This window comes from Canis lupus, chromosome 19, assembly GCF_003254725.2.
Source record: "Canis lupus dingo isolate Sandy chromosome 19, ASM325472v2, whole genome shotgun sequence".
Lineage (NCBI taxonomy): Eukaryota > Metazoa > Chordata > Mammalia > Carnivora > Canidae > Canis > Canis lupus.
This window is the reverse complement of record NC_064261.1, coordinates 48,241,662-48,385,840: the sequence shown is the minus strand read 5'-3', so window position 1 is coordinate 48,385,840 and position 144,179 is coordinate 48,241,662. Positions and strand designations below refer to the sequence as shown.

Sequence of the window (144,179 nt, the reverse complement as noted above, 5' to 3'; positions counted from 1 at the left end):
CTATTGGGACTTCATCACGATAAGAAGCTTTTGCACAGCAAAGGATACAATCAACAAAACTTAAAGACAACCTACAGAATGGGAGAAGATATTTGCAAAAGACATATCAGATAAAGGGCTAGTTTCCAAGATCTATAAAGAACTTCTTAAACTCAACACCAAAGAAACAAACAATCCAATCATGAAATGGGCAAAAGACATGAACAGAAATCTCACAGACGAAGACCTAGACATGGCCAACATGCACATGAGAAAATGCTCTGCATCACTTGCCATCAGGGAAATACAAATCAAAACCACAATGAGATCCCACCTCACACCAGTGAGAATGGGGAACATTAACAAGGCAGGAAACCACAAATGTTGGAGAGGATGCAGAGAAAAGGGAACCCTCTTGCACTGTTGGTGGGATTGTGAATTGGGGCAGCCACTCTGGAAAACTGTGTGGAGGTTCCTCAAAGAGTTAAAAATGGACCTGCCCTATGACCCAGCAATTGCACTGTTGGGGATTTACCCCAAAGATACAGATGCAATGAAACACCGGGACACCTGCACCCCGATGTTTCTAGCAGCAATGGCCACAATAGCCAAACTGTGGAAGGAGCCTCGGTGTCCATCGAAAGATGAATGGATAAAGAAGATGTGGTCTATGTATACAATGGAATATTCCTCAGCCATTAGTAACGACAAATACCCACCATTTGTTTTAATGTGGATGGGACTGGAGGGTATTATGCTGAGTGAAATAAGTCAATCGGAGAAGGACAAACATTATATGTTCTCATTCATTTGGGGAATATAAATAATAGTGAAAAGGAATATAAGGGAAGGGAGAAGAAATGTGTGGGAAATATCAGAAAGGGAGACAGAACATAAAGACTCCTAACTCTGGGAAACGAACTAGGGGTGATGGAAGGGGAGGAAGATGGGGGATGGGGGTGAATGGGTGACGGGCACTGAGGGGGGCACTTGACGGGATGAGCACTGGGTGTTATTCTGTATGTTGGTAAATTGAACACCAGTAAAAAATAAATTTATTTTAAAAAAAAGAAGGTCAATAAATGTTTGTTATGATTATAATAAAAAAATAAAAGAAGAATATCTCTAGCACCAAGGCAGATCTAGCTTCTGATAAAACATAAATAAATAATTAGGGCAAGTCTTCAAAGAATGAAGAGATTTTAAAAATCAAACGTGTATCTTTTTTTTAGCTTAAGTTTCATTTTTGAGATATCTTTGCTACTTATGACACTGGAGTTGATAGAAGATTTTTTTTCCTAAATATTTTATTTATTTATTTCATAGAGAGAGAGAGAGAACGAGCATGAGCAGAGGGGAAGTGGCGAGGGAGAAGCAGACTCCCCACCTAGCAGAGAGCCTTATGTGGGGCTTGATCCCATGACCCTGAGATCATGACCTGAGCTGAAGGTGGAGGCTCAACTGACTGAGCCATCCAGACACCCTATAGACGATCTTTAAATGCATTTCTGAAAGCACAACTCTTTATAGTATTTTGCAATTTGCTTCAAAGATTATTAGCTCACATGTAAGTAAATGTGACCCACATCATTTCCGTATCATTTATTCATTGCAAACATCTTTTGTGTAAAAACATGTATTGAGTATTCACTGTGAGTTTTAAGCAACATGAGTGAATTTAGTAACTATCCCGTTAGATTTTCTTTGAATGTATATGTGTATATCAGTGTAAGGGGAGAGACAAGAAAAGAGCTTTGGGGGGAGGATTGCCACAATAAAACGAAATTATTCTGGGATGCTTTCCCAAATGAGAAATTAAGAGAAGGAATAATAATGATGATAATAATAATAATAATTAAAGGAGTCTGTGTAAAAATTTACTTAAGTTCAACAAAAACTGTTAAGAAAATAATAGGCTGAAATTACTCATTTCTCAAGAGAACAATTGTAGTGTACATGAGAAAGTGGTAGTGAAGCAATTCTCTTAGAATCTTCCTATGTTAAACATGTGATCATCTTAGCATGCCAAAATCTAGCTTTCTAAATCTTGAATAAGCACATTTATTGTGGGAAAATCTCTTAGCTGTAGCCTTTGGACTTTTTTTTTTCCCCAAAAAAAAATAAATAAATAAATATCAGAGAGCTAAGAAAAAAGCAAATAAATTGTTGATGACAATACTTCGAATCTCAAAGATTTGGATTACACAGTTGTATGCATTTGACAAAACTCACTGATTTAAATAGACACAATTTGAGTATTTTTATTGTTGTGAATTTTATGTGAAAAGAAGGGTCAACTAATATTGAAATCTAGCCAAAGTATTCAGGGGGAAGTATAGCAATGCCTACAATTTACTTTGAAATGTAAAACTATAATAAGATGGACTGATGGACATAAGAGAAAACAATGATTAGATATATGAGAAAGCAAATTTAGCAATATGTTGCTAGTATAGTCTATGTGTTGAATAGATGAGAAATATTAAAGTATGTGAAAAAGTCTTCCAATTCTTGAGTATGTTTTAATACTTTAATACTTTAATAATAAAAGGATGGAAAAAGAAAATGGTATCTAGCATCCATTAGTAAACACATTTAAAACATGTCATGTGCATATATTTTCATATTTAACAAAATCTCCCCAATTTTTAAATTTTTAAAATTTTTAAATTTTTAAAATTTTTAAATTTTAAATTTTAAAATAAGCATGAAGGTGAGTAAATAACTTCTTGGACATCTTTCTTAAAGAAACATCGGCAAGTGAATTTCTTAAATACGTTATATGTGATTTCAGATCTACTTTACAATGCAGTATGCGTTACAGATAGATTTACTGTGAATTTGTGAATGTCAATTCTGATTCCAGAATTCCCACAAAACAAACAAGCAAGCAAACAAATATGTTTGCTGAAGGTTAGGGACTTACAAGTGTTTTACAAAGTATAATCTAACATGTTCCACAATCAACTCAATCAATTGACGAGTTATTGCGGGTCAGGTATGGAATTAGGAGATACTCAGTGGAGCAATAGTGGGGTAAATAGAGTATGGAAAGGATTGAACATGGGGCCCCTTCTGGAGTGCAGTCTCCCATAATATCTGAAGCACTGAAACAAGAGAGCTAAGTGGTCATGTGGTGGCATTCTCACAGATAAGTTATAATTACACAAAGGAACTGGTTTGGTGACTATTTGAAATGGTTGAAAAATAGGGGCGCCTGGGTGGCTCTGTCAGTTAAGTGTCACTCTCCGGCTCAGGTCATGATCTCGGGGTCCTGGGACTGAGCCCTGGTTCAGGTTTCCCTGCTTATCGACAAATGTGCTTCTCCCTCTTCCTCTGCTTGCGCACTTTCTCTGTCAAATAAATAAATAAAATCTCAAAAAATAAATATAATGTTGAAAAATAATAATTTAAAGAAAAGAAATGCAAATTTACAAAATTAAAATTTCCTTCTGAAACTCGAGCAATCTTACTATTCCTAGCCAGTATGCCTCTAGATATTTGTTTGCTTGCTTGTTTGTTTTGTGGGAATTCTGGAATCAGAATTGACATTCACAAATTCACAGTAAATCTATCTGTAACGCATACTGCATTGTAAAGTAGATCTGAAATCACATATAACGTATTTAAGAAATTCACTTGCCGATGTTTCTTTAAGAAAGATGTCCAAGAAGTTATTTACTCAACTTCTTATTTGCCTAAGCGTATAAACACACTAATGTCTCAGGGGTATTTATGTGATCCAAAAGTAAGTAATGCATTTGATGGGGTTGGGGAAGTTTGTGAATTTGGTCAGTGAACTCAATTATGGCCCCATTCCAAGGATTTCTACCTTTCCTTTACAAAAAAAAAAAAAAAAAAAAAAAGTTGCCACACACCTAATACTGCTCCCGAATCTCTTCAATAAATAAGAAGGATACTTCAGAGCATGTGTGCATACTCACTCTGCCTTTTTGTCTCTCTCTCTTTCATTTTACAGCTCTTCTGGGTCCCCAGCTGATTTTCTTCGCAAGGTTAGTTGCTAATACATTCCTAGCACCCATGCATTATTAATGCTCACCGCTCTCCAAGGTGGCAGTGACAAATAGGAAGCAAAATCTACTGACTAGTGGGGAATGTACTTTTTAGTCATGCTTGAATTTTTCAATCCATTCTGCTTGTTGAGGATTTTTCAGTAGAGATTCTGTGACAGAACGTGCTTTATACCTCCCTTCTCCTTCATTCTCTCCCCATCTTTTTATTTTTCAAAGCTGAGACATTCAGGTGACTAGAGAAAGGATTACGCATCAGGGCTTTGAGGGGGAGTAGAGCAAAAAAAAAAAAAAAAAAAAAACTCTTTTGGTGGTTGCAAAAGCAGAAAGATCATTGTTCCTCTTTGCACGTTGTAAGTGGCAGTTTTGATCCAAAAAGACTATGTATGTAGTCAAGTAAATTATACTATTTTAACTAGGTTATGCCAGCTGTAGTATTCCCAGAAATAATACCAAGTGTGTATCATGAGAAACATTGATTTTTTAATGTGCAGATTTGTTTCTTCAGATATAAAATCCTATTCATTTCACAATATAAAGAAGCAATCTGTGAAGAGATTCTCAGATAGTTATTGGGAACCATAAATCCCACCAGCAGCTTCTATTACATTTGTTTAATTCAGAATTTCTACATTTATAGTATTATACCTTTGTGCATGTAATCATGAGCTTTTAGAAAATACCTTTCCAGTGAATAAAAACTTAATTCACAGAGAACACAAGAATTGGAACTCCCCCAGCAACCAGAGTTGGGAGCTAATTCCCCCCTCCCTTTTTAAAAGCACATTTCCCCAGTTTGAAGATGGAAATAACAATCTTTCAGCATTAAATAGTCAATTACCACAATACCCATGTTTGTGAATTCTTAAATATTCCATTTTAACCACAGTGATCACCAATTCTCAGGTAAGAAAGATGCACATTTGGATAAATCAAAGGATAGCTAGAACCAGAGAAGCAAGGGTGACATCATGGCCCTTTATAGACAATTTCAGTGTCTCCTAAGGGATGAAGAAAGTATAATTTTTTTTTGCATGTCCGTTTTCTAACATTTTGCTAGGTGCTTTCAATATATTATCTCATTTAAATATGACACCTCCTCCATGAGTTGGGTATTATTATATCTGCTTTACAACTAAAAATGAAAACTGAGACAGTGTAATTTAGGAAGAGCTTAAAAAGTACCAAAACTAATCTGAAACAAATCACTCTGATGCCAAAGCCCATGTTCTGTGCACTACACAGTTGTCGCCTCCTTAGACTTAGAATTCCTGCATTACAATATCATTATATTTGATTCACTTAGTTGCTTAGCAATGGTGATGGCGCATAAAGCTATGGAGTCATTTATAGGTAGGTATCATTGATTTAAACCCACTTAGAAGAGTTTTTCAACATGGATAATTGGCTCAAAAGTGTGATTTTTATAGTACAAGATCTGTTGGAACACATTCTGTGACAGGAACTAGCACATATATTGAGCCATGAAAGAATTAGTAGAAATAACTAGTGCTCCCTTGAAGGTGAATGTTAAAGCCATGCCTATATCTGCTCATAGAATCAGGTCGCTTGTAGGTGATGGGAACAATAAAGGAAGTCTCTTGGATTTCCACCCACGTGAAACAGGTGAGTTGGGAGTCCTGCTGTGAACGAGAAGCAATGAATGATAGAATGATTACTTACATGACTTTAAGATTTCCTGTACTGCTGGTCCCTGTGACTGACGTAATCCAGGTGGGTATCTCAACATATATCCCCAAATCTTCCACAAACCATATAGTTTTAAAAGGAGAACAAATAAAACCACAAATAAGCATAAGCAAAGAATGCAGAAACCTCTATTTATAGGCAAGTGCAAAAATAAATACCTGGATCCCATGTTAATCTCAGATACCCTGCAGTGCTGAATCAGGTTTATGAACAGATTACAAGCACAGGGGTCACACAGCTCAGATGACTTCACCTACAGAATGAGTAGGTCCGCTGCTTAGTGAGAAATACTAAAAGCAGGAACCGACCTGAAACATGTTATGGATTAGAATTCTCACTGCTTCCCAAGTAGGGAAACTGAAACAACATGGGCCCCGAGGTGGTAACTGTAAGAAGATGAGCTCCCAAAGCATATGGAAGAGGATGAAATACATTGCAGATTTGTTGAAGAAAGAAAAAAAAAAGAAAGAAAGAAAGTAATAATCATTTGAGTGTCTGATAGAAACAAAAAAACCCAAAGTAGGTGATAGAATCAGAGACTTCACCAACTCATTTCCAATAGGTGGAGTTTTTGAAAGAAGAGTCCATCTAAGGTAAGAGACAGCAAACTGCTCAAACCTCTTTCCCACTTTCCACTTTCCATATTTCACCTATATTCCTTTTGGAAACTCTAGGACATTTGAGAATGAACAACAACAACAAAGTGGACACAAACACTGGTGCAAATTGAGAAGAGAGGAAAAAAGAAACAGAAAGTGATCATCAAAATTATTCAACTGATACTAATGAAAGTGTTAACCGTGAAACCAAAGAAAACTATAATTCAATAAACCAACATAAACTAAGCAAATATGGTTTGAAGCCCATACCAAATCAAGAACTTAAAATTCAGAATAGAAACGATGGTAAAACTAAAGATATAAGGCTAGAGTTAACTTAAGCCATAAAAAAATTTAGGAAAAAGACAAAATCATCTCATAAACAAAGACTAAGTTACAAAGTGGTCATGGCAAGGTAGATCTAACTTAAAATATACTAAGAAATTTTGAAGAATGAAAGAAACCAACATAACGGAGATAAAATAGATAACTTATAAGCGTCTAAAAGAAAGTAATAGAGGGACATGCACGTGGCTCAATCAGGTAAGCATCTGCCTTCAGCTCAAGTCATGATCTCAGGATCCTGGGATTGAGTTCCTGCTGAGCAGGGAGCCTGCTTCTCTCTCTCCTTATGCCAATCTCTCAAGCTCTCTCTCTGTCAAATAAATAAAATCCTTTTTTTTTTTTAAGTAATAGATATGGAAGGAAGGCAAATAAATTATTTCTGATCTTTCAAGCTTGGCCCCATCCACTTGCACGTTCCAATGGATTTTCTTCATGCCCCACCAGCTGGTAAGCTGGGAGTTACAGTACCAACCAACAGGGCTTTTCCAGATCCCATGGCTAGGCCAGGCTAAAGTTGTCAACGACACTGTTATCAAGATAAGCCAAAGTGGGATTTGGGAAGGTAAAGCCCAACAGTTATTTATCCAAATGCCGATTTCCCTGGGCCAACTGACACAAATTGTTTAAGAAACACGAATCTGCTCTCAACAGTTGCCAGTCTCTTCAGGAAGATGAAGTGAGGATACAGCTAAGACCCCACACCACAGTAGTTCGTTGCCTATGGGAGGTAGAGATTAAATTCTACTACAACTTCAGAAGTGACAGAAACTGTTACCTTCTAGGTGTAGAAGAGATCATCTGTCCCAAAGGTGTTACAGTTGCTTAAAACTCTTTTTTTGCAATTCATTTTTGCAAAAGCATCTTAGTCATCTTAGTCATGTTCTGGCCGAAATAGATGTTTTCTGCCAAAATATATATATATATATATATATATATATATATATATATATATATATATTTGCTATTTGACACTCCAGACATCTTTATTCTGTTCTTTAAAAATCAAATTTGCTAATAACAGCAATTAAAGGGGCTATCATTCAAGGTACTAAGTGGTCCACTACAGTCCCAATCTCTTCCCCAAAGAATTTTCAAATCTATTTTACGTAACAACAATGTTGAAATTATAAGATGCAGTGTCTCGTGGCTGTTAATTCAGAACACCATGCCTGGCTGGGTATATACATTTCATGTGTATATTTTAAAGATTTAAATTAGATTAAGGTGCTTATCATCTGAACTAAACCAATCAGAGAGTGAGTCCTTCCTTCAGGATGCCCATGTCACTCTCTAATTCCTCTCTACCCAGTCCCAGAGCTGGTGTTTTCAAAACATATATGAGTTCATGTCATCGCCCTTATTAAAACTCTCTAAAGGTTTTCAGTGAAGTGTCACAGCTTCAAGACATCACAAAGTCCTGTCTAACACCAGTTGCTCTTCCCTCCACGGCCTTTTGGTGACACCTTTCCAGTGATACAACCTTCCTGCTCTTTCTTGAACAAACCAAACTTCATCTTTAGTAAGGGCCATTGCCCAGCTCTCTTGCTGCTGGTCAGGCATTTTCCCCAGATCTTCGTACAGCTCCTGATCAAGTATTAATATAGATTCATGGCCAGAATCTGAATTTCATTGTTTTCTTAATACTTACAATGAATATATTTGATAAAATGCTTGCTATCTGTCTCCACCTCCCCTAAATTGTAAGCTTCATGTCTGTCTTGATCACTGCTCTACCTGTAGTGCCCAGAACATATTTAGCAAAGAAATATGAGACTCAATGAGTAAATGAATTAAAGAATAAGTAAATGAATGAATAAAGGTAGTGGCAGTAGATTGAACCCACTCAGCTTTTCTCTTTTGTAGTGGTTACAAGAGAATAGTAGCTTCTCTCTGGGAAGGAAAAGAGAGTTCTCTGTTCTTCGTCCCTGCTTCTCCTGGCATGATTAGAATCGAGAGGGTGACTAAGGGAAATTAGTCTAGAAATTGAGAGGAACTGAATTGCCTAGTATTTAGTTTTTATGTTACTTAACTGACATGTTCTTCAATCCTTTTCCTCCAATAAACATTCACAGAGAGTTAGTTAATGGATGCTAAAAAGAAAAGAAGAACAAAAAATGCACGGACACCTTGTGTGTACAGTTTCACACTTATTGATAAATAAAAATACCTACTGTTTTGCTGCTGGCAAACAGACACAAGAAAAGCTAGGGAATGTAGAAAGTGTTTCAGAGTAAAATGAGAGCTGATAGATACTTCCCTAAAATGGATTTTTAAAACCATTCTCAACATTAAAACATTTTTTTTTTCTCCTGCGTTTCAACGACTTGAATTTTCTTCAACTCAAAGCAGAGTTTAGGGAAAAATGACAACAAACACAAGGAAGACATAAAGTTCAAATTTAGAAGCTAGCAACTGTAAGGACACACATATTTATATGTTCTTGCATGAGTGGATTTTACTATTTCTTGCAGTGATTTGAAAGTAAGGGAAGGGGAAGAAAGGGAAGCAGTCACTGGCCAGGCATAGACAGAAATACAACACTACAGATCTGGAGCAAACTGAGCTGGACTCATTTCAGTTCTCAAATGTTTCCTTATTTAAAGTTTCCAAGTATTAGTTAGGAATATCACTTTTTAAAAAATATTGGGACCAAAAGTGCCTGATCAAGGCCATCAAAACAAAAGGAATATTATTCATTCAATGTTAAAAAGAGGAAAGAATCATTATAATTGTTGAGGATAAAAGACAATTTAGTACTTTCAAAGTTATTATTATTATTATTTATTTTTTCTTTCTTTCTTCCTTTCTTTCCTTATTTCTTTCTTCCTTTTTCTTTCTTTCTTTCTTTCTTTCTTTCTTTCTTTCTTTCTTTCTTTCTTTCTTTTTCTTTCTTTCTTTCTTTCTTTCTTTCTTTCTTTCTTTCTTTCTTTCTTTCTTTTTTCTTCTTTCTTTCTTTTCTTTCTTTCTTTCTTTCTTTCTTTCTTTCTTTCTTTCTTTCTTTCTTTCTTTCTTTCTTTCTTTTCTTTTTAGCTGTGGCTACAAATGATATCTAGTCCATAGGCATGAGACCATGACGCCCCTGCATGTTACCTCTGCTGGGAAAAGCTTGGCATGAAAATCATGAAGGTGAAGTCTATACTCAAAAGGATTAGAGAAGCTAAAATACTGATTATGTATGGTGATAAGCTGCCTAACCTGTAAGCTGTGAATCATCTGCATCTATTTCTGAATGTCAAAGCCATACATTTGGTTCTAGGGAAGGTTTTCTAAGAAAGCATGTCATTTGTTGCAATGCAATTGCAACACTGCATTTCCTTGTCATAGGTTATTATTTCCCACCCAGAATCTGTATCCATACCTGACCCGGGCACTGTCAGATTGGCTCCTGAATAGGTTCACTCAAAGTCTGAAGCATGGAAGAAAGAGAGAGAGAAGGAAAGAGAGGAGGGAGAAAGCTAGAAGGAAGGGGGGGGAAGAGAGACAGAAGGAAAGAGAAAGGAAGGGAAGAGAGAGAGAGGAGAGAGAGAGACGGAGGAGGGGGAGGAGGAGGGTCAGAGAAGGAAGGAAGGATGGAAATTAAAAACTTAGCAGCCACAAAAATCACGGGTTTATAAGGAAAACAAACATTTTGGCAAAATTGTTAGTTTAATGAAGAAGCAGTTTGAAATATACTTTCATAGATCTCTTTGCTCACTATTGCTTCTAATTCCACAGGTCCAAATTCTATCATTTCTTCAAGATTCATCTAAAAGTCACATTTTTTCTCATTCTGGAAAGCATTTCCTCAATACGGGAAATCTGTATTACGCTTTAACAAGAAAAGAAGTAGCTTGATATATATTTATCCAAAAAGTATCATTCTATGGTGGAAATCACTACAAAAGAGTTTGAAAATGTTATAAAATTTGGCCTGCTAGTTCTGTCAGAAGACCTGTCTGTGCAGACTTGAATGTTTAGAGAGAAGAGCGTATCACAGAGCGTATCACGATTTACAAAGGTGACAAGTGCATCACCTATATGTTGAATAGCTTGACTTTTCTTTGATTTTAAAGAAATTTTACTAATGTCTCTAAAACCAAAATACTAACTTAGGTGGGTAATGCTTATGTTATTTAAGGCATAGACTATCTGTAGAAATAGAGTTTTAAATATAAAATCAACACACACTATGTGGTTGCACTTATTCTTTTGCCTTTAGGATGTACCCCTGAGACTTACCATTACTATCACATGCCACGATTAAGTAGCTTATTCCCAAAGCTCATCTCCATTAGGAACACAGAGAATCTGTCACTCTAGGTCAGCTGTGAAAGTGAAGAAGGCACAAGTGTAGAAAGGCTAAAGAGGTCCCTCTCCCTAGGTAAAAGGTTTAATGCCATCTCTATCATGCATTTTAACCCAATGGTTTTGTCATAATCTCTGGGGAAGTTTCCCATTTACTTAATAAAATATTTATTGGTTATGGTATCCATAACACAAAAGAATTTGTTTATACACAATTTGCTGGGAAACTGCAGTTGAAGTGCTTCATGTACTTTCTCATCCTTTCTGAGGTCTATAATCAGTGATTCTTAAATAGCAATGAGAAAATGGTATAGTGAGGTTAGGTGACTTGTTCCAGTTGGAATAGTTATGTATACTTTCAATACAATGGGGATTATTTCCAGGCTTTTACTGGCATTACATTCAAAGCATGGGCTATATTTAAGGTAATCATATAATTTGTGGCCCAGGCCAGAACAATTTTGGAATAAAAGAGGGCATTAATAATACACCAAGAAAACAGGAGCTTTACACAGTGCATCCCAGGCAAATTGGATATATGGCCACTTAATCATCTCATGATACCACCAAAGAAAGCTCCATGGTTTTAACTAAAAGCTGGTTTATTACTGAAAAATGCACAGTTCAGGGGAAAATCTAGATGGGTCAACAGTAAGTTCAGTAGGTCTAGGGGAAAGGCTGAGATAAGAGGACATGTTAAATTTATGCTTTTCCCTTTAAAATTTTTGCTTGCATAGTAAACATGATAAAATATTATAATTTCTGAAAAAATGATTTATATTTTTCTTTACTATAAATAACAATTCTTTTTTAAAAAATATTTATTTATTTTAGAGAGAGAGAGAGAGTGAGCAGGGGGAGAAGGAGAGAGAGAATCCTCAAGTGGGCTCCCCACTGAGCGCAGAACTCAATGAAATGAGCATGAAGTTCCATTTTGGGACCTTGAGATCTTGACCTGAGCAAAAACTAAGAGTCAGCTCCTTAGCTGACTGAATGACCCAAACACCCTTATTAAGTCTTTCTTAAAAAGCATTTGTTAAGCTCTAGAACATCCATTTATGCAATTCTTCATGTAATTATCATCAATATTGACTTTGGCCAGGCACAGTTACAAGGGCAAAGACTACAAATATGAGTAAGACAAAGTGTCCCCAAGAGGTCCCATAAGAATAAGAGAGCTAGGGGATCCCTGGGTGGTGCAGCGGTTTGGCGCCTGCCTTTGGCCCAGGGTGCAATCCTGGAGACCCGGGATCGAGTCCCACGTTGGGCTCCCGGTGCATGCAGCCTGCTTCTACCTCCTCCTGTGTCTGCCTCTTTCTCTCTCTCTCTCTCTCTGTGTGACTATCATAAATAAATTTTTAAAAAAATTAAAAAAAGAATAAGAGAGCTAATAGCAATGCAACAGGTGTATAATGATGCTAAAAATGCACGCAGCATGTGATGGAAGTTTCCTGAAGGCAGCAATGGTTGCCTGATGAATCTGCAATCTGTGAAGCATAAAACAAGGAAACTCACACAGAAATGGTCTTGCCCCATAAAAATGAAGACCAAATCCAGCTTATATAAAAGGTGAAGGGAGAGATCGGAAACTGCAAACAATGACCTGGGTATTGAACATACAAAAAATTTAGGGAGTTACCAGCAAAAAAAGATTTTATTTTAAAAGTATGTCATATATATTTCAAAAAAATGGACACAGAATTTTTCCTTTCCAATGTATTTTCCACCCCTTGGAATCATATCTGGCATAGTAACTTCCTATGACAAATAGAAGTTGGGAGAAGCAAAGCTGTTTCATGTTTTAAGCTTGGGCTTTAAGAGACCATGCACACTTCCTCTTGCTCGGAGGACCCTGGTATTTCAATATGAATAAGACACAGGTAGCCTCTTAGAGGATGGAAGACTGCACGGAGAGGAGCTACACGGCCTAGCCAACAATCAGCTAACTTCCCACTGACATAGCACTGACTGCAGAGGGAGTCTAACAGAGACCAGAAAATCACCCAGCTGAACCCAGCACAAACTGTCAAATGCAGTCGTAGACTAAATAAATGAGTTATCGTTTTAAGCCGCTAAGTTTTCTAGTAGTTAGTTTTCTAACTGATTTAATGTGTGTGTGTGTATACATATGGATACATACGGATGAATATGTGTATATTAACATATGCATATATGTAGATATCATCATGTTTATATAAATACCACATAACATAATATAATTATGCACATGTGGGCATATTGTAGATTTCATGTATGTGTATGTGTGTACATTATGTACACACACGCCTAAATAAACATAAATGTCTATATGCATGCATATAGACGTATAAGTCTATGTACCTATACACACTTCTACGTCTACACACATACCACATATGTGTACATATAGAAAATACACATACAGAAACTATTTTTTTTAGAAACTATTGTTCTTGTTGAAATCTTTACTCACAAGTTATGCTTATCAAAATGACAAATTATAAGATTCTTTTGTAATTCTTTATAATTTTGCCTAATTCTTTTATAATTCTAAGTTATGAAACATATTATTCATTTGCTGTTTGGCCACAGAATTCCCAAGGACTTTCAGACTCCTTTTTCCAAAGGTGTGATTGGTTCTGAGGAAGCAGGCTGAAGCTCAAGGAACATGAATTTTAACGCAACTCCAAAGCGCTATATTCGCTTTCCTCCTGCAACTCACCAGGAAGAGCTTATACCAAACATTTGCATCCCCAAAATAGCTTAGATAGGTGACAGAAGTATTTCTTATTTTGGCTGGTGGATCTGCTGCTGGATGCGTTGGTACATGGGGAAGGACTGCTAAAAGGAGATGCCTAGGTATTGATCACCATTGCCTCAATGGATACAAAATAGTGTTAATTGGGTATTGAGGGGAGAGAACATAGCTTGGGGGACATGTTGGGACTAGTGGAAGGAGTAGTCCTCAAAGATGATAAGGTTGTTTATTCTCCTTCCAGAAATTTAATAAGAAGAATTGCTTTCTTATATTCAAATAACGAGATGTATTTGGGTTAACACATATTTCTTGCAAAAACTTTATGTAACATATCTCTAGGGAATAGGAATTTTGGCTGGAAGTTTAAAAAGAGAGGGGGAAGATATGTAGAAGTTTTGCATCTACATGAAGGAAGTTCCCCTAGGTTAATCACGTTCTATATGTTCTACTGTGGGAGTAAATGAGTCAGAGTAAATTGAGAGCATAGAATTAGGTATTCCAAGAGATGACCGAGAGACAAAAAAGAAAAATTATAACATTAAATCAATATAGAAAATAAATGAAATATTGGAATCACATATAGCTCAATCCTAGACCCTTTTCCTTCCTACTTTTTCCTTTCACTCCACAAATCCACTTTTTTGCCCATAATTATTTTGATTGACACACCCGTGACCCTCAAGTTTATATTTCTTTTTTTTTTCAAGTTTATATTTCTTAACCAGAAATATCTTCTGTTCTCTCTAGTTGTATATCCATTTGAATGTCTCTTTTAAATGTCACAAAGACATCGCAAACTCACTGAGTCATGAATTGATATTATCATCTTTATATCCAGATTTGATTATCCTCTAGTTTCTTTTATTAGTGAGTGACCCTGGCATCCATCCAGTCATGTGAGTCAGAGCTCCAGGCATTGTGATACTTGCCTTTTTCTCACCCTAGATCCAATATTTTATTAGGTTCTATCATTTTCACTTTCTAAAACCCCCAACTCACATTCACAGCTATACATCTCTACAGCCATGTCCCCGGTCCAGCTCCTATCATATCTTGTCTGGATATGATATAGCCTCCATAGCCTCCATAGCCTCAAACATTCTTCTCTTCATCCACTCTTATTCCTCTAATCTTTGCTCTCCACAGAACTAGAATGATCTTGTGAAAACACAAATGTGATTATTTACTCAAAAATCTTCAATAGGAACACCTGAGTGACTCAGAGCAACCAACTCTTAGTTTCAGCTCAGGTCATGAACTCAAGGTAGTGAAATTGAGCCCCATATTGGGCTCTGCAGTGGGCATGGAGCCTGCTTGAGAGTCTCTCCCTCCGTACTCCCTCCCAGTTCCTCCATATGCATACTCTCTTTCTCTAAAATAAGTAAATAAATCTTTAAAAAATCTTCAATAGCTTTTCAATTTTTTTATTACCAAGACAAACATGTTTATCATTATCTAGAAGGTTCTACATGAACTGAACCCCACTTCTCCAGCCTACTCATCACTCCTCTACATTGAGCTGTTGAGATGATTTAAACAGAGTAGTGAAATAAATTTGTAATTTACTCATTGATATTTTTCATTCTAAAGGCACTCCCCTTTCCTCATTGTCTTGCTCACTTTACTTCCACCAACTTCCCATTTCTGTTCTCCAGTTTGTTTCTACTCATTTTTCAGCTCTTAGCTGAAATGTTGATTTCCTCAGGAAAACCTGTCCTGACTGTCACAATTTGGCTGGTAAAGCCCCTGCTTAATTGTATCTTTCACATTACTTTTCCTTTAGAATAATTGCCACAATTTAAAATTATATGATTTTAATGATTAGATTATTGTTTGTCTAGGTTTATGTTAACTAATGTGGTAGTCACTACTCATGTATCACTACAGAAACTTAGCTGACCTACAAATTTTTAAAATATAATTTCCTCAGTCATACTAGCCACATTTAAGTGCTCAATAGTGCTAAGGAAAAATCAGAGGAAGTAAATTGATTAGAAGATTTCGATCAGGATTGTTGCAATAGGGGAAGAGAAATCTCAGTATAGCGTAGGGCTCAATTCTGAATATAATATGAGCAAATGGAAATTTATAGCCAAGGATCAGGGTGGGGATTCGATGGAAAGAGGAAACAACTGACCTACCAGGGAATTCTGGCTACCTTGACCTAATAGGATTCTTACCTAAGACAAGCCAGAGGGATCAAATCTCACTTGCGGTTTGGTAGAGGATGAAGAACCCACTAAGATAATAAGGGCAATCAGATATGGAAGATGAGAGATTCTAGCTAAATGACTTGGTAGGATTCTTGCTAAAATTGAACAACACAGAGACAAACATAGAAGTCCAAAAGTCAAGGCCTATTTGAAACATTTGGGGGAGCCTAAGTAGAGTTTGGTCAAAGAGAGAATCTTTGTCCATAACTGAATATGGCTAGTTCCTACTCTATTGGACAGTAAAGTTAAAAAACATTTTCATCACAGCAGAAATTTCTATTGGATAGCAGAGATTTAGACTGTATGCTCTGTGAAAGTACACTTAATATCTTTTTGCTAAATACTAAAATCTGGTTCTTAGTAGCTGCCCAGTAAATATTGGTTGCTTATTATTGAAGGGAAATCTTCCCCAGGCTTCATTTCAAGGTGTTTTTTTTTTTTTTTTAATTCTACCATTAAAGTGATTTAATTAAAATTCTTCTGATTGGGTGTGTTCACTTCCTATAAGATTAATGAATTTGCTCATATATTCATGTCATCATGGTTTAATAGAACTCACATTGATGGTCCCATCTTCAATTCAGTATTGTCCTATGGCTCACTGTTAAAATTTTCTTAAATCTGACTCTAGGTGCTAATGATTTAGTAACATCTCAGGATTAAGAACCTCTGTGGTTTAAGGGCAAACAATTCTCTTCAAGGGTTCTTAAATCACATCTGCCTCTCCTTTTAAATTGCAATATCACCTTTTTCTCGTGTAGATTGATTGTGGGCCAGTTGGCTTTCATCCATATCTTTAAATCAACCATGCACTGGTAAAGCTGGCAGGTTGCAGGAGGAATTAGAAACAAGGCCAATGAAGCTATTCTTAAGTCATTCTATTTATAACCTTGAGTCAGGATTCCTTTCAGTCTGTGACCTCTGCAGGAGGGACTGGAGGGACTGGCCTCAGCTAGAACTCTCATTTCTCTTGATTTTAATTCTACTTTCTCCACCATATCAAGAAGTTTCCAGTAAAACATTGAGAACTTAAAAAGAAAAAAAGAGAAAAGAAAGCTGAAAAGAAAGACAATTATTTGTAAGAGTGCTGGATCGAGATTCCTGACCACTATGAAATAAATTGAACTGTCAAAGAGGCTCTGGAGGGTTTATATCTGATCCACCACCTAAGGCTAAACACAGTTTGGCACCTTCCATGAATTGATGTCAGAGCCATGGTAAACAAACCTCAGACATTCTTTGGAATGCCACAGAAATTAAATAGTCAGGGTGTATAAGATGCCAATAATAATAATAAAAAAAAGATTAGCTTTAGCAAATACAACTTTACATATCAGTGCCATCAGAGGGGGTAAAAGTGCACAAAGGAACACCCAGAGCATCTGTTACTTCTCCATAAGACGGAAATTCTTTTGGACCAGGTATGAATAAGAGGTGTTTATTCCCAGCACATCCTAAATTACCCTCAAGTGATCCTTCCATTTTTGCCATAGGGCAAAACAACAAGAGGAACCAGAGGAAAAACAAGAGAGATTTAGGGAATACCTGGGCTACTCAAACCAAAAAGCCAGTGTACTGAATTAATAACTATTAATAGGTATTTTTGTATAACCTATTGGGAGGAAGAACTTCATACTTAAAATAATGGAGAACTTTGGACATCACAACACAGGAAATATACTACATTTTCCAACTAACACTGATTACCACAGTTTAAGAAACCTAGGGTCATAGTATAGATGAAATAGGTGTTAAGAGAGAATAAAAAGAGCAGAATATACATTATAAAATTTTTATTTCTGAGCCAAAGAGAGAAAATGGTTTGTTTTGTTTTGCTTGCTTATTTGTTTTGCTATATCCTTGGTTAAAAGGATTGAAAGTTAATACAAAAAGCTAGTTTATCTGATATTTGTGGATTGTTGTTTGTAATTACACATGGAATAAATATATAGTTTTTCTATACAGACGATATTCTTTAGTGTTAGTTCTTTCACCTTCATTGAGTTTATAAAGTCTAAATTAAAGAATGCTATTGGTTATTCTACAGTGTTCTATCATTCATTCCAAGTTACCTTTGTGAAGTCCAAATTAACAAATAGTTATGACAAAGTAAATTTTAAACGAGCGCTAAGTATTAAATATGCTAAATTTTGTATTTAGGCAAAGGTTGGGAAAAGAAAGAAGAGAGTGGACGGATGAAGCATGTTGTCAAAAGTCTACTACCATTCAACTAACCATCCCACTGACAATATGTTACTTTAAAAAGTGTATTTTTATTAATATTTTACATGAATCTACACAGCAGTAGATAACGTTAAGATGGGCCTTCACATCAGCCAGTAGCAGCCATAAACTTTCATTCTGCAGTTAACTAAATAAATTCCTCACCCGTTCTCACTCTTCCTATCTAAGAAACAAAACTGTCCATTTTTGAGGGTCATTGTCAAGCCTTCAATAATGTGATAGACATAAAAGCACCTGTCACATTGTCGGTTCCTAATAGGCACCCACTAAATGAAAGTATTATGTCTAAGAAAATGAATTATATTTTCTTATTGGAAAATTATTATATAACATGAATATGACTTCTAATCAGATGAGTACTGAAAAATGTGTAGTTAACAGAGCTTCAAAAAAGACTTTAGAATTGGAGAAAATGTCTCCTGGGAACCATAGTCACCAGTCCTCCTCACATCCAATAAATTTGGTCAATGTCTGGATATCTCCAAAGCCATAGCCTAAATATGTGCTTCCTTAAAATTGATTTTACTCTAGTACTTATCTGGGTATTTAAAATTATAGATAAATATTTTAGTGGCATGGATATATCAAACACCAATAAAAATCAGTACAATGTTAAGGTTGAAGAGTATCTCCCAATTTTAGTGAAAACATTTCTGGACCGTTTACTTTTTTAAAGCCTGAAATCATTGATTCTGGCTAAAACCTATGCATTTAGGAAGGATTAAAAATAAACAAAGTAACAATTTTATATAGGATTATCTTCACTTGTTTTAAAAATTACTGAAAAGCAGGTATTTATTGGATTTGTAATTTTTCTGAATTACCCAACTTTGTATATGTAATCAGAGCAATGAAAATAATGTTCAGCAAAGAGTTGAGAATCTCAGAGCTACAAAGCAGATGAATTTTCATATATATGGCTAAATACTCTAAATATATACATATTCTAAATGCAGTTAGTCTTTGTCACTGCCTGGTATATTAGGTAAATCTGTATTAGAGAAGTTTCTGGTAAGAGGCTTAATTTGTCCCACCAGTTTAGAACCCAACGTTCATACATTATATACAAAATTAATTATGATGGACCTTATTCTTGCTGAAACAAACATAGTATATATAGTATTTCCTGGCCAATGGTCCTGCTGGAAAAAAAATAATTTTGCATAAAGTGCTCACAAACATTGGTATGAAAAATGGCTCTTTAAGAACTTCCCTCTTACCAAGGCCTCAACTCAAATAGGACAAGGCTTTAGCAGAATAATCATTTGTGTTTTCTAAATGAAGCCACTTTGTGCCAGTTAAGTTTTTCTTATTTCTTCTTCTTTTCCTGGGAACTAATGAAGGCCAAATACATTTTGTGGATTAAAAAGAAACTTTGCTACTGGCTTGACACCCAGCTCACCAAGTGTTGGCTTCTAGCTCACTTTGTCAGTCATTGATATCACTTAGAAAATGAGGAAATGATCAATTGGAATGCTGACAAATCTACTGTGACACAATTCCAGTTTATCTCCCTTGATTATCTCCTTTTTCTTTTTTTATCTGTAAGATTGAAGATAATCTAAATCTATCTACTTATGGCTATCAGAGTTCACATTTTCACCTTTGCTTCCAATGTAATGCCATCCATCTATGGTTGTTTTATTTCCTTTCCTTTCTTTTCTTTTCTTTCTTTCTTTCTTTCTTTCTTTCTTTCTTTCTTTCTTTCTTTCTTTCTTTTTTTTTCTTGGTTTCTTGGTCTCTAATTTGTAGAGCTAATTTTCTATTTCTCCAAGACTCCTACACCTAGCACTCTGTCATTTACTGCTGATGTGGAACCAAGTCAAAAATGCTTTCAAAATGAAGTATTTCATGAGAAATTGTGCAACATGTTACAGAAACATTTTTATATTTTATCAACGACTAATTATTTTTTATGGTTTCACATAAAGCCATAGATTTTTAAGGTGAACAGAGTAAGTATGCACTCTATTTTAAAGATGAACAGAGTAAACATAAGGTATAGAGGCTAGATTTTAAAATAAAAAGAATAATGATTTTATATTTTTATATTTGAGATGAATGAATAGTATAGCTAGAAAACATACTTTAAAGATTTTGGCATTTGTTCAACTTATAAAAAAATAATAGAAAGGCTTGACATTTAATCCATTTTTCTACACAGAGGAAAAACATCATATCACTTATTTTTTAATGCCACCATGTAAGAGGTTTCCATATGTTAATTGCTCATCCAAATTCAGAAACATAAGATTACACTCTTAAAAATGAGGTCTTACTAAATATTTCATCTAAACACAATTTAATACTATAAAAATTAAAATAATTTTGAATTGAACTGATTTATTGTTAAGTGTGACAAAATGTTTGATGTGGAAGGCAGGATCCAGACAAGACAATGAAGACTATCACTCAGGGCCTACACAATAATAGAATACTTAATCTATTTTTTACCCTTGAAACATTAATTGGAACCAAAGGCCCTAAAAAGTTAGTAAGATAAACAAAACTGTGAGACAGGGGCACCTGGTTGGCTCAGTGGTTGAGTCTCTGCCTTTGGCTCAAGGCATGACCCTGCAGTCCTGGGATCGAGTCCCACATCAGGCTCCCTGCATGGAGCCTGCTTCTCCCTCTGCCTGTATCCCTGCCTCTCTCTCTCTCTCTCTGTCTCTCATGAATAATTAAATAAAATTTTAATTCAGATTAAATAAATCAATTCAGATATAAGATTGATATGATGTCAAAAAACAAAACAAAAATAGTGTGATCTTCCATTTTAACTTGTGTCTGGTTTATTATGACCTAAAACAACGTCCTCCAAATTCTGTTCCACAGACCACCCAAGAGTGCTATACATGAGAAAAACCTACCACATTTAAGTAAGTTTGGGTAATGCTGCATGTTATATCTCTGTTTTAGATATGCAGATTAACATATTGACATAAACATATTTAACTGTGTTGGGAATGATATTCCCTGCACACATTTGAACACAGAAGGCTTTTGGTAGAGTTTCTCACAGCATTTTATAAGAGTATCTTCTGAAGAATGCACATTGGGAAATGTTGGCTGGACCTAAAGCTTCACCTTTTAGAATGTAATTTATCACTAATTTTAATTCCAATAAAATATTATTTTCCATCTCTTATGTGTGCTGTATAACAATTGCCCAAGAAATTGTGTTTGTTTGAACAGGTGAAAATAGAAATAGAAATGGCAGAGCATAAAGTCATAGTTTATTCTTCCCTAAAAATTATATAGACATTTTCTTTTCTTCTTGCCTTTCCATAGAAATTCTCCATACGCTTTTTAAAATAATTGTTTATAATGTCACATTGATCGTATATTACAGAAAGATAAAGCAGGAATGTTGAGCCTGTATAGGTGATTTACTGCTTAAATAAAAAAGACTTACAACAAAGCTAATCTGAAATTTAAGTAATGCATAATTATTATTATTCTACAGGGTTCAGCATAAATTATAAGCAGTTAAACTAAATCGCTGATATTAAAATTGTGGTTATATTACATAATCACATATTTGAAGCTTTTCTTATCTATCATCTATAAAATATTGTTAATATATTTTCCTATTATTAAAATTTAACTATTTGCATTTATACATTTTCTCACATTTGTGGTAAGAAAGTAAAAAATACCTAACTAGTGATCAGAGTTACTAAGCATTCATTTTTATTTGCCTGAGATCCGCCATACTCAATGAGTGCTACAGGTATACCCTACTCTACTCTGTTCCTCACGAAAACTCTAGAGCTATAATTCACTTTAGGCTACTTTTCTCTCATGACAGTCCCTAACATCTATTTAGATGTTAAATAGATCTATTTAAATGTTAGGGACATTTAGAAGGTCCACACGTGGATAGGATATAGACATGGACCACTACATGGCATGGACCAATTCATTTTCTTTAATGGGAGAGTGAGAAATAAGATATAAGAGTGTATGCAAATTGAGGACTAATGGAAACAGTGACATGATCTCCCAATCTCCCTTCTTTTCTGTCACAAAGTTATCCCCCATAGGAAGAGAACAAAGGTTGAAAACAGCTTTTTTGAAAGGAGATTTGAATCATGAAAGGAGACTGTGAACCAAGGAAGTCTCTAAAAGCACCAATAGTTTCATAAAATGATGCAATACAGAGAAGGAGTAGGAAGGAATAATCACGTAGTGCCAATCTATGAAATATTAATATTATCAGTTCAAATGAAAGTGAATGAAATAGGTTCCTTTCACTTATGTTATTACTTCTTAGCTAATTTTAAATCTAGCGAATCTCTTAGAAACATGATCTAAACATCTTATTTCTGCACCATTATTTGAATAAAGATTCCAAGTCTTTAATATCGCTGGCTTGAAGACAAAATTGTTTCGTAGAAGCGTTTTAAGCAGGAGGGCTGTACGTCTCTTTCATGAAAAACATGATGCAGCAGAAAAGATCAAAGATTTATAGAAAAGTTCTTTTTCCTCTTTTTGAAAGCTGGTGCCCATGGCTTTCACTAATTGAAAATTTTCTTTACAAAAACAGGCCTGTAGGCAGTCTATTTGCAGCCACCAGCATTAACTGCACATCACTGTAACTTCCTGCTTTTAGAAACTCACTAAGAGATCAGTGGAACTGGATACTGACAATTTGAGGTGGACTTCACCAATTTGTAATGACATGGGTGTGCAGAAAAACAAGTAATTACCTAGTCATTATCTTTCATAGTTTCGAGTGATACAACTGACACTATCATTATCCATGAATAAGGATAAGAAAAAAAATCCGGTGGTCATTAACATTGAAAACACTTATGGTTCATTTTTTACTGAATCATTTCAATGTAATAACTTTCACAAATTAACCGTATATATGTGAGTGTGTGCGTGCATGTGTGTGGGTGTACAAAATCGTTGCTATTGACATTCCAATGCTAAACCCTAGAAAGTGTCCTTGTTATTAGATTTAATGTTTAATAATATTATGTCCAAATATTTTATCAATTGTAGTCCTCATGAGCCTGCCTAAGACACCAACAATAGAATAAAAGGACTGTTCTGTTTTGCTTATGCTCGGGGAAAAGATTTTGTTTTGTTTTTACTTTTATTATCTGGATTAGAGTCTTAGAATTTGTGAATGCTCAAGGTAAAAGAGAGTTACGTTTGTTATTTCAGATGTAAAATACATACAGATTTTAAGCCTGGTATTATTGATGTATTTCAAAACCTTCGAATTAAAACCATATAATAACCATTTCTTTGCTGATATAAGCAAATTGATCTTTTGTTGGCTTTAAATCCAAATTGTCCCTTTTCATTATAGTCAGGTGAATGAAATCTGAATTTCAGATCAAAGACTGGAGTTTGGCCTCCAGAAGAAAATTTTGTATAAGGGAGGGTGTCTTTTCACTTTCTTCAGTGGGCTTAAGTGAATTATAAACTTTGGTAAAAAGTCACTTTTTATTAGGTTTACCTTTAATTGAATGAGAATGTGCTCTTTCCTCATCTTTTCCTCTTTTTCTTCAGATCATATTACAAAGCTTATTTTTTAAATAAAAGTAATTGTTTTATTTAAAATAGTAGTGAATGTCAGTAAATTCAACTCAAAAAAAGTAATATTAAAAAGAAAAACAAAATTTTCACCACTCAAAAATAGCCATAGAAATGTTTTGGTGCAGTTCCTCCCAATCTGTTGTCTAGGAAGACGGAGGCATCTCTATTCTCCCTGTGACAGCTGGAAAAATTCTTTATACCATATGGAAGCACATGAGTCACTCCCCCCTCAAAACCCCCGCTGGGGGCCATTCACACTTGAAGTAAACTCCAGTATTCTCTCCTCATCCCACAAGGCCCTGACTGATTTAACTGTCTACTCACCCTCTGACCCCAGGACTCCTATAGGGAGTTAGAGGGTATCTATTGCTAGTCCCACAGACTACCTCATCGGGTCTTTACACCCTGACTCTCAATTCCCTATTTTGGCGTCATCTAAAAGGACAAAATTTCTCTAGTTTATCTGGGACCATCTTTGTTTTAAATCTGAAAGCTACACATTCCAGGAATACTCTCAGCTCTTGGCAAACAGGATGTTCCTAGAACAAGGATATTAATTACACTCTTAACATGCTAGTCATTTTAGACACACTAGCTTCTGAATAATAATTTCTCTTAAGCCCATTGCTTTTAAGTTGTGTTTCATTGGACACTTTATTGATGTCGTATATTCCCCACTGATTTGGAATGCTGTTTTTACAAACAAAATCAAAATGAGAAATTCATGACTGGTTTTTGGCTATATATGTAGTCTTATCTATTAACCCATAGGTCTATATTAGATACAAGACCATACTTTTTAAGTTACTGTGCCTTTATGATATGTTGCAAAATGTAGGGATAGAAATGTCCTTATTATTTTTATTTTCAATATGCTATTTGTATTCATTTATTTTTAAGATGAATTTCCAAATAATTTTGTCAAGTTATAAAAGTACCATATTAGAATATATTTAAATCACATAGAATGTACAACTTAACTTGAAAAATGCCTATAGCTATAATATTGAAACTATCCACTCAGAAACATATCCATGCAATTTTTCAAACTATTCTTATTATTTTTAATAATGTGTTGAGGAATCTTTATAGGTTTAGAGCATTTTTTGCATTGAATTTGGTTTAAATTGATTTCCCATTGATCGTTTTGAAGTTGTTTTAATGGATAATTATGTTAAATGAGATATTTTATTTTCATTTTCAGAACATATATTTTTTCTTGTCTTATTTCTTTGACCAGAATTCCAGAATTTTGCCATTAAACAATGACTATATAGTCATCCCTATAATGTCTCTTTTTCTTAGCATAAGTACTTTAAAATAGACTAAATCATGTACTCAGATTAAGACTAAATCATGTACTCAGACTATGGGAGTCCCCACTCAATGATGATATTTTTTTAAACTATCTGTCTCAAAAGGTATTCCTTTTTTTTGTGTATAATATTTTTATGTAAAAACTGCTTTTCTGCGATCAAGGCACACATTTAATCAGCACATTAAGAAATCTTATGCAGGTGGCATTCTTGCTGCCTTCCTGAATGTCTCTGTCAATTTAGGCTAAAAACCCTCCTAATGGGTCTAGCTGTCCATATCCCAGCTCAGTCACCTTCAAATTCTGCTTATTCTTCCTATGATTGCCTCTACCTATTACAACAGAGAATAGTGTTTCCTTCTTTAGGAAAAGCCTCTCTTTTATTGGTACCCTTTTCCTCACAGCTCCAATGAGTATCTACCTGTACGCTTGGATCCTAGAATGTCTGCTTTTGAATTTCATTTGCCCTTCTTCTAAGAGAAACAACTTCCTCCCAATAAATCTCTTGAATTTCTAATCCCATCTTAGTGTCTGTTCCCTAAAGAACCCAAACTAAATACAAGTGGTGCTGAGAATGTTCTAAGTAAAGACACTATAGTGGGGTTCTCCAATGGGCTCACTCACCACTTGGCTGGCAAAGAAGACATGCTTCTGAGTGTGTGTAGTAAATGGTAATAGTCCAATTGCTGAAAACTTGACCTAAGGTGACCTGGTAAGCAACCTAGGAGAGAGAAAAGTTATCCTAGGTGTGGTAATTCAGGTACTTGAAAGTTATGAGGAAACAATGCCTAGAAAGATAACATAGTTGGCTTCTTTCTACTAAGTTCTCTTGATGGCTGGCATAGGGGTAATAAGAAACTGAGCACTGTCAATAGCAGTTAAAGACTAAGTAGAAGAGCAGACACAGAAGATCTAATATTTAGAGATGCAGGACCCTAATGGTATTTAAATACTAAGCCAAAGTAGATCTGCTCTGCTAAAGTTGAGTCCATGGTTGGGAAAGCCTGGGAACACACAAAAAAATGGAATAGGTACATCTAGTTGGCTACCCTAATGATGTTGACTTTTGAGATCTCCCAGGGAACTTAGAATTTGCAGAAATTGTCCATACTTCCCTACTACTAGTTAGCATTTACCACGCACTGGGAAAAGTCCTAAAGCCCCTCCACAGCAAGGCAAATGGTACTCCCCTGAGGAATTATTTCCACTTCTTCTTCTGGCTGCTGGACAAAAACTAGGGTTAAATCCCATCCCTGGGAAGTCCTAAGCCTCATAAGAGAGGAAAGAAACATACTACATTGAAAGAGTTGCAAAAATTAACTAGTACATTTTGACAGGAGCCAGAGGAATAACACTGGGACTGGATTTTGAGGATGTTTGATTAAAGGGACTATAGCTTACACCCTGGTGAAGCATGACTTCAATAATTTAGGGGTGGATAAATGGAGTCCTTTCTCAGGAAATGAGGATTTAATACCTTGGTAAGAACTTCAAATAATGGGGGAAGCTCTATGTTAGAGTAACATTTAAAAGTCTGGAAAAAGTGATAGCTAGTCATGAGTGAAATAGAAATGTCATCCTAAGCAATGGAAGAAGAAGGAGGAAAAAGTCTGAATGAAGTGGTCCTGTGGGAATACACATATTATATGAGGTCAGAAAACCAACCAGAGGACTCTGTTCCACAGGAGGGCAGATCTTTAGCCAAGGCTGGCAGGAATGTGCTGGTGAGAGTGCCACCAGAATTTCATTGGTGGCTCTTTTCCACCAGCCAGGGCTGGAGATAGGAGAGGCAGTCATAGAGCTGGACTCATTAATATTCATAAGTTTGAGGAGATGTCATAATGAGAGAGGCCAGGTGACTCTGCTTAACTTTTAGGAGTCAAGAGACCACAACTACCATAACATTTAATAAGGTAGGAGGTACAGCCAATGGCTCAAGAAGCTGGAAGGTGTTTAATAGAGTATGGTGTTCCTAGGGCCAGAATTGCCAAGGGAGGCCAACATGCTTGTTGTCTAACATCTTTAACCAAGTAATTAGAGTGTGTTTTTATTAATTTTTTAAGGTTTATTTATTTATTCATGAGAGACACAGAAAGAGAGAGAGGCAGAGACACAGGCAGAGGGAGAAGCAGTTTCCTTGCAGGGAGCCTGACGTGGGACTCAATCCCGGGTCTCCAGGATCATGTCCTGGGCCAAAGGCAGCCCTAAACTGCTGGGCCACCTGGGCTGCCCTAACCAAGCAATTAGAAAAGGAGGAGTCTGAGGAGTGTGAAGGTGACCATCCTAATAAAAAGCCATGATCCCTGTTCAATTTCCAGATCTGCACCAATTTTCAGATCTAGAACCCCCTGACCTTAGTGGTAGTCTCCAGTAGAACTCCTACTGGAATGAAGATACAATGATGATTCCCCCCAGTTCTATGCCAAATGGTTCTAAAGCTGTTTATTCAGATGACTGTATACTAAGGAAAGAGAATAAATACCACACATTAGGAAGACTTAATAGTGTCTGAGTTGATAACAATACCCAGAGAAACAGATGTCATCATGGGCTTCCCTGTTTGAGTGGAGGCTTATGGAGGCCAAGTAATAAATGGATTCCTGACTAAAGTTCAGCTCACAATGGGCCCCAATGGTCTTTTCCCTGTTAAAATCAGAATTGATATAGTTGGCTATTCAAAAAAATAAAAAAATCTCATATTGGATTCTTTCCTGTGGGGAAGGCTAAGTGGAAACCTCTGAAATTGCCTCCCACTTCTGATCAAGATAGTAAATCAAAACCAATATTGTATCCCCAGGATAGAGGAGTAGGGAATGGCAGAGATTAGAACCAAACTAAAGACTGAAAAGATGCAGGGGTGGTGGTCCTATCACATTTCCACTTAATTTTCTATTCTTACTCCTGTAGAAACTAGAGAATAACTACAAACACCAGGTTCAACCGAGTAGGAATTCCCTACATCTACTGAGGGATGCGGTATCATTACTAGAGAAGATTAATAAAGCCTCAGGTTCCTGGCATGAGACCTTTTATCTGGTAAATGTATTCTTTTCAACCTCAATGAGAAAGGAGGATGAGAAACAGTTGGCATTCATATGACAAAAATATTCACGTACAGTTTTACCTCAGGGATAAATTAGTTCTCTTACCTCCTTCTTAGTGTAATCTGATGAGATTTGGACATCCGGGTTATCCCTTCAAATATCACACTGATCCATTACGTTAATGTCATCATGCTGATTGGACGAAGCAATAGCCATGTGACATAAAATAACGCAGAAAGATCCCATGTATCTTTCACCAAGTACCCCCAAAGACAACATCTTACAAAACTATATACTGTCACAACCAGGATAAATACATTGGTTCAATCAACATACATTTTCTTTAAATGCCAATTGTTCCAAAACTAAAGATGAATAAAAGAAATGATGATCATTGCTGATTGTTCTGTAATTATTACTGAAACCAATTTTGTTACAGAGAGGAGGGAGTAGTATCCATCTGGGTATCAGAAATGCAAAGTATGCAATGTTCTGGCCTTTTAGACAGTTATAGAAACCCAAAAAGTAGGACATTATGCTAGTTAGTAAATCAAAAGGCATATTTACCACTTTTCTCTTTTCAAATCGAGTTAACAATTCTTAATTTCTCATGAAAATAGTTTCTTGAAGTTTATTCCCTTTGAGTGCTTTTCTTCTGACTTTTTGCTCAGTCGTGAGTATTCCATACCCAATGCATAGCATTCTATATTGGCAATGGAGACACTGAATTCTTTCTCTGACTCTTCATGTCTCTTTCACTCTACTTCTCTTTTGCCTTGAACAAGAAAGTGAAACCAATCAGTTCTTTAAATAAAACTTAAAGACATCTTGCCCCTTATGTACATCTAAGGAATCATATGAAGATTCAATTAATCTGATTCTTAACAATCTGAAAACAGATGGGCACTAAATAAAAACAGGATCTTGCTATATTGTCAATCACATCAATAGAACTTGAAGTTGTTGATTTGCTTCCCACTTTAAAAAAAAAAGGAATACAAATTAAAATGCAAATGAAATGACAAATGCAAGCCCATTTGTAAATGAAAATACTACCCATAGGAAAAAATGAAATAAGACAATGGTTCTATCATGGGGGAGGTAAGATATCAGTAAGTGCTGACTTTGGCTCCTTTGGTCCTCAAATGAATGATCAAGGTGATAGGACTTGAGCTCCTCAGTTGAAAACTATAACATATTTTTTTAAATGTTCCTCAGAAGAAATACAGCATAATAACAAGTATTATCATCTTGCACATTGGGTGAGCTATATGCAAATTAGTCAACAATTATGGTTGACTAAGAATTATATTTAACAATTGAATGTCATTTCATACATGAATTATCATAAGGCAATTGAAAAGTGGTATCATAAGGCAATTGAAAAGTAGTATTTAAGAAAATTGCATGTAGAGAGGTCAATTCTAAAGATGCAAATTTGAAGACAAAGTTACTTGTTGGACAGAAAGAGGGTCAAAATCTTTTGTATTACTAGGAGGGGGAGACTGAAGTTAATACATCATGGATATAGTTTGGGGTTACAGAGGAGAAATAAAAACATTAGAACTTCAACAATTTTTTTTCTGAAAACCTTATAAATCTCAAAAAACAACCCACCAAAACTCTAAAGAGTACAATTTCGATATTCAGTAGCATCTTGTTAAGTCTCTTTGCCAAATGATCTAGAGGTAATTTCAGATTTGTAATTTTTTATCTCTTCGCTTTTATGTCTAGACACATTATTGCTTTCCTATCACCTTTAATGTCTTATATGTCTAATCAAACCATACTTTTGAAAAGAAATAGAAACATCTGTCATTTGGAACATTTGCCTAAAGCTCTCTACTTTTTATTAAGTAGAGTTTGGAGGTAGTATTTTATTTTTCTTCTGGATCTATTTTATAGAAGTATTTTATATTTCATAGAAATATTTTAATTATAAATCTTTCATGTTAAAAAAAAGCTTCTTTCAAACTTTTAACCCTAGGGGCACCTGGGTAGCTCAGTCGGTTAGGTGTGTGACTTCTGCTCAGGTCATGGTCTCAGGGTGCGGGGATCCAAGCCCAGCTTCAGGCTCCCTGCTCAGTGAGGAGTCTACTTATCCTTCTCCCTCTGCCTCTCCCCTAGTTGTGCTCATTCTCTCTTTCTCTCCAAATATATAAGTAAAGTCTATACAATTTTTTTCACCCTATAGTTAATCCATGTTTAAACTGAAGTTTAATCCTGAGCATTTTCAGAAACACCAGTCTCTAAAGAGATCTAATTGTTATCACAGATAACACTGAGTTTATATAAGAATTGAAATATGAATAATTAGGAATATAGTTGACCAAGGAGATGAAAAAATCTCCACACTACCTAAAAATGTCCATACTACCTACAGCCTTTTATAGATTCAATGCAATCCCTATCAAAATTCCAATCACATTTTTCACAGAGATACAAAAAATAATTCTAAAATTTGTAAGGAAAAACAGAAAACTCCAAATAGCCAAAGCACTCTTGAGAAAAAAGAACAAAACTGAAAGCATCATGCTCTCTGAATGAAAACCAAGAAAATCTTGTAGGTACAGAGAACAGATTGATGATTCTCATAGGCAGGGAGTGGGGAGTGTGAAAAATATTTTTTTAAATGTAATCTAACTATATATTTTGATTCAGTAGATCTATACCTGTATCTCTATCAATTCTGAGTTCACTCTTTTATTTCTTATAATTTTTGAGGATCTATTTAGGAGGTTTCAAATAATGAATTAAGCCCTATACAGTATTGAAGGAGAATGAACGAAACTAAATCTTACACTGTTGCGCTGGGGAAGATGCATGTTTAAAAAAAAAAAAAAAGCGTAGGGGAAAACTGAAAGCCATTTAGGGTTAATCAGTGTTCTGGACACCTAGTAATTCTGAATGCCAAAAAAGGCAGTGAATGAATAGGCAATTTTAAAATATATATTTTTTTTAATCTCAATTTTCTGAAGGAAGTTTCAGTACCCAAATGCATACACTTAATTGTTATTGTCAAGACCTCAAAATGTCTTGACAACTAGCCTATCTGCAGTTCCCTATCCCTAACAGTATCTGTTCTGATGAACAGCTTATGGAAACGACACAGGTTAAACAATATCCACTAATATATTGCCATGGTTGGTTTGTCAGATTAAGCTAGTCTTTATCAAGTAAATGTCATTACAAATGAATGAGACTCATACCCAGAATCCTTTGCTCCTTTGGGGAGCACAGACAAATATTTAGGAGCACGGGGACCTCCTGGAGGTATCAAGTGAGGAACCTTAGGATTTAAAGGAAACCATGAGGCCTTGGCATGGTAGGCTTGGACTCAGGAGAGCAAAAGATAATGAAAGACTATGAAACTTGACCTGCTTGATGAATGTGTCCAGGGCCAACACTGCTAACATGTTTCCCAAGAGGAAGTAAGTTGGCTGTGCCAGCAATTAGAATGACTCCTCACTCCCCAAATATGACTGGTCATAATCAGATAAGAAAAGTCTAACCCTACCAAAAAAAAAAAAAAAAAAAAAAAAGAAAAGTCTAACCCTTACCCCAACCCAAAACCTGGCATGAGACATGAGAAAATCCTTGCACTCCATCAAACATTAACCTTTGGAGGACATTTTCCTTTTCTTTATTTGGAAAGAGAGAGAGAGGGGAAGAGAGAAAGAGAGAGAGAGTGGTGTCTTCAATAACTTTGGGACCTCTTTTGCAGCAGGATTGTTTTCTCTTTATATCTTTTTTATTTCAATACTCAGTAAACTACTTGTATAACTTGAGTATCTTGATCTCTCTAAGCCTTAGTTAAACAAGGATACAAATAAATACTATGAACACGTAGGTGAGAATTTAATAAAATTATGCATATGCCAGACGTAATAAAAATTTTATTCATTCATTCATTCATTCATTCATTCACTAAATCCTTATTGAATGCTTGATATATGTGAGGTGCCAGTAAACCAAAGAAGAATGAAATAGAAGTCGTAAAGTTCATAAAGTTCTTAAGCATGGTAAGTAGCAGGTTATGGATAAATCTTTGTAATAGCACAGGGAAAAGATGTTTAAATTTGCTCTATGAAAGTCAAAGAAAATTTATGTAGGAAATGAAATTTAATGTTTTCTACTAGGGGCTCGTGTCAGAAATCCGAGCTGTCCATGACTTCATGCCTTCTTTGTCTCCTTTCTATTTTGTCCCAAATTATCTGATAATCTTGCATACTTTTCTCTATTTATTTCTACTACCCTTATGCAACTTCATCGAACTGTCCTCTCTCACTGGACTATGGAAATAGCCTTGTAACAAGTTGACCTGAATACACTCTGACCCTTCTCCAGTTTTCTATCTGCATCACATCTGCAAGTGATAAAATACAAACACAATCACATCAACTTTTGGCTTTGCCCAGACAGTGGCTTCCCATGGGTATTGGGATAAAGCAAAAATGTCCTCATCAGACTCCACAATGCCTCCGGTGGCCTTGTACCTGTGTGTCTTTGCTCTTCATTCAAATATTGTACCCTTCCCTACTAGCTATCTCTGCTCTAAAATAATAATAATAATAATAATAATAATAATAATAATAATAACTCCTCTCTGTTTTTCTTCTGTTTTTCTCATATATGTCACGTTCTCCTCAATTCCAAAATTTTTGCAGGTATATTTTCTCTACTTTGTATATTTTTCATTCCTCCTCCTATTTTAGCCAAGTACTTTCCTTCTCATCTTCACACCTCAGCTGAAGCATTGCTTTCCTAATGGACCCCTCCTCACTACTACCAACAGTGAAAGGTAGATCACGTTATTAAGGATTTTGATGGAAATTTTGATTACAAAATTTGTCATTGCTTGTTATTACACAAGTGAGGTTGTTTGATAAACATCTATCTCATCAGTAGGCCAAAGCTCATGTTGGTAAAGGCTGTTTCTGCTCATCAGTTATTTATTTATGTTTTTTGTCTTACCATTTAATTTCCAGCACCTAGCAGATTATCTGACCCAAAATAGAGTCTAGAGCAATCATTAAGTTGGATGAATACATAAATTAATAGGAAGTTAGATGGATGAACAGATGGATGGATGGATGGATGGATGGATGGATGGATGAAGTTTGCCAAATGGGAAAGGAAAAGATGAAACATCCAGGCAATTTATGAACAAAGGTAGAGAAAAATAGCAGTCCATGGTCTTCTTTGAATGGGCACAGGAAAAAAAGAAACTGGAAAAGATGAGGCTGGAGAAGTGGGTTGAAACCAGACTGCAAATCGTTATTTGACAAGTTAAGGAGCTTAGATTTTTCATCCTGTGGGCATTTGATAGTCAGAGGAGGCTATTAGGAGAACAAACAGTATAACTATATTTGTTTTTATTTATTAAGATAACCCAAGCAGTTAGTAGGGGAGACGTGGAGACTATTTACAGGAAAACTAGTTGCAAGGCAGCTCCGATCATGCAGAATTGGCATTCAAGCTGGAGCTCAATCAAGGGCAGCAAAAGCACAGAATGCACATCACATGAGCTCTATACTGGAGGGAGCCCAGGCTGGCTGACACATCGGGTGAGTGAAGATCTTAAAGGATGGGTGTGGAACTGAGAGCTGGGATGTGATTGTGAATGGTTGCGCATGGCAGGTTAACACATTCTGTGATTGTTCTTCATCCCTGCCTAATTTGATTATTGTTAATCAGTAGCATTAAAGATGCCAGAGACTAAATTAAGGATATGGAAATATTTTAAAAGATGATCAATGCAAAGGAAGTCGCAAGTTATTAGATTGTAAAAAAAAAAGATAAATAACAAGAAGTTTCCATGCGCGTATTTTAATAAGTGAATTAAGTTCAAGTACTAATTCTAGGGTTATATTTCATAATTATTTTTACTTCTTAAACATATTTTAAATATTTTTTAAAGACCTAAGATTTTAGGAACATTGTAAGTTAAACACTAAAGAAAATATGCCATGATGTACTCAGCTCATTTACGTGAAGAAATTAAAAGTATCCTATAAAACTGGGAAGAATGCATATAAAAATCATTTTGTTTTTCTTATGTTGCTTGTCAGACGTTTTACGGATGCTGCCTTTTCTTTGCTAAGTTAGTTACTCTCTAGAAATGGAGCATGGGAGGCGGAGACTGAACTGCCATTTGGAAGCTGGGCTATTTTTGCTGTCCAGGTAGCCAATTGGGTAGTGTGTGTGTGTGCTTGTTTGTTGCCCTGCCACCTGCCCCATCCCATACTCTCTTTCCTTCTGCACTGCTTTGAGACCTGAAATGCTGATCCCTAAAGACTGCATCACCCAGGTCTCTCATCGGCTTGTTTCTAGTACACTGAAGCTAATGGGGAACAAAGCCAGAAGATCAGAGGGTTGGAAAACAGAGATCTGGGTGCCACTCTTGTGTCTCGTGTAGATCTTTCTGGATGTCTCTGGTCCTAGCTCCAGCTCGAACTATGCTGTATTCTTTATTCCTCTTGCCCCATTAGCCCCGGGCATGTTAGTGGCTTACAGTCTTGCTAATCCCTGGGTCCCTCCCTATCTCTGTGGTTCCTTTAAACTTGGCCACCATGTGTGCAGATTATCCCATTATTAAAGGCTCTTCTGATATGAATGCTGTTTACTTACAGAACCGAGCATGTTCCAAAGGCAGACAGACTTGTTTCCAATAGTTGCTTTACTCTTGTTATTTGGGGAGCTAGAGCCAGTTATGGATTCTAGTGGTTTGACCTATAAAACGTACCTAACAACTAGATTTACATAATACAGGCCCGCTGAAGACTAGATGAGCAAATGAATCCAAAGTGCCTTCATGGATCTTAGCACTTATTAATCATTGCAATAAATGTTAGGGAAAAAAATCGAAATAAAAGTAAGATGCAGTTCATGAATTGTATCAAAGAAAATTCTTAAACTCTTGGGGCATAGAGATCTATTTGAGACCCTCATACTATTCTCCACCTCTAAATTAATGTATTTCTTCACTGGAGAAAGGAATGTTAGGGAGGGCAGTTTAAGTCCCTAGAACTCCAGACAGGGTGTAGCTACCTCCTCCCATCACAGAGGGCATTCGGAACTAATCATTTCCACCAGAAATGTTACAAATCAGTTTTTTAAAGCATTGTATTTTTAAATACTTGTATTGGGTTATTCACAAATCTTTAAAGTCTGTTTTCGATAAATAGATTCAATTTCTTATTTGTACTTTCAGATTAGCTTGTTCTATTTGAGAGAAATAGTGTACATTCCATCTTCTAAAATCATGAGAAAGGCTCCTTGGAAGTATCACTTACTGTCAGCGCCTCTATTTTCTACAGCAAGTTGTAAAAGGGACCAAAAATAACTAAGTCTTCAGTTATTAGACAATTCACCTGGAATGAAATGGAGCAATGCTACACGAGGAGAAAGCCTACAGTGGGAAAAAAAAAAATGGTGTAAAAATTGAGTATATTCCAGAGGCCAAAATCAAAGTTTGTAGATGATAGCAAACTCTGAAAAAGACTACATTATACAGTGGCCAGGAAAGGCAAGGGAAAGGGAAAGTGCTGTAAGGAATGTATCAGTTCCTCTTGAGCCGTCCATCTACATCGGATCAATAGCTCTTCCAACCATGGGACATTCAAGCTTTCAGCTTGAGAAATTGAAGTTCTCAAAATAAGTCAGGGTTGCAACACAAGTCCATCATGGTGTGTCACAGAAATGAAATGAGTTGTCTCCTGCTCGATTGATGACTGACATCAAACCAGGAGGAAAAAAAGAAGAAAATAAACGAGACCTGGGTTTTGAAAAGTTGTTTCACAGACTTCTGTGGAAAAGTTTACACCAGGGGGTGCCTGTTCCGTGCTGGCAACACGTGCACGAGCATAAGTCCATGCCAGCAAGGAGGGCTCTGCGGCACGCCCAAGGAGCGGTGAGGGCAGATGCCCTAGAGAATCATCTGGGGCTCTGAGGATTTTCTACAAGTTCTATAAGAAACCCAGAACATCTGAGACCCCGGCTGGGGAGTAACCATGGAATGCCCAAGAATTGCCAGGAGATGAAAAAGGCCAGGGTGGGAACAGGTGATTTTTAGAAACGAAGCGATGATATGGATCTTATATAATGACCGGAGCAACCCATGCTGGCAATAGCCTCTCCTGTAAAACAAACTTGTAAGAAAAAAAAAAAAAATCAAAGGCTGTTCAGCATATGTCTGCGTTGCACAGCTAAAAAGACCCCTGTAGTGTCTACAAACAGGACAGGGAAATCAATGCTTGGTGCAGGTGCTAACTGAGCTTCCTGTTGATAAAAAGGAAAACAAACAAGCAAAACAAAACTACCACCACCACCACCACAACTTTGTTATCCAAGCTACAATCCTCCTGCTCCTCTATTATCCAGGCTTTCAAAGTGATTGCACTGAAAACACTTTCTATCTGTGCACGCAGATGCCCTGGATACGTTAGAGACCTGCGAACTGCAATGCCTTACAAGCCTCAGCTCTGCTTTCCTCAGCCTTTGCCTGGAGCAAAGAAAACAGAGTGGGAAGCAATGAGCATCCCTGGCACCAAAGGTGAAGGATGTTCTGCTCAGAGGTGAGATGGCTGTATTGTCTCATACAATCTCAGGCAATGCCTCCCGGTTAGCAGCTGGGGGACTCTCTGTGCCTCTGACAGCTACGCAGAGGCCTGGGTGGGAGCGAGTTAAATCAATAGGCCATGATCTATCTTCTCTTCATCTCTATGCTCGTGATTTGATGTGATCTTAATAAATGATTTTTACTTATTATCTCAGTCAATTCATCTCTAAAATGGACCTGTGTCTTCCAACACATGATCAGATGGGAATCTGGAGCTTCTCCAATCAACATGGGAAATGATTGATGGGGAGTTTCAAGGGTTTGACTTTAAAATATTAATGTATACAAATTCCCCTCCTTCGTGTGCCTGCTGTGCAGAAGTCTTGTGGCACGACTGTGAACACAATGCAGCTATGCAGTGTTTACTGAATCAGCAGTCACCCTGTTATCAAATATATAATTTTGTACAGAATTCCTGAAATATATACAGTATTTATTTCAGTGTAGCAGGAGCAAGCTTGAAGTACAGCTGTAAATTAGTGTTCAGAAAATTGCAGTTGGAATATAATGGAACACACTTGGAAACATATACTAGTAACTCTACCCCCTTAATGTACTCACAGATGTGATTATATACATAGAAATATAATTTTATTTATTTATTTTTTCAAAAAAGCATGTAACAGACTCTTCTAGTATTTTGCTTAGTAATGGAAAGTAGAACCAGGTACTTTTCCATTGACATAAAATGAATGAGTTGCTATCTCTTCATTATCGATGACACTGTCCTCTCTGTCTCTGTAGCATCTCTCTCTCTTCCCTTCTCTTTCCTTTCCTCCCAAGAGACAGTAGCAAATTTTATTATCGTCACATCTCTCCACAAATCAGTGCAATGTCAACGTTATGGAGAATCGACAGGGGTATTTCAGATACTATGTCTGTGTAACATAGTTATAAGCTTACGGATTTGAGGATTCTACTTAAAAAAAGCGATCTCTATTGATATTTTATCCCCTTCTATCTACACGTTTTACCGATGTAATTATTTTCAGCTTTTATTTATGTATCCACATACTTCTGTGTAATTGAAAATACGAGCTTATGGTATACAAAGTTTTAAAATTGCTTAACAGCTACGTTGGCTAAAATATTAAGCGTGCTCTTTCCCCCGAGGAGACAATTCCACGTTGTTCTTAAGCTTTGGTTAATCGTGAAATATGTGTTTTATCTTTTAGGTCAGGAAGGATTTTTTTTTTTTCCATTTAAGCATTATTGAGCAGTGCCTAGGGTCCAGTTCCTAAGAATACAGTTGGCTATTGTTGAGGAGGGTGGTTGGGGGGTGGCCTGTTTTGGAAGGGAGCTTACCCTCCATGAGTGGTGTGCCGGACGTGTGCCCCACTGGCCCAGAAACAAGGGTAACTAGTCTAAAACTGAGAAGAGCACTCAGTGTAAGGTGAAGGAGATTGTTAGAAGTTTGTCGCCACACTCAGCAAGTAGCATAGCTTTAGCTGAATCTGTACTGTTTAAAGAAGAAATTCTGCACCTTCTTGGATGCTCTTTGGACCTCCTTGGCATCTGAGTTTGCAAACTTAGAGGAGTCTTTGATCTAGTCTTCCAATTCCTTTGGCAGATCCAATTACACACAGGGGACCCTCAGAACCTAATGATAATTGGTACCCTAAAAATGTCACTAAGAATGGATTAACCTAAAATGAGAGAATTTCATTAGCAAAATTCATAATTATGTTTTAGAATAGTCTGAAAAATCGTTTCTCAATTCAGTCTATTTAAACTTCACCGATGTGATTTTTTTTGTTCTTTGAAATGCAACAGAACTTTTATATTTCTAGTAGTTTCAGAAGAAACTACCTGAAAGTTGTCCAACTCAAGCTGATTTCTTCTTTTAATCATCTCAATTACCACAATTTGGTGCTACATCTTAATCTGACTTAGGACAGGGAATCATCTCATTAACTTGTTATTAATAATTTTATATAACTTCCAGCTTCCAATAGGGATTTCAGCTTTTATGTGCGCCCAGAAACCACCCCCAGTAACTCGTGGTGATGTTAGGTTGCATGAAGCCATACCAAACTTTTTCTATGTCCCTGAATGAGCCCTGCCTATCTATCACGTGTGCCTCTGCTTGTTCTGAATACTCCCCCTCCATACACCATCCTTCACCCTCTCTCCTCCTTCGTAAATATGCCTGGTCCTTTGCATTTTATAATATCTTCTATTAAAAAAAATCTCTGATCTTTTCCCACCTGCCGTTTCGAGTAAGCTAGCATCTCACTTCCTTTTTGAGATCCTTTTTGTATCACCTACCACACTTTATTTGTGTTTTTAAATCGTTTATCTTTCTCAAACTGAGTTCCTTGAAGAAAGGAACTACGCATTTGAGGCTAATATGCCATCGTTTGCCACTGAGCCTTGCTTGGAGTATTTGTTCAATAAATGTTTGCTAACTAAATAAATGAAGGCATTACCCACCCACCCCTACTCCCTCCCCACTGAAATTTACTCAGTTTTAATAAAGTGAACTAATCAGTTTGAAAGAGATCTTTTGAAGACAGCAATTTTCTAAATAAACATATAAGAGCAGGCAGGCGCATAGCAGAGACTCAAAAATATTTGCTGAATTAATTCAAAATGATGCTTGTGCATTAGGCTGATTTTCTATCCATGTATAAGTTTTCCAGATGTGATAATCACAACAATTACTTACTAGTGCTTGCTATGCTCTTCAGACCTAAAAATGATAATTAACACAGTGATTGTATAGAATCATAAGTTAAATGAGGAGGGACTAATTTGTCTCTCAAAACTGCTTCTGCGAAAGTTGGAGCTTGAGTTTTGCATAGGTGTTTACTTGTTCAATAGAGTCTTCTAGACTGAAGTGATGTCAAGTGGAAAGTTACAGGGAGACAGGAGGGTTGTAGTATTAAGGGTTAAAAAATTGGTCAGTGTGAATTACTTAATTTTTTTTGCACTTGTCTCTTTTTCTGAAAGATCCTTGTCCAGTGGATCAATTTGTCATCAAGAAGGTAATCTATATTTACTTTGCAGCAGGTACTGCAGCTCTTAACTCTGCATTTAGCTGATTCAGCTCCTACCCAGACTACTTTGACCTCAGAAATATTCCCTGCTAACTGTCCTCCTGTTCACTCCAATTTGTACTGCCTAAACGCTTACTGCTGAGTGTCCCTCTGGCCATTCTGAAAGGTGTTTCATCACACTACAATAAACGTGAAATACTGATGCACTCAAAATTGCACACACACACACACACACACACAAGGCAGCTGGATATCGACATGGGATTGGACAGGGGCATTTATTACACTTTACTCTTCTACCATTGTCTACCTTTGGCAAAAGAAGATTGTTAGTGTCCCTGGTGGTCTATGTTGATCAATACTACACGGGAGTTAAATTAGACCTCAAGTCAAGCACACATCTCCATTGGCTGAGATACCTTCAACCTAAAATCCCTGGAAAATTTACATTTTTCCACTAAGTTAACCAGTAATAGAGTGAAATGAGTGAGAAAAAAGCAGCTGTCTAGTTTATATCTTGCATTCCCTCAAACAAACCTGGTCCAATTTTGAGCCCCTGTAGGTGTAGTTCATTAACCAGTCTAACAGTATTTCAACTTTGCAGCTTAGAAACATTGTTGATTTAATGACAAACCATCAAGTAAAGATGATCAAATATCATGCAACATAAAATCCCAAGAATTAGAGAAATTCTCGGATTTATTATACGCCCCAGTTCAAAAATGTCCTCTAAATCCCGAAGACCGTGCTTTTCGATGACAAAAAAAGCTGTCATGTGAAATAGTTAACTGGATTGCTGAGTCAAAGGTAAAGTAGGTGAAGTAGTCAGTTCAGCCTCTCAAATTAGTATTTTTGGAGTTATTTTTGTATTTGTAGGTTTCACAAGTAATCTGGAAAATATCGAGCCCTCTCTGTAAACTACATTGTTTATTTTAGAGTTTGTCCCCCTTGTATACTTTGTGGGTTTTGACCAGAATATTTTTATCCTCCAATGTATCACTTTTACCTCCATTTCATATTACGTCTATTTCCCAGGGAGAACACAAGAATTCCTAACTGTAGATGAAGCCTACACTTAAAATGAGTATCACAAGAAGTGTTTTGCTCTAACTTTAGATAGGCAGTTTCTGCTACTGGTTATGCTGACTAGGAATAAAACCGACGGCCACTGAGGCACAAATTTATCTGAATAGGAAAAAAAAAAAAAAAAACGTTGTATTGGAACAACTCTTGGCCACTGATTTCAAGAGAGAAAGCTGGTATGGTTTTTAAGAACACTAAGTTGAACCTGTTGAAAATGGACTCAGTCGCTTATATGCAGTAGTATGCTGACAAATGTCTACCAACCAGTTCTCGGGTTGGGGAAGGCAGAGTGATAGTGTTTTTCCATTTCTATGGTTTGAGTATGCTCACTCATGCCTGATTTCAATCTACCAAAGTGATATCCACTAATGGAGAACAGAAAGAGATGCCCACAAATGGCTCTCATGAGCTGATACGTGTCAGCTCCGGCACACCACTAGTTATCCTGCCAACTTCACTTCTCAACCCCAGCTTTATAATTTAGAAATGGGAAAACTGCTCTATGAAATGCATGGGAAGCCATTAATTAGAAGTTCCACGAGAGGCTGGCTTGCTTTCTCTTTTAACCCATGCTATTAGCTAAGCAGCAACAACACCCAATCTTATTGTAAACGTTCCACTGGTTTTACATTTATCTTTATTGCCCGTCTTTATATATGAGAATGGCAAACTTGGTTGTTCTCACCAAATCGTGATCCAGAAGTATTTAGGTAAACCAAGAATAAACATGTACAAATGTGTATACAAGTTGAGTGTCTACTATATTATGAAGTACCGTAATATAGAAGTAGTATTCCCCAGAGATCTGCGTGGATATCTCCTGCAACTCATTGAGGTCTCTAATCAAATGTTTTCTGAGATAGGCTGAGATGAACGACCTCATTTAAAATTGCCACTCATTGGGGCATCTAAGTGACTCAGTTGGTTAGGCGTTCGGGTCATGATTTCAGGATCCTGAGATCGAGGCCTACGTCAGGCTCCCCACTCAGCCCAGAGTCTGCTCCAGGTTTCTCTCTCTTCCTCTGTCCTCCTCTTCCTCTCTCTCTCACTTTCGCTCTTGCTTTATCTCTCTCTCAAATAAATAATTAAATCTTTAAGGAAAATAAAATCGCCACTAACTCTTTTGGTATTTTAATAACCTCCTGTTATACTCCTTCTATTACTTCTTCAGCACTGTCAGCTTCTAAATTCCTGAAAATTTTACTTATTTTGTTCAGTGTATAATGTCTACCTCTAGAAGTGCAGAATGTTCTACTTTGTTCATTTATGTCTTTCCAGATCCTAGAATAGTGTCTGGCAAATAGTAGATGGCATATAGTAGATGTTCAACAACTATTGTTAGAATGAATGAGATGCCTCCTGTATCCGATCAGAGTAATGCTTAGAAAGGATTTTGGTTACTTAACTGATTGACCAATGACTATGGGGTCTCACTCAGGAATAGGTTTTAAAAATAGCCTAAATTCTCATTCTTCTGAAATTATTTAGATATGGTCTCACTTAAAGACTGAACATTGCCTAGTCTGGTGATTTTTAGGGTCCCTTAGAGGCTTCTTAGATACCTCACAGAGGGGAGAACAGAAGAGTCCAAATGGATGGGGCTCAGTTCTACATCCTGGCGTCATGCAGAAGAGCCTGCTTTTATCAGTCCGAGTGTGTGCAGGGAGAGCAGGGGGGTGGAGGGAGTGAATGCTGTGTCATAATGTATTTTTTAAATAAAAGATTTCTACTGTTAAGTTTGAAAACCACTATTGTAGATTACAGCTTAAAATCTTGGGGTTATTTTTTCTGTATTTCTAGTTATTTAAGTCATAATCAATGAATAAACGGGGGAAAATCCATCTTTTCTTTTAAGTAAGTAACAAAATTTCTTTTAATAAAAAATATTACCTAGCAGGCAGGGGCCATAATCTTTAAGCAAACTCTTCTCCATTTTCCATTTTTTCTAAAATATAAAATGTATCAATGGTATACTTGGCCATAGCACTTGCAAAATGTTTTTGAAGAAAATCGTATACAACATTCAAGAGAATATCTTCTTAAAAATGGATTTAAAAAAAAAATAACGATAGAATCTACTACCAAACCAGTATGGAAGAAAATTATTTTGAAATATGAATCAGGTAAGCCAGATGCCTTTCCCTTGTAAGCAATTTGAATTCAATTTGTGGCAGAAAGTGCAGGCTCTCTTGGATCAATAGGATGCATTCAGCACAGCTGACATACTACACCTGATCCAGAGCCAACCTGGCTGGGGACCTATTAGTCATACCTGAGGGACTTTCCCTAGCTTTTATCTCGAGGTACATCTCCTAGGATTACAGGTACTTGAGGCTAATTAGGTCTGCTCTATTACCTGCCATGCAAAGGCTCTGTTTCTACAACATCCCATTTACCTTCCAATTTCAATGAGATAATCAGGGTGCTACAGTGCACTAAAGGTAAAATGATAGGCTTGCACACACCCCTGGCTGCCTTTATCTGCTAATACCATGAGCTGGCGTGCGAAGGCACGTGGGCGCATGCACACACACACACACACACACGCAGAGGAGGGCTAAAGAGATAATAGCTGGACTGACCTGTTACAATTTTACCTTGTTTGCTTTGTTGCTTTTCCTCACAAGTCAGTCCTCCTTCCAATGTAATTATGTAATTAGAGCTAAAGACTATAAACAAATAGAGATTTGTCCCCTCCCCCAGAGCTCTGAAGTCAAGCCTTTTTAATGCGGGGACTTTGGAAGCCTACACCTCCCTGACGCAGGGAGGCAGACCTGAGACGTGAAAAGCATGTCCCTCACATTCCTACTTACCTGCTCTTTCTCCTGGACTCAGGAAGCAAAGGGAGTGGAGGAGCACATACCGAGCATAGGGTCCAGGTTTTCATGTTGCATTTGATCAACTTTTAGAGGACGATTAAAGTTTGTGCCCCCTTCAAATTAGCTTTTGATTCAATTGTATAGCATATTCATAAAGTCATACCAAATTAAGACCATGGAGCAAAATCGACCCTTTGACAATGTTTGCCGCCCCTCCATACATGCCATCCTTCTCTGTTTGGACAACCACCTTGCTTAGTGTATTTGCTGGTGGTAAGGTGGTAGGGTTCCTGAGGAATAGGTTCGATTATGATGTAGCTGTGTAAAGCAAAACCAGATTTTACCTTGTGGATTATTTCCCCAGCTCACACAAGAGACAAGAAACAGCAGAGAATGTGTGGGCCGGCTGTACTCTTTGGACGGGAACACATTGGCAAAGGGAACAACAATAGTTAGCAATATTATGGTATGCTCTGGCTTTACTAATCTTTTTGTCATTAGGAAACATTAAAGGCATTTATTTCTCTCCGGAGAAAATTTCAAGGTCCCTCTTTCTGTGTGTGCTCAGTTTTGACCACTGTGTTGTACCTCTTTTGATTCTGTTTTGTTTCCAGCTTCAAACCCACAGGATTCCCTTTGAAGAAATCCGTCCTGGGATGCAAGAAGAGTGGTTTAAGTCAGGAGTTGCACCCTCCAAATCCTACAAGGACCGGGCAAACAGCATAGTTGGGTAAAGGGGACCCACGATGGGCTAAATGCACAACCCTCTAGTAGATAATTTAGGAATGCTTAGACTGTTTTTCCAACTTTTTCTAATTATTTTTTTGAGATACTTTTTGATTCAGGTGCATGTATTTGACATAATCCATAGAGATCTCAGGTATGCTTTACCCAGTTTCCCCAATGATAACTACCTGCAAGGCATAATATCACAACCAGAAAACTGACATTGAAGCTAATTATCATTCCGAGGCACATTTTCCCAGTTCACATGTACATGTGTGTGTGCTTAGTTCTACAGATTTTATCCATAGATAGTCAAGAATTAAAACTCTTTTGTCATCATAGGCTCCTTCTTTGTCTTTTTAATACCTACATTCACTTCCATCTTGCACTCCACCTTCCCTTCTCTGTCTCTAACTCTGGGGAGCCTTTTTAACCTGTTTCCTATTTCTATAATTTTGCAATTTCAAGAATGATAGACAAATGGAAGCATGCAGTATGTAATCTCATGGTCACACACATTGACTTTTTTTACTTTGTTTAGATCCTTTGAATATTATACAAGCTGCCATGTGTATCAAAATTTCATTCCTTTCTATTGCTGAGTAATATTCCACAGTGTGGATGTACCAGAGTTTGTTTAACCATTTATTCATTTAAGGACATCAGGGTTGTTTCTAGTTTGGGCTATTAGAAATTAAGGTCTATGAACATTTGTGGGCATAAGTTTACATGTATAAATGTATTTCTCTCTTTTTTTCCCCTCACTTTTTTACAGAGACAAATTCAAAGAAATACTTTCCTATTGTAAGAAAAATGATCACACAAATGCCATTGGCAAGTGGCATTCTGCCTCACTGTGATGGTAGTTCTATGCTAACTGAAAAGCATGTGTCTCAGAGAAGTCACTTCCCAGATCCAACAACATTGCATATGGCGACGTGGGGCCAATGATACCACATCTGTCCATTTCAAAGAACATTGTAGATTCTGGAAATTTATATGAAACTTTTTTTTTGTTTATATATCTTCTATATAGGACTGTATGTTTTGAAATACTGAGAGCCAAATGAAATAAAAATACAGGCTACATTTTTTTTTTTTTAAACCATAGGCCCTTTTTTTAATGCTTCATTTAAGCAAAGAATTCTGGTACTAAACTTATGAAGCCCACGACATAGATATCACAATACATAGGCTACATACTATGTATGTATTGCTGCTTTTACCATTTAAAAAGCTAGTTTACCTGTGTACTGTTTATCTGTGTATTGTTGCTTTTACCATTATGTCACTATGACTTTTGAATTCTTGTGATTTTTTTAAGATTTTATTTATTTATTCATGAGAGGCACACAGAGAGAGAGGCAGAGATGGAGCCTGATGTGGGACTCAATCCCAGGACCCCGGAAACAAGACCTGAGCCAAAGACAGATGCTCAACCACTGAGCCACTCAGGTGCCCCTGAATTCTTGTTAAGTATAAGATTAGGATAAATGCGGGATCCCTGGGTGGCGCAGCGGTTTGGCGCCTGCCTTTGGCCCAGGGCGCGATCCTGGAGACCCGGGATTGAATCCCACGTCGGGCTCCCGGTGCATGGAGCCTGCTTCTCCCTCTGCTTGTGTCTCTGCCTCTCTCTCTCTCTGTGACTATCATAAATAAATAAAAACTAAAAAAAAAAAAAGATTAGGATAAATGCAATGCATTTAATCAGCTACTAAAACTATTTATTCATTCAATAACTATAGAGGGTTTCCATAGGTCAATTTGCACTGTGGATGCAGAGTGAACTGGAGCTGTGGCTCTGCTCTCTGCACACATGGAGTATGTCGCCTGTGTATTGTGATGTCTACAGACTGGTAGCTGAGAGTGAGCATGGCCTTGCTGTTGTGGTTTTTTCTGACCACAGCTCTGTTAATAATTATTAATTAGCTTCATACATTTAGATATGAGGTAATATCTGGGTTTTTTGTTTTGTTTTGTTTTGTTTTTTTTGTTTTTTGTTTAGATTGCTGGCTTTTGTTGAAAATTGGAGACCCAGATATAAATGAGGTTAACATTCCAACATAGGCAATTCAGTTGGAGTCGAAGCTCAGCTACCCCATTAGTCAGGGCAAGTACTCGCCTGTTAGCCATAGTCTCCTCAGCCAGCCTTACTCATTTATATGATCTACCTGGCCTCTGTCCACATGTGAGTTTATTACTTCTGGTTTAAGGAGAGATAAACCATTAAGCAAACATATCTCATGTGCCACTAAATCATGGCTTCTCCTAAAAGCCACTTGCTCCTTCTAGGATAATTACCACTGAACCTGGTTCCTACAACCATCATGGATGGATATATAGAGAGACCAAGGCTGTTAACTATATTTTGTATAATCAGATTATTGCATTTACCTACTCCAATATTTAACTACTAATTCCACAGTGAACTATCAGTCTGAACAATTCACAGTGAGTAAAATCTGAAAATACAGAAAACCAACAGAAATGCATAATTTTTATTTGCAAGCCATTTATTTTATAATGTCAGTGAATAGTCCCAGATTGTGCTGATTAGAATTTCTAAATAGGCACAGGTCTTAAATCAAAGTCCTATATTCCAGGCATCAAAAATAATCAAGAGAACATATAACAGCTATCTCTTTAGATTTACCCATTACTATAGGTTAGTGTTTGGAGCAAAGGGACAAACTAATATACCAAAGTGGCTGTGACTATGGAAAAAAAAACAAAACACATAACTTCTTCCAAAGATAGAGAATATTAAGACACCATTGGCTCTGTAAAGTGGTGCTTTTGGAAGAGATGTCATAATGCCAATATTAACACACACTTTTATTTTTGAATTGGTGCACTGCCTTCTCAGACCGTCGTGAAAAAGTAGCAAATGATCAAGTCCCAGGGCATCATCAATGAACTTTGCTCCAGATTCTGTGCCTGAATTTCCCATGTTTCATAACATTCTGAAGTTTATAAACCTCAAGAGAGTATATTAAGGGCCTTGATTTTTTTTTTAATATAAGATACCTAGAAACAAAAAAAGAGTTTTTATTTTTTTCCAACAAAAAGGCTACTTGAAATACACTGCTTGATTCACACATGAACTAATCTTATAAGGAATATTTGTTCTTTTTTGCTCATAACCTGGCCTTATGACAAGGGTGAGGAAGAAGAAAAAGTTGCCCAAGGCATTTACAAGCCCTACAAAGACTTTATTAAAAAGAAAAATACCCACAAATTTACTACCGATCCATCTAGATCTTTTACCATGTTGTGTCATCTCTCATGAGGGAACTGTAACTTCAGAGATTTAAGAGCAAAAAAGGCACAAAAGCAAATTTTACGATGCAAAGAATAAACCATTTAAAGATACAATTTTTTTTTCTCCTACATACTTGAGGGAAAAATCAGAAGCTTCAGAAAGATCAAACTTGCCTTTACCAAGGTCAATAAATGCTAAGTGCAGTTAGTCCACTAAATATTTACTAAAATCACAACTTGTGTAATACATATTTTATTATTATGAAGTATATTTATGACATCAGTAAGGCTTCCAAACAAAGGAAATAAATGAGAAGAGGTTTAAATTATAAAGGAAAAAACATAGCACAATTGCATGTTTCAGTAATATTTTATTACTTAATATTTTAAGGTTCTTTATGTCCTTTTTTACAACTAAATAGTTGCCTCAAAAGCTGAAGGTGAATAAGCACTGTCATTTTCCATATGCATTTTATAATAAATCCTCTTGACCCTCAATCCAGTTAAAGACAGTAATAATCTTGATCATACCAAGAGAATATGATTCTCTTGGTTAAATTTTAACCCATGCTTTTAAATAACTATTTTACGTTGAAAGGTGTTTAAAATGCTGAAAATACCAAAGGCTTAAAATGAGTGGTAATAAGTAATAGCTTTACTGAAGGTGGTTGGAGAACCAACAGGGCTCTGAGTTTATAAAAAGAGAAATTAAATCATGGTCACAAAAATACAAGCATGTTGGACAAGAAGAGAACAGAAATTAGTCCAAGTCCTGGTATTATTCCCAAGTCATTCTGTTATATTGGAAACATTTCTTTGCCACTGTTTTCTAATATCTAAAATAGAAATGATATTCCCTACCTTCCTGACAGAATTTTCGAAGAGGAAAGTATGATAATACATGTACCTTGGAAAATATAGCATGTAACACAAGTAGTTTTATACAGGCCCTGAATCTAACACGGAGATGCAACTAGAATTGGAAGGGTCTAAATATAGTTGTAGTTTCTACTGAGAACTATAAAGATCTAGAAAGAGCAACAATTCATATAACCTTACAACAAAGTAAGCAAACTGATGTTTGTTTGTTTGTTTTCTTAAATCTATTGAAATGCTGAGGTTCATGGGTATGCAACTAGCCTGCAGTCTGAGAGATAAGTGCCTACACAGAGAGATAAGATGGGAACACTGGTTCACCAGCTCAAGATAGAGCCGGATCCCAGCAGAACACCAGTCTCCACCATAAACACGGCATATTGCTAGGGTATTTTGGAGCCTGTGATGTCCTGAGGGTAAGCACACCAACTGCAAACTCAAACCCAGCTCCATTTCTAATTAGATGAACTCAGCCCCCTCACCCAAGGCCTAGAAGAGCAAAGATGTGTCCATTTTCAAGCATACAACTTACTACTTCAGTCTCTACTGTCTTACATAAGGTATCTGGCTTCAAACAAAATCCAAAACCTATGAAAAGACCAGGAGTGAAAAACAAACAAACAGACAAACAAACAAAAAAAATCCCCTAACTCATAACAAAAAAACAAAGAACCCAGTTAAAAAATGGGCAAAGGACTTGAATAGGTAGAAATACGAAGAATACATACAAATGGCCAAAAGACCAAATGGCCAGAAGACATTTCCTAATAATGTTTTTTTTTTGTTGTTGTTATTTTTTAAAATGAACACTTCCACTTGTGGCACCTGGTGGCATAGTCAGTTAAGCATCTGTCTCTTGTTTTCAGCTCAGGTTGTGATCTCAGGATCATGATATTAGGGTGGTGAGGTTGCGTCCCATGTCAGGTTCTACATTCAGCATTGAGTCTGCTTGAGATTCTTTCTCCTTTTCCCTTTGCCCCTCCCACTCATGCTCTCTCTCTCTTTTTCAAATAAATAACTCCTTAAAAAAATCAGCACTTATTTTACAGTTTCTAAATATATATAAAGTAAAAAACATCTGTGTTAAGAGAAGTCTTACCCATCCATCCCTCCAGAAAATTTCTAATGACTACATACACATATATTCACCTTAGAAACGTGGAAAAACACACTGATGACTCATGAGAAATGCTGTGGGCAGAAAATGGCACAAAGACACCTCACAGCCAACTCTAAATAATGGCAGAAAGTAAATGTACTGCTCAAGAGGATGGCTTCTTAAATATCCTTTCCCAGAGCTGGTATGTAAAAGATACAGCCTCATACGAATGATATTGAGACTATGGTTCTCAAAGTTTAAAACTCCTGGTTCTAGGTTTTGCTGCTAACATCTTATATGACCTTGAACAGACATGACCCTTAAAATGGTAATAACTTTCCACGTCCCATTGATCATTTAATCTAATATGTGTAATAATACTTTTAAAAAATCAAAATATTTTATTTTGATTATGAATTATTTCTGTTTTTATTAATATTAAGTAAGATTATTATATGAGTGATGGTGATTATAGTATTATAAAATTACAAGAACTACAAGGAGTATTACAAGCATAATTTAAAAGTAAAATATTTTAAGCTTTATAAGTATATTTTTCAATGTATATACTAAAATTCTCAGATAATGCAATCATAAAATTTGTGGAGAGAACTTAAGGATTATCTACAAATTTCTTTATTATACAAAATCTTTTCATTATACAAATAAGAAAAATTAAGCCCAGAAAAAATTAAGTTGACTTACTCTAGATATCACTACTATTTACCTCCAAGATTGACACTAGAATCCAGAGATCTCTTTACTCCCAATTCAAAGAATAAAAATGACCCAGGGGAAAAAAAAAAAATTTCTACTCATTTTGTATCTTTAAGGACTAGTGTTTTAAATATGAAGTTCCCACCCACGATTATCCCATCATGATACTATTCTTCTAGAACAATTTGCCAGGGACTGTGGATTTGAAAAAATCAGTGACAAATATTAAGGTAGCTAGTAGAAAGTGGATTGTGCAGACATTCTGATATAAGTGAAAACATTTTCTTTATAGCTTGGTCTTTGGGGTTCTTAGAATTTTCTTTTTAAAAGGGCAACAAATATTTGTGCTATCAATTAAACTTTTCAAAAAAAATGTTGCTGTTTTTTAGAAAGAGAAAATGCATTTGGAGAATCCATTTAATAAAGTTGAGTCTTTTGAAAAATGTTGCTGTCATCACTGTGGACCATTTGGTTCACCTGCTAATTCCCAAGAACATGTACATAGTAAAAGGACTCTGCCCCAGGCAATCCCTCCTAATGCTGGAACCAAATCACTAGAATAGATGGGATGCATATAAATGTTTTGTCACCTTCTCAGTACCAGAGAGCTCAAATTGCTGAACATTTCATTCCCTTTCGTGGCTGAGAAACGTGCATTCCTTATTATAAAAGGTTTAGGGATGGCATACTGTGTAATAGCTCAGATGAGTGAAAACAAATTTAAATATAAGCAATACACTGGCTTATACTTTGTATGTTGTAAATACTCTTAGAAACAGTATGAGGCCTGATTAAGTTTGAACCTCAGGTCTTTCAACTTCCCTGAGAAAAGAGAACAAATGGTAAATGCATGAGAAAATAAGTAACTAACCTCTGTGATTTCCCACTTCAGCTCCAGCCCAGATATTTTTGTCAGTTGTTAATTACAGTCATATTTCTCTAAAGCATTTTCTTTCTTTTTTTTTTTTTTTTTTTTTTTTTTGAAGAGGAAAAAAAGGAAGAGAAGCATCTCAGTAAGAAAGGCTCAACCACACAGTATAGGTTCACCCTTTCCTGGGTAGGAGGAGCTGCCTGGGAGGAAGACAATTGGGAGGGCTGCCTCCTGGGCAGGAGGGAGCAGGGTGTTTAGCTGGAGTGGGTGAAAGGACTAGATCCAGATTCAAAAGAGAAAATGGCAAGAACTCTGGGTCAAGAGTGGGGAAGCTCGGAGGAAAGACGAGAGGAAGGTACAGGGGGATGCGAATATGTCCATTCAGCCCAGAAAGCATGCTCAATATTGCATGTGGCGCTGATACTGCACGCTGCGTCGCCTTTCTTTCCAGATTCATACTCCTATATGACGGTGCACCGATGCCCAATGCCTCTACCATTGTGGAATTTTGCGCTGCGCCTCATGGGTCTAGGAGAGTCCTGGCTTACTGGTAAGAAGGAAACAGCATTTTCAGATGAGGAGGAATTTAGGCACGGAGAAGTCAATTAACTGATTGAGGATCACACGAGTAAATTACTAATGAGATTTGCATTAGGACCAATGTCCCAACTCGTCATCTTGCATCATCTCTGGAACTGTTGCACTGGACGTGACAGAGGGGACAGTTGGCTAGTCTTCCATCTTCGAGCCCACCTTCCCTGGGAGGTTAAAAATCCTGAGCTAGCATCGCATCCACCCACCTCAGCTTCATCCTGATGCCTTTCAGGATGAGTGGTAGTGCCTATCAAGAATACTAAACAGATGGTTTTGCTGAGCATGAAACCCTGGGCTCCTCCGCGATGCCCTGAAATGTCAGTTACTGTTTTGATTGCTTTTCTTATTTTTCTATACAGACACTTGTTGACAGGAAACTCTGTGGCCACCATTCATTGCATTTAAGTAATCAAACAACCACAAACTGTCACTGTCACTTTCATTTCCTGTCATCATTCATTTTCTGTAGCTGCTTCCAGTTTATCATCGAAGCTGGATGTCCCCTGTGTCTGTGTATCAGGGAGGAAAGAGTGTAGGTGTGTGCAGGTGCTGGAAAAAGACACGAGAAGGAAGCAGTGACTACTTGCAACCCAGCTTCTGGCTTTCAGTGTATGTCATTCACCTGTGGTTTTAGAAACATTATTTTGTTTGTTTGTTGCTAGGATCAAACGGAAATCCTAGCCTTATTACTGCTGGATTTTCTTAATCCTCCCACAGTAGTTAAAGACTCTGTCTAGCTTCACTTTTTTTTGTGGTAGCTTGCGCAGTAGGGACGCAAGGCAGGCTTACCTGCCTCCATCAGCAGCAACAGGAGGAAGCTTCGTGATGCTAAGAACTGGATTCGGTTGTCCTTCACAAGGACCTTTCTCCCAGCTGTTTCTATATGAATGTGCGTCTCTATAGCTTGGAAGACTACCAGGAAACAGGTGTTTTTCTATTAATAGCCAGGATGTATCAAAGGAAGGAGAAGGTACCGCGGTATGTGAAAATCAGGTGGTCCACGGTTGAATACTTTGTACACAATAACTAATCACTCAGGGCTTATATCTATTTATAATAAAGTCTATAATTATAAGCCAGGTGGCTGTGGTTAGGAGACTGGGGGGGGTGGGGTGGTTAAACAGGTTACTTGACTCACCATCACAGCTTTAGAAGAGACAGGGACACCTGGGTGGTGGATGGAACGGCATGTGCCCGCCCATCAACAGCACACATGTGCTCTGCCCAAGCCTCTGTCTGCGATGTCTTCTAACTCTGCACATGCAAAAGTCAGCACCTACAAAGCTCCTTCTCCACTGGCAAATATGACAGCCAGAAAACCTTACATGAGATGCCGTGGGCTCTGACCCAGAAGTTTCCTGATGAATCTTATGTTGACTTGATTGATACAGATCAAGGGTTGCTAATATAGGATTTTGAAATCTAGAATGTTACCCAACCAGTTGACTCTATGGCTACAGATTCTTCATTTTTTTCCCTTACCATTTAATTCAGAATCCATGAGGGATGGTTTGAATCTTGGGACCTTGGCAATGGTATATTGTGAAAGTGAAGCTGTCAGTAATTTGCCAAAGGTTTATGGAGTATCTCTTGTGACTGTGTTAGGGACTGTGAGGGGGTAGAAAGAAGTGTGTGTGGGAGGTGGGACCTGTACTTCTTCTCAACAGGAGAAATAAGAGATAATTAAAAAAAAAAGAGTTAAAATAACTGTTGATATTACATATTCTATCCCTGGTGCAGACGATATTTGCTAAACCTAGTAAGACATGGGGAAATACTATGCAAAAAGCCTCAGGAAGAAGGTAGGACTAGAAGCACGGATAGGAATTGTGGGAGTTAAAAGAACAAGTGAAGGGCATTTGGATATGTTGACCGTTTTAGATTTCTATTTCTGCAGGACAAACCACCACAAACCCAGCGGTTTAAAATTCCTACTTATTATCTCCCACTTCTGTAGGTCCAGCGTCAAGCATGGTTTGACTGGGGTCGCTGGGCCACATCCCCCAAGGCTGCAAACAAGGTGTTATCCTGGTGGCATTAATATCTGTAGCTCAGGGTCTTCTTCCAAATTCATGGGGCTGCTGACGGAATTCGGTTTCTGGAAGCGTGAAATGCCATTGAGGTCACCAAATTCTTGCAAGCTGTTGTCTAGGGGCCACCCTACCCCCCAGAAGCCCCTCTCTGTCCTTGCCACGTGGCCCCTCCATGGGCTTTCTCACAACCTGCCATCTGCCTTCTTCAAGGCCACCAGGAGAATGTTTGCTGCTTTCAAACCTTCTTCTTCAGGAAGGGCCTAGCCTCTCTCGTAAAGGCTCACCCGGCTAAATCAGACCCACCCAAGTCAATCTCCCCTTTAATGTGGCGGATTAGTCAATCTGACTAGTACCAGGAGTGGAATCCTGTCATATTCACAAGTCCTGCCCCGGTCGGTGGGATGAGATCACACGGCGGGTGTACACAGAAGTCAAAACGTATGCACCTGTCTTAGAATTACCCACCACGGTGATGGAGACAACGTGTCATGAGGTGATTTTACGGGGTGTGTTTAGGACATAGTTATTAGGGACGCCTGGGTGGCTCAGCGGTGGAGCATCTGCCTTTGGCTCAGGTCCTGACTCTGGGTCCTGGGATTGAGTCCCACATCGGGCTCCCTGCATGGAGCCTGCTTCCCCTCTGCCTGTGTCTCTGCCTCCCTCTCTCTCTCTCTCTCTCTGTGTGTGTGTCTCTCATGAATAAGCAAAATCTTAAAAAAAAAAAAGAACATAATTATTAGATCAATCCAACTGTAAAAGTCAATTGTGAAATAATTTTAGAATTTCAGGTTTACAAAAAGAAAAGAAAAGAAGAACACATTGGGGACAATTGATGCATCAGGTCCATATGGTCCATACAACCGTTTTGAAGGGTTCTACGTTCTTGAGGCAGCATTTGAAGTGAGGCAGTGCGGGGAGCTACCACCTACTGGGCTTAATAATCTGGAGTCACGTTGTCGGCTCTGACTTTTTAAAGTCGCTGTTAATGACTTAGAGCAGGGTTGGGAAATTGGGGCCCGAGGCCTACTTTTGTACAGGCATCTAGCTGACAATCGTTTGTTCCACTGGTGAAGGGTTGGGAAAAATAAAGAAAAAGGAAAGAAATCGAAGAAGGAGAAGATAAAGAAGAAAGGTGTGGGAAGGAAGCAGAGGATGTGGAGGATGAGGAGAAGGAGGGGGAGAAGGAAGAAGAGGGTGTAATACAAGGCCCTCAAAGCCTAAGTAGAGGGCTGTCTCCTGAGTCTGACTCTCAGGCATGGAAACCACAGGCAATCGTCAAGTTGGAAATCTGAGAACACAGGGGCTAAAGAGATCGCAGCAAAGTTTATATTGATACGTTGAGGAATCCCGTGTCCCACCTCAAACTAAAGTACCCAGAAGGGTTCCCAGAGAGAGTGGGGGCAGGGAGGAGAAAATAATAATAATAATAATAATAATAATAATAATAATAATAATTAATAATAATAATTCTCACTTTCCTTCGATGTGTAATTGCCCAAGTGCCAGACTGGAGCTCAGTGTGTCATTCAGTCACTTTTTATTTTTTTTAATTTTTAATTTTCTGACAAATGGCCTAGCAATCACCCTTCTCTTCCTCCTTGCCACCCACAGATGGACTAAGCAGCTGGATTAAGAACTACATTAGGATCAAGATACTTTCTTTTTTGTTTCTATTATACCCCATAAGAAACTGCTTGGCACTGTTCGTGGTCCTTGGGTAGTCATTCATATCTCTAGGGGGAGAGATCTGCTTAAAGGTAATTCAGTAGGTGTGATGTTATACTAGAATGTGTATAATACCTCCCTCACTGAGCTCTCTAGAATCTTGGCAGTGGCCTGACATTATTCATCCTTGGTTTTGGCATCCCAATAAAATTGAGGCAGATATGGAACTGACCAGAAGGTTTGGTCTACTTTTATGATGTGTTGAGAATCAGATTCACCCACCTTTTATTCCTTCTGTAAATATGTATTGAGTTCTTTATATGTTCAAGGTATACTATTTTAGGTGCTGGTGATACAGTGCAAACAAGACAGACATATAACTTATCCCCGCAGAATTTATATTTTGCTTGAGTGGGATGAAAAATCCCCAAGGAAGCATGAATAAACAAGACAATTGCAGATGGAATGATGCTATAAAATGTGATCATATGATAAAGACTATGTTGGGTTGGGGAGGGTACTACATTACTTTGGAGGGTAAGAAAGTCCTCCATATGAATGCATACCCATCCTAAGGAAATGAAAAAGTAAAAATCCAAGATGATAGGCAACCCAATCAAGGAGTAAAGAAGTAGTGCTGAGAGCAGTCTCGGGAAACCCCTGCTTCCACAAGAGTCAATCCCCAGAGTCTAGCAAATACCTGAAAATCCACTTTTAAAAAGATCCTTTTTTTTCCTAGTTGTTAATCTATTAACATTCAAATGCTTTTGAGAAGAGAACTATATTAAATTTATCCTCTTAAAAAAAAGAGAAAGAAAAAATAAATCTATCCTCTTAATTGTAGTCTAAATTGGCTTAACATTTTTTCTGTGAACAGCCATTTTTTTAATTTTTGGCGATCATTTTTTTATTCATCAAGGTATAATTTACATGTATAAAATATTACATATCTCTAGTGTATAATTGGCTGAGTTCTAACAAATGCACACCATGTTGTTATTACCCAAACCAAGATATAGAACATTTACGTCATTTCAGAATATTGCTCTATGTTCTTTCCAGTTACTTTTCTTGTATCTTCAGGGACAACCACTGTTCTGATTCAGATCACCTTACATTAGTTTTGCCTGTTCTTGAACTATAGATATAAATTGAACCATAGGGATGCCTGGGTGGCTCAGTGGTTGAGCCTCTGCCTTCAGCTCAAGGCATGATCCCGGAGTTCCGGGATCAAGTCCCACATCGGGCTCCTGGCATGGAGCCTGCTTCTCCCTCTGCTTAAGTCTTTGCCTCTCTCTCTGTGTCTCTCATGAATAGATAAATAAAATCTAAAAAATAAAAATAAAAATAAATTGAATCATAGAGTGCATACATTCTAATGTCTGTCTTCTTTAGCAGCACATTTTTGAAGTTTGATAATATTGTTGCATGTATAAGTAGTTTATTTTTATTTTTGTTTTGTTTTGTTTTTAATACTCAGATAGCATTTGATGCACGAAGAGAAATCCCAGAGATTGTAAAGGAGAAATGTGAAAACAAGTAAGCACAATGGTCATCAAAATGGGCTCTCCAGACCAGTTGAATCAGCATTAGCATCAATGGGAATTAGTTAGAAATATACATTCTTTGGTTCCACTTCAGACCTATTAAATTAAAACCTCTGGGTATTAGTCCCAACAATCTGTCTTTTAATAAGCCCTCCAGGTGATTCTGAAGCACATCTTATTTTGAGAATCAATGAGTAAAAGAAGGCATAGAGAAGGAATAAAATCTGCTTAAAAGGATCTGGGAGCTGTGGAAAACAACATGCATTTGTTTTGCTTTTCTGTTTTACCTAGAACACCTGAGGTTCCAAGAAAGGGAGATCAGGATTCGTAGAAATGACCTTTGTAAATACTTTTCCTTATTAATCCATACCTTTGCTTCAAGGGGTTCAGCAACCAGTTATGATTTAGACTCTGAGTTACCTTTCCATAGTTCAAATAAATCATTCAAGATATGTGGTAGACTTCTAATTAACAATAGCATCCGATGACGAGTGCTAATCTAGTTCTCACACACAAAGGAAAACTCCAAACTGCGAAAATGAATAAACCAACTCACCTGGACTTTGAAAATATTTTATATTTCTTACAAATTAACACAAATAAAAAGGAAACCCTGTAATGTAAGACTTTTAAAAATCATTTAATGATACAGGAATGTCTCTGCAGGAAATTCATTTTGCAAGTCTGTATCAAAAAAAAAAAGAAAGAAAAGAAAGGAAGAAGAAGAAGAAGAAGAAGAAGAAGAAGAAGAAGAAGAAGAAGAAGGAAGAGGAGGAGGAGGAGGAGAAGGAGGAGAAGGAGAAGGAGAAGGAGAAAGAAGGAGAAGGAGAAGGAGGAGAAGGAGGAGAAGGAGGAGAAGGAGGAGAAGGAGGAGAAGGAGAAGGAGAAGGAGAAGGAGAAGGAGAAGGAGAAGGAGAAGGAGAAGGAGAAGAATTAACCACAGGGGAAAGCTTTATAAGAATACTCATCATTGGCTTGAAATTAGAGGAAAAAGTCAGCAATCTTCATGAGGGTTTGAAAGAAAACATCACTCAGTTCAAATCAGAATCAAACCCAAATGCGAGCGTAGACATTAGTGCTATAAACATTCGGGTGCTGTCCCTTCAGATAATTACATTTGTACCTTTGGAGTAAATACTTATGGAAAGAGCCCAGATGTCTGCCAACAGATGAATGGATAAAGAAATCATGGTTTATATACAATAGAATACTACTCAGCCATCAAAAAAAAAAATGAAACCTTACCATCTATAACAATGTGGATGGAACTAGTGGGTATTATGCTAAGCATAATAAGTCAATTAGAGAAAGACAATTATCATACGATCTCACTCATGTGGAGTTTAAGACACAAAACAGGATCATAGGGGAAGAGAGGGAAAAATAAGACAAGGTGAAATCAGAGAGGGAGACAAACCATTAGAGACTCTTAGTCATAGGAAACAAACTGAAGGTCACTGGACAGGAGTGGGGGGGTGGGGTAACTCAGTAAAGGACATTGAGGAGGGCATGCGATGTAATGAGAGCATATAAGACTGATGAATCACTGGTCTCTACCTCTGAAATCAACAATATATTATATGTTAATTAACTGAAATTGAAAAAAAAAAAAGTGTAAGGAAGTTCCAGCAGGACTTAGGTTTCTGTGACAAAGCCTCCTCAATCTACAGATCGTGTCTGTACTCGAGGGGGACCTTGACTAAAGTTATCTGACACCTTAGTCGGTATTTAACCAAATTTAATTATTGGTTAAATAATTGTTTGGGTTAGTTTTATCTCCAGATAGTCCCAAAAATAAAGACACTGTAGCAGTGACAGCATAGTGCCTTAATCAGGAAAGATTAAAAAAAAAATACATACACACATACATACATAAATGGGTATGTACAAAATCCATTTTCTACTTAAGGGGCATGGCTTTCTAAAACACAACTATTATACCCTTGAGGCCACCCAAAGTAAAAAGACCAGACAATAAAGCAGAACTGAAAGGGAACAGGGGTGATAAATGAACTTTCAAAAGACTCATTTAATTCTCATCATCAACCTTGAGCTACCAATTCTACCCTGGTCATAAAAGTCATTTTTCCTTTAAATGGAAACATAGAATAAGCGAATCTATTGACTGGTTTTACACTGTATGTCACTCAAGAACATGTCACATAAAGCTTTTTCTAGAAGACATTTTCTGAGTCCCTTAAAAATCCGTTCATCAAGCTGAACTGAGGACATGAAAAGCAGATGATCAATTTGAAACTACTGGAGGTCAACACTGGGAGTTTGAATAGGGAAGCTTTAGTTAAGGAGTGGGAGTCACAGATATGTCCAACATGTGGAGATATTGATGGTCATCAAACCAAAGGATAGTTCGATGTTCATGTGGGCTAAAAGCAATATCCTGTCTGTACCTTTTGCAGATACTAATTGCAAAATAGATAGATGATAGATAGATATTAGAAAGATAGATAATAGATAGATAGATGATAGGTAGGTAAACAAGGAGAACGCAGAAAATGAGTTTGCTCTAAGGCAAACCCCTAAATCTTCAAAAGGTCCATTTTCCCAAAAGACCTAAAATACACATGTGAAATGCTCTCTTTCTAGGTGTTCTGAATGGGCTATCATTTTACTACTCAGTGTTACATGGACAATCAGTATCACCTGGAAGCTTGCTTGAATCCCAGAATCTCAAGCCCCACCCCAGAACAAATGAGACAAATATGCATTTTAACAAGATAGTCATTGACTTGTATATACTTAAAGTTGGAGGGGCACTACGCTGCAGGATTTTAGGTTATTAGTTTCTCTCCGGGCTATTGTTTTCTCACATTTACCTGATTATTATATTTAATCTAGGAACATATTGAAACTCTATCAAACTGCTCAGAATAACTGAATCATAATCTCTCTCTATATTTTTTTTTAACTGTCCTGGTTTCTTATAACCCAAGTACGTTTGGGAAAGGATTGCTTTTGGCAATCTGGAAGATCTGATTCCACATGTTTGTGTCTAAAACAGAGAGAGCTGACATGCAATTTAGTCTTATTTTTGTTTTCATTTATGTAAATATGAAGTATGTTTGGCTGTGGCAAAAGAAGTAAGTGGCAAGAATAAGGGACTAGGAAGAAATAAGGAAGTGACAAGCTTGTTAAGATGGGCAGTGAGAGGCATGAGACAGATTGTGTCTGTATGTGTACTCGGGTGCGTGCTTTCCCTATATAAAAACATCTGGTCACACCAGTGAACCACATCCATCTCCAGATGACTATGTACCTTCCAAGGTGTTTCAAACAAAGAAGGTTAGGATAGGTTTCCCATTTTCAATCAATTGTATCGCCCTTATAAACACACAGCCTACTTTTTTTTTTTTTTTTTTTTTTTTGTCTGAGTATCTCTCTTAGGTTAGGTTCTAAGGAAAAATAGATTCTAAGATTTGTGTGCAAATGTTCATTGGGGATACTCTCAGGATCGGTTCTGTGGAGAGGGGGATGTAAAGGATATAGGACTGGGACAGGGATGCTACGAAGTTGATGTAATCACAACAAAAGCCGTCCCAGAAGAGGGACTCAGCTGAGAGCTGTCAGCTACCAACAGTTTGCAGCTGGAGGAATAAATGCCTAGTCCTGAAGGGAACCTGGACAGCGCCTCACAGCACTGATTACAACACAGTCCACTACCATGGTAAATACATTTTCCGTTTTTAAAGCTCTAAAAAGCTAGAGAAGAAACCTTCTGTCTGCCTTTATCTCAGAATCTTACATAGAGTCGGTACAGTTTTGTTTGTATTCTCTGGTTTCTTCTGCGGGTTGGCAGCTTTTAAATAAATCCTTCCCCATATTGATTGTCTGAGGAACTACAAAGTATAGAACTTACTTTTGTTTTTTTTGAAATCTGCTTTACTAACAGATGAAGATTTTGTTTTATGTTGTCTGAAAAAAATCCTCAAAGGTGTCAAAAATTAACTAGGCCATTACCTAAAGTCCATGTCATTTTCCTGAACTTAATTTTTCATAAGATTACATGATTCATGCCATAATTTTCTGAAGGTGCTCACATTCCTGATTGGATTATTAATTTGTGTTTATTATAGAGACTATGGTATAATGTTTTATCTTAATTAGTATTTTTATGTGTATGACTTTAAATATGTATATAGCTAGTTTTTATGCTGTTTTCCTTTCCAACATAACTAAGGTTAAGTGTTTTCTTTCAACAAAGGGAATTTATATTCAAATTAAAAGTAATTACAGATGCTTTATCAAAAATAAAGCAACTGGCAGTTGTGTGAATAGACATCTTCTCCATAGTAATAAAATGCAAACTGAGCTACCTCTGAGTTTATGGTTTTGATGATGTTTCTTCTGGAGAAAAAAACAAATAATAAGTTTTATGTATAGAATATATTTGCCAACAGGGAAACATCTATCTTTGATTCTTAGTGGCATCTTTCTTTTTCTCAGGAGAGAAAGTTGACTGGCCTTCACAGTCAATTCTAGAAAGTAGATTTGAATTATAAAAAGGTTGCAAAAAAATGGATGTAATTTTTTTTACTCACTGTTTTCGCAATGAATTGAGCAGTTTTAAAATTATGTACACACCTAACATGTACTAACTACCTTCTTTTCTTGCTAGATACTATGACAAGTGCCATAGCTACAAAAATAAGTAAAACAGAGTTCTGGTCCAGCAGGGGTTCAAATTCTAGTGGACAAATTGTGTTGAGGTTCAATGATTAAGAAAATCAACAGAATTGAACAAATGTTCCATTTTCTATTTATTTTTGTTGTCAAAACACAGCTACTACAGCAAATATAACCTCTGAGATATTTGTTTCAAAGAACAGATGAACAGTTCTTTAGACATCAAAATATTCAACAGAAATATAAAGTTGTAAATCCACATTTAATTGTTTTAATAGGAAAGAAAACAACTTATTTAAATTGTTAAAAAACAATTTATTTTTTTTATTTTTTATTTTTTTAAAGTAAATATGAACATTCTTTATATTCTGGTCCTGACTCTGTATTCAAAGTGTTAGGAATCTGAAAACAAACTAAGGAATAGGAACCCTGATCTCACACTGATATCAGAGTTTAATAATGCCTGTATTCCAAAGTTCTTAAGTGCAAAACCTTCCATTCAAAGCAACTCTAGTCAAATGAAGCTTCACACCACTGGCAGAGGAAGGACATACAAAAGTCTACATAGTGTGGTGTCTGAATTCAATTTGCTCTCAGAGACTTAATTTTCTTATTGGAAAAATGAGAGGGCCATTCATTTATTTATTCAAAAATATTTATTGTATTTGTGCAGGTGAAAAGGTTATATATTGAAGATACCATTCTAAACAAAAGTAACACATTGCCTATTTTCAAAAAGCTTGTAGATTTGTGGAAACTAACAAAAAGAAAATGGGAAATAGCAATGTGGTATATAAGTACTACTCTGAGTGATAACCAGTATATTGAGGATTGTGTGTGATGGCTTTGTAACCTAGATGTTACAGTCTAAGGAACGTTTCCTGGGAGAAATGACATTTAGTTGGAGGTCAGAGAGGTGAGCAAAATTGCTATGGGTGGATAGCGAGGTGGGTAGGGAGAACAGGATTATAAATGTTATATATAGGAAGGAAAATATGTGTAAAGTTTTGGTCACCATGACTGGAACCAACAAAGCTTGGGGCTGGTGGTGGCAGCTGGGTAATAGCTTCAAGGATGAAGCTGGAGACTTGAGCAGGACTTTGAAAGGAAAAGTCATTGATGGAAGTTTTTCTGGTAGAGGGAATGACATGATCATGTTTAAATTTTAGAAATATAGCTCAGCAATGTAGGGAACAGCTTGTAGCTACTATGTAAGAAAAAGATAATTCCTTTCTAAACAGGGGATGGGAAATTCAGACTTAAAAGATAGTTCAAATGTACAACAAGACTAGTCAATGTTCAGATATGGAAGATGCGAGAAAGAATGGAGTCATAATGATCCCTGAGTTTCTTACTTTAGCAATTGAACGGATAGTCTTGCTATTTACTTAGGAAAAGAGGAGAGTAAGGACATTTAGCAGTCAAGATAATGCATACTCTTTTGGACAAGTTGTTTTGGATATATCTGTGGATATGGATTATAGGTCTAGATCTAGATGAAAAATATCTGGCATGGAAATACAAATTTTGAAATTATAAACTCACAAGAGGTCACCCGGGAAGAGTATGTATTGTGGTATAGGTACTCCTGCCTATAGAAAGGCGTGAAATGAGAGCAAATTGCAGGAGCAAGGAGAATAAAGAAGAGGTAACAAACTGAACTTGAAAGTAGTCAGAGAGGTAGATGAAGATGTGAGAACATACAGTAGCCAAAGGAACAGAACATTTCAGACAAAGGAAATGGTTAACAAAGTCAAGGGTTACAAAGAAATCAAGTTAAATAAGGCATAAAAGATTCCCAATGACTGTAGTAAGAGGAGGATCTGCAGTTGCCCGAGGACAATTGGTTTCCCTGGGGGTGGGAAATGGGGAGCTGGACTGTCAGGGTTGTGGCAGGAATGGGAGGATAAGACAGTGGAAGCAGTGCACCTAACAATGTTTTCAAGATATTCAGGAAAGCTGAGAATCAAAGCTGCAGCAATCGTCCGATGTAGGAAATGTTTAACTGCAGCTACTACCTGGAGGAACACAGTGAAGGAGCTGGTGGGGATGAAAGGGCAGCAGAGAGGAAAACTGACAGAGCAAGTGGCGGCAGTTTCCATCTGGTCACTTCTGCATTTGCTGTGGATTGAGGAGGTAATTTTTTTTCTGCTGAGAATGAGATTAGGCTTCTTGGTAAAAAAAAAAAAAAATTGAGAAGAAGGGAATAGGCTTCAAACATTTGTGGAAAATAAGGGAGTGTAGGTACAGAATTATTGGATTTCTGAGTAGAATGCAAGACCAGTTGAGGTGAGAAATCATGGGATTAGAGCTTGATCAGAAACATGAGGGTAGACACGGTATGGGCCGACAGAGGAATTGGTCCATGGTAAACATTTTGTCCGGAGCAGTCAGAAAAATATCGACAATTCTCAAAGATGAGAATATTAACAAGGATGAAGTTAATGGGGTCTGCCCGTTTAAGCTAGGTGTGTAAGCAACTGTTCTGAATTTATTAATTGCCTTGTAACAAACCATCCCCAAAATGAGGGGCATTACAACAACAATAATCATTTATTTTGTTGAAAAAATCAGCAGTTTGGAAGATCTCATCACTGTTCCATGGGTCATTATCTGGGGGGGCTCCACTGGAGATAAAGAATCCACGTATAAGATGCTTTACAACCAAGTTATTGAGGGGGGAGTAGTGCTATAGCTGTGATCTGGGACCTCAGCTGGCCTGACAACTAGTGGCCTCATTTCTCTCTGACAAATGTTTTGGACATTTCAGAACCCTGAGTAGGGCAAAAAATTTACCTGGAGTATAGAAATAACAAATGAACAGGATTATAAGTGTTATATATAGGAGGGAAAATATGTGTAAAGTTTCAGTCACTGTAACCGGAAACAACAAAGCTTGGGGCTGGTAGTGGCAGCCGGGTAATAGTGAAGCAGAGGATGAAGCTGAAGACTTGAGCAGGACTTTGAAAGGAAAAGTCATTGAAGGAAGTTTTTCTGGTAGAGGGAATGACACGATCATATTTAAATTTTAGAAATATAACTCTTTGGCCTCCTCACAAAGTGTCAGTTGGGTTCAAAGAGCAAGTATTCCAAGAGATAAGAAGTGGAAGCTCTTGAGGCTTGAGCCTACAAACTGGCATAATGGCACAGTTCCCTGATTTTCCTGTTCACTTTTCAAGAGTCCACTCAGGCTTATATATGTCAGTTAAGTCAGGCTGGATTGTCTAGATTTCTAGAGCATGTCTGTTGACATCCAATGCTGGTATTCAATGACGCTCATTTGTGTACCCGTGTGTGTGCATGTGTGTATGTGTGTGTGCATTGGCATACTTGCACTCCTCTGCAGGGGCTCAAGGCCCAGGGTGTGGTGGAGTCTTCTGAAATGTTGGTGACACCCTGTCCAATGCAGGTCCTGCTGAATACAGTCGTCACTAATCATGAGCACATCCTGGCCAGCTACCTTAGGCAGAAATCTCTGGAAAATGTGTGGTATAGTGGTGCACACTTCAAGAGCAAAGATATAAACTATGATTCTGACAGTTATTGCAGCTGAAACGCACAATGCATGAGTTAATCGATTTTGTTTTTGAAAAATTTTATTTATTTATTTGACAGAGAGCCAAAAAGCACAAGTGGAGGGAATGGCAGAGGGAGAGGGAGAGGGAGAAACAGGCTCCCCGCTTAGCAGGGAGCCTAACGCAGGGCTTGATCCCAAGTCCCTGAGATCATGTCCTGAGCTAAAGGCAGATACTTAACTGACTGAGCCACCCAGGTGCCCCTGAATGAGTTAATCTTTTTTTGAGAACTAAATTTAAATTTGGGGAATTTTAGACTCTCATCTTTTTTTTTTTTTTAATTGGAGCATAGTTGAAATACAACGTTATATTAGTTTCCGGTGCATATCATAGTGATCAAGCAATTTTATACAGTATATGATGCTCACCACAATAAATGTATCTGTCACCATATAATATTATTATGATATTATTTTTTTTAAAGATTTTATTTATTTATTCATGGTAGACATAGAGAGAGAGAGAGAGAGGCAGAGACACAGGCAGAGGGAGAAGCAGGCTTCATGCCAGGAGCCTGACACAGGATTCGATCCTGGGACTCCAGGATCATGCCCTGGGCCAAAGGCAGGCACCAAACTACTGAGCCACCCAGGGATCCCCTTATTATGATATTATTGGCTCTACTCCCTACACTGTATTTTTCATCTCCATGATTTATTTATAACTGGAAGTCTATACCTCCTAATCCCCTTCACCTATTTCACCTATCCTCCCACCTCCCCTTCCCTATGGCAACCACCAATTTGTTCTCCGTATTTATGATTTCTGGTTTTTGTGTGTGTGTGTGTGTTTCTTTGTTTTGTTTTTGTGGTGTACACACACACGTGTGCACGCACGGGCGCACATGGACACATGCTGGAATATTATTCAGCTATTAAAAAGAATGAGATCTTGCCACTTGCAATATGGATGGACCTAAAAGGTATTATGCTGAGTGAAATGAGTCAGACAGTGAGACAAAGACAAATACCACATGATTACACTTACCTGTGAAATGTAGGCTCCCATCTTTTACTCACAGAGAAACATTTGTTAATTCTACATTTCAGGTAAATTTTTTGCCCTACTGAGGGTTCTAAAGTATCCAAAACAAAAATCTCATATCTCCGTTATCTCTTTTCTCTTCGTCCCCTGTTCTTTCACTTGTTCTCACCAAGAGATGACTTAGATTATTTCTATTATTGGAAAGTTGATAATTTAAGGAAAGTAGTTCTTCCTTAACCTAGCAGTTCAAGAATAGGAAAGAGTACCCTTCAGGTCCTGAAAAGATTTTTGAGTGGTACACAAGCATATATAGTTTGGGGGAATCAATTTCTAGTTATTCAAATTCCATATAAATTTTTTCCAGAATATTGATTACCTAAGAATAACCCTCCCTTCAAAATAGTTCTTTTATCCATTTTATAGAAGAAATACACACCTCCCATCCATGCTAAATTTTAAGATGACCCATTGCCTCAAGGTATAAAATCTAATGCCAGTCACAGGGAAAATCAAAACATGAGATTTGAGACAGCTTCCTTTACAGATTAATCAATCTTGTCTTTCTTGTCTCATACATATTTCTATTAAAAATGAGGAGTGGCATTAAAAACAGGTTGTTTGGTCAGTGTTGGAACGTCTCACATTCAAACTGCCCATGTATAATAAGTTACTGACACTGATTAATTTAAATGTAACTGGAATGTTCTCCAAAACAATTAAATTTTTCCAGATAACATTGAATAAAGCCAAAGATGTAAAATTGTATGTGATTTCTTTCAGATTGAGTGCACTTTATTTAATAAGGTATTTAAAACCTATCTTATCAATATATATAATTTTTATTCCAGTTATACTCAAATCTCATCATATTTCATTTTCTGAGAGAGTACAATATTTTACCTTTCTATTCTCAAAAATATTCTTATGTAAGTGTATCACAAAAACTTTTACATGTCAACTTATGAATATCCAAAGAGGAGCACATAAATTTCAAATTTATTTTATTAGCGACCTAACTACAAAAGCTGGAAGATAGCAGTTTTTATTGGCATAAATTTATTTCTTGGACGCTTAGACCCAAGGCTCCTGGGATAGAGTCCCAAAGCTGCTTTGTTTTCCATCTAAATGACTGTGTTCTGTTGAGTCCAGACACACATGGATGGGGGCCTTGTTCTGTTCTGGGTTCATTCTTGGTGTATTTCTCTTAGAAGTAGAAATCAGCTTCTTGCTATTCCTTGGTGTAGTTATCTGGAAGGCATAGTTTTGCAAGGTCCTATTCTAAGCCATTTAAGTTTATTATAGGGAAGAAATTTTGTGTGGGAGCATTGTCATCCTCAGCCCCTTTTGCTTCTATTGACAATGAAGTGGGGGATGGGTGCAGGCCCACAAACAGCACAGGGGCTCACCCTGACGGTGGTTCTGAACTCCTCTAAATGCCCACACAGGGAGGGAGAGAGGCAATTAGCCACTGGAGCTGTCCCCTCAATTCTGCTAATATTCCTACATTCCAACAGACAGAATTCATATCACCCAGTCAGTCTTTCAGAGAAGACTTTGACTCACCAAACCTTTATCACAAATGGGAAATATTCATTTGCACTAGCTTTCTGGTCCAGATCATGTAGGAGAGATTTCTAAATACTACTTTTATACCAAGACCCATTAAGTAAGGGTATGCATTAATGCAAAATTAATCATAAATAGACATGGGCTAGACTGAGGCTTAACTTTTTAGAAAATTGTGTAAGGGCAAATGCAACAGATAGATTGCATTAGAATCCTTTTAAGAACATTTTCCCATACGGATTTTTACATGCATACAGTGGTAATAAGAAATGCTTTGTTTCTATTTGTTTTTTAAAGACCCTGGAGAACCTCCCCTTTGTAAGCACTTAGATTTTATCATGTGCATGGAAAGTAATTGTCTGATATGCGGCCTTGTGGTCCTAGCTCCTAATAAGAATAAAATAAAATGAATGAAATATTTTTAAATATTCTAAAATTAAGAATTTTTATAACTTCCTCCTACTTAAATATAAAATAAAATTGAAATATTAATGAGTGAGGACACATGCAGCCAATAATATTTAATAGCTTGCCTATTGCTTTTATGAGAGGCAGAATTATATAATGATTAAAAGCAAGGGCTTTGGAAATATTACTTCTTAGGTGCAAATCCTGGTCCTGCTTATCAGCTGAAAAATACATAAAAATAGCAATACATTTTAGAAAAACATATTGATATATACTCCTGAATATACTGACTTTTTCTTTATACACAGATGACTTTTTTTTTTTTCTTTGAGCACACAAACATTTCTCATGTGGCTGATTTTGTGCTGTTCTAGTAATGGCCACACTTTACCTGGAAATTCTTCTCCTTCCCCCAGGTCCTATTTCAGGGTGGATTTTTCTCCTACTGATCCCATAATCCTTTCAGACATTCATCTTGGTTTCCACAATTTCATCAGAGACGCAGGTAGACATCTGAGCCTCAAAAATTGAAAACGTCTTTATGATTTTCTTAGAAGACTTTTCAACAAACCAATCTTAATAAATTGAGGAAAAAGAAGAGCTGAAGGGTAAGAGAGTAGAAAGAGTAGTTTCTAGGCTCACAACTATAATCCTAGTTTATATACAGAGAAGGAACTGGTCAAACAGTCTGAAGAAAGAACAGAGGTTGTTTCTAATTATGAGATTATTAGAGATCAGGCAATTTATATTTTCCAAGATTTCTAAAATAGTCAAACATTTTTCTCTGTAACTTACTTTTTCTTAACAAGGTCTTAAATAATGACTATTTCTATTCTACCCTCTAACTTTTGGCCGCTTCCTGGGTCTTTCTTCTTCCTTTTATTCCTCTTGGTCATTTCTGATAAGAAATGGGCAGGTCAGAACTATATCTGAGATAATTATACATATATATCTATCTTAGAAGAACATCCCAAGGCTACACATTTAGAGTCTGAAAAAACTTCATTTTGGTGAAAAAAAATTTTTTCCCCAAATGACTGCTAAAACTTTAGTATTTTCTGAGACCACAATAGTGGAATTGCAATAGAAAAAAAAGTTTATATTTGACTGGTCTTGAACTAAGCTATATGATGAGAAGAAAGAGTTAATAAGAACAAAACCCCAAAGATAATATTATAAAGGCTTTCCACAGTTATCAGACAAATGAAGAACAAGAGAAAAAGAGGACAAGCATGGAGAAAAATGTTCCCTTTCCCAAAAGCTCTTTTTGAAAATTACTTAGAGACTTAGAGACTCTGTTGACTTTAATTAAGTGCTTATTAGATTGACAAACTTTTTAAAAAAGTGATCCTGCTTGCCATGTGGGTTTTCATATGCTCTCCTGGCTTTCCCTCTAAATTACTTTAGAACCCTTTCAGAATAACTTGTTTATGCAAGGGAAATTACTCATAACCCTTTAAAGAATTCAGATAGATTTTTACGTCCTGTGGTTACTGCTTTATTATTTTTACACAGTTTTATAATTTTCACTGAAATCTCTTAACTCCTCCCTGCAAAGTCAAAGTCTTCCTAAATAGGACTTAATTCCTCTGGTACCAGTAGGGAAATAACTTATAATCTTTGCAATCTCCAGAGTCAGATGTCAACTCAGACATAATTGAATAGGTAAAGTCCTGGAGGCTGGGGCTATACCCAAATAAACAACTGAACAATTCTTCCAACCATTCATTTCAACAGGAGCAAAATAAGTTCAATCGCTCTTTTGTTACTGTGTAGACACATTAGTACTAGCTTCTGATTTAACATATTACTTTTGAAATAATTTCTATAGATTTGTCTTAGTTTCAGTTTACCAAGGTGCTATGAAACCTAACATTGGAAGGATCATCTCTAGGACATAATTCCTGGTTAGTTATAAAAATAACTACTTGTAGACAATATTACTTTAAAATACTAAATTTATAAATATAACAGTGATTGCCTGTTTCCTTGTTCTTCTTTTCTTGTTTTATACTTCTTTTCCCTCATTATACTATTAAAGTATGGCATAGTCCCGAATGTTAAGAGTATTACTTAAAAGCATAGGATTTAGAAACCAGTAAGTGTATTGACAACTACCTATTTAATACACATTGCTTTTATTTTTATTTTTTTATATATTTTTTAAGATTTTATTTATTTATTTATGAGAGACACAGGGGGAGAGAGAGAAAGGCAGAGACACAGGCAGAGGGAGAGGCAGGCTCCATGCAGGGAGCTCGTTGTGGGACTCGATCCCGGGACTCCAGGATCACGCCCTGGGCCGAAGGCAGGCGCTAAACCACTGAGGCACCCAGGGATCCCACCAATTGATTTTAGATCTTTTGACTATTATCAGCATTAATGTATTACTGAAGTGTTTCAACAGATTGAAAATTATGCTTCATTTCATATTGCTTGTTGTAGTTATCACTAGTGACATAATGGCTTTGCCTGGATTATAATTGTTATAATTGTTTTTATTATTGATAACTTATTAAATTCAAAACTATGGAACTCATAGTAAAGATAGAAAATATTACATTGAAATTAAAAAATGAGAATATTGAATAATTCTTAAAACATGCCTAAAAGGTTCTATGCTGTATCCTACTTATATTAATTAATCTGTATGAAATTCCTCTAGCATATGTGAAACTATGTTTAGCACTTTCACAAAACAACGCTAATAAAGCTAGAATGAGATACCATTTCACATCAGTTAGAATGGGTCAGATATAAAACACTGACAACAACAAAGGTTGGCAAGGATGTGGAACAATAAAGTTTTCATATATTATTGATAGGAGGATAATAAAACAATACAACCACATAGGAAAAAAACCACTTTTTCCACAAAGGAAAAGTATTACATTTCTCATAGGTATGTGTGCATCTGTTCAATGAACCAGCAATTCCGCTCCTAGGTATTTACTAAAAGAAATGAAAATGTATATCCTCAAATAGATTTGTACAAGAATGTTTTATAGTAGCTTTACTCATCATAGCTCTAAACTGGAAACAACAAAAATGTCTACAAGGGAATAGATAAACAAATTGGGGTCAATTGATATAATTAGACACTATCCAGCAGTAAAGAATTATTGATGCCCAAGATGAATAACATGGTTGGATTTCAAAGATATTATGTCAAATGAAAAGAGACAAAGAAAAGATTACATTCTATATGACTCCATTCATATGAAGTTCAAGAGTAAGCATAGCTAATTTATGGTGCTAGAAATAAGAATCGTTGTTGCTTAGCAATTTGAGAATGAACTAGAAGGCACATGAGGAAACACTCTGGGATGTTAGAAATGTTCTTCCTCTTGATTGGGGTGGGGGCTACATGGGCATATGCATTTATCCACTAACCCATTGAATTGTAGTGCTAGGTGCATTAACTGATTTTATTAACTCATCAAACTGCATACTTATGATCTGTAAAATTATTCAAATTACATTTTAATCTTGATGTTTAAAAATATTAAAAAGAAAATAATTATCATATCCACTTTGGACTTTTGCTTATTAGAAATAAAGACTCTCAATATCCACTGTGGATATATTCTTATTTTTTTATTAATAAATTTAAAATGTTTAAAATAGGTAATTTTCAAGAATAAATAGATAAGAATTCTAAACATAAGATCATGGGAGCTTTTTTTGTTTTAAGTGATGCTATAACACAGAGTGAAATTCTGGTCTGTATTTTACTCTGTTTCTCAGTCCTAACACCAAACAAGACACAATATGTCATTTTAATACAGTTTTCAGCAATCATGCATCTTGTTATATGATTAACTCAAAATTAATTTAATTGTGTGTGGCATGCAATTATTTGTTGAGTGATTTAAAATGTCTTCATATATTGTAAATACAATTAAAACTGGTTTTTAAGTTATATTTAAAATATTTCCAAAAAATAAAAATAAAAATAAATATTTCCTGTATCATAATCTAAAAAATACATAAATGCAAATTTAGCTCTTCTATCCTATCCTGAATTGAACATGTGATTTAAAGACTTTAACTGTTTGGATATGTGATGTTATGAAATTTAAAAATTAGATAATTGATTTAGTAGATAAAATTATTTTTTTTTAATTTTATTCATTATCTCTGCTCAATCCAATGCCTTGGATTTCCATTCCCTCAAAGGAACCTTGTTAATATACTGAACAATACTTGTATAATATTCTGTAGCTATGGCTAGAAAACTCAGCATCAGTTGCCTAACTTTTCAGACTACCAATTTCTCATCGAGGATACTGATATTCATTGTCCTGAACTCATGTGTGTGAGGCACAACTTCCAGCACAGGTCAGATTAGATGTTCATGGTGAAAAATGGTTTTATGTATTGCCCCTCCCCAATAATATTTTCATCTTGACAGAGGCTATCATTGCCTTGGCCCCAGGCATGAGCATTTTGGAAATATTTCTGGAGGGATTTTCCTTGGTTGGAGATTCTCAAAACATGACACATAGATTGCAATCTGCTATCTACTTCACCATGTAAGTGATACCACCTAAAGATTACTTAGCCAAACATGTCAGTCATCAGATTGTTTCTGTGATTCTCCAATGTCCCTAGTAGTGGGCACCACCAAGATAATCTTTCCAAAGACCAGCGATCACCCACCCATATTCCTGCTTGCTTGGTTTATCATTGCCAGTTCAATTAAGGGCATCTCAGCTTCCAATTGATTAGTTCCTTAATGCTGAAGGCCTAAAGTTTCAGCTGAGCCTGTACTTGTGCACAATTAGATAGTCTCATGCAAAACTGTAAGTACATTAGCAACTAGAAAAAATAAAATATTTACCCCAAATGTGAAATTATCAAATACCGTGCTTTTCTACAGTGAACTCAAATTAGTTGAAGGCGGTTCATATTTAGTTTTTGCTTACATTTTGCTACCAAATAGTTGATTCAGCTTTGTGTTTATCTGAACCAGAAACGAATTATTACTGGGTTACCACTCTTTACAGTCCGATGCCTCAAGTCAGCCAGTAGAATGGCCCAAATAGCCAGACCAACCATTTTGTGGCCTATTATGTTCAACAGATAGCCGCAGTCTGAAGAAAATGCCAAGTTTGTGTTTCCTTGCTTTAGGTACAAACTGACAAAAAGTTTAGATGAGATTTCCATCCTGACAGCTACCACTGTAGGGAATGGGGTAGAAGGTGGGTAATAGCTTATACTAACATGCCTGGTAGACAAAAAAGGGCCAGTTTTCCATAATTCGCTCAAACTCCAAACAGCAACTTAATTTTCTTTCAGTTTTCAGTTTGAGATGCACGGCAGGGATCTCCTCCCCAAGCAAAAGGCAATATGAGGTGAGAAGAAGAGCATGCTGCCAGCACAGGTATAGGCCTGCATAATGGAGCTGTGGCACTCAGAAAGAGGCTTTTCATTTTAACAACTGTGATAGTGAGGAAGGAAGCATAATGAAGATGGTATAATTGAAGTGGGAGAAGGAGACATTAAACATGTATCACAAAGAAGACTTTGGGGCTTATCTAATTTGGACGTCCTTGTTTGATCAAGCATTAAGATTGGTTGAGAGGTCAAGGAACTCTGAGGGGTTAGCACCTTGCAAACCCCTGGCTGGATCCTGCAGTTTGTTAGCTGCCCACCCCCTTTTTTTTTCTTTTTCTTTTTTTTTTTTTTTTTAATTATGTGAAGCCAGATTGTTCTGTTCTGTACTGTTCTGTGTTTTCTCATTTTCATACGCATGTTGACTCTGGAATACAGACACCTGTGGCAAGGATTTAAGTTATCCATGGTCTGATGATGCCTGAACATATCTCTTCTGACGCATGTGTCTCTTTGCCACCAAAAGATCCCATATCCTGCATGGAGAAAGATGAGAATAAAAACATTTGAAAATATAAAACAGAACACAAGGATATTGAGGATGTGAGAAAGGGTGAAAGAAGAAAGAAAATATACTGAGGACTAAAGAAAGCAAGACAAGCAGATGGTCCCAAAAGAGATTAAATTCAAAATGATTAGAGAATTTACATTACCAGATTTACAAATGATACTTGAAGTTAAAATCACGGGCGGTTATATTTAATTGCGAGGTCAAATGATTTTTCCTTCAGACAAGTCATGTGATCATGAATACTCATATCAAAATTTTACTTATAAAACAAAATTACATTTTAAAGATATCTGTTAAATTCTTTTTTTTAAAGATTTTATTTATTTATTCATGAAAGAGGCAGAGACACAGGGAGGGAGAAGTAGGCCCCTATGCAAGGAGCCTGATGCAGGACTTGATCCCAGGCCCCCAGGATCACGCCCTGGGCCAAAGGCAGGCGCTAAACCTCTGAGCCGCCCAGGCTGCCCTCTGTTAAAGTCTTAATAAAGAGAAATGCACATAAAAATATGTCTGATATTTTCCTATCGCAGAATTTAGCTAATTTTAAAAAAAAAATTCCTAACCAATAGGTTTTCTGAACCTGCCAAGCCTTCAACAAGTCTTAGGAAAAACAACCAACACAATCGAATGCACTATGGACTTTATCCATGTTAGAAAACTCCTGAGGCATGTTTAATAGGAATAAACAAAAAAATCTCTAAAGGAAAATCATATTTGTGTTCTTACCTACAGGAAGCTCATGAAGAACCCACTGAGGACGAGAAAGTCACTGCTTATTTTAGTTAGACTCTTACGACTTTGACTCTATTGATCAATATCACCCTTGAACAGGTTACTGTGGGATTGAGGCTTTGCTTGATTCAATAAACCCCAAGTTTCCCAACGCCTCCCATTTTTTTAAAGAAAGGTGAGCAAAATACTTTTAAAAAGAAGACTCTTTTTTTTAAAGCCTTTAGAGATTCTTCAACCATCACTTTAAGGGTGTGTGGGTGTTTTTGAAATGCATCTTATTCTGGTCTAGCCATAGGCTAGAAGAATTCAAAATCATTTGTTTTTCCCTAAAAATCAATATAGAAAAAAATATGGCACTCATATAGGTAACAAGTAAACAAATACCATTTCATGCTGCAACACATATTTGGAAACTGATATTTTACGTACAAAAACACAGCACATGTATAACTGAAACCCTGCCCATCTGCAAATTTGCTCCTATCCCTCTCCGCATGCATTCATCTATTCGTTAATTCATTCATTTTTCAAGCATCTATTGTACCAGGTCCAGTGCTAAGTACCAGAGATATGTGCTTTCATGGGATCAGGCCCTAACATTTTTGGTACTTTATAATTCAACAGGTCTCCTGAGACATACTACCTGAGGATTGAGGATGAGATGATTTTACTTAAAACTCAAAGTCATGAACATGTAATTTTTATTTTAAATTATAGAATTAATTAATCAAACTCTTAATTATGATGTTAAACATATTTTTATTGTATTCTAGTCCTGGGAATTTGGTGAGCCATGTAGGTAATATAGAATAATAGGAATATTTAGTCAGAATATCTTCTAAATTATTATGGACTAAAAGTGACTAACGTGATTTTTTTTTCCATCCGTCAAGAATTTCCTATGTATCAAACAATATAGTGTATCTTATATGCCTTTCCACAACATTTCCCATTAGCATCTTTAGGCCAATGGAGAGACCCTGCTTACTAGTCTGAACATTCATGAGGTTATCATTTGTTATAGCTTGTTTATTACGTAGACATCATTAATTCACTGTGAAGAGCACCTGTCCGTAACATAAGGCTGTTCTCAGTCATCCAAGTTGATGGAAATGACACGACAGCAAAGCAGACATTGCACTTACCATGTAACCTTTCTTTGAGTTCATAAATAACGGTCGGAATTGGCTCATACATCTGGAAGCCCTGATCAGAATCCTCCCTTCCGACACCTCCCATCCATGCAAATTGTCTCAATGGACGTCTTACAGGTGTGGCTTAGTGTTTAAACTCTCAAGAATTTCTAAGTAGTTGAGATGTTTCATGTATTTTTATTGCAAACAAATTTTGTACCATAGCTGACACCAAAGACAGATATAATTAGGTCAGTTAGCTTTCTGTAAACAAATTGCATGGTCTTATACTGTCTCTTCCTTTTTTAAGTATTTTATTTGTTTATTCATGAAAGACACAGAGAGAGAGGCAGAGACACAGGCAGAGGGAGAAGCAGGTTCCCTACGGGGACCCCGAAGCGGGACTCGATCCCAGAACCCTGGGATCACGACCTGAGCCAAAGGCAGAGGCTCAAACACTGAGCCACCAGGTGCACCAGGCCTTATACTGTTAACGAGAAAAATAGAAGATGATCTAATACATAAGTGACAGGCCTTTTTTCTGGATCCACTATGAACTATTGAGATGATTCTGTCCCTAAGTCTTCAAATAATTTCCCAGAAGCTAACTAGAGAATGCTCTTCAGTTTTCTTCTCAGAGTACTTCTCATTTCTTCTTTTTTGCTCTTTTTGCTGTTGGTTGTTGCTTTGTCTATTTCACTACTAAGATCATAATCTCTCCATGTGACCTTTGATTTTTTTCGGCCCTCCTTCCTGCCCTTTGGCCATGTGGCCAAATTTTTATTCATGAGATATTTTGTTGCTCTCGTGCCCCACCCCTGCCCACCTCCAATCCCATGACATTAGCCTGTTTCAGCCTCACATTACGTCTACCTGAAATATGGCACTAGCTTCTTGTGGGCTATTCCTAGTCTATCTTTTCCCATATTCAAAGCACTGTACTCGCTGCCGTTTGGTCAGTATTCCAGAAGCCTACTGGTATATATTTAACTTCCCTGCAAGTTTAAGCCTTATTTAGGCCATGAAGACCCTTAATGCTTAATCTGCTTCTGCCTTTCTAATCTAAAATTTTATACAAACTATTAATTTATTCATTCAACGGTTACTGAACGTATGTCATGCAAAGAGCCAATTAAGGCATGGTGGCTCCCGCATCAGACACCTTCATGGGCATCTTACTCCGGTGGAGACAGTTGGTGCTGTGGTGCTCTGCCAAGATAGCCTGGTCCTCGCAGACACACTCCGACTGCCAGCTTAGAAAACTGACTCTTCCTACTTGTGCCCCGGCTGGCAATTGTGCTCGATGGCAGGGAGCTCTCTTGAGCAAGGTCCCACTTGCTTTTAGGAAGATGCTTGCAGCCAGTGGGCAACAGATGTGGAAATGCAAAGGCCAGGCCCCCTCGCCTCAATTAGAGACAATTCCAAAGGGCCTGCCAAGCTTCAGAATTCCTCGTGGAGTGGACTGAGGCTACAGTTGCAACCACACTAAAATACAGTATTTCCCTCTGCTCAGTCCTTCCTTCCTCACTTCTGTATAGGTGTCTTTCCAAAGAATGTTTGCTTTCTGAACACAATCTCTGTTTCGGAGTACATTTCTAGGGAATATTATTGAAGATATGAAGGGAAGCAGGCAATAAACCAAGCAATAGCATAGATTCTGTTACATAATGAGGTGGATTATATAACTAACTGCCAAATATTCCACTGCCATACCCCTTCCTGTGGTGCATGAGAATTATATTTCATCCCCTCACTGATACCAGCTTCAACTGTATTTCTTGCATTGAACACTATGAAATGCATTTGAAAAAGAGACGCATCACTTCCAGGAGAAAGCTTTAAGAGTCAGCTATGGTTCACCAGTTTTTTCGTTTTCTTCTGCCAAAACAACAAGCAGCGTTCCATATAGATGTTCTCTATGATCTTGGGTCCCAGGGAGAAGATTGCAAACAGTGCAGCCACAAGTGAGCCATATGACTTGCAGCATGTTGTTGTAAGAGACCGAATTTTGAGGGTCTCTAGTTGCCACAGCAGGGTCTAGGAGTGCCTGTTTGAAATGCTTAGTGGTAGGTTCGCTCGAGTAAAGTAAGGCAGGCAAGGAGACTGATGGGAGAATAGAGTTAATATGGGGGACAGAGCAGATTTAATTAGGGTGGCCAGGGATGACCTTACTGATAAAGTGAGATTTGGAGTCCTCAACTAGATAAGAGGGCAAGCCATTGAGAATCTTGTGGGAGGTGTGTCCTATACAGAGAGAGCTGCAAAGTAACAGTCCTGGGGCCACTGCCTCGTTGACATAAATAAAGAGGCTAATTCCAAGAGAAGAGGAGAGTCACAAAAGAGGAACTGGAGCAATAACGGAATCCAAATCATGCAGAGCCTTGCCGGTCATTACAAATTTATCATTTTCTCTGAGTAAGAAGGGAAGCCTTTGGGGTTGTAAGCCAGTAGAGAGACTGAGAAAGAGTTGGAGTCTGCATATACTGTGAAGTTAGAATAGACATATTTACTGACAGGTTGGATATGGATTATATGAGAAAAAAATTCAAGTATGATTCCCTTCCCCCCCTTTTTTTTTACCTGAACATGGGGAAAGAAAGACACATTTCCTAAGAGATTGACATACACCCCAGTCTTGTCAAATTTCTTTGCTTGTTCTCTAATTTCCTACGTATTCTGTTTCTATCCTTATCCTTCACCAATCTCCATTATGTCTAAATTCCACCTACTTGTCCAAGTTTGACACAGATGCTGCTCTCTCCATGAGGTTGCTTATGAACACCTCCATTTAGAGTAAGCTATCTTTTTCTATCACCATAATCTTTCATTTATGACTATTTATTTATTTATTTATTTTAAAGAGGAAGGTTTTTTTTTTAATTTTTATTTATTTATGATAGTCACAGAGAGAGAGAGAGAGAGAGAGAGAGGCAGAGACATAGGCAGAGGGAGAAGCAGGCTCCATGCACCGGGAGCCTGACGTGGGATTCGATCCCGGGTCTCCAGGATCACGCCCTGGGCCAAAGGCAGGCGCTAAACCGCTGCGCCACCCAGGGATCCCCATTTATGACTCTTTATATTAACAACTTGCCCACTTGTTTTCTATTATTTTTATGATTTTTGAGGTTAAGTCAAATAGAGATGCAATTGTAATTTATAGTACTAGTTAAGGATGATTTCGGAGGACTGCTCTGGTGAGATTATTATTATTATTTTTTTTTTGGTGAGATTATTATTTCAGCTGTGTATTAAATTCAACCTATCACATTCACAAGTGTGACCCCCCCACACACACATACATATACACTCCTTCTCACAGTAGGTACTTTCCCCTGAAAATGTTTTGAATTCCAAAGTAAATAGGGAGACAGTTAAATCTAAGGTATGTTTGTAGCTTCTTTTCAATTTTCAATTCACTATTTAGATAAATCAGCCTTCATCATTTATTTATTTATTTTTTTTTAATTTTTATTTATTTATGATAGTCACAGAGAGAGAGAGAGAGAGAGAGAGAGACAGAGACACAGGCAGAGAGAGAAGCAGGCTCCATGCACCGGGAGCCTGATGTGGGATTCGATCCCGGGTCTCTAGGATCGCGCCCTGGGCCAAAGGCAGGCGCCAAACCGCTGCGCTACCTAGGGATCCCCATGCCTTCATCATTTAAAGAGAGGTCTCAATCCATTCAGAATATTATAACAAAACACCAGACTGGATGGCTTTAACGACAAACGTTTATTTCTCATAGTTCTGAAGGTTGGAAAGGCCAATGTCAAAGCACTAGTAGATTTTATATCTGGGGAGAGCCTGATTCACAGGCAGCTGGCCTTTCCCTATATCCTCATATGGCAGAAGGGGCAAGAGAACTCTTGGAAATCTTTATTAAGGCACTAACCTCATTTATGAGGGCTCCACCCTCATGACCTAATCATCTCCTTAAGGTCCCACCTCCAAATATCATCCCATTGGGAATTAGGTTTCTGCAGGTGAATTCTGAGAAGACACAAACATTCAGTCTGTGGGAGGAGGAGTCAGTGAGGATGTGAGCCAAGAGGTCAAGTCTTTATTCTTTGGAAGGATGAATATCTGTCCCCCATACGAACAACACATTCTGTCCGTTTTACTCTGGTCTTAAATAAAATATACTTATGTTTCCATTGCATGTCCTTATAAGTCAGTTTAATACCTGAACACATAAGGTGTGTGTGTCATAAATGTTTCTGAATGAGCGCATCTCTTGATGTCATCAAGAATATATGGAATAGGGCAGCCCAGGTGGCTCAGCAGTTTAGCGCCTGCCTTCAGCCCAGGGCATGATCTTGGAGACCAGGAATCGAGTCCCGCGTCGGGCTCCCTGCATGGAGCCTGCTTCTCCCTCTGCTTGTGTCTCTGCCTCTCTCTCTCCATGTCTCTCATGAATAAATAAAAAATAATAATTAAGAATAAAAATATATGGAATAAAGCAAAGATGATGATGATGATGGGACCATGAAATACCATGAAATCAGATTTTTAAAACTTTAAATATAAACAAAATCAGCCCCTATTTTCACCATTACATATTTATATTGCAACATGAAACTTTAGATATCATTTGCCTACTTATGCACATGACCCTGTGCTAATTACAAGTTTCCTACTAAACATAACTCATCATACATATGTTATTAGTTTTTAAAGCCACAAGATGTTTATATAATATTATTTTAAAATCACGCTTGCATTTCCAACCCTCTTTATCAAGCATTAGCCTTTCAACTAAAGAAATAAACTATGCCCCTGATATTTTTAGAAGTAAATTAAAGGGCTTGATTGGCCATATATCCTCTCGCTATATATCCATCACCACACCATCCTTGGAATTTAGCCAATTTGTTTCATGAACATATATATGGAGAAGAGGGGGAGGCAGTAGAGAAATAGTAATATGAATAAGAAACGAAAACAATAAACAAAAGACAGGTTTTCTGGATCAATCGAAATAAGGGAGAACTAGATAATTCACTGTGAAGTACCCATTATTAGAACTAGGAACCTGTTGTAAAATCTAAATACACAGACTCTATGCCTCATTTTAAAAGATCTCTCTTTTAAAATCCCTATTTTAAATCATGCCTGCTATAAACTTTCAAGTTAATCAGCTTCAAGAAACCCAGAAATGTTATTAGTGCTTAAAACTTAATATCAAAAAATGACAAAAGTTAATGGTTCCTCATATAAAGACCACATAGCAAAAGCTTTCTACAATGCTAATATGTTAAAATCAGTAGTTAAAGTCGCCTTTGATTTCTTTTTTTTAATTTTTTTTTATTTTTAATTTTTTTTATTTTTAATTTTTTTTTTTGTTATTTACATGTACTGAATGGAAAGAGCACTTGGCCAGGACTCTAGAGTCTTTCCTTACACTGCCAGCACTGTGTGAATTTGAAGGTACTTGATATACTTGAGTCTCTGTCCCCAAATCAACAAGAAGAGGTTTGCATTAAGTATTCTACTTGGGTTCCTCAGTGGTCATCGAGTCAGAGTTCCTGATTTCATTTCCATAGATAGTCTAGTATATTGCAAGTTTTATTGTTAGATGTGTAATGCTTATCAATAGATAATCACATATATTTGAACAAATTTTTATGAAATTCCTTGAGATTTGGAAGAAAATGCCCTCTGCCAATTAAAAACTATGCTTAGTATGTACCATATCCAATGCTATTTTTCTAAAAATCTGCCTGCCATTAGTAATTCTGTCCTCACCTTAGGACAAGGTAGACATGACCAACTGAGGCTGCCTTCCTCTGAAAATTATCTTTTCTTGAACTTGAATCCTTTTATTTTAACTCGCCTGATTCAGGAACAAGCATGATTCCCATTTGTTGTATGCAGTTATTTCTTCCCGTTTGTTCCTTTTAGCTTGGAAGATTTAGAGTCCCTTTCTTTTCTAAAATGTGTGCCACTTAAAGTAAACTGAAGTCACCTCTGTTGTGTGTTTTCCTTTATATCTTCTTGTTCCATATGGCACAGCTACTCCTATCCTTAGTCCATGTCAATGTCCCCAAGTGCTATATTTCAAAAAGAATTTGTCATTATCCAACTTATTTTATGCCAGATTGTTTATTAAAAAAAAAAATTACAGGGATCCCTGGGTGGCACAGCGGTTTGGCGCCTGCCTTTGGCCCAGGGCGTGATCCTGGAGACCCGGGACCGAATCCCACGTCGGGCTTCCGGTGCATGGAGCCTGCTTCTCCCTCTGCCTGTGTCTCTGCCTCTCTCTCTCTCTGTGTGACTATCATAAATAAATTTTAAAAAATTACAATTTATCCAGATAAAACCATTTCGTGTAATGCATACAGTACAAAATTTTATGCCATCTTCTTTTTTCATAAAATAGAATACTTCACACAGCCATAAATAAGGAATGAGGATGTAGCTTAAGTTATAAAGGGAAATGATTTTTTAAATCAAAGAAACAAAGTTCTTGCCATTAGATTTTTTAAAAGTCAACAGATTTGTATAAAATGTATCTAATCGTACATTTCAAATTGTAGCCACATTGGAATCTGAGCATCTTTGGAATCTGCAATGACTCATGCAGGGCACTTGTGCATGATTCAGTCTTGACATGGTGCCAAAGCAACTGGTCACATCAATCAAAAACATTAGTTGAGGGATCCCTGGGTGGCGCAGCGGTTTGGCGCTTGCCTTTGGCTCAGGGCGCGATCCTGGAGACCCGGGATCGAGTCCCACGTCGGGCTCCCGGTGCATGGAGCCTGCTTCTCTCTCTGCCTGTGTCTCTGCCTCTCTCTCTCTCTCTCTGTGTGACTATCATAAAAAAAAAAAAAAAAAAAAACATTAGTTGAACAATTCTTCCAAGCCATGTAGACAATGGTCCAGTTGGTTGCATTTTTCATTCTTTTACTAATGTCTACATGATGGCAACTTGACTGTGCTTCTGGTGAGTGTGATGCTGTGTGTGTGATATATACTACCAGAGGCTCAATTCTTTGATAAAACCTTTTCCACAGAAGCTCTGAAGACTCCCAGGTATTCAAACTTCATGCCCCTTGGAACTCTAAGATTTTTGTATATTCCTCTAGAAAGCTATGGTTCAACAAATCATGAGATCATATAGCACAAAGAGGCCCTTGAGAGAGCCTTTGGTCCAGCAGTTGATTGTGTATATTTATTTCTTGTAGTCACTTGTGTTTATATCCATGTATTTATGTTGGTGCTGTGTTCCCATTATATCAGAAGGTCTTAAAGGACTTGCCCTGTTTTGTTCATTCTTTCTTTTCTTCTTTCCTTTTTTTTGTTTTCCTGAACTCCCCACAGTCCAATAGAGTACTCTAAAATAGTGTTGGACTACTTTCTTAGAGCAGTCTGTGAAAAATTCCTATCATGCCAGATAAGTAAGCAGAATTTACAAGGGTAGCAGAATTTACAAGGGTAGCAAAACCCCCTGGTCCTCTCTTCTCCAATAAATATATATCCAAAGCATGGGTCACTTCACAAGTTGCTAGGTGTTTTTAAATGTCTCAAGATCTTCTAATTTTGCTTTCAACACAAGTTTCACCATTATTAGTGGCCAATTCCTATAGCCATAAAAATGTACATATTCAAATAATAATAGTGAGAGGCCTGGGTGGAAGCTCATAGTTTGACTACTTTAGGGCAACAATTAAGTGAGGACAAGAACCAGGTCTGTTTGCTGAATAGGGGGAATTGGGAAGTGTCTGACGCTTGCTAAGTGTTCAGGTGATATTGGTTAAATAATTTTACAAACATAAAAGAAGAAAACGAAGATACATTTGCTACTATTTCTTCTAAAATTAATTACTCCTTTGTTTAAAAAATAGAAATATTGGCTCACTTTAAGAAAGAAAAACTACTGATTTTTTTTTTACTATATGTATTTTATAGTTGACCTACAAGATTTCTTTAAATTCCTATTTTATTTCAAAATTATCTTAAATAAGTATCACTGCTCCTAAGAAATGCTTTTATTTATTATACAGTCACACACTGAGTAACTAATTATCCTTTCCCTTATTGAGTGTTGTTTACTTTTTATGGATTCAGAAAATCAATAATAATATAGTTGCTCTAATTTTATAATGATATATACAGTATTGTATATGTGCTTTAAAAATATACATTTTAACTTGAGATATTTAGAGTTTGCTAAAGTGTCAAAACTCCACCAGAAAAAGTACAAAGAAATAATATTATTCAAAGCTGTTCAAGATACCAACCAAATTGCATGTCTAACTTAAAACCAACATGTTCTCTTTTACTATAGCATACCCCTTCTGATTAAACCTAACTAATGCTCAAACCAGCATTTCAGATAAAGGAATACCCTGATAGAGAATAAAGATAATGTATCTCTTAATATCGGTCAATAACAATTTTTTTTTCCCCTCTGGTCAATGCCTCCTTAAGGATAAAGAAAATTCTAACTCGTTAAAAAAGGATCTTTTACGATTGCCCACAAACTGCCAGCTTGTTGAACTCACCTTTACTGGACAGATGGCAGGTGACAAACTGATCTCAGCCAATATAATCTGTCAAAACAATCTGCCATGAGCAGGTGTCAGATAATTATCTAAATGAACAGATATGTAAAGTAATAAACAAACTGGAAATAGGTAACTGAACAGGGAACTTAGGCACTTACATTTCCAACCTAACCTTCAGTCGTACAGACGATGCAAAAATTAACTGGTTATAAGGCAAAGTATTACTATGAACAGCAGCTTCTATTTTCTTTACCTAATTTTTGCTTTGTGAAAACAAATTTTAAGATTTCTATTTGCACAGAACTCTATTTAATCATTGTGATATATCAAAGAAACAGATTTTTTTTTGTCTGTCAAGTATTTTTAATGCTACACCTAAAGTCAAAGCAATAACCTGTACTCAAAGTACAAGCATGTATATCTATGTATAATGTAAATGTTAAATACATACAACATACAATCAAATAGTCAAAACATTTACAAACACACAAAAATCTTTAATTTCTTATTAGGTGGCTAGTTCTACATATTATGAGTGATATCCATATATTTTGAATGGTGGATATTTTTGTAAAAATGGAAATCACCTTGTTTAGTTACAAGCTAACAATTGATCGATAAGTATTTGGGAAATTATGATTTGCCTACCTATCTCTAATTTGACACTAACCTTGCAATTCTTAACTGAGAAAAATTCTTTGCTGACCTGGTCAGATTTGGGTTTAGCTCATCTTGGTAACTTATCTTGCCATTAGCAAGTTTGATGAGTAGCAGGAGCTGGGAGTGGGGGCGGTTAGATGAAACTTCATGGAGAGAAGCTGCCATTTACAAATTCTCTCTATTTAGAACAGGATTTTTTTTTTTTTTTTTTTTTTTGGCCTCTGAAAAAAAGCTCACTTGTGGCATCTTGCTTCAGCAAATATAAACAATATTAGGCAGCCATTCTCAGACAGGAAAGATGTTTTTATAAAAGAGCCTGTGACTGCATCCTAATCTCTCTCCCAGGGCTGGTCCCTCATTTGCACAGAAGCAATGACTCTTGGGATAAAGTGTTCTATGGAGCTTTGACTTCATCCTCTTGATTATTTGCATTCGTTCTGAGTTCTGAATGTGCATTGTCAAGAGGCAGTCGTTCTCAAACATTTAGCCTCAGGATCCATTTACCCTTTTAAGTTTATCAATGTCCCTTGAAGAGCTTTTGATTATATAAATTATATCTCTCAACATTTATCATATTAGTTGTAAAAAGAGACATTTAAAAATATTAACTTACTAATCAATTTAAAATAAAATGTTATAACTGTAACATAAATTGCATATTTTATTAAAACATTTTTCAAAATAAAGAAAATTGATATGAGTGACATTTTGCTAAAGATATTTAGCAAATGTCTTTAATATCTGACAGAAAGGTACATAAGTTCTCATCTTGGATCTGCATACCATCTGAAATGTGCTATTTTAGTTGAAGTATATGAAGAAAACTCAACCCCTCACAGCTAGGTAGTTGGAAAACAGAAGTGGAATTTCGAAGTTTATAAATATAATTTAGATATATTTTGAAATATCAAAAATCAATAAGTAGTAGTTTCTTAAAAATGAGTTGCAATGGGAGCTCTAAAGCAATATCAATGACTTATTGTAATGAACTTATCTCTCTTACATTAATACTGATTGATTCATAGCACATTTTGAGTGAAAAATCTTAGCCATGATTTTGTAACATCGTGCATCAATCATCTGGAAAATATTGGTTCACTGAGTCATGTAGGTCTCCAAAATGCACAGGAGAAAATTATGCAGTACTTTTGTGAGAGAATGAAAGTTTAAAAGTCAAGTAATGCTTAGTATCATTACAAAAACAGTTTTTGCCTCATGGACAACTCACAAAGGATCTCAGGGCCCCCAGAACCCCCACCATATTTCCAGAATCATTGTCATGAAGGAAAGGACAAATACGACTTAGAGATCGACCCTCAACATCAGAGACCAGATCACTGGCAATCATAATACCTGCATAATAAAAACCAGTGAAGAGAGCAGGTGTACAAAACCCCAGTGAGAAGAAGACAGCTGGTCCTCAATTGCCTTGTAGGAATGGGGATCAAGTGCTGTCGAGCTTCTGATCTAAATCTGATGGGGGATTCTACATGACTCATTATGTCCCATACATTAGACAACACTTAAAAGTCAGATTTCTCATCAGAGTTCAGGAATGTGCAGGAATCATGAGGTTGTGGAATCAACCACCTAAGTCTGGAAAAGCATCACTACAGTGGACAGGGGTACTGCAAATTACGTTGGACCAATTCCCGCTGGGGATGGATATGTGGTCGTCACAATAGGTATAGCAGAAAACTGGGCCTGCGAGTGGACAGGTCAGTTTCCCCAGTAGTTGTTCCCCTGGACATTTGAATATAAGGCAGATTTCTTCAGACTGAGTAAGCTCGGGGGGATTCATAGACTATCCGACAGGAGAGGCACGAAAATATAATGGTGCCCTGCCAGTTAGGTAGATGGGAACCTATGGAACTCATTTCGATATTAAAAAGAGATGAGTCTGTAATTATTCCTCAAGCTTCTGAAGCAGGTTGTATTAGTATAATACATTTATATCTATATTGTATTTATATTTACGTATAGGTAGTATAAATATATTGCACTTAATGCAATAATAAATTTAATTATTTATTTAAAAATTATGTATTTAATAATTTACATTTTTATTCAAAGTGTATTTAATAATTAGTTATACAATAACTATTTTAAAATGTACATAGTTATAGCATATGTTATATACGGTTATATACGGTTTATATATTTATGTGGAATTTATTATATATTTTATACTATTAAAATAATAAGCAGGTAGCTATTCTATGTAGATATATTTATATATACTATAAATACATATATATGTATATATATGTATTTATATATTTATATATATACATATATGTATATATTACTATAAATACATATTTATATGTATTTATACATATAATATATATGCATTTATATTTATTTTATATATATTTAAAATTTTAATTTGATATTTTAAATATATTTATTTTATGTATTATATAAATATGTATTTATATATAAATACATATATATATATATTCCCTGAAAACAGCAGAAAGGAATATTATATATGATTTTACTGGTTCAGTAGCTAGTCTCTAAAAACGATCCCAAATAGTTCTATGTGTGTATGCCACTCCTTCATCAAGAGGTGTCCCCTCTCACTGAAGCAAAGCTAAGCCAGGGGCGGCTGTAGAAATGATGCTGCAAAAAAAAAAAAAAAAAAGAAATGATGCTGCAAGACTGCTGAGACCAGGTCTCAAGCCTGCCACTTGTACCTTGGCCTCCTGGAATGTTTACTCTGGAGTGAGCCAGCTGCTGAGCGGATTCTGGATGCCCTGAGATCAGCATGCTCTGAGGAAGCCAATCTAGCCCTATGGAGAGGTCTCAGGGAGAGAGAAGGGTTCCTAACTCGTTTAGAGCTCTTCTGGCCCTCCAGACCCAGGTACCAGATGTGTGAGCGGGAAAATAATGTAGGCTATTGCAACCCCTGTCAGTGCCATGCAGACAATCACCAAAGAACTGAGCAAACAGCCAGAACAGAGGGGTCATATATGTGGTCGCAGTCAAGTTATCACAACCATCTCTGCTGTTCAAATCACCCACTGAAGTCGTGGGCATCATGGAGCAGAGACATTCTGTTCTGTCTGCATCTGCCTGAATTCCTGACCCACAGAATCATGAGCATAATAAAAAAGGTCATTTTACAGACCTGGATTCTTTTTTTTTTTTTTTCAGACCTGGATTCTTGAGAGGTTGGGCACACACTGACAGATAACTAAAACAAGGGCACCCGGGTGGCTCAGTGGTTGAGCGTTTGCCTTTGGCTCAGGGCATGATCCCGGGGTCCGGAGATCGAGTCCTACCTGGGCTTCCGTCAGGGAGCCTGCTTCTCCCTCTATGTCTCTGCCTCTCTCTGTGTCTCTCATGAATAAATAATATCTTTAAAAAAAAAGGAGAGAGAACTAAAACAACTATGTTACAATTACTACTTACCATACACTTTACATAAGCCATGACATTTGATTCATCAGAACTATTATAATGTAAATATGATTATCCCCACTTTAGTTTGGAAGCAGAATCAGGAGTTACCTCCTTTTTAGGGACAAATTATTTGTAATTTACTCAAAGTCACAGAGCTAGAAAGTAGCTATTGGGCCTAGGTTTCTTTCGGGATTAAGGTCCTAGGTTTTATACATAACTCCCTCTCTGCTCAATTTCAAACTCTCATGTTTAGTATAAAACATAGATAATATTCCACGTGTGACAAAATGGGAGGAAAGAATTATTTCATAATTATACATTTTCCTCCCATAAAGCTTATACCCATCTTAAAATTAAAAATGTCTTTGACATCGTAAAAGTATAAGCCAGTCATTAGGTAATAAGGTGCAATTTGATTTTCGTTATACATATATATATACACATACAGAAGTATATACATATATCTAAATATATGTGTGTATATAAATATATAAATATTTTATGTATAAGTTCAAAAGTGTGGAGAAGAGTTCAATAGTTATTTTTGGTATTGACTGAACTAACATCACTTGCAAGTTATGGGTAGATAAATGGATCATTCACAAAAATTGTAATGTGCCTATATGTTCTAATAACGAACTTGCCTTTTTTTTTTTTTTTCTAACCTTAGTTTCTCTCCTTAGGGAATACTTACAGGAGTGCTCTAGTAAAACAAGTAATTTCTTTCAAAGAGGAAAAATTTAAAATAAAAAAAGATGTCTTGCTTTTCCAACACTGATAACTATGCTTTTCATTATACACCATAGAATGGCCTAGAAAATAGTCCTTTGTCTATGTATCTTGTGGAAGAAAATTGCTACATTCATTTGGAACTGCTATTTAAATAATATTGATTTTGCTTAATTTACTCCTTTTGACTCGGAGAGCTATTTGCTCACCAAAATACCTTGTCCTTTTCTTCATAGTAATGGAAACATGGCCCCTTAGCTTCGCGGGGGTTTTTCATTGAGTTTTTTTCCATTATATTTTCCCACCTCCTTTGCAGCTATGTGCAACTATAAGATTAAGTTCTAACAACATGAACAGAAGTAACTTGTGCCTTTTCCATGGTGGGGACTATAGACAGTGGCCAGGTGGCCTCTACATTCTCTTTCTCTTTCTCATGAACACACTCATGCCAACCTGAGCCAAGCAGATCAGGAACAAAAGCGAGAGGTAGGTGAACATTAAGATGCAAAAAAGCCTGAACTTGAAAAGCAGTGTGGAACAGAGCTCTGCCACGAAACTGAACTCTGCAGGTAGATGCTATTACATCAAGGGAAACAAACTTCAATCTACCATTGCAATTTTGAGCTCCTTTCTAACACCGGTGACGTCATCCCCCTAAATTAATACATTCCCACCAGTCTTTCTAAGTGAGCTACGACAAATTTCCTTGGGAAACATCTTCACATATTACTATATATACATCAGTAAGGGAATCCCCTTTGTGCAAGGGCTTGTTTATCCATATAACAAAGTTGGGGCAGATTGATCAATTCCAGGGATCAATAGACTGATGAAAATGCATCAGATCAAAACTACACTATTCTGTGTAGTTTTTTTTTTTTTTCATTGGTGGTAGTGTCTGCACATCCAGATGATAACGAGCTATGAATACATGCTGATGTTAATTCTTTTCAACAAATTTTTATTGAGCCTTCAATAAAAATGAAGTAAGTGAAGAAAGAATGACAAAAATCGCTCTAGTAGTTTTGTCTACTTCCCACCCCCCTCCAAGTAAGCTTGTATTCCAAAGAGCTGATCTCCCATAGGCAGATCTGTGATCTGCATAACCTGGTGCAGAAGATTAAAACCTTAAAAAATCATGGTAGCATACAATGTGTTATTTTTCAAAAGCAAGGCTGACCAAAGACTGTCCATTTATCCTTCTGAGATGGGTTTGCTACGTACGGGTAAGGGTATATATTACGTCACACTGCCAGCATCAAGAGTTGGGATTTTTCCCTCCCTGCCTTGGTTACCAATCAGGTTTTCTCAGCTTATTAACTGGCTCCACCGCCAGCTGTTTCATCTAAGGCCACTTCAACCTGAATGAGTAAACTTACAGTCTGTAAACATTTAGGAGAAGACGGAAGATAAGAGTGCTCATTTCTACATCCAACAGAAAATGCTGGTTGCATCATGGAGGATTATAGTATGTTTGGTAATATAATATTTTACATAAAAATAGACTTTCAAAATTTCTTTGCTCAGCTACATGTTGGGGATTCCTTTTTTGAAGATTTTATTTATTTACTTATTTGAGGGGGGAGGGGCAAAGGGAGAGGGCGAGGCAGGGTCCCCACTAAGCAGGGAGCCCAATGTGGGCCTCCATCCCAGGACCGTGGGATCCTGATCCGAACCAAAGGCAGATGCTTGACTGACTGAACCACCCAGGCGCCGGATGCTTGGGATTTTTCTTACCCTAACCCAAAAGATATATATTTTTTTTCAATAAATAAGAAGGATCGTATCATGAATCAATAATCTACCATATTCTCAGTAATTTATAGGCACAATCTCATTTTGTCACCATCATTCTATGATGTCACTAAAATTCCATTATAGGTAAGCAAAATGAATGTTGGGTTATATCATTTACCATAATCATGTTGGTAAGATGGGAGGCCAGAATGATGTTCCCAGAAATGTATGGTAATTTCTATACTAACTCCAAGTTGTTAGTTTATTTATTTTTTATTTTTTTTAATTTTTATTTATTTATGATAGTCACACACACACACACACACACAGAGAGAGAGGCAGAGACACAGGCAGAGGGAGAAGTAAGCTCCATGCAGGGAGCCCGAAGCGGGACTCGATCCTGGGTCTCCAGGATCGCGCCCTGGGCCAAAGACAGGCGCTAAACCGCTGCGCCACCCAGGGATCCCCAAGTTGTTAGTTTAAAAAAAATCAGCCCTACTCATCAATATCTTTTTTAAGTCTATATGTCACCTTACATTGTATCATACTTGATTTTCAGTTACTAAAATAATTTAAATTTAACAAATTCCTGAGAGGTTCTCAATATAAGAATTTTGAATTTCTATCAATCTGATCCATTCAATGCACTCACATTTTCTGGCTCCGGCAGTACCAATTTACTGCAGATCAAACTTCTGGAACTCCTGCATTCCTCTGTTTGCCTGTGAACTCTATGTACCATGTCTGCTCTCCCACTCCCAACATACCATGTTCATTTCTCCCAGATTTGCTCTTCTATCAAACAAAGCCCTAAAGTTTCTTGCTCTGCATTTCATTGGTTGATCTTTCCTCTTTTCCATTGACTTCTTACCTAGACTCCATGGCTCCAAACTGAAAAACCCTCTCACCAGATCTCAATGACTATTTATTTATTATTCTATATTTATTCTACTATAGTGCCCATGAAACAAATTCCAAATATGAGTTTGTTCTAAAGTCAGCATTTCTTATTCCTATACCTTGGATGATGAGTCCTGCTACAGAAAGCCCCAAAATTCTGTAAATTGGTTCTAAACAATATCACTGATTTTGATCTTAGTTGATCTCTTAGCGCTTTCAAGACTCTGTACTTGTTCTTGGTCTTGGTCAACTTCTATTTTCCTGACCAGATATTCCAAATCTTGATATCTTTTATCAGCCCTCTGGTCAACACTTTCTCCATAAGTCTTATAAATTTGAGGCCATCATACATGAACTACTTTACCTTATGCATCCCCCAATTTACAAATATGTTCCTATTTCTGTTCTGTGGGAGGCTACTTCTGAGATGGTTCCTAATGATGCCTGCTTCATGGTATTCAGGCCCTCCTGTAACTTCCTCCCATCATGTGTGGGATGGACCTAAAAACTTGCCTCTACAGAGTAGAATATGGCAAAAGTGATGGGATATCATTTCTTAGATTATAGAAGACGTAAGTCTCACAAAATTCATGAATTACTATTAAAATTAATAAATTATTGTCTAATTCATGTTATACATAAGAATGTGTCACGCGATTATATATTAATATAACGCACAAATGCATTCTTACCTATTAATATATAACATGTTGCTATTAATATAAATACAACTTAATAAAAGAGAGCTTTAATATTTTAAGTACAAAAACTATAAAACCGGAACATTTTTAAAAAGTGTAGTTTTTCTTTTCAATGTGCAAGATCTTCAAATGTGTGTGTCAACTATTTCCTTGGTCTAATTTGTGGAACTGAGGTGGAAGGGTTTCAGAATCCAGAGAAGTTAGTGATAGGTCAATGAAAACAGCAGGAAGGTTTGCAGATTTAGATAGAGTTTTGATTTTGCTACTAGAAATAAAGCACAGAATGTTCTAAGAGCATCGGAGACCAACAGACTATGTTCCTGCTGAAGCAGGTGGTCAGAACCAGGATTAGCCACAGCATTCAAGGGCGAGAATAAGAGGCACACAAATGTTCGGGCTGTACACTGAAGGAAATGATGCAAACTGTCCCACCTCAGGTAACAGGCGACTTGCATTGTATCTGTTTCAACTCTTCCCATGACATTCTTCATGGGTGACTTTTATCACATTAAAATAAATAATAAATGCTGCTTCTTTTACTAGGTGGCATTAAAACAAAACTAAAAACAATTCACTACTGCTTAGAGAAAATCATTTGGAGGTAAGAAGAATACGTTCAAGCTACTTGAGCTCCTGCTCTACACGTTTCCTTACGATCTGAAGCAGAAAAATTGGCCCATTAAAGAAACATTTTCCATGACCTCCTTAACCTCTTTTTAAATAATTAAGATGCCATGTAAGATTTGTGTCCCTGCTTACAATTTGTTCCTGTTTGTTTACTAGTTCTCTAACACGTCTGAGAAGTTTAATAAATGACCGATGCTCACAAAACACATTGGGCATTTTTCCCTAGGGACCCTGACAGCCAGAAAACAGACCTGAAATAACTCAGTTAATGCCTGCTTGCGTACACGTGGTTCAGACAGAGGACCTTTAGGATTAGAGGTCAGAGAGACTGTCCTTGGGAGCTGTAGAGCCCAAGCACCTGCTTGTAAAACCATAAAATGCAATAGCAAAGGACGGTTTATCGTTTCTTTCTTGCTTCTCCTCTTCTCCTTAGTTATTAAGTAAAAATTCCAAAGAAAGGTCATATAATATAAAGGAAACAATATTGGCTACAGCCCTAGACAAACTGAGTCGTTCCCTCTATGATTTCGAATGTTTCAATTGCTGAATCTGTAAAATGGGAGCAAAAGCACCTATTTCACAGAGGATTTATGAGCATTAGATAAAATATAGGCACAGTGGCCATTACATGCTATGTTCTCTTTAAATCAAAGCTATTTATTTCCTTGACACAACTGTACTTTTAGATAGGCAAAACAGAAAAATATCAAAGTGGAAATGTGTCCTTAACTCTAAAATAGAAAAGCTTTTGTTATCTAAGTATTCATAGTTTGTCATTCTAAGTCATTAGAGTTCCTACAAATTAGATGTATTAACTGAGTGCTAGATAGATCATAGATACTTAATCATGGCTTACAGCTGACAAATAAAAACCGAAGAAGAATCTGTACTCTGTCTTTCCCCTTGGAGTCACTTCTGCATTATTTAGGGGTCAGGAGAGAGGCTACCGGGACACAGGATGCTCTGGGCCTTCTCTGATCTGGGTTTTGTCAGGACTAAAATTGTTATGGCATGAAATGCACATTCCTCCTGAACCTACAGTCTTCTTTTATTAAAAAAAGAAAGAAACAAAGAAAAAAAATACTATAGTTCCTTTGGTGATTGTGAAAAAAATGCATTTTGTTGCAGAAAATTTGAGTATAAAAAAGACATGAAGAATAAAATAAACATCACCTACCAGAGCAAAGTATTTGCTAAAAATTGGTCTTTCTCTAATATTTTCTTCTGTTTTATATATATATATACATATGTATATATTTTTATATATTTGCATGTCTCCTATCCATTCACACATATGCATAATTACATGAATTATATACATAGATGTATATATTTATTTAATAAAATTGGCCAATTCTACATTTAAAAAATAAACCATGAGAATTCCCTATAACATTAACTTCTTTTAAAAACTATCACTCAATATTTTTATAATAGTTCACAGCCTAGATTTTTTTAGCTCATTCCTGTTTAATTTCTATATTTTCTATTCTTTCATACCACTATAACTTTTGAAATTAATCTCTATATTAAAATATCTCTATGCATATCTCAATATTTCCTAAAATAAGTATAATTACTGAACCAGAAAATAGAAGCTTTTCAAAATCAATTTTTACTAAGAATGTCATGCTTTACAAATATATCCATAGATTATTATTTGCCTTTTAATTAGTTTAATATTAAAAAATTTTACATGTACATTGTAAGTATATCAAAATTTTTCCCTTTGGAGTTCTCCCTCTGTTTTATACTTAAAATGAACTTTCCTATTCTGAATTTATACTTATTTTATAGTTTGTTTGTTTTTTTATAGTTTTTTTACGTTGACTTGTTTTATAGTATTGAATTTTACACAAAATATTTCAGAATACCTGGCTATGACTTTGGTATTGCATCAAAGACCTAGTGAATTTCCTCAACACCAATGATGGGCTAGATCCCTTTTCCTTTATCATTTCCTAAATTCTTCTTCTACTAGGCTTCTTTTTTCTCACTATTGACCTATTACTCTATGGAGTTATCTTTCCAATTATTAATTTTTTGTTCACTGGTCCACACCTTGCTACATGAAGAATGACCTGCTGACCAGCTGCATTACCATCCTGGGAGCTTGTTAGAAATGCAGAATCACAGGCCTACTCATTCAGAGTCTCTACATTATCCATATGGTCATTAAAGTTTGAGAAGAACTGGTGCACAACAGTTTCTTTCAGGCATTGAGTTGAGTCTTGTTTTGCTGGCTGAATGAGAGGAGAGTGTACTGGGGTCGGGAGGACTTGCTAAAATCACGGTTCTCATTGGTTTGGTTTCTGTCATTCCAGCAAATTCTCTTGTACTATAAGACTACTTTTTACAATAAAACTTTGACCTCAGGGAGTCTTCTCTTCTGTTTGCTTTACTTACAATCAACTCAAACAGAAAAGAGTAAGAAATTTAAGAGATCAAAAGGGTCACAACCCAGGTACTTAATTCCTAAAATGTCAGCTTTTGATGAAATGAAATGAAATAAAATAATAATAAAATAAAATAAAATAAAATAAAATAAAATAAAATAAAATAATAAAAAGGAAAATGGAAAGCCCAGTCTTGTCTAAGAAATCAGAGTTACTTAGGACTCTGAAGAATTTAATAGCGTCGTGGTGAACCATTTTGTCTGCTACTGTTGAGATGTAAGCATTAAAGCAATGTAAAACTAGCTAAACCCTTACAAAAAAAAAAAAAAAAAAAGAAGAAGAAGATAAAAAACCTCCCTTCTTGTCTTACCAACACTGCTATTATCACATAGTGTGTTTCACATGATAAGCCATTCATTAAAGCATCACCTACTGTTTTTTTCCTCCTCGGAACCAGCTAGAACATGATCTGTCTCTGCATGAAGACATTGGACCTCTGACCTTTTCTGTAGCTATTCCAGGCAAGTATAATAAACAGAGTTCACTAGGTTTCTGTAAATCTCTGATTATGTTTACTGTGAAATCCAAGTGTTCGTCTCAGGCAGAAAAATTAAGGTTGATTTTCAAATATTATGTACAAACTCTAGCTACTAAGCATTCCATAATGAACACTTTGGCAATTTAGAGCAAATTAGGGTTCCCACTAGGCAAGGATGACATGCACTGCAGTCAAAGAAAGATAGTATGTCGTTAATGGAGAATATTCACCAAGAATTTAAGATAAACCCAGAGAGCTCCACTCATTGTAAATTTGGAGGAAAAAAAATAGTCCTGGCCTTCATTACTGGGACATGTGGCAGTCTTAAACTCTCCCGGTCGCACATCTCACCTTACTGAAGAAGGCTAATGAAGCACAGCCCAGTATCAATAGGTGGTTCTTTAAGGACACGCCAAACGTGGGAAACCAGTTAAGTTCCACACGATCCTCACTGACAGAACAGTCCAACATACACAACTCTTGCCAGAGATTAATGCAAGGGTTGATTAAAATGAGGAATGAACTTTTATTTTCACCCAAGCACAAAATCAAATCAGAATTGCACTGATTACATATGTCACAGAACCAAGATGTTAGTTAGTAGCTCATGATAGGCAAATTATTTGCATTATATATTTAATTACAGAGCCATATGTGTATTATGGGAAAGTTTAACTATATAGATAAGCATAAAAAAATATAAAAGTCATCATTATTCCTATCACCCTTACATAGTCATGGTTGACTCTAGTCTATATCGTCAGAGAATATATGCGCATATATGCAGGTAAGTGAATATATATGATGTGAATATATGTGACAATAAAAGGCTGTGTACAAATATATAGATACATACTGTGTATGTGTATATATATGCTAATTTATTTGTCTTTATGAGGTTAAAACATGTCTTATATCTGGAAATATGTATGTGTACATGTAAGTACATATATATGTATGTCTATATGTATTCCTTGTGTCTGTGTGTGCATAAATAATTTTGGTAAATTTGTTTTTCAAGTAATATAACACACACACACTCAAATTTCTGTGTCAAAAGATCAATAGCACTTTTAGTAATATTCCACTTTACAAATTTTACTATTATTTGTTTCACTACTGTTGGATATTTAGGTTGTTTCTAAGTTTTCTTTTATTACCATAAACAACATTGTAATGAAAATCATTTATATAACTGTCTGATTATTTCCTTAAAAATAATGGAATTACTGGGTCACTAACTATGTTCTTTTCTGCCTTATGAAATATATTACTACATTATCCTCCAGAAAGTTTGTATTAATTTACTTTGCTCTTGGCAATGTATTAAAGTAAACTTTCTCTTCCTAAAACCAAAATAGATGTTATCATTAAAATTTGTTAATTTGATAAACCCAAACCAATATATTCCTTAATAAGAAAGTTGAACTTTTTTTATATGTTTTCTCTTACTTTTCTATTATTGTATTCATTTTGTCATTATTTGATTATAGTACTCCTTTATACCTTAAAAAGATTACCCAAAATATATTAAATGTACAATAAATATTCCATTTTGCCACTTGCCTTTCACTTTGTGGTGGGAATTTTGTTTTGTGTTGTGCTTTGGTAATCAGAAAAAACTAAATTTTATATGGTCAAATATATCGATCTATTAATTTGTGACATACTAACAAACAATTTTTACCTTAAGATTCAGAAGTAACTAGACTGTTTTTGTTGCTTCTTGTAGGTGTTATTTTTTGACACTTATCTCTCATGTCCATCTCGAAATAACCCTGATGCCAAGAGTAAAGTAAGGATCCCATTTTTTTTCCAGATATTCATGATCTGATCGATCACTATCTGTTAAATCTCTTTTTATACCACTGAATTGAAATGATATTGTCATCTGTGATACATATATTACACACACACACACACACACACACACACACACGAGTTTGTTCTTTATTACGTGGGCATCCTCTTTTATATTCCGGAGCCTATTCCTCACTATGATAACTATTGTCATCATTTAGTATATTTCAATTGCTTGTAGTGAGATTCCCCCACTCATCTTTTATTTTCAGAATTGCATTGCTTTTATTACATGATTATTTTTTCAAATAATATTTAGAACATCTTCCCAGATGGACAGAAATTATTTGAATGGAGTTGCACTAAATTAGGAAGTTTTGGTATTGTGGTCCTTCTATACAAAAGCAAAGATCGTCTTCCATTTTTTCACTTTCAGTTTCTCAATGAAAGCACATGGTTTTCTTCAGGTGGGCCCTGTATCTTTGATTAGTTTTATCTCTAGGTGTGTTATGTATTTATGGTAAGTAAAATTAGTGGGTTTCTGGTTTTCTTACTTTACATATAGGAAAAATTTTTTTTGCAAGTAAACATCATAAAGTGTCATGCACAAAACTATCATCTTTAGACATAATTGTTTCACACTTTACTCAGATTTACTAGTGACACTACGACAGGTGTAATTTTCAAGGGACTTATAATCAGATATGTCAAGAATTTAAGTTTTAGGATCTCATGCACCATAAAGAAATGATTTAACCTACTCAGTTTCAGGTAAATTCAATCATGTCAGTGTTTTCTCTTCATTTATGTTTAAACTCATCGAACTCGCCTTTTGGCCATTCCTCCATCTACATGTTGAGTGGGTCCTCAGGTAGCAGGGCGGGCCTTGGTCTGAGACATCTGTCCTCTGCTGCCTTTTCCTGCGACTTCCATGCCCATTCCTTGGAACTTTAGTTTTCACTCGTGTGATCTGTGTTCCCTTTGTCCTTAATCATACGGCCCACCTTGCAAAGCTGTGGGTGTTTTCCATTATGATAAATTTGAGAGGTCTTTTGACTATAGCTGCATTCCTCTTCTTAACTTCTCCTCTCTCTCCATCTCTCTGTCTCTGTCTGTCTGTCTCTCTCCCACTTTCTACCCTTCCCTCAATTTCTGTACCCGCACAGGGACATAGGGAAGGTTCCCCTATTCTCCATGGCTTTCTGTCATCAATTTTACCCCCAAAACCCAGCCCAGCCATTCACACTCTGCTGCCTCGAGCTTTTGCGACATGGGACAAATCTGCAAGGCCAGTGCCTTCATATACAATTGAGCAAGTTTTATTTCATCATTAATGTCTACTAATTTGTTTTTAGGGAAAATTAATTAAATTGCAGTAAGTGTTTCAAAATTGTGAAAATTACTGTAAAACAATTATTCAAATAAAATGTGAATTTTCTAAAAGTAGTGTCTTACTATAGAGAATTAGCTTTTAAAGGACTGTGTTCTGAAAGCCCAGTAGCCACATTTTGTTCAACTACCAAAAAAAAATGCATTTGCCAGTATTTTATGTGACTCTATGGCAGCATTATAAGCATTTTTTCTTTTTTTGCTTTTGGCAGCAAAAACAAGATCTTATAAGTAGGAAGGGCACTAACATCTCCCCACTTTTTTTTCTAAAAGTGAGTGATCTTTTCATTTGCAAATCCTTATGCTAAGTGCCAACCAATTACTGTGGTTATTAACAACCATGTGAACATTTTAATAAACTATAAGAGTAACAATAGATGACTCCCTATTCTAGAGTACCTAGATCTATAACCACTGCTACCTGCCTTCTATACATTAACTTAATATTTATTGCAAACCTATGGACTTGCTTTTATTGTCTGTAAAGAATAAACTCTGACATAGAAAAGTTAAAAAGTTTGCCGAGGGCACACACTTTGAAGGAGCCTGAACACAAATTTTTCATCATAGTAGGTCATTGTCCCCTGCCCTGAGATTTTCTGTCTCATCGAGCACAGGCTATGGAGCCAGATTGGGTAGGTTGAAATCTGCCACTATGACCTCAAAGAAGTTACTTCACTTCTCTTAGCCTCAGTTCCCTCTTTTTTAAAATGCAAATAATAGTTCCAAATTCCTACGATTGAATGAGGATTAAATTAGTTAAAACATGTGAGGTACTTACTGATGCATAGTTAGCACTCAAGAAATGTTAGTTACTAGAAATACAATTCTATGACTGAAAGTATGACTATAACAATTATGCAAATTGCAATTATGAGCATATCATTATATTTATTAATACTGTTGCTAATTCCACAATTTTGTCATACAATAGGTTTAATTATTTCTCCCATGTGATGAAATAGGTACTGCCCTTTCTCTTGTAATTCACTTTAATTCTGTAAGATAGATGTTAATCACAGCACACAGAAGTCACAACAGGGCCCAGTTGTAGGCCAGGAACGTGAGGAATTTTTAAATAGAGCTTTACAGTTTACAACGCACTTTCACATCCTTGCAGGCATTTACCTATATATTCCCACAAGAAAATGTTGCAATAAAATGCTTCATGAGTGTGTTCATTTAAAGTGAAAATGTACTTGAGACTTTGGGGCTTGAGAATTGCCTTTTATTTATTGGTCCAATAAAAAAATATCATATTATCTACTTCATCTACTTTTTCCGCAAGGTGCAATATTGTTATGAATATATTCTGCATGCATTTATGGATTTTATCTTTATCAAATTCAACTTAAATAGCAATTTAATCCAAGAAATCTGGTTCAAATGGGAAAAAAATAACGTGATCATTTTATATTTCTAAAAATCTGCCTTATTTTATTTAGTGATGGAATTGTAGCAGTTTTTAAATGTGTGCTATGTGTTTGAGACTACTCTGTCTCGATTTTGATATAGGTGCTTTTAAAAATTTATTTTACTAAGATGTTTTCTTTGTTTACATCTCACCATTTCTCATAGTTCCTCATTTCTTATGACGAAATGATCCTTTTGCTTACTGCCAAGTGCTGATCTCATTTCAACTTTGATTGTGTTTTAGTCCTTTTAGTCAATACAAATAGTCTTACATTAGATAATCTGGATTAACATCCTGCTTTCCGCTTAGGAATAACTCTACTCATATCAAAATATTAAGTCAATCTTCCGGTGGGGGATGGACAGGGGGCAGGGGGGAAGCCAGTTACAATTGATACTTTAACATTTTGCTCTTATCTCAGGCAGCTACAGTTTCATACTCGTATTGTATGAAAGAAGTTTTAATGTGGCAACATGAGATTTAAAGTCAAGTTTTGGTGAAGGTGGTCAGGACTCCATTAAGGGTGAAGTTTCAGACTTATGCCAATAGGTGCCAGCTAGAGAACTTAAATGAGCGAAGCCAGCCTGGTATAGGACCAACAGGGAGTGAGGAAGAGCTCAGGGATCAAGAGAATGGACATCTCGCTGAAAGCACAGCTGCTATGAAACCCACTTACTGGCTGTCAAGTAAAAATGTGTGTTCACCCTTGCCAGCTCGTAAGACATTTTTTCCCTAGAAATTAGTATTTTTTTAAATGTGAAATCTTCCAATTTTTAAATGTTTGTAATCATTTCAATATTTTTTGAGACACTGCAGTTCACAAAAGTGCCATTGCTATGGTCCTATCTGGCACACAGACATCTAGTCAGTGAATTTTGTTTGGAGGCAATCTCATTTGCTAGACCCCGAGTCACAGCCTGGGGTCTAGCAAAAGTTCCACGTGTTTGTAATCTAAATCTCTCTGCTTACAGGTTCTCCGCCCCTTACACGAAATAATATCAAATCCTCTGAGGCTTTCACACATGTATTTTAAAAGCGGCGTGTGTCTTTGACTTCAAACTCAAATATTTTCTTTTATTGACTCCCTCTACACATAATCTCCTAATGAGAACCAACCCCTTTAAAGATTTCACTTATGTTTGTCTCTTCTTATCTATATTAAATGTTTTGTTTTGTTCCAAAAAAGAAAGCAGCATTCCTTCTTTCCTGCTTTACCTCTCACTACTTTCAAGATATATACCACATCAAAGATGAATCAAAAGACTTTAGCTCGAAAATGCTACATGCCAGACACATAACCAAGGACTTCACTCAGATGCATGTCACCCATAGTGAGAAGTCCCCAAACAGCCAGACTACAGGTTCAAATCTATAGTTGGTCACAGCTCTTTCAACTAGCACACAAAAGTTTAGCCTGCAATTACCACACATAACATCCTAATGATGGGTCTGGTGACAGGAGCCACACACACGGACAGGATGCTTTTCAGATGACTGGTTTTTTTTCAACCTTGCAGGCCCAGAGCCCCGAATGAATTTGCTTGGGCAACTCAGCTCATTTGTCTTGTCCTCTTTTCCTATCAATTCTCCAGCATTTGAAAACACACTTTTACTTTCTCTACACCTCCCTATCCTGGCTTCTTTCCGATTTAGATTTCACTTAGATTACTTTATTCTAGAGAGTAACCTAATTTCTTTCAAAGCCTAAACTCTGCCTTATTTGAGAAAAGTTCAGTATGTTGTTAGCTCACTGTTTCATGTACCATTAAAAAGAAAAAAAAAAAAAAAGACATAGTGAGAACATTCTGATCATTAGTACTATTACCAGATTTTCCATAGTTATTCAATATCTTAAGCTTAAAATTATTCATTTCTCTTCTGTGTGCATTTTTGGACTAAAGTAAAAGATTTGCTATAAATATTTACTTTTCCCATTAAATTAGCAATCATTTATAAACAAAGTAAAGGCAGTGCATACCTGTTTCATTTCTCACAACAGAACTAGTATTTCAGGGTTTTTCTTTTCTCATTTCAGACAATTAATAATGCTTCTCACTTGTCTAGCATTTTCAAAGACATCCATATCCATGGCCTTACTCATATTCCCCAACTACTGTAGGTAGAACAAGAAATCCTCACCACTACTTTTCTGAAGGGAAGCTGAGGAGCAGTTGATGGAAGACACTGTCATAACAGGGATGATGAATGTTGCCAGGTGAGCAGATAATCAGCCACACACATGCTCAACAGTAAGGTATCTGGATGCTAAAACAACTTGGGAAACTTTCAAAAATCCTGATAAATGAGGGCATTACAGCAACTTATAGTGGTAATGGCTGCAAGAATGCTGAGTTCCCAAGCCAGAGACCTGGCTCTCCACTAACTTCTCAGGTCTGTTTTAGTTTCTTCTAGAATTGACATCCTTCCCCTTTTGCCTCTGATATATCATGGCACAATCTTCCCAAACCAGAACTGCCATATTTTTACCTATATATATTTCATATTCCTTTTTTGGAATAAGACCTATATCTGCCATATTAAATTCAAATGCCTCCATTGTCTACCAAAGATATAAGGACATTTGGCACCACCATATGTTCCCATTTCAGTTTGCTTGTTCATGTATTCATTTGTAAAAAATTCCTACTGATAACTATAAGCTAGGAATTATTTGAGTAATAGGAATGGAAAATATAAATAATATCCATTCCATAACTGTAAAAATGATCACGGATAGGGATCTAGACATGTCAATAATTGGTTACAAAATAAAGTGAGTGTCCTAAAAAATATTAACCAGTTGCAATGGGAATAAAAGAAGGAGAATATCTGTGTGCCTTGAAATAAAATGAGAAATCAGTGAATTTTCAAAGCAGTGAATTTTCTTTCGGTTTTCCAGGATAAAGAGGGCTCAAAGCATGAGAAAATGGCATTTCCAGCAAAGAGGACAATGGGCAAACGACTCTGCTTGAAATAACATGCCATAACTGGGTAATAATGAGAATGGACTAGGTTATGTGGAAGTGAAGTGCAAGCTGAGGTTGGAGTTTAATGTCACACTGAGACAGTTATACTTTCTCCTAAGGACAATGTGTGGCTTGTGAAGGCTAATAAGGAAAGGGAGGAATGAACCATTCTTCTTCTTTTTTTTTAATTATTTTATTTTATTTTTATTTTATTTTATTTTATTTTATTTTTGGAATGAACCATTCTGTACTAGGTAGTACGGATAACTTGTGGCACCAGAGAGGATAGAGAGGAAGACACAAAAGCATCCAAGGACACGACTTAGGGAAGATATTGCAAGAAATCGCCCCAGTCCTTACCAGCTTGATTTCCAAGGTTAATCAGTGCAATCATTCCCTTGCTTATAATCCTAACTCCCTTGCCCTTCTTGCTGCCTTTTGTACTTTGGCAAACCACAATGGTGGGGCAATTTAATTCTGTTCTATGCCTGCCCATGGCTGGACAGAAGGCACAGCCTGCTACTGTTACTTGTTCTTGACTTAGATTCATAAACAAGAACCTTAATGTTGTCAGACAAACGTGCTGTGCTTTTCTCATATCACTTTGCTAGATAACTGCCTTTTCTCTACCTCAAAGTCTACCTGCTACCCCAATCCTACATTCAACACATTACCAGGCTTCCCTCTCCATTAAAAAGCATGAAATGGTAAAAAAAAAATTTAAAAAAAAAATCACAAACTCTGAGATACTACATCTACCCACCTACCAACAAATGAACTCCATGGTTGCATTACTAATGTGTGTGTGACAGACGTCACATGTAGCTACCATAGAGCAACATAGATATAGACATAGGCATTGCTATAGATATAACTGGTGTTTCTATCTGAAGTCAACCCCTCCATTTGTACACTAGACCCAATCCTCTCTCACCTCAATATGTTGTACCATCAATTCTCTACTACAGGTATCAGTTTTCCCCTCTCTATATGTTTCCACTGTTACACAAACAAGCTGTATTTTTCCATCTTTATCTCTTTATAAACACTACATCCTTTTCTGGTTACTACTCAAGTTACTACCTTGCTCCCCTTTACAGGAAATTTTCTTGTAAGCGTTGTTGACATTTGCTGCCACCAATTGCTCTACTCCCATTCTCTCTGAAACCCACTTGAATAAGGTGTTTTATTAGAAGTACCATACACACTACTTTGTGAAGGTCATTTGTCATCTCCACTTTGCTGTGTCTAATGCCAAGTTCTCAGTTTCTATCATGCTTGATCTAGAAGCTCATTCCTCTCTTGGTGGCTTCCAAGATCTCACAGTCTCTTCATTTTCCTCCTACTTTAGTGCTTCCTTATTCTGAGACTCTTGGTTTTCTTCTCTTCTCCTCAACCTCAGAATTCTGGATACCATAGGACTTGATCATAGTATCTATACCCGTTAGGACCTATACTCGCTTCCTTGAAGGTCTCATTAAGGCTCATGGTTTTAACTATCATCTATATATGTCTGACTTTCAAGTGTTTCTCCTAAAATTGAGATTCTAAGTTTCAGAGATCTAATTTCACCCTTCTACACCTACAGATGTTTACATAACTAAAAATTGGATGTAGCTTGAGATGAATATAAACTCAAATGCCTACTAAATATTCTGACTACATACCAAGTAATTCCTTACACACCAAATTTTCATACCAAAGCTATTATCCTATGTTTTTGTGTCCTCAAGATCCAGCTACAAAGGAGAGAGGAGGTACGAAAAAGAAAGGGTTAAACTTCAAAGAGGAGAAAACAACTTCTTTCATATGATGCACTACTTTCCCCATTCCTGAAAGACTTCTACAGGAAATGGAGTTAGAGCTCTACACAAACCAACTCAGAAAAACAGAACCATTCTTACAAGATACTTATCTGCTGACAATCAAAAAAAAAAAAAAAGAAAGAAAGAAAGAAAAAAAGAAAGAAAGAAAGAAAGAAAGAGAAAGAAAGAAAGAAAAGAAAGAAAGAAAGAGAAAGAAAGAAAGAAAGAAAGAAAGAAAGAAAGAAAGAAAGAAAGAAAGAAGAAAGAAAGAATTCTTTGGTGCAACATTTAAAAAGCATGAGAAATTTGCATAGATGCTAGTTAAAAAAAGCTGGATAATAACAGTTTCTAAGAAAATAAATGAAGAAGAAAAAGCCTTTTTAACCCTACGGCTGCATATACTTATATAATCTTCAAACTGCAAATCAACTATGAATTACTCATTATTTCAGTATCTATATATTCCAGCAGATATTTTCTATGGCCCAAATGTCTTTTTGATATAGTTGAAGTTCAACCCTATTTGTGCTTCATACAGTTTTGCTGTCCACATGGATGCCCATTGAAAAGTGATGACTATTTAGAAATTTTAAAGAATTTTTGTTCTCTAATTTGGCTGACCAAGTTAACAGATGTCTCATATAAGACTTTTTATACTAATTCTTCCTGATGTTAGCAACATTTCAAGTTAAAGACAAAATTACAGCCTGCCACCTCTCAGCTTGACAAAGCTGCTAATCCCTTTTTACTCACTTTCGGCATTTGAGATTATTTAGATCTTCATCACCTTCTCTGTTTCCTTATTAAGAATGTCTGATCTGTTGTCAATTTTAACTAACTAATTAATATATTGTTGACTTGATCCACACCTTAATAGATAAGAGTCAAACAGCTCAGGACTTAAGCTGTTGATCTTGGTATTAAGTGTAATTTCTAATAAATTAACTGTAGGTATGTGCATGAGGAGAGATGGAAGTTTCTTCATTACTTAGGTGTTGTTTTCCAAGTTTGTAGATTATAAAACCTAATAAGATCTTTTTGTCCCTCCTTGTATCCTCATTTTCTGTCACCTTTTGTTAATTTCAGTTATACAACTAATCAAAGAAAAAAAATGCATATAACAAAGTTACCATAAATATGGGGATAGTTACTAGCAGCTGACAGAAAAACTTCACAATAGGAAAGAGGTGAAAATTGCTAGATGAAATGTTAGGACTAGAAGACATTCTAATTGCACACACTTAAAAATTTCTGCTTGGAATTATTTAGTCTTCCGCCTCTCTTGAATCTAGGTCTGCTTTGTGCTTTCAGAGAATTCCCTCATTCCCTTAAGGCCACATTTCAACAATAACAAACCAAGAGATAGGGTGTTAAATACTTGATCAACCAAGTGTTTTAATTTGGGCACAGTGCCAGGCTACCAATTTCTTACTCTTATTCCCACTTAATTGACAGATGGAGCCCAAATGGACTAGTTGATCCAATTTCAATTAAACATTATTTGGGGTAGGAAAGGCACCATCGTGTTCATATTCTCAATAAAGCAAGCCAATAATGTAATAATGGCCTAATCAAAAAAAAAAAAAAAAACACTGCAGCCTTCAACTATGGAACTCAAAGAGCACCCATTCCTCTGTACCAGAGAAATACTTCATTTGCCTTTTGGAAGGCTACCTATGACTTTCAGAAGTTCTGAACAAAACAAACAAGAAAAAACAAAGAATAGAACAAATACTATATGATTAGTAAATGAAAGTAAACCCATAAACCAATATTATCAGTGTCAAGAAGGAAAGATGCAAGCAAATCCTAGGAGATGCTGATGCAAATCTGTCCACATCAAGTCCCTATGTTGACATGTTCTTAGTACAGACTCCTTTGGGGTTTCATGCAGACCAGCATAAGGCTTAACTCAGAATCAAACTTTGATCTCAAGAATTTTGATCAGAACCTCTTTATGGAAGGGGAAATTAAATTTACTAAGATTATGAAAGATTAAGGGACTGACCAAGATGATAGGGAGTGAGAGGCATGGTTATGAGGAGAGCCTCTGGAGTTGGAGTGCTGAGTTAGGATCCTAGGTCCTCATTTAGTAGCTGTGTGACTTTGGGCAGTTTCCATATACACAAAATTGGAATGATAGTAGTAAAATATGTATCCAATTTTTCTGAAGATTAAATGAGATCTAGTTTGTAAAGCATGTGTCACAGAGTTCCTGGCTCATTCTACACATTGATAAATATTGTTAATATCATTATTATTGAGCCAAGACTCTACAAATATTCGAGCTTCAACTCTATGCCAACCAGCTCTACCCTTTAATCATAGACATAGAATGTTAAATAAGACTGTTCTGACCTCAAAAAAAGACAAGTAAACAGACAATTATAATGCAACAAGTTAATTGCTATGTTAGAGGTTAGCACAGAACACTTCTGGTAACAGAGGGATATAGGGAATTTTTTCCGGATAAGATGAAAACGATGCCCCAAACACAGTATTAGATTTTGTGGATAAATATCAAAAATATGGCTCTTTCCCTGAAGTATAAGCGGAGTCTAGGTCAACTCAAACCTCAACTCAGGCCTTTTGATTCCAAGGTCACTGGCATTTGCAGAAAATATGCTTAAATCACACGCAACTGCCTTCAATTCTCTCATCCATTCCTTTGTTTCTCTTTAAATCCCAATAACCATAAAACAGTATCCTATGGAGAAAAGAAATCAAAATAATAAGTAATTAAAGTAAAAGTAGTTATTCGAACTCCTCATTTTTCAATAGGATCTCCTTTATGTGCACATAAATAATAGTTAAAATGTGTACCCAGTAAAACCTGGAAGGAAATTCCAGGCATATAATTGACTCTCTGGCTCTAAAATTATTCTCTCTATATTTCTGATATCATTAATATATTAACCATAATTAAATTCTTACTAGTGTGAAGTAGGTTTTTACACCTTGGTGCCTCTCAAAACTATATTTGATGAGTAATGTGAAAAATATATCCCCCCAACACCTGCTGAGTTCCAACTATAAAATAAGACCGGTAGTAGCAATTTTAGATTAGCATTCAACAATTACCTTACATTTATTAGTTCTTTTAAATGTTTTATTGGAATTGAAACAACCAATATTTGCTCATGTTTCATTAAATCCCATTTTCAATGTTCGGCTCAAACCTAGTGATAAAGGAGGGTCCTTTGAGCTTAGTGGTAATATCATCTAAGCCTGAAAATAACAGAAAAGACTTCAGAGTCAACATCTCTTTGGTCTAAGGTAACAAGAACACCTGAATAATTACTCAAAATTATAATACTAATAAAACATGAATAAAGAGCCACTTACAGTTCATCCGGTATGAATTATTTTAAGCATGTCTAATAAAAGAGAGCTTTAAAAGAGCATTAGCAGAATTTATTTAATTGCAATGTGTGCAGGGCAGTGTTATATTATGTACCTGTGGCTTTTCAGAATCACACATAGTCTTGTACTTAATGTGTATAATCAAACAAGAAAATAATAAAACTGGAAACTATTCTTCAATGGTAAATTTTTGCCCACTGAGCTGTCAATTGTGGATGGATTCATGATTGATCAGAATAATACACAATGGCACGGTGTAATTCTTTAGTGTGATGTTGTAAAATGGAGTATTGCTTCTGTTATTTTATCCAGTTTGCTTTTATATGACAGGGTTTATTGTGCGTTATGTTGTAGCTCATTCCTCTGTTCACAATGCCTACTGATGTGTAATTATGACTTGTCTGAACTGTAAGAAGGAGCAGTAAGTGAAAGGAAATCTGCAAGCACGCTTGATTTATGAGTCCTGATACTATATTACAGTCCTAATCTGCCTGCTTAACTTCGCTTCAGGCTAACTTACTGTATAACATGCTTACGATTAGCACTGTAGCAAGTTGTGGAAGATTTACTCTGAAGGAGCCACTAGATTTTTTTTTTTTAATGATTTAGTCATTATTTCAGTTACAGGTAAGGCAATAAATTATTTCTTTTATAAAGACTTCATGTCAAGGAATGACCATTATTATAAAGGTATTTTTATGTGGTAACAAAGAGCAGTGTGTGGAATGTTTTCTCCGTGTTAAATATCATAATGTTATTGGTTATGTTTTATGATGAAACCAGCCATATTCCTCTTCCTCTTCTTCTTTTTTTTTTTTTTTTCCTGTATACTATAGCTTTTGCCTGGTGTTACAAATGCACCATGAGAATATCTATTTTGATCCAGGGCATCTGATTTTTTGCAAGAGTAGCCAAAAATAGAAATTACTATGGATGAGCAAATGAAAGCAAACCCATAAAGCAATGACCTCAGTGTCAGCAAGGAAAGATGTAAGCAAATTTGCCTTTTTTAATCACCATTCACAAAGACAGATACAGCTGGAGTTAAGCATCACAGTAGCATTATTGAATCCTAGCATATTCAATTCACATGCTTTTAGAAAATTAAAGTTATAAATTACCCTTTGTTTCCTCAGATCCAATCTAAATCACCAATAAGAAAAATCATCTTCTCCAAAGCTTATTTGTGACCAGGTTTTGCTAAATGTCTAGGTGGAAAAAAAAAAACTTGAAAAATCATCTGTAGTTCATAATTTAGTATGAAATAAACAGCTTTGTGAATAAGGACATGCAAGCATCTCTGAGTCACTACAGAAATATCCTTAAACAATATCAATGAGCTGGATATTCCAGAATTTTTAAAAATCCTATCATTTGTAGCATTTTATTTTTTCAATTGTCTTTTGTCCTGATTGAATTCTATTTCCCTGTCTGCTATTTCTCCTGAATATTGCTTCTATAATCAGCGAAACATCGGGTTTGGGATCTAATGAGCTGAAATAAAAATTATTAACTGATTACTTCATGATGAAAAAAAAAAAAAAAAGACAAAGTTCCAGAAGAGTAACATAGAATTAAACTCATGGTGGACAACAGAGGGCTGTTACTGTGAACACAAATATCCTCAAACTTATACAAGTTTGGAAAAGTTAGTCAGAACAATGATCTTTTATAATGAACAATACACCCTATTACATTCTGGAATTGCAAGAAATGCGTTTGCAATATTTTTGGTCATTCCATGCTGAATAATTAGTTCATTTTCTACTTCTTGGCACAAAAAAGTCAGTCTAATTTTAGACTTCTCGAGGTGAATTCACGTTAAGAACCCTTTATCTGATCTAATATCATTTAGTAAATGTATGACTGAGTAGGGGGATTTTTCTCATTTGGGCATCATTGCAGACAGTGTCTGCCAAAACGTGCAGATGATATTTACTGAACTAAAGGTCTACGTTGTGGGAGATAGCCCCAGATATGCACTTCCTTTACCAATCATCAAATTAAATCTGATTCTTAGCCATTTGAACGGATTGTAGTTGGAAATCAGAATGGTTTATATGCGCTGTGGATTCAAGTCGACTTCTTTTAATTTGGTACTTGTGAACTGTTTCTTTAATGGTTTAACTATCAATGGAAAATGAAGGATGGAACTGCATACCATTAGAGTGAGCCCATAAACCATGTACTGTTCTCGCTACACCAAATATTTCAAGGCTGGCATCGCTCACACTCAGAATAGACAACAACAAATCTCCTCTATGCAACCATCCTAATCAGTAAGAACATCATTCTCTTGAATGGATGGGTCTAAAAGCACAGTTATCAGTTATTCTGATGATAAAATCATGAACTAAAAATAGAAGTCAAAGAGTTCTGGGTAGGAACTGTTGGTTAGCATATTTTTAATGACAATTTCTCCTCCCTTACACCCAGTGAAGCTACATATGGAGAGTCTCAAGTGACCATATTTTAACTACAACTCAAGGCACACCTTATTAATTTACTTGAAATGGTGATATATTTAGGACTCTGAAACCATCAATATTTTCCTGCCTTTCACACGCTAAAATGTCCAATTGTAGTCTCTGTACTCAAGAGCTTGAGTCTGATTCTCTAGTCTTCATTCAGGCAAACTTTACATTGGAGTCAATGCTTAGCACAATTAGGTCGTCATTATGCTGTTTAGGAGGCTTTCCTTGGTGAAAATTCATACCATGGGCACATTTGCAATAGTTCTTATACCAATAAGCAAAAGAAACACACACACACACACACACAAACACCTAAAAAGCAAAAAACTCCATGAGGTAAAAAAAAGAAAAAAATATATATATATAACTGTGATATTTGCCTTCATTTTTTCTTCCAGAAGATAATTAAGATACCCCTTGGTTTTCTTTTGACCAGATTTCTAAATAGACAAGTTTGAAGTGCTAAGAGGCCTAACAGGCAGCAACGCATTCTCTGGTTGATAATTATATTATACAGGAATAAATGAATCTCCAACCTTAGAAAAGTCATCTTACCCAGCTGCTTGATCAGCAAGCATTGCTATTTTCTCTCCAAAAGAGGCTTGAATCAGATGTTAGAAAATCTGGGTTTAGTTCCCTTCTCCATTACATATTTCTGAATCTTTGACATAAGCCGTTCCATATGTATCTGTTTTTTTAAAAGGTCTTAATAATTGCCTTAAATACTGGATTTTGTGAAAATTAAAAGCAAAAAAAGAGTGGGAGAATTTTATTAACCGAGACCCATATAATGTGTGTGTATGCATTACAGTCACCAACATGATCGTTGCCGCAGAACTGATTCTTTTTATTGTTATCTCATTGGGCCTACCATCACCAATTGCTCCCCTTAATAATTGCCAATAGCATCCCTGTGGTTTCCCAAACCCTAACCAAATCTATCGGTGGCTGTAGCTCATATGTAGTAATCTTGGCTATACGCTTCAGGTCTCCCCATAAACTCCCAAAGTGCATTTCCCCTCCCAAATACCTCATTTTTGTTTCTTGCTCCTTTATGGAAACAAGCTAACACCTGGAAAAATTTCTCCTCCAACAGCCTTACTCAACTCTGTCAGAGAGGAATTTAAAATCTACATCCTTTGAGAAATCTTTCCCAATTAATAGAGATTTGTTAGGCCATTTGCATCATCCCGTGCCACCTAATCATATCTAAGCCCTGTGTATAAACAACGATAGCAGTGCAGCTTATGAAGCCAATATTATTTGTGTTCCTTTCTACTCAATGTGTTATTTGATATGTATTATAGTCATGCCTGCATTTTTGTGAAGTCTCAAAGTCTAAATAAAGAACTAAGACTAATCATGCTCAGGGAGTATGTCATATTACAGTGGAGCTATGGATTTCCGGTAGATGCTAGTTTTCCTTTTTTCTGATAATTACTCGATGGGAAGACACACTTGTTAGAAAATATTGGGAAAACAAACATGTATTTACCATCTCCTTGAATGACCTCTGCAAGTAAAAAAAAAATAAGTTCTTGATATCAGAAACCTATAATTTAAGCAATAAGTCGTATGGATGAAAATGTTTATAAAATTATATACAGTAGAATTTTAATTTTATTTTTCAATAACCATTGAAAAGTAACATACTACAGACACATAAGTTTTAGCAACATATAGTAAAAGCCAAGTTATTCCAGGATGATGAATAAAATAAAATAAATCTAGTCACATTCAAAGCAAATACTCTACCATAATGGTATACATGTAGTATTGTTCTCTACAGAAGCAAAAGAATCATAGCTTTACACTATGGAAGATGTAATATTTATGGTGAAACATGTATTTGTCCTATTGTCTTTATTAAGGATGGTGATCTTTAACAGCTGTGTCTATCTGAGAGTAATACTGTGCTAAGTACTTAGGCTAGTGACTTGCAACAAAATAGGCATTCATATATCTGTCATTCAGATTCTTAGTGCCTGGCCCTGGGAAAGGCTCTCTGCACCTGTATCTATGCACCTGAGCCTGTCACCTATGTCCTTGGCTCCCCTACTGTTAAGAAAAAGGGATATGTAGTTACACTAACACCCTCTTATCTTCTAGGGGTATGTTCCAAGACCTCCTGTGGATGCCTGAAACCACATATAGTGCCATATCCATAGATATACTATGTTTTTCCCATACATACATACCTATGATAAAGTTTAACTTATAAATCGGGCACAGTAAGAGATTAATGACTGTAACTAGTAATAAAATATAACAATCATAACAATATACTGAAATAGAAGTTATGTGAATGTGGTCTCTGTCTCTCATAGTATCTTATTGTATTGTACTCACCCCTCTTCCTATGATGATGTGAGATGAGAAAATACCCACATGATGAGGTGAAGTGAGGTGAGAGACATAGGCATTGTGACATAGCATTAGGCTACTATTGACATGTGATGACATGTCAGATGGAGGTTCATTTGCTTTCAGACCACAGTTGAACACAACTGAGACAGTGAAAAGCAAAACAGTGAACAGAGGGACTATAGTACAGTTCCAAAGGGAAAGAAAAAAAAAAAACTTTTGGAAGTATCATTGTTTTGTTTTGTTCTGTTTTGTTTTGTTTTGCTTTTTATTCCCTAAATAACTAGTCCTCATTCTGGTTGGTCATCACCTTATGAACAAACTGGGAGAAAATCTTTGCTAGATGGTGTATATGCGTGTGTGTTTGTGTGAAACAAAAATTCTTCGAAGATAGGAAGTAAGTCTTACTCAGTTATAAACCCACAAGACCAAGGATGCCTGGGTGGTTAGTTGATTAAGCATCAAATCCTTAATTTCGGCTCATGTCATGATCTCAGGGCCATGAGATGGAGCCCCAGGTTGGATTCCTCACTGAATGTGGAACCTGATTAAGATTTTCTTTCTCCCTCTCCCTCTGGCCCTTCCCCAACTCTTTTCCTCTCAGATCAATCAATCTATCCATCCATCCACAGGGCCAAACACAAAGACACTGTATGTAGCAGGCACATAGAATATTTTATTGAGTGGATGAGGTGATTTAATTAATCTTAAAATTTCTTTCTGTTCTAGACTCTGTTCTGTTCCACACTAACAGTGTAAGAAATTAATGACTGACAGAAATTCTACCAGTCCCATGCTAGTGGTTTTAAATACTTCATGGCTTTTCTGTATATAGGAAATGCTTCAAGGATGAAAATTCCAACAAGATATCTTCCGTTTTCTCATTTTAATTTCTTTATGGAAACTTATGAATCAAAAACTCTTCCAAAAATATTTAGAGTGAACTAAAAATCCATATGTTTTAAAAAATAATATGTCTATCCACTTATATTTATAGATATATGGATATGGATTTATATGCTATGGCTATGTGAAAACTCTAATTTAATTACACATCTTTTATCATATGTCTCAGCAACATCTTTAACCAAGAAAGGCATGTTTTTCAATAGCATCTCTTTGGTCTATTGGTTTCAATAATAAACATGCTGAAAGAATCTTTATATGTTATGCCATCCAAAATCTTCCCAAAGTCTCCCTTGATCAAAATATAATGCTGCTTAAATATGTTAGGCAACATGTATCCTACCTATTTGCATTTTGTCAAATGAACTGGATCATTCCAATATGGTATCACATGTGCATGGAAGCCTGTAGCATTTTATAACAGGTGTTGAGGAAATGTACTTGACAGAGATATTGACAGTAAGGTCATCTGTAAGCATAAACACTGAAAATATCAAGAAAAGTATATATTCATTAGTGGCACAAGAGAGAAAAAAGCAACATATAGTAGGAATCATCTGTGATTTCCTCCAGAACAAAAACAACAACAACAACACACACACATATGTATATCTGTTTTTAAAAATATTTATTTGGCTTCACATTGCCCTCTCTGTCTTTGTCTGTCTGTCTCTGTCTCTCTTCTTCATTCTCAAGTATGGAGATACAGAGAGAGGTCTGAGACAGAAGGAGATCATTACATGGAAAAAGGAAAGCCTACAAAGACAAAGGAAATACAGAAAGCAAAATGAAATAATTATTTTCTTAATGTCATCATGTATTCAACTTCATGAGAACATTTAGCACATTCTGCTTTACATCTTGGTTATTGATAAACCCCTCTCTCGCTGGATAGTACGCTTCTTCTAACTTTTTTCCGAATTCTTCATAAGACCTAAAATAATGCCACTGAACGTAGTATATGTTCAATAAATATATTTTCCAGCTGAATCCTAAATTGTAACTCTGTTTAGTTTCCCAAGAAGACACTGATTGCCTAATGGTTTATTGATGACTAACTAAAGTTAGGTTCAGAGGAAAGATTTAAATTGTGATGGAACTGTGTGACAGTTAACCTACAATATCAGTACAACAGTTGTATTGATAAAGAATTAGTAGAAATAGAACTACCAATAAATTCCAGCATTTATCACCTAAAACTTTTGCCTTCTAAGATTTTAAATATATAGTCCTAAAACATAAATGAAAAGTTTGAAATTTAAAAAAAAAACTTAGCTGAGTACAAATAAATTTTAAAATATAGTTGCAAAGTATAACAACACAATGTCTTAAAATAATTATATGTACGTATATGTAAAAGTCTCTTCCATTGTTCTAAATAAACTTCAGAAATGTTTCCAATTCTCAGTGAGGCAAGCATTCCAATTTTCTGCAATATTAGCAGGGGTAACTAATGATGGCTAATTTTCGCCTGTAGTATTTCCTTCAATCTGCTTGTGCACTTCCAGTTTCTCTGGCAGCAGCAGCATTTGTAAATTTTCTGGTCACTAAGCACTCAAGTACAATTGTAAGTGATCAGTTTGCAATTGGCCAACAAGGAGAAAATATAGAAAAAAAGAATGTTTGCATATATTTATAAATAAATGACCATAAAAATCTTGAAAGTTCTATGTGCACAACATTTTTTTCTGTCTACCACATTATTTTATTTTAAAAGCTAAATAAGAGAGAATATATTTCTCTAGTTTAGGAGGATAAAACCACATATTTTGAATGAGCTTTATTATATTCTGTTTGAGAAATATTGTGCTTTCAATGATTACCCTATTTCCACTTATATTTATTTATTTTTAATAAAAAGTGCTACTTATATTACAGTAATATACAAAATGGCATCTTCTCATTACCTACTTTACAAGTCAAATATTTCACATAATACACATTGGAGATTAAAATAATCTTTCCAAAACCTGATATTTTTATCATACATTTATCGAGACAGCAGAGATGATAGGAAAGTGCAATTTCAATGAGAGTATGTCCAACATTTAGAAATTCAAGAAATTAAATGTTTACACAGAGAATATTTAGAAAAAGTAAAACTGTGCCATATTAGAAACTCAAGGAAAGCCGATGGAACCATTTTAATCATCATAGAGTCATTCCTAAGGAAATCATTGCCCAGAAACTTGCACAATACCTTTAGTTTGGGCCACATAGGAAAAGCTCAGCTCTGTTGAGAGACCCATGTCACAGGGCAGCTGCAGGCACACCTTTCCCAAAAACAAGGCTCTGCTCCCCTGAGAATGGCGGTCATCATTTCATGCATTGTAGACCTCAATACAGAAAACACAGAGACTCGAGCCCCTCAAAATAATGGTACACCCTAGGATAGTCAAGGAGGCTGAGTGAAGGAGTGAGTGAGAGATGTTGGTTTCCAGATAATTCACAGAGCAGCTTCTATTCAAACTCCTTAATGCTTTTCAAATACAACATTTTATGTACATGCTTAAACAGTGTGTATTTGTCACTTGCACTTGAATCCTGTTCAACTGATAAATCATGAGGGTCCTTTATTCGGCTGAGAGGAACTCTAAAGCACATAGGGCTTTGGTGAAACCAAGATGCCAAATTAGCTTTAAGAATATCTTATGGCTTAATTTCATGTTTTCATTGAAGCCCAATCATGTTGGAGGCCCTTCAATAGGCTACAGAAATCTGATAGATGATAAATACATGGATATTACAAATGAAGGAAAATTTGCCAACCAAAGGGAAACACGGCAGTTATTTTTGCCTAAGTGGAGTACAATGTCCCCTTTAGGTTCCTATTAGGGAAGAGGCACCATATCCTGATCCAAAAATTCTTCCTGTTGTTTGAAGGGAGTCTGTCCTAGTGCATATTTTGGGGATATTATAAGTGATAATCCTAGTGTGTCAGGGCCAAAAGCAGAGCCACAGAGAACATGGAATGCCCTTGGCACTGTTTAGAAAGAAGATCCCCTCCAGGCAAGAGAGGGAGTCATCTGGGAGCACCACTTGGCCAGCAAAAGGTGTCTTTAGAAGAAACTACACATGCCACTTTCTTGACTCAAGGGCTGCCCTGCTCCAACATCTGGCAGGTGGAGTACAGTTTAGTCTAGCTTTTAATCCAAAGTTGCTCCTTCTGTCTGGAGCTTTTTCTCCCACACAAAAACTGTACAACTTTAAAAGGTGGCTCTAGATCAACATAAGAAGAGCTTGGCAACTGCCTAGTAATTCCTGCCTTCTAGGTGACACTTTTTGTGTGCCCGATTCTGGGCCCTGAATGAAAACTGGAAAAACTAAATTAACATTAGAACACCAGGGTGAAACCAGGAAAGAGCAAAGGAAAACTAGGTCTTTTGGTGAAAGGAAAGGGAAGAAAGGTAGAGAAAGGGGAGAGGAGAGAAAAGGGAGTAAGATGGAAAGACCAGTGAGTCTCATTAAGTAGCAAGCAGATGGCTTTAGCAGGTGGGATACATCACCAGTGACGTTACAGACGTGTGCTAGCAGTGTAGTGCAACCACAGGGATAGTGCAAGAATTCTGTGCTGACAGCACTAGAGATACTCTTCACACCTGGACCTGCCGGCAGCAGAACAGAAGAGGGAGAGTCCAGAGTCCAGGCCCCCAGCCGGTTCTAAAAAGGGTAGAACCTTCTGTCAAAGGATGCATCCATGTAGCCTGTTTGGGGTGACCTTTCATGGATGAGCCAAAAAAATATGAACCTATCTTCACTCTTCCCTATTGTTCCAATCTCCTGTTTCCTACTGAACCCACCAAAAAAACAAGGAGCAGGGGAGTCACACCTGTCAGTCTTGAAGACTAAAAGCAGGGTAGAGTAGGGTTGACATGGACAGATTGCACCCCCTGGGGCTGCAGCTTGCTTGTTTGTTTTCACAGGTGGGATTGAAGAGAAGAGGGAGAAAGGAGCTGCTGCCATCCTGTCAGACCCTGTGAAAACCTAGTGAAGACAAGTTTGAGGATCTGTCATTGTCTAGTTGTGAGATGCTTTTTAGTTTTCCTCTATTGCCTACCGGATTTCCCTAAAACTCTGCCATTTAAAACAATTATTCATTATCTCACAGCTCCTATGGCCATGAATCCTGATTCGGCTTGTCTGGGTGCCTGTGCTCAGGGTCACTCATAAGGCTGCATTCAGGGTACGGGCATGGGCTGTAGTCACCCTAAAATTTTACGGAGGGAGCATTTTCTAGCAAGCTCACTCACCTGGCTATCAGCAGACATTTGATGATCCACGTCTAAGATGACTCACTGTTCGAGGGACTCTGGCCTTTTCTTGCTGTTGGCTGGGGACACAGGTTTCTGTGTACATAGGACCACTTGCAACACAGCAGCTGGTGCCCCCCAGAGCAAGGGCTAAGAGAGGGGACGAACAGAGGCAGCAAGAAACAAAGAAAATTATCAGATCTTTTTGTCAGCTGATCTCAAAAGTGACATCACATCAGTTTTTTATTGAAATTTGTGTTGTAGAATTACATGGAGTGGTTAAGAAATTCCACAGAGAGATCTCATGTACCCTTATCCAGTTTCCCCAAGATAACCTCTTGCAAAAACTACAATGAAATGTCACATCCAGATTATTGACACTGATATAATCCATTAATCTTATTCAGATTTCTCCAGTTTCATGTGTCCCTTTAGTGCCAAGTATTTAATTCTTCACAATTTTATCATATGTGTTAAGTTTTCGGACCTACCACCACATTCAAGGTAATGAATCTTTTCAATTTTTCTAAATTTTTAAATGATTTTTAAATTATTTTTTAAATGATTTTTTAAAATCTTTTTAACTTTTTAATTTTTAAAAAATTACATTTATTTATTTGAGAGAGAGAGCACAGCTGGGGGCAGAGGCAGAGAGAGAGGGAAAAGCAGGCTCCCAGAGATTGTGACCTGAGCCAAAGGCAAACACTTAACCCACTGAGCCACCCAGGTGCCCCAAGATAATGGATAGTTTTATCAACACAATTATTTCTTGTGTTGTCCTTTTATAATTGGACTTGCTTTTGTCTCCCTATCCTACTCTGCCCCTAATCCTTGGCATCCACTAATCTGTTCTTCATTCCTATAATTTTGTCATTTCAAAATTACTATCTAAATGGAATTATACAGTATCCAGCCTTTTGGGATTGACTTTTTTACCCATCACAATTATCTGGAGATTCATTGAAATTGTATACATCAATGGTTTGTTCCTGTTTATTATTGACTTGTATTCAATCAGAGGCATATGATACTGTGTCATCTTCCACCTTTGGAGGACATCTGCCTTGAAGCCAATTTTTCACTATGACAGTTAAAGTTATTCTGCACATTAATGTACAGGTTTTTGTCTGATAAGAAGTTATTTCTCTGGGATAAATGCCCAGTGGTGCAATTGCGGCTAATTGCATGTTTGGTCTTATAAGAAACATCCCAACATTTCTGCCATATTCTTTTTGTTAGAAATGAGTCAGTAGGCCTACCCACACTCAGAGGGAGTTCATTACAAAAGGGCACACACAGCAGGACACAAGGATCAGTGAGGGTTGTTTTGGAGGCTGGAGGCTGCCTAACTTCTCTCTCTCTCTCTATCTTTTTATTTTTGTTTTTGTTTTTGTTTTTTAACCTAACCCCTCTTGTTGCTGCATCTTCAAGGAGGTGTTTGGAATGGCATCTGTGTTTCTCTCAGATATTAAAACTTATATAAAGTAATGTTTCAGTGAAACCAAGGAGGCCCAGATTGATCCAAATTTGTGGAAATGTTTTAATGAATTCTCTGCTATTCCTGAATTTGGTATTTGGGCTCGCTCATCAGCCTTTTGATTAGAAAAAGACTTAAGTTGAGTCTATTCAAATAGGGAACAGGTCTGTGCAGGCTCAAATGATCACACATATCAAATAAACATGAAGTCTTCAAGATGAGAACTTGGGCTTTGGGCAGAGAAAAACTTACTCTCCCTCCGTAATATGCCTCCTGTTCTAGTCTCCACCAACTCTTTCTGTCCGTATTAATAATCTGAATCACACTGCCGCCCCAGGAAGCATCCTCTGTGTCACCCCGGAAATCCTGGAGAAGACTTGAAAGAGCAGCTCCATACTTGCCTCCCACACCCAGCTCTCTGAGGGTTTGGAGAACCTAAGTGCATAAGCACAGACTGATGTGTGCACTTCTTTGTTCCTGCTTCTGACCAGGGGAAATTAGTGACACGGAGTCCCATTGCGCTCACCCATAAGGTGTACAACAGAAATATGCACCTAAATATCACAATCAAAACTGCCCAAACAATTTGACGTGATTGAGCTCAACGCTATAATGACATTCGTTTTTTGTTTTTTAAAGAAAAGTGAAAAAATATGTTAAGGATAAATTTAGAAACATGTATTAAACTTAAATGTGAACATTCTGTTCCAAACAAAGATATGACTAGAAACAGTTATTTTTGTCTATTCATTTCTCTGATCATTTCAGCTAGACAAGGTTTAACCTCACTAAGAAAACTGTGAGTTTTCTTAAAACCTCAGCATTGCCCACTCTATCCCTCACAGTGAGGGTCCCAGCTATTCTTTTTTATAGAACATACCCCACAGCAAACCTAATCCAGTGACATATTTCTAATTTTGAACATCTAATTTAGCTTCTCACCGCACTCTGCTTTTGACTCCTGTTTCTCTGCAGATTACCCTCCAAGATACCTTATACTCATACCATGGCCTCAGATAACAATGGAATAGACATAAGTGGAAATAAAGCAGGGCAGGTAATCATGGCAAGTTCCTGGGCAAAAAGAAAAAAACTCAAACAGATACAGGCCCATTTACAGTCCAGCCGTCGGTGATTTTTATTTTCTCTTAATTCACCACATTTTTATGCTGCTTGACCTTTATATACATGTTTTCTTCTGCTTAAATGTTCTGCTGAACATTTCACTTAGCTAATTCCCATTTCTGGTCTCCACTTAGACACTGTTTCACCAGAAACCATTCCTGAATCTTCCAGATTAGCCTAGATATCTGGACATACACATCCATAGCCTTTGTCATGGTCTTTTTGCAACATCCATCACTAGTCTGATCGCATGTCTAATGCCAGCCTTGCCCACTAGTTTGTAAACCCCAGGACAGTAGATAACACATTCTGTTTTATTCATTACTCTATCCCTACTTTTAACACCAATCCCAGAATCCACTGAGGATTCAAATAATAAATTTTAGGTGGTTAATCGTGTCTGAGTGATTCCATGATAAAAGTCAGTGAATTTCACATGAAACAGAGAAGATTCCAAGCAGAGACCTTGTCAGGATCAGTAGATTCAAGAATGAGTAGTAGGAATCCAGCCACAAAGACTAAGTTTCAAAAACACATCTGTAAACACTAAGAGAATTGCACCAATAGGAGAAAGATTTCTGTCACAGAGGGAATGGCACTGGGTATTCTTGTGCCACAATCTCCTAAAATGTGGAAGATAAGCCACAGACTTAATTTCAAGGATATCCTAAGCAGGGTCGTGGGAGGTGTATATTCCAAGTAACAGTATTTGCTTGATGCTGAGACACCATATTTTTCCATGTAGGAGCCAGATTCATTTCAAAGACCAGTCATGTGACTGAAGTTGAGACCTTAGTGAGCCAACCCTGAGGATTGAAAGATTGTCTGCAAAGACGCCTAAACTCACCTGCATCTTTTCTATTAATCAGTCATTCTTCAAGTCCCTCAGGCACAAAGGGAACACTAAGGGTAACCTCTTAGGGAAATCTCCAAACTCACCCTTCCTTAGCATTCAACCTCTACAGTTCCTGTTCTGCTATGCTTTAAGTGATACACACATCATACATAACCTTTAATTGATGTTTTTTTTTTCATTTTACAGTATACATGTTCATCAAAGTTTCTTATTTTTAGCTGGTCAATTTCTCAAATAGGTGTATACAACTACTTTTGTGTGAGACTGTGCTGCCATAGGAATCACGCTATTGTGTGCAGAAGGATAGCTTTCTGGAGATGTCAAAGATAATACAAAACAAATATCATTTCCCTATCTATGGGAGAAGAGTGCCCCGTTGTAATTGGCATGAAGCATTTAAGCACTCCATGGAAGCCTCATTGACATTCTCCAACTAATCTACTTTAACTTCAAAGTTTTCTTGTTGTTTCAATCAACTACAACATTATTTTGATAACTTAAAGTTTAATTTCCTTTCCAAAACATCTTAAGTTAAAAGAACAAAAAGGGGAAGTAATTTTCCATCTACAAGACTAGACCAATAGAGACTAGATAGGAGTTCAATAAAACCATTATAGTTTTTGTAATAAGATTAAATCGGCTCTTGATTGAAGTACACAAGGCACTTTTTGCCAAATTATATTAGGCCCTTGGCAATTGCCACCATTTTAAGGGAAGGATTATTTTTGAACGCTATTTTCCCATATTACAAATGCTACAATTTGATGAATCTTAAGTGCCTGCAAAGTACCTCAATGGACATCTTCAAGAAATGAATCACTTTTCTTGCAGTAGGATAGTTGGTTGTCAACTTTCCTATAAGTTTTATACTGAAACACTAATAAACTAACCCGGTGCTAGTTCCAATAACTTCCTAAATATTTGCAGTCCCTTCTCCCTCAGAGTCCTCCATTAGTCAGGCATTACTCTTTTTTTTCCAAGCGCTATATCTATATTTCATGGAATCTAGATTTCTACCCAAACCAAGAGAAATGTAATATGTCATTGATATTTATTAAATAACATATAAATCTTCTTACATATGGAACATAAATGTTTTATCTATTAGTGTCTACTCTTATTTCTACAAATGGAATCAACATCTTTTATAATTGTTAACCCTTACATTCAGATCATCTGTTATATAATAAATAAAAAATAAAATCCAGGTTTATTGAAAACTCTGTATGTGCCCGTAGTATTATGACTTTAACGGAGCAGTTTTGTATTTTTAAAAATCACTTTGATTTCTATAGAAAAAAAATAATACTAATCGACTGTTGAATTAGTATTACTTTATTGAGCAGTTCCTTTACAAAGAATACACTTTCATTACCTGGTGATGGTAATATGCATAGAGACCCAGATTTGTCAATGACAAACATGTGATCTAATTTTAAAAGAAAAGATTTTGAAAAATTGGCTATCGTATAAATTTTATTTTTGGTTAAATGTAAACTTTCTCTGTGTACCAAAAAAATCTTAAGATAAAAGAATTGACCTGAAAGCAAATGCTGCTATAAATGGCTTTTAAAATAATACCATATTTTTAATGTTTCAATTATTTTAATTCTTTGTTAGAAATACAGAGAACCAATTTATGAAGATAATCTCTGTGAGAGAGAACTTGGAATACAGATAGCTGAGGGGCTGAGGGAGAGTTTGTTGTTGTTGTTGTTGTTATTTTAAAGATTTTATTTATTCATGAGAGACACAGAGAGAGAGGCAGAGAGACAGGCAGAGGGAGGAGCAGGCTCCCTGTGGAGAGCCCCCGATGGAGGACTCAATCCCAGGACTCTGGGATTACACCCAGAGCCAACAATTCAGCGACCCAGGCAACCTGGGACAGTTTTAATTATTGGCATAAATTAAGAGTCCAGAGCTTTCTGATAGACTTTGCCCTTCTCTGTAACCTGGTATTTGTCTTTCTCTGTATTAAAGATCTCATCTTTTTGGTGGCCTAGTTTACGTACCTTCTTTTGAAAGAAGCATCAATGAGCTCTTTGGGGATTTGCACATCAATTCTGGTGGAGGTGGCAACAAGAAATTTCTTTTGGATTCAACACAAAAAAACTAAACTGAGGACCAGACAAACACTCACAAATAGCAAGCTGCTTCAGCTGCTTCGGGAAAACCATTTTTTTGCCTCTATGGTGACAAGTGGGGATGGAAAGAAGGGTCTTCAACACAGCACTATCTTTTAGTTTTCTCACCTGCTGATGAAAGGTTTTTTTTTTTTTTCTTTTGTGTGTTTATTTTGCAGTGTTTCAACAACTTTTGAGATACATCTTCAGTAGGATAACTGGGCATATTGCCAAGTTTAAACACTTTGGTGCCACCTCTTTCACTAACCAACTGGCTTCTGACCATCCTCTTTCTTATTTCAATCCTGGATTGAACTGCTGAACAGTTCCTCATGTGTATGGCTTTCCTTAGATTGAGAATATCTGCTCTTTCTCCCTGAAAAAACAGGGTTAATCAGTAGTGGGCCCTTTCTTGGGCATTTTGGTCCTGATTTTTATTCTAACCTTGCCTCCTACCTCAGCTTTCCTTTGTTTCTGGTTTCCACTCTTTAATGTCTGGTTTTTAGGCTTTTTAACCACCATTGTTCAAGACAGGAAAGCACAATATACTTTTTGACAATCTTTCTTTTTAAAATGTTTAACAATTAGAAATTTAAATAGTATAATATTAGTAAGAGGTTTTTCATTTAGTTTTCTTTTTTCTGATGCCAAGCGTATTTTATTTAGTTAAATCTTGACTCTTAGATCCATTCACTTTTTTAATGTTGCTGCTACTCAATCAATCTCATTATTTCCCCATAAGACTATACTATCAAAAAAAATAAAACTAAAAAAATAAAAAAATAAAAAAATAAGACTATACTGTCCATGTGATGAAAACCAATATAAAGAGAATATAGTAAAAAAATTTAAAAAAAGGTGCAGGTTGCAAATTAGAACCAGAGATTTTCACCATCTTTAGTTAATGCTAATGCATTTCTTACAATTCAAATCATTATAATTCTTCACAATGGTTTTTTGGAATCAACAGGTGTAAGCATACTGTCAAGATTGCAAGCAAATTTTCTATGTGAGTTTCTATTTTTACAAAAATCTTGGTATACTCTTCATCATACACATGCTACATAAAATAAATGAATTCTGCTAGGGTTCTTTTTTTCTTTGTATTTATAAGGAGTTTATAAATTACCCGTATATGGTGGAGTTCAATATAGTGCCCTTTATTCCATATGGGGGTTTTGCAGAAAACATAGGAAGAATATCAAATGTAACTAATGTCTATAGTCCTTGGGAAGTTTGTGATGAAATTATTGATTTTAAAATTAGTTAGTTGACAAAATTGTTGAAACACTGAGTTTGTATTATATTTTTTAAGTACACACACACAAAACAAACTCCACATATGCGGTAGTCATGAGATTGCTATTTGAACCTGCTATTTAATATACCTGAATGTGAGACTTTTTTTCCATGTGTTATTTTTAATGCTCTATACTACTATGTATCAAAAGGTATAAAGATTATATAATTAATATTTTTGTTAAATGAGAAATATTACAGAGGTACTTTATTAATCTATATAAGCAAATTGAGGAGAGGACATTGTCATTCCACTGTTACATGTATACTATTCCTTCACACACATGTGTTGAATGGATAACTGGCTTTCAAATAATTAAACTTAATACTAAAAATACTCTTTATATCAAAAATATAAAAAATAAAGTTTGGATTTTATCTTATGATTCAGAAAAGTCTACTAAATTTCAACTTTAGTCAATTGCATGCATTCTGAATAGATTCCTTGATACCATGGAAAAGGTACTTCAAAAAAAACCTGTTATCAAACTTGTTTATATGGTATTTGATTCTTTCCCAAGAACCTAGAATTCAAAATGATTCCAATTTTAATTTTGTTTTGGAGTCACAAGGGAAATAGCAACCATTTTTATTTTGAATTCCCAGGTCTATAAACTCTGCCTCCAACACCAGCTAAAAAATCCTTAAAAGTGTCATGTAGGTTGTTTATTAATAAGGCATGTAAAGCACAGAGGCTTATCACCCATAGAGCCTAGAGAAAGATAGCATGGCACAATAGAAAGTACTGGGATCTTTAAACATAAGCACAATTTTTTTTTAAGATTTTATTTATTTATTCATGAAAGACACACAGAGAGGGAGAGACATAAACAGAGGGAGAAGCAGGCTCCCTTGGGGGACCCCGATGCAGGACTCAATCCCAGAACCCCGGGATTATGACCTGAGCCAAAGGCAGACACTCAACCAATGAGCCACCCAAGTGTTCCATTCGTGCAAATGTTGCCCTGACACTTATCAGGCATGTGAATGTGTGTATTAGTCAACCACAGGATTACAAAGTCAGCCTCATCCCTGACCCATTTTGTTCCGGATGGTTCTACATAATGATAGAAGGTATGCAAGTCATGTTTCCATTTAGTGCTTATCCATTGTTGTCAAGTTCAAACTTATTTATGTTTCCATAAATCATGTTTCTTCCTCAAGGGATGTGTGAATATTACCAAAAACAATACATGATATGGAATTCACCAGTTGTAAAAAGGACATTAATGTAGAAAAATGACAATAAAGAAAGGAATATAGATAATATCTAGACAACTTCAAGAAGAATAAGCAATCCAGAAAATGGGCTAGTGCTGCTGGTGTTATAGTTCCCCCACAGCATGTGAATCACGTCCTCATGAGATAGAATTCTCCCTGGGAAACATTTCCTGTGACACACTGTGCTCCTCCTTAAATGTATTCTGCTAAAATAATAATAATAATAATTAATAATAATAATAATAATAAATTTTTAAAAAACCCAGGTCTCATACAGCTTATCTACTTACCTAGTTTAACCCAGTTTAATGTTTGAACTCTGTGGTGAGTATTTCAAACAGAAAAAGCCAAAGTCCTTACACAGTTTTCATTATTTAAAAAAACCTCTCTGGAAAGTTATAATAATGGTAGCATTAGTCCCATCTGTTCTCTGCCTGGTGAACACCAATAATATTCTAAAAGCAGTGTCCTGAAGATAGTTCTAATCTGTGATGATTTACGTGGCAAATATTTCTTTGAATAAAACTATAGTTTTGGGTATAGGCAGAATTAAGAAACGAAAAAAGACGAACCACTATAATATGAAGTTGTATAGACCTGATATCTCAGAAAGAGTGAGTGACGGTGGCAGAAGCTTGACTCAAGAGTATTGCTGTGTGCATTCTTTTTTTCCAAATGCTTCAAACAAGGTGAACAGTTTTTATCAGTAAAATACAGCAGAAGCTAAAAGTTGATACGAAGTTTTTCATTTTATTAGTTGGGAAGGTGAAGGAATGAAAAGTCAGATAGGATAATTCACAGAAAAAAAACCTTCCAGGATTTTGTTCGTCTTATATGTGAGCTTAACCCAGAAGTTAGGTTGAAGCACAATTAAATTGGCATAGACTTTCCATCTTGAAAATAATCCAGCAAGTTGAAAAAAAAGTAAAATTTACATTGGGCTTTGTATTTGGGTTCCGCCTGTGATGAAGGTGTAAGAGTGATAGACTTCAGCCATTAATAACAGGGCTGTCAATAAAAAAAACTACTATATTGAAAGCACTGTCATATTTGGCAGAAATGTTTTCTTAAATCTTTAATGCATTATTTTTCAGGTCATTTAGTCCTTTTTTTGGGAAACTACAATTTATCGCCAGCATGTTTAACAATCAAGTGAATTGTCACATTTCTAAATAATGTACACATTTGGGGAGTACTTGGAAAGTCATTTCACTTGGGACAAGAGTTACTATTTTTCATTCATCACAGTTTGCTTCTGAGGGTCATTTCAATTTCTTTTAATTATACTTAAGTGTTTCTACCCCAACCCCCCTTGGTGTTTGTTACTTGCTTTTAATGTGATTTCAGAATTATAAATGGCTCAGCAGATTGGTAAGTGAATTTTTGAGGTTTTTCCATATAGATAAGTGAAGTAAACAGGGTGAAATGGAGGGTGGCATTTCTTCCTAACGGGTTTTCATTAAAGGGGGTACTGAGTTAATGCAAATTTTTCCAGAGAGCATAGTTTCCAGAATATGCATTTCATCAATACTATTAACTTACTTGTGCTTTAACTAATATTTTCTTAAGATCCATGAAGCTTTATCAGCATGATGCTTTTACTACTATTATTTGCACTGCTATTAGGAGCAGGGAATGCTGGAGAAAGATTTTCATAACCATTTTATGGGAGGCAAACTCAAATGTTAACAGGGGCGAGGCAGATAATGTAAGGGGCGAAATGGCTCATTGTAAAAGAATAAGAAATAATGGGGACTGAGAGGGGAATTCTCTTCCAAGGAGATCAGCCGTCACTCAGTCTTGACCCATAATAGTCACCCATCAGGTTGAACAAAATATGTCTCTGGGACGACTTCAGCCTGCAGGCTATCAGCCTGCAATCTTTGTTTTAGAGATCAATTTGTCGGGGGTTGATTAAGTAACATAAACCAAACTAGACTAGTGTTTGTGGTGAGGTTGAAGTGTAGGAAGATAAACTATCCCATCAAGGGTCGGCTTCGTGGATGTACAAGCTGAGTAGCTGCGAGAGTCCCCACGCTTAGAAGGGCCCCATCCTAGGTTTAATGGTCTGCTGTTGTCATCTTGAAATTCTTAATTATTTTTGAACAAGGGGCACCATAGATTCCTCTGCAGTAAATTACATAGCTGGTCCTGATTCCATTCAAAGTAACATTTGAAGTATTTTTCTCCTGAGTGAGTTAACATACTTCTCTGCAAACTTAATTAATTACCGGGAAGCGTTAAACATGGAAGGATTCCTATGTTGTCAATTCGCTCAACTTGTTTCCTTTGCAGATTTGAATATATACCCCTTCCCTCTCCTTTCTTCTCCTTGTATTAACTTTCTGAATTACCTGCCCACAAAAGAGAAAGGGAATGGCCTGATGAAGGTAAGTGAGGCAAAAAGTCAATAGTTCGGGCTTCGAAATTACCTGCTCGATTTACTAAAAGATTTACAGGTTTCCCAAAGATAGACCAGAAACTTCCAGTCTTTCTTTGAATTAAATATAAAAAATAAAAACGAATTAAAAAAATAATTCAATGATCAATGATATTGACAAACACGGTTGTTCCCCCTCTTGGTTGTTACTTACTTGTATGAGACATAAATTAGCATTTAAATTTGTCATTAGGATTGGCCATAACATGTGATTTACACTCAATAATCTGGTTTCGGAGTCATCTTTCTGCAATGTTGGAATAAAGTACCGCACAGACTTGTTTGGTGTTCACTAAAAAGCCATCTAACCTTTTTGTAGATCCCTAGACACCTGTAATCCACCAATTTCCAGCTCGTAGAAAAAAGTATGAGCATTTAACTTTGAATCTTGGGAGCAGAACTCTTAGCTGGATTAATTTATTTTTCTTCCCTATCAGTGTTGTAGATTTATATCCACTTTCCTGTTCCAGTTGATGCCAGCCTGCATTCCTTTGCTGTTGTGCAGGTATGACTAAGTACTGTCTCATTCCATTGAATAGGGCATCATTTGTCTTGGGTTCTACAGGCTGGCTGCATACATGACAGCACACAGTGACAGTAATTTGCACTGATCTGCCCCCACTGCTAGTCCTGCTGCTACAAATAGCAATTGATTATTATGCTGTAGTGTTATTGACTGTCACTATGAACACAAGCTTTATTTCATTTTTAAAGTAACATGCTGCAGATTTGTTTAGTATAAGAGCAAAACAGGGAAATATTCATTTCTAAGAATTATTTGTAGTCACAAACGTAACTTTAAATCCTGGTCATAAAACATTTACTTTACTTTAAATCATAGTAAACAAAAACTTTATTGTGGTATTTATTTTAGTGTAATATAAATAAATAATTTCCAAAAGCCATAAGAAAATCAGTATAAAACTGAAATATTTTTCCTACTCCCAATTTCAGGAGAGATATGCACAGAAAATGACTAGATACCTTTTCATCTTTGTTTCTCCCGTCTGTAAATGCTTTCTCTGTTCAAAAAATGTTGGGATTCTATTCATACATATGTGTTTATTGACTTGTCTGGTATTCTAAAAGTCTCAGTTCTTCTGAGATCCTGTAGTATCTCATACTTTATACTTATTTACCTCTACAAACTGACCAGAAAGGTTCTTGTGTTTAAAACTACAGTTACGCAGACTTGTATTAATATTTATTAAAATTATATCAGTGGCAGATATATCTTAATTTATAAATCTGTGCTTTCCTAAACTGCAAATTTAACTTTCTAAATCCTTTAAAGCATAACATTACAAGGGAGCAAAACTGATTTATTTTTATTATGGTATGTCATCGTGAGTTTTAACATGCTTGACTACTCCAGTGAGAATGCTATTTCTGATTCAAACTAAAAAATTAAGCTATATATAAGACAGAGTTTAGAAAACAAAAATAGAAACAAAGCTACATAGCACCCCAAAGGCCTTTTCTACTTGGTGCCTTTGAACAACTCTCTGCCTTATGAAGGCTATGCTGAGGCCCCAGAATCCATGAGGAATGGTGGAATGGGCCACTGGACTCGTCAACATCATTTTTGAATGGTCCAGCCAATGGGTGGGTTCTTGTAGTTTGGGAAAATAGGAAAGTCTTAGAGATCCCACCTTACCATTTGTTTTGTATTTCTTTGGTATTTTTTGAGTATTTTCTTTTCTTAAAGAATAAATAGAAATCTTTTATGTAATAAGAAACTAAAAAATAATCAATTTAATATATTTTTGAAAGTACATCTATTCCCTGGTCTGAAGTACACTGTCAAAAGGATGGCTCAGCTATCTATGGTTAGAAACTGAATTTCATCTTCTTTCCTTTCCATTTTGAGACCGACCAACCAACATTTAAATATTTGCCAAATGCAAATTTTAAAGCATAGTTGTATTAAAATTACTATTATCTATAGAAGATTTAATTTTTCTCACTACTAATGGAGGAAAAGGACATAGAAGATTTACAGAACAGAAGCAGAAATAGTCGGTCTTAGGATCTGTTTTAGATTTTGGCATTTGTCCTTGTTAGACAATACGCAAAACCTGTTAAGAAATAGCCAGGCGTAAACTATAAGTGAGTAATAAAAAAGTCATATATTCTAGATAAACTGAGGTTGTCAGATATTAGTAAAAGAAATTTCCACCAATATCTTAAGAATTGGAACTATCAGCGGTCCAAAGAAAGTGGGTAGCATTTGCAAGACAGTCACCAAAACAATACAAAGTACAACATCCAGGGATCCCTGGGTGGCACAGCGGTTTGGTGCCTGCCTTTGGCCCAGGGCACGATCCTGGAGACCCGGGATCGAATCCCACATCGGGCTCCCGGTGCATGGAGCCTGCTTCTCCCTCTGCCTGTGTCTCTGCCTCTCTCTCTCTCTCTCTCTCTCTCTCTCTCTGTGACTATCATAAATAAATAAAAATTAAAAAAAAAAGCAAAGTACAACATCCAGAAAGTTATCTTTCAAAAGGGGTGTATACTTTACACCCCTTTTGAATATATATAATATAGTGTAATTATACCTATATCTACATATATAATATATATTCATAAATATATATATATTCCCATGTGAAAAGAAAATAACAGGTATTAATCATGTTACTGTCATGACATAATTCACATTAATGCTAAATAGCTATGTATTTATCAATTAGCATTACTTTTCCATCTCTCTCTGACTCCCTGTATTGTTGTAATTCCATCAAATAGTCATTTGCTTTTTTTATGCTAATAATCCCTTCACATTCCTTCCTTTCATCTGTATCCTTGTGTGCTATTTGTTGTTCTGCTAAATCCCTATTATAGAGACCCATGAGTTCCAAGAGCTTGATGAATAATTGGAAATGTTTTATCCCTGAGCTTCAAAAAAGTGCTAGAAATAATTATAAGCAAACATCTTCTGTAGTGTCCCATATCAATCCAATCCCTGCTTTTTGCTGTTTGTACTTTAGATAGAGAAGGAGACAGTGAGATCTTGGCGACCAGCTCTTGCAGCATAAAGGGGACAGATGTTTCAGTTTCTATCGCTTTTTCTTCTGTCTTCTCTGTTCTTTCTGGCAGCTCGGGCTGTTCACTACAATACGTTCCACAGTTAGTCAAGCCTGTAATTTCACAAGGTACAGTTAATTATTGATCAATCAAAATGAACTTCATAATCCTTTTGGCAACTTGTGCTGTACTTGAACTTCTCTCTTGCCCATAAAATAGCTTAATGGTCTACAGGATAATGAACATGAAGGATATGAACTTACTTTCAAAGAGGCAGGCAAATCCTACCTTTCTTGCTCATGCCGATTCAGGATTATTCTTCACATCATACTCGATGCTCCTTAGTCCAGCAAATCAGCTAAAGATTGAAGCCTCCCTCCTAACCCACCCTGACCCCAGATGCAGAGCTTTCATATCTTCTCCAAGAATTCAATTCAATTTAAGATAGTTATTTAATATTTGACTATATACATTTTTTTTCTTTTGTTTCTTTTCCATAAATCCATTTGGTCAAATCATAAAGTAGCTTTCATGAGCCACAGAGGTATGTTTTCAATACAGCTATGTACTCTTTTTCTTTTTGGGGGGAACAGGCAATTTACCTAAATAAAAAAAGAAGAACCATTATGCATCAAAGAAATCTGACTCCCCCCCCTTTTTCTTAGTGAAAAACAATCTAAAGGGGAAATAAATCCCCAGACCCTGATAGCTTACACACAATGTGTGTTCTGAAGGGTATTACAGCTAGTTTCTAGTCACCTATTCATTCAACACTTATTGAGAGCCTACTGTGCACTGAGACTCTTGCTCTGAGGGAAACACAGAGACTGAGATGAAGATTAGAATATGAAAGTCTGGAAGCTAAGCCTTGTCGTGATACACAATGACAAAGTTTTCAGTGGAAAGATTGCAGTTCTGGAGAGTAACTGAACTGAGGGAGGAAGTGTAATTATAATATGTGGATAACCAAGTTCATTCACTCTGCTATCAGAATGCTCTCTTCCTCTAAGAGACACATTAGCTCTAGGGCCCTGGAGACCTTCAATCTACCTTTGCACCATGTGGTTAATGCTCCCTGCCCACTGTGTTTGCAGTTCTAGCTTGCGACTCTATAATGATGAATGAGACGTGGTTCCTTTCTGCAGGGTTTGTATGATATGAGGCTCACCCACTTCATGAAGACGACTGCCATACCCACAGCTGTACAGGTTCCTAGAGCTTCCCAACTTTTTTTCCACCTGGGACTCTTGGTTCTAGGGTCACCCTGTCCCCCCAGGGCGGAGATTTCAGTGTGCCCTTTTGCCTTTTACAAATATGAATAAGCAACTAGAAACCCACAAGATTTGGGATAACGTGAGCGACTTCCTAATCCTTGCAGTCAAAAGAAGCTAAGATAGATGTGCACAAAGCAACCACACTGCTAAGTGACAGCAGAGAGCCATCAAAAGAGGAAAGACAAAGTGCTCCAGAAAAGGAAGATCCTTTATGACTGGGGGAATCAGTGAAGGTTTTCAGACTTTATGGCCAGTTGAGCTGGATCTCTAGAACAGGTCAATATCATCAAATGCAGATAGATTACGGAGAGCAGATGGTGAGTGAAAAGAAAGGAAGTCAGGAGCAAAGGCTCAGTGACAGAAAGCATAGTGATGTACGTTTAGTGTTTATTTGCTTCGACTGTATGTACGCCAGCTATCAACAGCCCGTTCCTAAAAATTTTGAAGCATCTGGTAGGTACACGAATTTGAGTGAGTGTAAGACCCAACAAAGACTCAGTTCCCCCTCAAATGCTCCACAGTTATTTTCTGCAAGATGCCATCTCCTCTCCACTCAAGAAGAGGTTCCTCTTGTGCTTTAACTCTGGCCAAAGTGTCTTATTCCTGCCCCTGCTGCTCACGGGCCTCTGAGGGTGCTGCTGCTCCAAAGGCCGCCACTCCACTCCGCAATGCCTTGCTTTTCCACACATCCAAAGCACAAAGCATGCTCTCCCCTGGATTCTTCACAGGAGAACAGAAGTTAACCTGCCACTCACCTCGACATTCCTCAAGTTGGAGGATAATGACAGAGAAGATCAGCACGGAGTCACCGTCGTTTCCTTGGCAGCGGCTCTCAGAGCTGCAGGCTTAGATTGGGCCTCTGGGTCTGTATGTGGCACTGGCCTGCTTAGACCCCAGTCTTTGTCCAGGTGACGAAACTCAGCCCAGCTCCATGGCCAGTTCTAGTGTGTCGAGGCTTGGCATCTGGACCAGCCTCCAGAGATCTGAGAAAAAAGGCAGATTTCATCTCTCACACTGTCAAGGATACAACTTCCTCTTTCCAGGGTGTCTGACAGGCTCATTTACCCACCAGGGCATTTGGTCTCAACTGGAAAATTAGGTTATAATTTAGGCCAGAAGCAGATCTACTATGAAAAAGAGGAAACCTAAGATTCAACGCCTCTTCCAAGACTCAGGATGTAATTTTTCATTGTTAGTTTTGTGTCTTGTATTCTTAGGGCCACCCCCCCCCCAAAATTGTGTGAGTTTCAGGTACCTCTGAACCTGGATCTGACTCTCCTTCCAAACCAGGGCATTGTAGAGTTTTTCATCTGAAATTAGACTGTCCCAGTCCTAAGCTAGAGCAAGCTCGCAACTCTAGCCAGCCCCCTTTCTATGCCCCACCTCCACCCTACAGTGAGGATCTTTTTCCATAACCTTTCTGCTGTACTCTGTCCTCAGGTTCTCATCACCTGCTGGGGCTGATCAACAAGAGCTTAGACACAGACATAAACACACACAGATACACACATAGCAGGTATGCATGAACTCTCTGATACATGGCAAAGACTGTTTACATGCACAGAGACCATATTCTCCAGAGAAAGACATAACCTGCAGAGAAGTAATCCTGCCTATCCACCTTTATCATTTATCATGCAGATATTTGGGAAAAGTGAGATTATTTTGGGAAAAGTATATTATTTTGATAGAGCTTGAAGAAATGGCCCTTTCAGAAAAAATTAAAACCTAACCAACAAACAAAAAACAAAGACCATGATCCACCACCACTGGTAGTCTTTAGGTGACAGCTTCTGCTGTCAAACTTCAAAACTCTTGATTTTCAGAAATATCTCTCATTTCAGGAAATGTCCCTCTTCCCTTTTAGAAGGAAGACAAGTTGTGAAAGACATAGCCAAGGAGATGCGTGCCTGGGAGCACTAGGCATTTTAACTTTATTCCTTGTTTTTGGAAAGTTGATAAGGAGGGAAGGAAGTGACCTGGTCAGAATAAAGTTTTAGCAAATTTTACTAAACATAACTTATGTCAGGATGGCAGATCAAGAATGGATGCCCGATTTTTTTCTGGCCCAGATCCCTCTGGGCCCCATGAGAACAAACTTCCATGACTTGGAGTCACTGACACTCTCCACTTTATAGCAGTAGCATCTTCACTGATGACTTCGGCCCTGGGCCATGGAAGGGTGAGCACTCTGAACCTGTGCTCAGGTGGTGGAAAATGAAAACTTCACTTGGGGGTCCTTCTTGTTTCTCTTAAATTGCATAGGATACTTATACCCCAAGGTTCCAAACCCCAACGGCCCACAGCAAAGCAAAATGATTTTTTGTTCCCAAGTTGAACTAATTAGATTTTCAATGGAATAATCAAGCTGCTAAGAGAACATTGGTCTCTGTCCTTGAATCCCTAGCCTTAATGAAATTGGTCTCCAGGAGGCATTTAAAGTCTGCATGCCACAGAGATCTGCCCTCAGTTGAAGCACCTGGTTGTGTGGAAGGACCTTGAGCTACAGAGTCAACAGACCTGCCTATGAATCTCTAGTAACTTAAATTCTGAGACTTTGCCTCCTCATATCCAACCCTCCTCACAGAATTGACATGGAGAATAACTGAAGTGTTGTACCTTAAACCCTTGATACTTAATAAGTGCTCAGTAAATAGTGGTTACTTCCATTAAATTCTAAAACAGTTTGGGAAAGGTCATGCGTAAGAATCATTGCTTTAGTTAAACTAAGTTATAATTTTCTTGCCTGTTGTTCATTGATTCTAAATGTGGAAGAGTTTAAATATATATATTTATGTAAAAATTACTGTGTTACAAACTGACTTTTATATATTATCCTATTTTGCTAAATGTAGAAAAGTCTATACTTGGTAAAAATATATTGACTAGGATCTGGAATAAACTCTTTGGGGAAGATTAATTTTAAAATGTGTATTAAGCAAATACATTTGTGCACATGATTATAAAAAGCAAAATTCAAAACATTAAAAATACGGATATATAAAAATATATGCCTTCTCTCTTCAGAGGCAACCTCATACTTTAATATTCTATGGGGGTGAGGAGTCAGGAGGAAATATATTAAGGGTGAATTTATGATGTCATCAGGGAACACACAATAGCAAAATGTACATTTGTATTTCTCAGGTTCTGGAAAATGAAAACTCAGTTTTCAACTCAGTATTTCCTACACTGAGAACATTATACAGAATATAAGCAGAAATGACGATCCGGTACTTAGAACTTTAGAAATGGGGTAAAGAAAATACAATTATTACCGGAGAATAGGATGGTATTTTCCCTTCAAATTGTCCTATATAAAATTGTTCTTTCACTATGGAAACATATTGATCTAGCACAGGAGTTTAGAAACATTATCTGCAAGGATCTAGAAAGAAAATGTCTTAGGCTTTGCTGTCCAGATAGTCTCTGTGCAACTACTCTTCTCTGCCATTACAAAGGGAAGGAAGTCATAGGCAGGATTTAAACAAATGGGTGTGGCTGTGCCTCAATAAAACTTTATTTATTTACACAATAAGCAGACAGATTTAGCTCATGGCCTTAGTTTTCCAGGCACTGTTCTAAAGTAACAGAAAACAAAAGGAGGAACAGGGACACCTGGGTAGCTCGGTTGTTAAGTGTCTGGCTCTTGATTTCCGTTCAGGTCGTAATCTCAGGGTCATGAGATAGAACCCCAGGTTGGACTCCTTGCTGAACATGAAGTCTTCTTAAGATTCTCTCTCTCTCTCTCTTCCACTCTATGCCTCCCCACCCTCGCTCACACACTCTCTCTTTCTATAAATAAATAAATAATAAGACAAAGGGAAAAAAAAAAAACATAAGGATCAAAAGAATATGTAGGAGGAGATGATAAAGTAATAGAAATAAGAGGAACCAAACACAAAAAAGAAAGTGGTAATAAAAAAATGGCATTCATATTCTGTATCCACTTATGCCTATCACTCTATGGCCAAAAAATTCCATCTCGGGATGTAACACTGGGTGTGCTGATCCAGGTAACTTGTATTATTGGGAATTTACATTTTATGTGACAGAGTATATTATTTCCAATCTCTGGGGTCTGGATACTTAAAATAGTCTGAAATCATTGAAGTTGCCCTATCTCCTTCCAGGAGTTTCTGTTCAGCCCTGACCACCACAATCCTGGCAGCTGACCTCTGAGAAAATTCCATGTTTCAAAGGAGAGATAAATAAGCATTTTGTCCCAGCCCTTTCCACAGCCAGCATGAAGGCACCACCACAAACTCCATGAACCTAGCATAAAGAGACACATGTGCTGCTTAATGCTACTTCATTTGTGTTCTTTCAATCTAGAGCCTGAGCTCTGTGACTTCGTGGTGGAGCAACTTTGGCAAATAGAAAAATAAACTTTGCCTCAGTGGAAGATTAGTCAGGGAGGCCCAGTGGACATTTCACAGCAGTAAAATCCATGCAAAATGAATTTGGACAAGAATGGTCTGTCTAAGATATCAATTTGCCCAAATAATATATTTATAGACTATTATTACATCTAGGGAAAAAAAGCACTAGATTGAAACTGTAAAATTTCACTGATAAAAATGATCCATTCTCAAATGTCAACCAACATTAAAAGGGAGAATTTGACACTTTTAAATAAAAAATGATGCACAAATTACACAAGAAACCTACGGAGACTCCTTTAGTCCTTTCTTCTCTTCTATCTTGCTCTAAAACATGCAATAAACCTTTTTCAATTGGAGAGGTTTAATCTATGTGTATAAGGAGACTTAAAGGCAGTGCCTTCTCTTCCTGGAGGCCTGCGTGCAGGGCTTTTTTCAGATATTGATTGTGAAAGTGATATCACACCAGAAGGTACATTGATATGGTGTCGGCTAAAAGAAAACGGCAAAGAATCCTTACAGTCTAATCAAAGCTCTGTCCAAGCCCCACACTCTGATGAAATCCAATCAATAGAGACGATTAAATGACACATACAGAGTCATCAATATTAAATACACTCCATTTCCTGTACAAGAGCTGGATAACACAAAGTGGACAAGATAAAACTTGACTCTGCAGGTTTATTTACAGGATCTGTGCTATATTTAGAGATGACTATGAAAGTTTGACTCAGTTGCCATTTGGCCAACAAATTATGGTGCTGTGTGTACATTCGCGAACTACGCCTTATGATGAACAGACTACGAAGGTGAGCATTTTGCATTGAGTTTGACCTGACAACGATGAATTGGAGGAGACCAGTATTTACTTTAGCATCTGGTATTTGGTCTCTTATGATGGAAGTCACACAAGAGACAAGGAAATAATACAAATAACAATAAAATAATAGGTGCAATTTATTGAGAGTTTGTTACAAGCCAGCCAATGTGCTAATTGCTTTACAATTATTATCTCCTCCACAAATGTTATCTCATTATCTTTTTCGGGGTTGAGGAAACTAAGATTAAAATGTCTTCAGTGGTGTGGAAACGAAATAGTTGGAAACTGAACTCAGCGCTGTCTGACTCCAGAAGTCACACTCTCCACAGCGACCACCCAAATCCATCGCTAATTGACTATAATCTTGGAAAGACTGTGTATGTCTGTTTCATTGAAGTCTCTTTCTTCTTCTGTAAAGTGAGAGGCTTGAACTAAATAACCTAAGGTGCCTCTCTTGATCTAAATTTCTAAGTATTGGTGGTAGCACCATGCCTGGCTGCTAGGTATTTATAAAGTGTGAATAATATCACTTCATCAAACTTGCTCATTTATTGCTAAGAAAGGTTATGCTTTCAAAGGTTGGGATTTTATTATTTTTTTATTATTTTTATTTCTTTTCTCCTTATTTTAAGAGGGATGACAAACTAAGAAAATAAGTAAAGATATTTGGAGGCAAGGCTTAGTTCGCTAAGTTCAGTAAGGATCTCTGGACTTGAGCTAGGACTTTTAGCTGTTTTAGTGATTTACTGTAGTGCAGATTACAAAAGAAGCTGGCTGGTTTCAGCTGCCAACTGATTCTCCTCAGATTCAGGAAGTAGGGTTTAGAATTTATCTTCATCGATCACATATTCTCACTTTTTAAAACAAAATCATTATGTTATGAATTTAATCAAATTATAAAAAGTAAATTAAATACATACATTTCATCTTTTAAAAATATTTCACAAAACACATAATGTTTACCATGTGCCAGGTACTATTTGAAATACTAGATTATTTTATTTTATTTTATTTATTTTATTTTATTTTACTATTTTATTTTATTTTATTTTATTTTATTTTATTTTATTTTTTGAGATTTTATTTTTTCATGAGAGACACAGAGAGAGAGGTGGAGACATAGGCAGAAGGAGAAGCAGGCTCCCTGCAGGGAGCCCAATCCCAAAACCCCAGGATCATGACCTGAGCAGAAGGCAGCTGCTCCACCACTGAGCCACCGAGGTGTCCCGAAATACTTGATTTTTAAAAAAGATTTTATTTATCTATTTGAGAGAGACAGGGAGAGAGGGAAAGTACAAGTGGAGAGTGGCAGAGGGAGAGGGGAAAATAATTTGAAGCAGACTCCACACTGAGCGCAAAGCCTGGCTCAGGGCTCAATCCTACCCTTGCAAGATCATGACCTGGGTTGAAACCAAGAGTCAGAGGGGTACTCAACAGACTGAGTCACCCAGGTGCCCCTGAAATACCTTATTAATATTAATATATTTAAACAGCAACCCACTGAATTTAATACAGCAACCCACCGACATAGATATAATTATATTATCTCCATTTCATGGATGCAGAAATCAAGACAGAGAGAAATAAGTAACCTGCCCAAAGTCATCAGCTGAAGACACAGAAAAAGGCAGGATTTGAACGGAAGCATCTGGCTCTAGAGAAGTTGCCTATAACCACTAGACTCTGCTGCCCTTCTCTGTATTCGGCTTCAGAAGAAGTTTTGTAAAGAAGATTGACATTTTTTAAGAGGTTTACAAAAAGTAAAATAGAAAGCCTTTTATCCTATTGAAAAGTGTGTCTGGAAGGCAATAAACATCTAGAAAATACCTCCCTTGAAGGAAGTCAGGCTAAAGTCACACCTGAAGGAAGGGCAGGAACAGGTATGGCCACAAATTCAATTCACACGAGTCCCCAAGCTGCTGGCAGGCAAGTGTGCATTTTGACAACTGTTCACCGCTACTGACATTTCAGACACACCAGCAAGCTTTTGGAAATTCTCTGGCGCAATGCGAAGTACCAGGCAGTCCTTCTGGACAGGGACTTCCTTTGAGAAAAATCCTACTTGCTGATCATTGTCAGAATAATCCATTTGTATGCTTATTAGAGCAATGGTAAGAATGAAAAATATCTGTTTAAGTTAGTATTCTAATTCTCTCAACAGTAACTTGAAGCCTTTTCCTGTCCCCTCTGCGAAGGAAGCATCACAGCCTCAGCTTCTCACCTATGTTGTGGCTACTTGTTTTTTTTTTTTTTTCCCCCGTTATTTATTTATTTATTTATTTATTTATTTATTTATTTATTTGGTGGTGGGGTGTGGGGTGTGTCATCTTCTTTTTTTTTTTTTTTTTTGGTCTTTTTTGCTTTCCTCCTGGTAGGTAATCTCACTGATTTCCTTTGTCTAGTTATGCAAAATAACAAATGTCAAAGCTTGGAAACTGGTAATTTGGCAATTTTAGACAATCGCCTCATAACCACATTTCAGTACACCTTTGAAGCAGCAGAAGTTCAAAGGCTTTGCAAAGACGACTATTGCCTCGCCTGTTACTATGAGTCATTTGAAGTAATTGGTCTTGTCTGATGTATGTTTTGAACTGAGGAAGTAGAGCTTTATTACCACAATCAGATACAGGTTTTGAGCCGAGGAAGTGGGGTTTTCCTCACAGATGTAGATGCATGCTCCATAAGGCAGAAAACAGACAGATGTGCCTCTGTGCACCAGGGAGGAGGTGTGGAGAAGGAACAAATAAAACAGTTGAGAAAATTCCATGAAGCTACAGTGAAGTGAGTTTGGAAGCAGTCCCAGTTAGGGAATTTCTCACAAGCAAGCAACTCATCATTTAAATGCAGACTTTAGACTTTAATTTTGATACCAACCAAAACCTCCCTCTTGTCCTCATCGTGTTCAACGTGGGCCAGCGATTTGCTCACAAGTGAACGGGAATGAAGGAAAATCATCTTCCTACACGAATATTAACTGGTCTCTCTACTTTGACCAGTAGGGTTCCTGGGGTAAAGCCAGTTTTGACTTCGTTAGTTACTTACAATGAGGATGGTTGTCTCGCCATCTCTCTCATGGAAAATAAAAAGCAAGAATGTTCAACTCCAGAGAAACACCCATACGTTTTACTTCTCTTGGCACCTTCCCTCAATAACATTTGTTAATGGCTTCCCATGTGTGTATATGTTTGTAAATAAAGGGATAAGACCAAAAATAAAACAAAATGAAGCAAACACACACATGCACACATGCCACATTTCAAGATTTCAAGCAAGGTTTGGTTACTTTGTAAGTATTTCTCATGAAACGTTCGGTCAACAAATATTTACTGTTTGTTTGTAACAGGTCAGGCCCTGGATTAGCAATTAGAATCCAGAGATTGTTGTAATCCCTTTCTAAAGGAGTTTACAATCCAGCAGGTAAAAAGACAAAATGACACTTGTGACAATAAGCATAACTCACTGCAAGGAGGCATACCCAGAACAGGGTAAACTAAGGCTTCCCAAGACAAGTTAGTTAACTTACTTGGATTTTGATGGAGTCAGTGTCGATGAGAGGACTTTCCAGAGAAGTCTATGCGAAGGTACAGAAACATAAAAGGATATAATCCATTTCCAAATCACCCACATTTAATATAGCTGGAGCTTGGGAGAAAACCAGTGAAAGGTTCATTTAATTCCACATGTTTTGTAGTTATTAATACAAATTATGTTTTACTTTCCAAACACTTGTGACAATTTTTCAATTATGTTTATTATGAAAATACAACTGTTTTATTTCAGTGACCTTGTATTCTTGGCTTTGCTAAAATCACTTATTATTTTCAGTTGTATTCTATAGACTACCTGAGATTTTCGACAACATGATCATATCATCTGAAAAGAAAGAATTTTACTCTTTCCTTACAATCATCAAACTTTCTATTATTTTCTTACCTTACTACAATTGTTAGAATCTCTAATAAAACAGTAGTAGAAGGGCACCTGGGTGGCTCAGTGGTTGAGCATCTGCCTTCATCTCAGGTCGTGATCCTGGGGTCCTGAGATCGAGTCCTGCATCAGGCTTCCCATAGGGACCCTGCTCTGCCTCTATCTCTGCCTCTTTCTATGTCTTCTGAATAAATAAAATCCTAAAAAAAAAAAAAAAAAAACACTAGTAGAAATAAATTGTTGCCTTGTGTCTAATCTTAGTAGAAAACCATCCAATATTTTACAAATAAAAAAAGATGTTGATTTTTATATAGATGATTTTTATCAGATTACAGTGTTTTCTTTATTGTTACTAGTTTCCTGTCCACTTTTTTTTTCCCCTTCATGAATGAATATCAAATTTAGTAAAATGTTTCTTCTGCATCTACTAAGAGGGTCAATGGATTTTTATTTTTTGTTTTTTGCTTTCTGCTAATATGGTGAAATGATTCAGTTGATTCTTAGCTATTAAACCAACCTTGCACTTCTAAGATGAAGTCCACTTGGTCTTGGTGGATAGATATACATATATAAGCACTGCTGAAGAGAATAAAAAATGGAACAAGCCCTGTGGAAAACATTACAGCAGATCCTCAAAGAATTAAACATAGAACTACCATATGGTTCAGCAATTCCATTTCTAGGTATAAATCCAAGATAATTGAAAGCAGGAACTAGAACATACATCTGTATACTAATATTCATAGCAGCATTATTTACAATACCTAAAAGTTAGGAATAATCTATATGTCCAGGGATAGATGTGATATATAAATAGCATGTTAGACATATGCTATGACAACGGAAAATTATTTGGCCTCAAAAAAGAATGAAATTCTAGTACATGGTACAACATGGATGAACCTTGAAAACATTATGCTAAGTTAAACAACCCAGACTAAAAAGAAAAAAAAAAAAAGTATGGCTCTACTTATATGAGGTACTAGAAGAGTCAAATTCATAAAGACAAGAGAGTAGAATAGTGTTTACCAGGGCCTAGGAGCAGGGGATAATGGGGAGTGAATGGTACATAGTTTCTGTGTGGATGATGAAAAAGTTCTGCAGATAGATTCTGGTAGTTTTTGTAAAACAATGTGCACTTAGTGTCACTAAGTTGTACACTTGAAATGGTTAAATTTGATACTGTGTATATTTTCCATAAAAAAAGGAATAACAAAATAATAGAATATTTTAAAATAATACAATAATAAAAAAATTAGAAGATGATAGCCTGCCTGATAGAATGTCTGACTGAATGATTATGGGACTGGATCTCTCACCCCATTTCTATCTCTTTTTCTGACCTGCATAGTCCTCA

The 144,179-nt window shown here is 36.5% G+C and overlaps 2 long non-coding RNA genes across 6 annotated transcripts; one reads left to right on the top strand and one right to left on the bottom strand.

Annotated features, from left to right (window-relative positions):
- The first annotated feature begins 26,863 nt into the window (after positions 1 to 26,863).
- LOC125753043 (uncharacterized) lies at positions 26,864 to 45,380 on the top strand. 2 transcript variants are annotated; one of them, XR_007403922.1, is made up of 4 exons: positions 26,864 to 27,043; positions 27,921 to 28,049; positions 44,193 to 44,308; positions 45,080 to 45,380. It is a non-coding gene; the product is annotated as an uncharacterized LOC125753043 (long non-coding RNA). The 2 variants fall into 2 exon arrangements; XR_007403921.1 differs by lacking the exons at positions 44,193 to 44,308; positions 45,080 to 45,380 and having other exon boundaries at positions 27,921 to 28,453.
- Positions 45,381 to 73,802: 28,422 nt separating this feature from the next.
- LOC112649259 (uncharacterized) lies at positions 73,803 to 113,743 on the bottom strand. Of its 4 annotated transcripts, none has more exons than XR_007403943.1 (3): positions 113,681 to 113,743; positions 84,419 to 84,507; positions 73,803 to 74,014 (listed from the first exon to the last, which is right to left on the bottom strand). It is a non-coding gene; the product is annotated as an uncharacterized LOC112649259 (long non-coding RNA). The 4 variants fall into 4 exon arrangements; XR_003129523.3 differs by lacking the exon at positions 113,681 to 113,743 and adding an exon at positions 88,372 to 88,778; XR_007403944.1 differs by lacking the exon at positions 73,803 to 74,014 and adding an exon at positions 79,668 to 80,320.
- Positions 113,744 to 144,179: the final 30,436 nt, after the last annotated feature.